Consider the following 133,991-nt stretch of genomic DNA (forward strand, 5'->3'; position numbering starts at 1 on the left):
ACCAGCAAATAAGCGCACACACAACTGGAAGAAAGGGTGTGGATGAGTCAATCCGAGATGAGCTCATGCTTATTCAAAATCCTCTCAATCCTAATGAAGTCACCACCCTAATCATTTATTGATCATACCAGAGGATGTCTGCTAAATGGCACCCAAATGGGAGAAGAAGAGTCCAGACACAAAGATGAGGGTGACGTTCAGGTGCTGATATTTAATACCGGCTGTTTTCCAAAAGAGTTTGTCTCTAAATCAGACAAAAAACAAAACAAAATAACACAAACTTAATCACAGTCCTATAAACGTGACTGGACTTGACACTACCATGTCCACTGGAGATATCCGTCCACTATGGTCTTAATAAGCCGTCCTGAGCTTTTGCATGCAGGATTGAACTCAGACAGAAGCCTCACATATAGATTTGCATTTAGACGTACCATTTTGTATTTGTGTCGCTGCTCTGGTTGCTTCCAGCGGTTTTAATGTCAACACGCTGAGCTCCGTGTGTTACTGCCAGTACGAAAACACTCTGTATGCAAATGACACATACGTTTGTTTCCTGTTGTATACAGCACGACTTAAGTTAACCTCATAAATATAAATAACCTCATTTATGAAGCCAAGGGAAGCAGATATCAAAACAGAAGGCCACTAACAGCACTCATTGTGAGAGGACAATAGACACTTTAAACTTTCCAGCTCTCATTGTTTTCTCTTTCTGTTGCAGCACAATAACTCAGAGTTAATAACAGGACTTTTTGTTGGAGCCTCAGATATGTAGAGAGACAAACAGGGAGGGTCTGATGGCGCTCAATAACTCTTTTCTTTGGCCACCGTGGAGCTCGGTGATGGATGGACGCCTCGCAGCCTCAGGGCGACGATAGACGTGTGTCAAGAGAGAGTATTTTGGACGGACAAATTCTGATGAAATACAACGGTGACAAACAATTTCAATTCATCTTTAAAGTGACTATTTATCCCAACAGAGGCGTTTGAGTTAGAGAAGCATCGACATAAAAAACCATAAAACTTACTGACAACAAATAGATTATTAACAAGAGCTACAATATGGATCTACAGTTAAGACTGTTGTTATTCGGTCAAGAAATATACCTACAACAGTTTGTAACATAACAACATCCAGGTGTCACAAATCTTTGTAACGACGGAGCTCATGGGGGGAAAGGGAAGCGACATAACCAGTTGTTTTTGGTAAAGCAAAGTTATTTAGTCACAAACGATAAAAGTACAACAAGAATAAAACAATAACCTGTGGGTGCTGCTCAAATCAATAAAGTATAACAAGACAAGGTCAAAACTTAGTATGTGGCTGACCGCATCAGGTCAATGTGCGCTTTTGTGGGCAATGTGTTACAAGGACTGTCCTTATGAGGCCCATGACAACGTGTTTGAAAGCAGGTGCACGCTGCGGATGTAGGTGAGGACAGCGGAGGAGCAGTGGAGGAGCAGCCCCGCCTACTCCCTGAACAAAGTATCCAGAGCTGTATAGACAGAGAGTCGCGTCACTGGAGGTCCAATATGCTCCATGATCCACCTTTGCGATGTTGCAACTCTCTCTCTACGGCTGTGAAAGTACCGTCACTCACTGACTCAGTCGGTCAGTCACATACAGACCTGTGTGTAGGGCTGACTCCAGCGAGCTAATAACGACAAATTCTTTCTTAAGTGAAACAAAAATAGAAACAAAACCAACTGAGCTTACGAACGTGAAATGGTTCTAAACGTGAGTGTGTGTTCGATCTAAACTAATCCCTGGTAGTTCTGCTTAGAACAAACTGAACGGCTACAATATCAAGTATTTTAAACGAGAGGCACAGTGGCAAGCTGAGAAATTGTTTTATTTACTTCTTAGAGCAAACATAGCTTAATTAGCATCTTGCTGCAGTTGATAATTCTCTTTTCAGCGGGCAAAATCAGCAGCTGCCGATGGAAATTAGTAACCTGCTTTTGTCTGGGACCCATTTGATCAACAACAGCTTCTGAATCTGCCATGACAGGATGTAAAGTTTGACATATGGAGCCTGTTGTTGGGGGACGGTGGTGGAGATGTCAAGTGGAGCGCATCGACATGGATCTGCTAAATGAAGCACAAACAACACGAGCCGTCCGGATCACATGCTGCTTCAGTGTTGATCACAGAGGCCCGACTCCATCCTGCCGTGATTATCTCTCACTGTCTTGAATTTACTGTGTGAGTCCGGGCTGTATTTTTCCTTTTGTGGTCAGGCTGCAGCTCTGGTGTTAACTCGCACAGCTGTGGAGCCTCACTGCAGACCCCCCCCTCCTCTCTGTAAATAAAAACTGTCATGAAGTCAAGGACCAAGGCCTCTGCGTCCCGCAAACCAGACTCTTGTTGTCCGGGGGATGGAGGCCGATTACTGGATCTTGGCGTCACATATTTCCTGTTGGGTTTTTTCGGGGGTGTCTTGTCATCACGCTGCAGTAGTTGGGGAGAGATTTGGATCAGGGATGACAGGATAATGGCGAGTAATGAGGGGCCTCCAACCATCTGAATGTAGGTCTACAATCCGAACACGAATGTGGATCTTCAGACTAAGTATTTTAACATTATTTAGCTACAGAAGTTAAACGCATTAAGATCCCTTTTGTGGAAGTATTTGCAAAGAATGTGAGGCCAAATGACCCCTGACCTTCCCTCTTGTACAAACTAGCATGAACTTCAACATTTTAAAGCGGTGGATGCTAAGCTACATAAGATTGATGCAAAAAAACATGCAATAATAATTATTCTTGCACACTTTTCCTGCAATAATATAACAATAGTAATCCCAAGCATCTCGGCAGCCTGCAGACGTTGGATGGAAGCGACAGCCTCCGTTTCCACGTCAGTTTGCAGCAGGATGTCTTTTGTTTCACTGAAACCTTGGGCCTTTCTCGGTCTGCCAGCTCGCCTGGAGGGTCTGCCATTGAGCTGTCCAAACCTCTGAGTGTAAAGTGGGAGTGGGTTATAAATCCTCCAACAACAACTCTGCAGTCTGCACCAGCGCTGACTCACTGAGCATGTGCAAAGCTCCGTAAATTAGAGTTTAATGTAAATGCACGCACAAACGTAAAGTAATTAAACTAAGAAACACATTTATTAGTATACATATGTTAGCAGCTTATGTTCCTGTTATATTCAGGCCTTAATAAACACATTTTAGTGTAAAAAAAGTTCATCATGAAGAGTAGTTTATTCACAGCTTAGCGACGTATAGACATCAGAGTTAAAACAGAATAAAGACATGAAACAAACAAGTTTTTCTTATACCGAGGAGGGATGTTAATGAGTCTGTTTTGCAGCGTGTTATCATATTAAGCCATGGTCACAAAGAGCTGCTGCTCCTGTAAATACAAAAATGTACGGAAGCCCGTAGCGGACATGCATCCATACATTTGATTTACTCCGTTTCCTGTGATAACGATTAATTTCAGTTGTTTTCTTGAGATCTCGACTTATTTATCTCGATATCTCGATAACAAAGCTGCACCAGCGTAACGTCAGGTGATCATAGAGAGCTGCAAAAGAACAAAACAAACTTCCCTCATCAGTGTGGGCGAGGGCAGCATGGCATGTCCTGCTCTGTGACATCACAGTGAGCAGCCTGTTGTTCTGTTTTCTACATCGACAGAAAATGATCCTGTTATCACGAGAAAACCAGCTTTGTTACGTCGAGTTAACGAGCTACCCACATTACATCGCTGTACCTGCTGGTGGCGCCCCATTTTGATTCTTTGTCGACTGAGACGTTGGTACCACAGACGAGGCACTTGTCCTTCACATTTGTGAATAACTTCCGGCACCGACGCGAGTGGCAGCCTCTCCAGTCGCCCTAAATTTCCCTCGAGATCAACAAAAGTATCTATCTATAAAAACTAGCTGTCCCACTCCCCGTGGAAATACAATGTTTTCTGCTTTTTCTGGGCGTGGCCACCTTCACTGTCCATCATAAATCTGCTAAACAGATTGGTTCGGTTCAAACGTTGATAAACTTGCCAGGAGCATCACCGTTTTTTATTGACAGCTGATCGGCCTATCCTCTTCTTTTGTATCAGAGGGGGCGGGACATCTGTGGGTTTGATTGAATTGAAGTGAGAAGAGGCTTTCAAGGTGCATTTATTGTCTGTGAACTCCTTGGCGAGCTTTTAAAATCCAGGCCGCTCACGAGCTGCCTGTCGGAGACCCCGGGCTTAGGGCTTCTGAAAAATTCCATCATTGGTCAGAAACCGGACTTCCAGCTGAGCTCAAGGCAGGTTATCAGATATGGATTATGATCTCCATGATGTAGAGGCATCATTCAGGCACACTCTCCTTTAGTTGATATGTGAAGCGGGTTTGCTTGTTGAGAAGTTTATGAATATTCCTGATTAGTCCTCTGTGTGAAATTGAAACTCCAGCTTTATGGACGATATTTGCTTCGGTCAGATTCTCATGATTTTCTCTCTACTTTGTGACAAATACCTGCAGAATGATCCCACAAGTCGAGCCCACTGTGAACTCTTCCTGCTACCCTTTATGGTGCTGATTGCAAACTATCAATTTATGTAACTTTTAGCAACTTCTCCAGATGTTTATCAGAGTTTGATTGATGCTTCTGGAACTTTTGGGAACAACCCCAAAAATACACTCTGACATTTGCAGCATCACCCACTTTAGCTACTATTTTTTCCTCCAGCATCCGCTACATCTGTCATTGCAGCGCAGAAAGGATCCATTACGGAGCCATTAGTTTCCGTAATTTGTTATTTCCCAGCAACCCTCAAAATCTCGCCTCTTCAGCCCTTCCGCTCTGAGAGGAGGAAGTGCAGGTCAAACAAGGACAGCAGGACGTCTGAACACTGAGTCTGAAACTTAATTCTGTTGTTTTAAATTTCAGGCTGTTCATTTTATTCACATTTTAGTATATTTTGACACCAACGTTAAACTCCTCTTTTATTCCAATTAAGCCTCATTTTGTTTAAAGGAAGCTCTGCTCTTTCTCCCAGGTAAACCTTGCCTAGGTGTGCATTCCTCCTTACAGAGGCCCGATGGCTCACCAGCATCCGAGCCATGCAGGAAGCAGATCTCAGACACTGTGAAAGCGTGACTCACCACTTTCACCGATAAACATTTGGAATCACACGGCGAGGAAAGTGAAATCAAACAACGTTAAATCAGGCAGACGTGATGTCAGCGCCCTGCCACAGCCTGCACGATGATGGGAGGTGATGGAATGTGGCGTTGAAAGAAAACAAATCACACGAACGGTTCGAAACTAAATCCAGCACGATGAGTAAACGGTCCAGCACGATCCGGAATGACTCACAGAACTTTAATTGGTCAGAAAAATGTCGAAGGAGGAAAACAAGAGTCGCTCTGGGTGGACGGATCAAAGAGTACAAGGTGACGTTGACTGAAAGGAGCTAAAAAGATCTGGGGATGTAGCGTTAAACGATTCAACCAGAAACAGACAAATAACGGCCATTAAAAATGTTCATCATTATTTTAAACCTTGTGCGTCGAAGCTGGAAGCAAACCGGCCTGGCTCTCCAAACACCTGCAGCACATAAAAATCTCAATCACTGCATCCAGTGAGCGCATGTTTGGCTGCACTTTAAACAAACACTTTGTCTTCTCTCCAGCCGCGGTGGAAGAAGTACAAAAGTGTGAAGATGAAAATGCAGTAAAAGAAATGAGGCAGTGAGTGAGAGGAGAGGCACGCAGCGGGGCTTTATTACAATCATATTTCTCTGGTGTTCTTTCAAACAGAACAAGACGCATTATTTAACAAGAACGCTCATTGGATGTTTGATTGTGTTAAAACTGCACTTATAACTTATCTAACGGTAAATATTCAGAGAGAATATAAACATTTAAAACAGTTACTGGAAATAAGTTCCTACATTTCTGTAGAAATGAAGTCATCAGCCTTTTTGGTCCTCAGTCATGAGCCAGTCTAGTTTTTTTTCTTATTGAATATTGTGTATATTGTGTTTTACTGTTTTACTTTGTAGTCCTGTCAATCCTGAGTTTGGTTCCAAGTGTTTCCTGTTTTATTTTGTAGTTCTCGCCCCTTGTATGTCATGTCTAGTTTTACTTCCCTCCTTTGTTCTGTTTCCCGCCTTTCAGATTGTGTGCCCCGCCCTCATTGTGTTCACCTGTGTTAATTAGTCTCACCTGTCCCTGATTGCCCTGTGTGTATTTAGTCTCTGTGTCCCTGACCCTTCTGTGCCACTTCTTCGAGTTTATGTCTGTGACCATCCAGTGTCCTTGTTCTTCGTGTTTCCTGTGTGGATTTTCATCTCGGCTTTTTGTGTTTCTCCCTCGTTTTTGATTCCTGGATTCTTTCCAAGTAAGCTTTTTGTTTTTGCCTTGTTTTGTATCTTGTTTTATTTAAAACTGTACTGATTTGGACAAAGTGTATGCAGTATGCAAACAAAAGCAACATGTGCAGTTTGCCAAAAGTACCCGGACGTCGTACAGTTGGGAAAAAATCTCCAGTATGCATCAGACCAGTCGACCTCGCCGACTGTATCCCACAATGCAAAGCGCTGAAATGTCACAACAGCAGTTGAAATCCCAGACGGCAGCAGAAGAGCAGAAGGGGGCTTACTTTTTTATTGATGTCAAAATAATTTTATTTCTTCCGCCAAAAAAAAAAAAAGTCCCTGCAAACTCTGTGCCGACTTTCCAATCGAGAGCAGGAGGGGGAGGGCAGTCAGTGCCAGCGGGCCCTTCGGCTGCGTCACCGCTCTAGTGTTTACTCAGTGGCGGGAGGGCGTTTCTTCTTCAACTCCAGTTTCTTTGTTTGTTTAGTGGTGTTTGGACTTGTTGGAGGTAGATCGGCTTCTCTTTAGTCAGGCAGACTTTATTTGTACGGCACTTTTCATACAAAGGAAATGTAACACAAAGTTCTTCACATAATACAACAATGTGTAAATAAAACATTAAAATTGTAAAAGCTAGTGGGAGGAGTTTGCCCCCAGGGCTCCCCGCCAGAAAGCCCCCCAACAGAAACCCACGTCCCCCAGCAGAGTCAGGGTCAGGGTTTGGGGTAAGGGTAGTGGAAGGCCCTATGCTTTTAAATCTGCTTATACTTTGTTCCTCCTTTTTCCTGGGTCTTGTTTTATTGTTACTCCCCTAATCCCCTAAATAACATCTCCTTAAATGTCCTCTATTTTATTGTTATGACTCATATTTAACTGAACATTTCAGCTGACTGTGAAGCGACACAAAGTGAACACAACTGCTCGAATCAACGCAACACCTGCTTGAGGTTTTCCGCCTCGTCACTGTCAAAGGCTGTTGACATTTTCTTTTACATTCACTGTCTTTAAACAGCATCTAATCCCGTCACCGTGTTCTGTTTAGTGTCTTCATATCGCTTCTGTTGGTCGATTTTTCTTACATCCAACCTTTGTGTCTTTAAACACCTCTCTCTTTCCCCCCCCAGAATAAACGTGCAGAGGTCAGATGAACCCGTCTTCTGTCTGCGGAGTGACATGATTACAGTTTGTCCTCCAGATTCTGTGATCAGAGCTGTGTCCCTTGTGGCGGTCTGTTATACAGAAATAGCAGACCTCGGAATGCTTTAATTGACCAATCAGATATGTTCAGCAGAACCGTGTAAAAATATGTAAGAGTGGTGATTCAACACGTGACGTGAGCAGGAAAAACAGGAAGTCGTGGACACGTAACAGGGAAAGTAATCAGACTGAGCTGGTCCCGCCCTGTCCAGAATAAGAAGCAGGGCACTTGGACGTTTAGTAGGATGAATGAGGCCGTGTTTGGTGTGCTGGTACATTTACTCAAACATAATTATCTCTCTTCCTCTGCTTACCTCCTTTCAAGCTCATGCCGTCATACATAAAAGCCTTAAAGTTAAAGAGCAACAGGAAGTGGATCAGTGGATGCACTAGCTAAGCATCGGGGTCGCCCCAACTCCCTCAAATGGGAAGTTTTGGTACCAGAACCAGTTGCTACGTTTGCAGCTTACATAACAGCAGGTAAACACAATCAGTCACTTCTAATTTAAACTTAGAGTCCCCTCTGACTAACGCCTCTCACAAAGAGCCCGGCCTGCCGTGGGGAGAGGTTTCCCAAACAGTCAATTACCCAAACATCCACCTCCGTTTACAGACCCACTTCCTGCTTCAGCGATAACCCACTGTACTGTAATCTGTAGCACTCTGCTTTTTACTGCAGTGAGGGTGTCGATGATATCATCAGGGGCATCGGGTCAGAGTAAAATCAGCATGAAACTTTAGATTCTTTTAACAAGGTTTATTACTTCAAAAATAAAGTCATGGAGTTCAATGAAGACGAGCAAAACATCTGAAAGACGAGGAACACAATATTAGATTATAAACAATAAGTACAGTTAACACTCTCACTTGAGGACAGGAGAAACAAGGAAGTGAACTAAAGGAAGTGAGAGAAGTGGTTAAAGATAAGAGTGGTCTTAACAGAGGGGTTTTATTTCACATGTTTGATGCACTCATCGTAGGTTTTATATGATTTAAAAACTGTGGTCTTGTGTTTTTACCCCGTCAGACTTCCTGAGCTGTGTTGTGTTCACAGATCTCAGCAGATACGTGTTAATTAAATAAAACAAAGACATAGAAATAAAGATAACATTAGAGAAGTTGTAGTAAGTCTTACAGTTTGCGGAAGAGAGACAGGAAATGCTGGGAGTAGAGAGTGGGGGATGACATGCACCGAATAGATCGGCAGACCGGGAGTCGAGCCTGCGATCAGTGCATCGAGGACTGCAGCCTCTGTACGTGGAGCCTGCTGAGCTAAACCAGCGCCCCCTTATTATCTTTTCAGTAGCTGCTTGTTTCTATGAAGTTTTTTTAAACTTAGCATAACATTACATTAACATGACTTATCTATACCGCTTATCCTGTTCAGGGTCGCGGGGGGCTGGAGCCTATCCCAGCTGTCATTGAGCGAGAGGCGGGGTTACACCTGGTCAGTCACAGGGCTGACACATTAGCCCCTTTTACACCGCCAGTTCAAGGCGGGATAATTAAGCCTCTGTTACATTACGTCTTCTATGTAAAACAAACAGAGGCTGAAGGTTGGGGCGAAGTCGTTCCGCCTCTGAGCCGGCATCGGAGGTAGTCACAGAGCACGCGTTTTACTTCTGCAACACTAGAACGCAGTAAAGACACGCTGGGGCGGCTTCACGCCGGCGTTACTTGGTCCAGTGTAAAATGGCAAAATGGTGTGACGGTGGAGCTTCGATACACCGCTGAAAAAAGCGCTTTAGAGACAGACAACCTTTCACGCCACGTCTTTGGACTGTGGGAGGAAGCCGGAGTACCCGCGGTGGAGCTTCTATGTAATGTGCAAACTCCACACAGAAAGGCCCCCTCCGTCCAAAACGGGATTCGAACCATGAGCTTCTAGTTGTGGGGCGATGGCGCTAACCACTGCAGCACCAGCTGAATGCCATCGTATAAAATTTAGATATGTGATCTTTTCCCATGACGACAGACGAGCATCAGTTAGCAAGAAAAAGTTTTCTACAAGTTTACATCCGTCTAACAAGTTTAAAAGTTCTAAGGAATTCTTCTTCTCCAGGAATTTTAATGACAGGAACTACGTTTGTTCTCATTTAATATTGCGTTCTTGTGTATTAGAGATGATCCTCTATTGATCCCCAGAGGAGAAATTCCAGATAAAGAATTTTACAGTCACGTTTGCTCTAGTTTCAAACGTTTGTTGCAGCAGCAGAACACGGCTTGTGTTCGGCGTCTCGGCTCTGACTCTCCTGGCACTTAACCCCCCGAGCCGGAGCCTGCAGGTGGATGCTGGGGTGGAGGCTGAAAGTATGAGCGCAGTACTGGTGCAGGGCAGTGACAAAGCAGAGGGAGAGAGCGGACATCCTGCAGCTTAATAAACGCCCCATTGGGAGGAAGTGTCAGGTGATTGTGGAGAATGATCAATGAGTGTGACGTCAGCGCAGCTCGAGCTGCCCGCTTCATTTATTACGTTTTCAATCGTTCATCATAAACATTTCATGCTGTGAAGTTATGTAATGACTGTTTAAATATTAATGGTGCATTTGTGGTTAAAAGCTCATCCGAGCGTTTCAGGAGCTGCAGCAACAGGAAACTTCACACCACCAATTTCATGAATAAGTGTTTCATGAGAGATCAGTGTCACTTCTGTCATTATGCAGCATAATTATCTTATTCTGCTTGTCATGCATGAAGCGACTCTGACCGCTCCTCGCCTTAATGCATCCCAGGCTTCAGAGCGAGCATCCAGACCAATCGATATCTGCTGAAAGCTTGTTGTTGGAAGCAGGTCTGTAAATGACTGTAATAACTTTGATCCCTCTTGTTCTAGCCCACGCTGCAGAAACAGGATGAGCTCCAGTTTTTCAGAGTAAAAGCCTCTCAGATGCAGGCCTCATGATGTCTTTTGCACACTGAATGTTTTGCAGTAAATAATGGTCTGTTTCCCACGGATACCAGAAAGACTAGGAGAAAAAATGTTGATCTGTTCCAGAGAATTTCTCTATTTTTATCCCGGTAATCAGTAACAGAAGATCATTTTAATGTTTTAACCCTGCAGTGAGATTGACAGCGTCACTCTGAGATGTATCTGTACGAGCAGCAGCGTCGTCACCTACTGATTATCTGATATTACTTGTTTGTGTGTTCAAAATACTAATGGAGGCTCACTTTCGCCATGTTCCTCACATATGTTGTGAAGAACACCGCAGGTTTCAGTCTGCAAGCATCTGAAAAAGGTTTCATGAGCCGATCTTGCATTGGGTACGGTGGTGGGTCACCGATCAGGTCGCTGAGGGCATCCAGAACTCTGGCGTCGTGTACACTCCGTGGAAAATAGTAAAAAGATTACTGATTTGTTTAATAGACACCACTTTAATCGATGCTAAATTGAGCTAGCGGTTGCAGTTTCTTAGGCTCTATAACCAAAACCCAGCTGCTCTTTCTTCTTCTTGATGGTTTAAAATTTCCACCCCTGAATCCACGACCCGTCTGGTGCTTGAAATGAGCCGACATTATTTGGACATCGACAGCCGTCTGTCGACATGAAAGCAGCGTCCACACGCTGACTCAGAGTTACGAGAAAGCCGAGCGTCCCCTGACGCTCTTTGAGGAACCATCACATCCACAGAGCCATTAAAAGGCAGGCGAGGGATGCTAATGTGTTTCCCTGGATTTCCTTTGGATCTGCAGAGACATTCACCATGAACTTGTCCAGATGGTGGATCCGGATGAACCTCAGCTACCTGGAAGAGCAGAAGGAGAGAGTCATTTCAGGTGAGATGTGACTCCTGTCAGTGTGTTAAAGGGAACAATTAGGGCGACATAATAAAACATGTTTCATTTATTTCCGCCTGTTGACTCTTTTTTCAGTTTGTCGTATTAAAGTACTTTTTCACGTTCGACATGCCACTAGTGTCAGAGAAAAGATGTCAACGCACTCACCTCACAGCAGTGATGCACCGTTGTACTCTGGGGTGTGTCAGTACACTGTGACATCACCATTGGGTGCGGTTAAAGGCGCAAGTGTGGACACAGGTGAAACAGACGCTTTCAAATTAAGGCCATGTCTACACGCACACGGGTATTTTTCCACACAAGTGCAGATATAAAAATCCCCGTCCCTATCATGAGAACGCCACACCAGCAGGCAGCGATACCTCCTCACAAAGGAGATAACGGCGCACAGCCTGACGTCACGAGCCAAAAACGTTGTTTACCCCGTCTACACGTCTCCGTGGAAACAGAGTTTCTAAAAGTCTCCACCCTGGCCGGAGTTTTATAAAAGCTCCGTTTTCAGTGACCTAAAACGGCGTTCGTGTGGACAGAGGACAAAACGCAGAGAAAAAGAGCTTTTTAGGTGGTAAGCATGCTCTTTTGGACGCCTGTCATTTTCCAGAGAACTTCAACACAGTCTGCCCCTGAAATTCTCCAGAGCTGCCCTTTTACACGTCACTCATAAAGGGAGATTTTCCCAGCTGGATGAGGGGGCTGAATCTCTTGAGGTAGGACGTGACCTAAAGATTAAGCCGATCCAGCGTTCACCCTGTACAGCTAGAAGCTCCTGAATCTCTTCCTCTCTCCAGTCTGCAGACGTCTTTGCTGCTGTCGTCTTGTAAATGATCCATCTTCTTCAACCTTGGATGTTTTGAATCATCCTGTTATGTGTCGCTCTTCCGGTTTCACACCGGTCACATGATATAAACATCGTCGCCCTGCTGAGCATTACCTGCTGCGTTCACACATCGGCTCACCCAACTTTGTGGACATTTTACTTGGAGGCTGCAGAAAAAAAGTCTGCATAAAATTGGGGGCCAAAATTCGGTCAACACATCAACCAAAATAGAGCAACTATTTGAAGTTCCACACCCCAGTAATAGAGTTAATTTCCAAGCTTTTTGTTTGTTTACTCCTTAAATCCTCAGAAAACGGAATCGGAAGTTCGACGTCAATGTTTTGATATTTCTGTAGTTCAAGTTGTTCCCTTAAGAATTAATTTCCCTGAAGCTTAAACTGTAATCAAAGCACCTGCACCCACAGTGAATTAAACTCTTTGTTTACATCTGGACAAAGTGAGGAAGCTCTTCTCGTAAATTTGGAGTTCAAGCCTCCAAAATATCCACCATAAACAGATCTACTCCCCAGAGACGTGAAAGACAAACATCTCACAGAGTCACGCTCCTCTGTGTTGTTTTCAGCAGGAGGCGCAGATGCAGCACGGAGCTAGAGTAAATAAACCTCAAACACTGAACATATTCAGACGGAGGAGACTGTTTGTGATTTAAATCTACAGATAAGGAGGAACAGCCTGGTTTCAGGGAGGTTTTCTCTCTGCTCCCTTCAGGTTTTAGAGGTTCTTTGTGTACATCCAAACAGTTTGAATAAGAAGCACTGCAGGTGACAGACAGCAGGTTTCTCGCCTCAGGAAGCGATCAGTCATCAGCTGGTCATGCTGAACAGACAGAGAAGCTTTGGGTCACATCTTAATGCGTGTCAGACAGCCCACTCACATAGCACTACATGATAAATGAAGTCCCGGGGGCGTCGTGAGGAGGACCAGTGCCAGACTGCTGAGCCTTTTTCTGCTCAGTATCTCACTATCCTCTGAGTCAGTAGAAATGTGAAGTGACAGATCGGGCTGTAGCAAAGGCCAAAGAGTAAAAATAGCTTTCCTGTCTCTTCTAGAGTTACTGTTAATCCGAAATATCGTGTGAGGCCGATTCTGGAGAACTCTTAAAGTGCCTTTACCTGCTAGCATCAAGTGCATCTCTTTCTTGCTCAGTTTTGATATAAATGATTTGAAGTTCAGCGTTTTTGCGTTAAGCTAAGCTAAGCTAGGCTAACGGGGCTTCATAGTGACTGTTTTACTCTTGTTGGTTATTTGTCTGATTCATTTTGTCAGCAGAAATCTGGTTTATACAGTTTAAATCTACTATATAAACATATACAAACATTTTTTTTAATAGGAAGTGGTTTCTGAACGTGCTGCTTGGAGAATGTCAGTTGTAAGCAATTGCGGACCAGGGGTCTCTTAAAAGTTATACATCCCAGAGGGGCAACCACAGAAATCACAAGCGACTGGACTAGAGGGGAAGCACCAAAATAATTACGAGGCCTTCACTAAAAAACGCTTCAGTAAGGGAAAACAACTGCTGCCGAGCAGCTGACAAGAAACCACTAGGCCACTAGCTATGCCTTAAAAGAGAAACAAGAGGCTGGGGTAGAAAAGACCGAGCGCCAAGAAAATACTCTGAGAGAAGTGGTGAAAGAAATCACACAGACAGGTTCTTACACAAGAGAAAACACACAGAGAACCTCTCACTACCTCTGATGGTGAGATAATGAGTCGGCACAGAGCACTGGAACACAAGGGTATATATAGGCTTCCTACACCTGCTCTTAATCAGGGGCAATCAGACACACGCACCTGTCCCTGTGGCCGGTCTGAGAGCCCCTCAAAAAGAAAGTAATGATTGCTGCTCTTCGTCTCTAAATGATAAATTACATTTAACATTTATGAATTTCTTCTGTACTAAGATGCCAAACAGCACACAGACAGATGGAATAACTGAGCTGAGCTAGAAATGTTTCTTTTTTTCCATCTTCCATGTAGACTAAAGTGTGAAACATATGGTGGGCAAATGTTAAGACATCAACAAGTTTTCCTGGCACGGACGGCCAGACGTCAACTCGACTCAAAAAAGTGCAAAAACTAAAGTTTTTCCCTCTTCGTCACTTTTTCAGTTGTTTTGTGGCCCCCATTTTTCACCCCACATTTTACGTGGCTTTAAGAAAAGTTTTACCAAACATACTGTAAGTCCTCCATGGATCAAAAATTAATGATAGAGTCATAGTTGACCTTGTTTGGAGATTCAGATGTCCTGTAAAAAACTTGTCAACCATCAACATTGTACATTTTGGTTGGATATGAAAATCAGATGGTCGTCAAAACCTCACTTTTTGGTTGATAAGAAATGTTGGGTTTACAAAACGTCTGGATCAGGTCTAAACCTGACATCTGGTTGGAGTCAAAACCAAACATTGGTCATAGACAACATTTGGTTGACGTCAAACTCTGCGTTGGGCTGATTTCTAAAGCATGTCTAAAGCAGAAGTCCAAACAAAACTGGTGTAAGTCAAAACCGATGCAAGGTTAATGTCAGAACCCCGACGATGGTTTGACGTCTAAAACTGACATTATGTTGAAATAAAAACCCAACGGTGGTTTGACGTCCAAAATGTATGTTGGGCTGACGTCTAAATCTGACGTTGGGTTGATGTCAGAATGTGACATTGGGTTGAAGTGAAAACCTGATGCTGGGTTGATGTCCAAGACTTTCGTTGAGTTGACGTTGAAACCCAACGCTGGGTTGATGTCAAAACCTGACGTTAGGTTGACGTTGGGTTGACGTCCAAAACTTAGGTTGAGTTAGCGTTGAACCCCAACGTTGAGTTAATGTTGAAGCCCAACGTTCGGTTGACGTCCAAAACTTACGTTGAGTTGACGTTGAAACCCTACGTTGGGTTGACGTCCAAAACTTACATTGAGTTGACATTGAAACCCAACGTTGGGTTGACGTCCAAAACTTACATTGAGTTGACGTTGAAACCCTACGTTGGGTTGACGTCCAAAACTTACGTTGAGTTGACGTTGAAACCCTACGTTGGGTTGACGTCCAAAACTTACGTTGAGTTGACGTTGAAACCCAACGTTGGGTTGACTTCAAAACCCAGCAGCACCAAATTATAACAGCATTTGTGCTTCAGAGGAAAATGGTCAATATCAAGGTCTATTTGATCCATGGTTTACAATGACAGTTGGGTTAACATGATGGTATTTAGCATGTAAAATGTTTAGCACGGTCATGATCTTAGTTAGGCGTGTTAGCATCCTAGCATTTGCTTATTAGCACAAAGCACAAAGAAAGAAACAGTTCTTATAAATGTCAGTAGATTTGCAGGTATTTGGTCATAAATGATTTCCATGACAACCAATCCAACAGCTGTTCCAGTAGAGATGTGTACTATAGATACATAGACAAAGTGGACTGCCTCAGAGGCCAACAATAGCATCTTTAGAACGAAAACATTAGCATGGGTGCAGACCCATATTGGTTTATCTCTTAAATATTTTTCAGGTACAAAGTAAATGGTAGATTTTGCAGGACAACCTAAAACATCATCATTATGTAAGAAGATTAGGGTGTGAGTGATGAAACCCAGCCCATGTCAGATTCCACGTCAGGGTGTGTGCTGACATGTGCGCTAACATGACTCGTCGTCTCTGGGTGGTCTGCACGGCTCTCAAACAGCACTTTCTTTCTCTATGATCCATCACATCATCTGTCAGCAGGCACCTCGCGGCTGTGTGGAGGAGGCTGCAGCTGACATGTTGTACTGATGGATTTTAGACCAAGTGGGACACGAGTTGTTAAACAAAAGCAGATTTATGTCTTCTGTGTCTTGCAAAGAAAGAAAACGCTGCAGGGAGTTTATGAGCGGAGCGTTCCCTCAGTTTTTATCCTGATTGTTTGACCACTAAAGTTTTCTTCTGCTATTCTGACTGTTTACTTTGAAATTGTTGGTCAAACTGTCTCAAATGCTGAACTTTCCTTTGTGTGCATTCTTTGTGTTTCTGGTTGTTGTGTGTAACAAAAGGTCCAGTCGGGACATTCATGTTGCACCTCAGGGTCCCAAGGATCTGATCTACGAGGAGAGATAGGAACTTTTCCTGTTATGCCCTCAGTTCCTTCTTGAACTAGCTTCTCGGAAGATTAAAAACAAATGTTGAAAGAGAAAATGTGGAAGTATCAAGATGAAGGAGGTCAAAAAGGGCCCGATCGTATCCTGATGCAGATTCAGTCCAGGCCCTTAATCCCCTCAACGCGGGTCGCTGCCTGCGTGTGAACAGAGACAGATAAAAGGTTGAATTATTTCGCCCTCTCCTACCAAAAATGGGTTGGAAATAAAAAGAGAGCATGAATAATCACACTTACGAAGCATATGACGTTTTATAGAACTTTTATAGCCTTCAGTCCAGTTTGACCTGTAACAACAAACCAAGAACGAGTACATCTTTTAGAGACATAGTTTGGACCGTCTGCCAGGGGATCAGTATTTTGAGGACAAGGTTGGTTGTTTAGAGCTGAAAAAAGAGTGATTCTTGCAACTGCCAGATCAACTTTAGAGCTGCAGGGAAAGGAACGCAAACTAAGGTTAAAAAATGAAAAAGAGGAGAGACTGAAAAGGAAAATAAAGATTTGATTCTAAGTAAGACGCTGAATGATGTAGAAAAATGGGTAGAAGCAGCGTCTCATCAATCTCTGTAAAAGCAAATTAAAGTGCAGAAGAGAGAGCGCTGTGAGGAGTCGATACGAAACCCTGCAGGGACTGAAGAGAGAAGAACCTGCAAAAGGACAAACACCTGAAGTCTGATGAAAGACAAGAGGATGAGGCAGACAGAGGTGGTAACACAGCGATGATGTCTCCTGAACAACCTAACCTAAACTCGAGGATGCCTCGGTGCACTTTGAAATCCAAACCTCCCATCGCACAACTCTGATCATCAATTCAAGCTAAGGTGAAGCGTTTCCCAATATGGTGGTCTAAGGGAAAAGTGGCCACTGGGGAAAATTGGCTTAACATTAGCGCCATACACCATACTCACAAAGCAGCCATTTCCCCAGATGTCCCTCAGGGTGTGAAGCTCAAATGCTGTTATAATGACGTACTTATGTTCGGCAGGTTAGGAGTCTAATAAATGTAGGGAATAAATCATTTCACCGCTTCTTGATGGATCGGACACTGGAGGGATCTTCAGGCCAATTTAAAATAACAGATTTGTTAACATTTGATAACGTTAACGTTAGCTAGGAGATACTTCTTTCTTATTGTATTGTGTAACACCATCAAACACGCATGTCAGCAGTAGGTACTTTTGTTTAACGTAGCTAATTGGTTAAAGGGATAGTTTGGATTTTTGGACACCAAGTTGTATGAAATACTTGCTAGTATTGTAGTGGATTCACCGAGTCCCGTGGTCGGAGTTCTGGCCGGTTCGGAACGTAGAATAAGCAGTTCCAGCGAAATGCCAGGGTCATGAAACCAAAACGTTTTACCCTACAAAAACAACACGCAGGCAATGATCCTTTTCCAACACAAAATCATCATCCTAGGATTTAATATACTGCGCCGTTCTTTTGGCACTATTTTCTCTCTTGAACAATCCAGTATCACTACGCCTGCGGCAGAACGTTCCAAACCGGCAAGAACTCCGACCACGGGACTCAGTGAGTAAGCTAATAGCTTTGCATCCACTACACTACAAGCAACTTAGTGTCCAAAAATCCGAACTATCCATTTGACAAATATGTTGTTTTACCTTGAAATATGTCAGATATTTGTTTTGCATCACCTTTCCAGTTATTGATTAATCTGGATGTGGTGAAATAATAACTCTCTGTCTAATTCACTACATTTATATGACTCACAACCTGGAAAACTATGGAAGCCCTAAGGGGACATACAGATAGAGCTGCAAAAGCACCAAACAAACATAGTAACAGGCTTAACCTACCTCATTAGTGTGGGCGATGGCTGCATGGCACGTCCCGCTCTGTGATATCAGTGAACAGCCTGTTCTGTTTTCTAGATCGCTGGAAAATGATCCCATCACCACCGTCTTGAGAAAACAACCGTAATTGACTCGTTATCACGGGCAAACAGAGTAAAAAAATGTACAGATGTCCGCAGCAGTGTGACATTTTTAACAATATTTGAGCACTTCCCAAGTCGACCTACAGCAAAGCATCACAATGAATAATCCATCCACATACCTGTCAAATGTTGTAGAGCAACAGAAGAAGAGCAAATTACCTCCGGCAGACCACACGTTGTACCTTCAAGGCCCACCGGGGGGACGCGGACCACACTGGAAATCTTAAAATGTCGACACAACTCGCAGGTTTTTCAGATATCTGGCGCTGGCTGCGATGCTCCCCGCCGGGCATGTGAGCAGCTGGAGCGACTTATTCCTCCACACATTGATTCACATCACAAACAGCTGGAGTTCATCAAAGCAGTTTGAACATCTTCTGATAAGATTTCAAGCATCTTTTTTGTATTTGTTTGTACAATTCCTGCTTTCATCAAATTTCGTGACTCTTATTTTTTTCCATTACAAACTGTAAACATCTCTGCAGCTGTGCACTCGTGACCCTGTGATTGAAGGATGCACTGATAATAGTCGTTGCTATTTCTGAATGTTTTTGGCTCGTCAGCAGAAATGTGTCTTCACACAACAAATAAAACTGTTTATAACTGAAATATTTTACAACACAAAAAATTCTCGTGAGATGTTTACCACGTGTGTTTCACTGGTTAAAGATGAGTTACCTTGATGTTGCATTCTTCCTTTATATTTGATGGAGATGTTTGTGTGCTGACAGCAGGTCAGGGATACATCTGCAGCAAAGTCTAAAGTCTAAACTAAACAACTGATTTCAGACTGAGTGACTCCTTTTTATTTAAAAATAAAGCTTTTCCACTCTTTCACCAGGAGCGCCATCCTGTATTTTGTTATCTCTATCTGTCAGGAATTAATCTGGACAATCACAGGAAAAGATGACGCTGGCGTCATTGGGTCGACACTGAAGCACGAGGGAGAAACAATAAAATAATTTTTTCAGTCACTTTAAAGAATCTTTGCACTAACGATAAGGGAGTGTTAAGTTTTACATAAACCGGTTATTTTAGAGTGAACTACGGTGCCTGAAACGGCCAAAAAGATTTCCATTAATATAAACAAGCTGCAAATTCAGTGTTCACGCCCATCCATCCATCATCTATACCACTAATCCTGTTCAGGGTCGACGGGGCTGGAGCCTATCCAGCTGTCATTGGGCGAAGGACGGGGGTACACCTGGACAAGTCACCAGTCAATCACAGGGCTGACACACAGAGACAGACAACTGGTGTGTCCGAAACCGCATACTATCATACTAATCATACTAATAATACTAACCGTGACGTAAAATTGAGTGTGTCATGCGTTCCCATCTCATAGTATGCAATGTTGTGTATGCCAGAAATGCCCGGATGTATACTAGATCGGCCCGGATGTTTGAGTATGAGACGGGAGCTCACTGGTTGTACTCAACCGCCCCAAAATGCATTGCGGCTATTCAGCTTCTACTATGGCGGAGATGGACCAGAGATCAGACCGGACATACGTAAACGATTCAGTCACGTGATGCGGGGAAGACGGCTCTGAGTATGATGCCACCGGCATCCTAATAGTCAGGTTAGGAGGCAGTATGCAGTACATACTGTTTGAGTATGTAGTAGGCAGTACGTTAGTATGCAGTTTCGGACACAGCAATCCTTTCATGATAACACTCCCAATTTAGAGTCACCAATGAACCTAACAAGCATGTCTTTGTGGGAGGAAGCTGGAGTACCCGGAGGGAGTCCACGCATGCACGAGGAGAACATGCAAACTCCACACAGAACTTTGTCCAACCCGGGGTTTGAACCAGCAACTTTCTAGCTGTGAGGCGACAGCGCTAACCACTGCACCACCATACATGCTGCAAAAAGCCCATGATGCATTTACAGTCATCAACAGGAAAACGCTGCTAATCCAGGCATCGCAACAGAAGCGCTCCAGGCCGGTAGGGGGCGCTAAGCGACACTAGAGAGTAGGCTGCTGTCAAACTGACTCCTGTTGGTCTTAGGGGCTGCAAAATCCTCATCCTCCTGTTATCCTAAATTATCGTTATCCAACGTTTCAACGAAATCCTGTTCCACTTAGCGCCCCCTACAGGCCTGGAGCACTTTTCTGGTGATAACTGGATGTGCAGCTTTTTCCAGTTGCATTTGTTCTCCTTGTTTGTGTGTAATTTTACCATTGATGTGTTCGGTACGTCTTTCTGCAGCATGATTTCTTGATTTCTAGCACGCTTCCGTCTTTGTATTTGTTTTGGATTTCTGATTTTTTGGCTGCTGCAGCACGTCTGCCCTCATCAGCCACCGTACTAAACACTTCACTGAGGACACAGAAGAATTTTGTTGTTTGTGTCTTGTTCTTGTCTCTTCTGTATTATTGGCTCAGGTCCTGATCTCACTTCTTGTGGACCCTCCTCACTCTTCCACACGCAGCTGTCTTTGTGAGTTTCCCTCCACTGACTGAACGAAAGGGAATAAAAACAAACAGATGTTTTCGGGAGCATCTATCTGCGGAGGAGTTCAGGAGCTGCACGTCCAAGTCAGACAAAGGAAAAGCACTTTATGGGTCCCTGGATGTTTCGTGTCACAGGAATGATCCACACCGGCTGTAAACCTTTAAGTGTGTTTTAACAGAACATATAAGCCTCCATTGATTAACTATATTGTTCCTGCGCTGACATTTATCAATAAAGACTGAGACATATTAGGTATTGGAATTTATGTCCTTCAACATCAAACACTCTTATTTTGGAGAACTCATTACCTCCGTCATTGATCAGTGTTATTGCTTCTACCCGCAGACACGAGTACTGATCTGTGAAGGGGAATTAGAGTCATAAAGCATGAAGTAAAGTCATTAAAGTCTTTACGTGACGCAGGTTCATTCGTCTCCTCTCTGAGCTTCACAGGACGCTCCGACTGTGACATGTGAAGTTTAAGGGTCGAGAGTTTCACACTCACACCTGCGGGCAATTCAGAGACACCAACGAACCTAACGAGCATGTCTTTGGACTGTGGGAGGAAGCCGGGGAGAATGCACGGGGAGAACATGCAAACTCCACACAGAAAGGCCCACTACGTCTGAACCGGGATTCGAACCAGGAACCTTCTAGCTGTGAGGAGACAGTGCTGACCACTGTAACATTGTGCCACCTCTAATTATATTCTTGTTTATCTCACAATCATATTTTAAGTGCAAACTAAATACATAAAATAAATGATCTATAGGATTCATGTAGCACGACTGCTTTGATCCTCTCTTTGCGTGATGGTGGCAATAAACATGTTAAAGGGCCAGTTCACCCATTTTCAGTCAAAAACTCTAAATGCAATTTGGCTCTGTGCCTTTGGAGGGCGCTATCCACTTCTCCAGTTGGTCCTGGAAAACCTCCGCCAGACTACGTGAAACGTGTCATCTGGCAAAGGCCAGGGAGCTCGCTAAACTACACGTCCTCAATCTGGGACGCCGCCTCCGACGTCGTGTCTCGTTCAGAATCGTCAGGTTTGAAATGTAGACTGCAGACCTGAAGAGTTTTGAGACGATCCACCGGTATATTCTCGTTGTATTTTGGAGTCTGTCCCGCTCTTAGTCGTCGCCTGCAGTGAAACGGTAGTATTTCACTCCAGCGTCTCTCTCTGGCCCGTTCCTTTCAGAGGGAGGGGCGCAATGCATGCTGGTTGTTGTAGGAATGTAGAATGGGCAAAACCACGAGCTGTTTGTACAACTTTCTCCACAGCTATTGCGCCAATTTCAAATATTACTGCTACTGACAGTGGCTTTTTCCAGGGGCGAACTGCTCCTTTAATCTGTCTGAAACCTTCAAAGCTCCAAAAAATACAAAATCCGTTGGCGAGATTTTGGGTGTGAGAAAAGGTCGGGTTTCGGAGTTGCATCTGATGTTCTGCTTTGCTTTAGTGAACGCTGGGTATTTTAACTTCAAAGTTTCCTTGAATAAACATTACAAGTATTAAATGTGAACCAAAACACTGAAGCTGCAGAATAGTTGAGTTAAAAGACCCCAAACAGTCTGTAGAGCTCTGAGGAGCTGCAGGGTAGACTGATACATCTCTCTGCGTGGGACGGGGGGAGGGACGAGTTCCCGTCACTCATAGTCATGTAATCCATTATTAAAATATTGATTAGTGCATTTCTTACCTCGTCTGTTTGATCCAGTTTCCTGTAGAACAACACAAAGCTTTGAGCGAGCAGAATGTGCTGATCTGTTGTCAATATGAAACTATTGATCACTGCAGCTTTAAACCTTTTTAGCACACTGAAGTTGATTTAGAAGAATCTGGAGTAAAATGTTTACTTGTCTAACATGTCCATGTGGAGCGGAAACCTTCATGTAGGAATGAAGACAGTTAAACTGTAATTACAGCTTGAAACGCACAGAGCATCACCCAGCTCGCGCTCTGCTCAGCTGGAAGAACACAACCGGAGACACCACAGGCCAGAGAGCACGACAGCTTCTGTCCAACCACGGTCAGACTCACAGCTGAGGACATGAAGGACCTCACCCCCCACCTCACCTGCACGATGGTTAACTACCTCACAGTGCAACAACATTAACAGATTAACAGCTATTTTATATATTTTGTAAAGGGGGCTGCATGGTGGTGCGGTGGTTAACGCTGTCGCCTCACAGCTAGAAGGGTCCTGGTTCAAATCCCAGTTCAGACATAGTGGGCCTTTCTGTGTGGAGTTTGCATGTTCTCCCTGTGCATGCGTGGGTTCCTCCCTCAGTCCAAAGACATGCTCATTAGGTTCATTAGTGACTCTATAATGCCCGTCGGTGTGGGTGTGAGTGTAAACGTTTGTCTGTGACTGACTGGTGATCAGTCCAGGGTGTACCCCGCCTTTCGCCCAATGACAGTTGGGATAGGCTCCAACCCCCAGCAACCTGAAAAGGATAATTGATGGATATTTTTTAAAGGAGGCTGCACGGTGGTGTGGTGGGCAGCGCTGTCGCCTCACAGCTAGAAGGTTCCTGGTTAAAATCCCGGTTCAGACCTAGTGGGCCTCTCTGTGTGGAGTTTGCATGTTGTCCCGTGCATGCGTGGGTTTCCCTCCTCCGGCTTCCTCCCAAAGGAAAATAAAAGCTACCAAAAGTGTTCCTTTTACAAACTCAAATATGAACTCTTCTTATATTTATGATGATTTCATGTCAAAACTTGATCCTAACTTGTGAGGAAAGATCAAAAGTTGTCAAATGATTCATCAATTAACAGAAAAATAATCTTAAGTTAACTAATAAAATATATTGTATTGTATTTAAATGTTTGCTGTGTGGTTAAACTAAAGATGATGTTCATGTAAGATCAGTAGCTTATATTGGAGTGCCCCCTGGTGGCCAGTACAACACAGGTCAGAGTGCAAAGATGGCCGACGAGCTGAAAAATAACAATAAAGGCAACTTTTCATCATCTGAAATTGAAATCACATTTATTGTTTGTTCTGGAGTTGATTCACTTAAAACTTAACCCTTTGTGTTCAGGACACTTCTCTCCTCCTCTGCATCTTCTCCTTCTTTATCGGTGATGTCGTCTCACTGTCTTTTTAAACACACTCGTTCACACACGCACACACACACACACACACACACACACACAGAACAGCCAGTTACACCAGCTGAGGCTTTCTCAGGTATAATCTTAAAAGGGAGCTCTAATGCAGCGGCCTCTAATCCACACAGTCAAGCAGTCAGAGGCTGCGGCATCTTTTAACCCTGTGAGTGCCGAGCGAGGGTCAGATCTCAGCGTGCAAAGTGCTCTCCTTTAAGGCCTGCTGTTTAGAGTCCTCTCATACCAGGACGTGACAATCACATTAAAGTGTTTGGCCTCGCGCTCGCCCGCTCGCTCGCTCGCTCACCAGCACCAAAGTTTCAGCTTGAAGAGACTAACGGGTAGAAATAAAAAATACTCTAAAGATTCACCTTGCGGGACTGCAAATACAGAAATGCACAGAGCAATAAAAAATACATCAAAGGTTGAAATCAAACCACGATAGAGGAATTAAGATCACTTATTTTTTAACTACCTTTGCTAATAGAACTGCTGATAGCTCTACTAGCATCAACAGCTTCTTAAGTACATGTAGTTATATAGTATGTAGCTATACTCCGTCAAAGGGTTACAGGAACACCGGAGCGGACTCTAAAAGGTCGCCAGCCTACGTGGACCCTCAGAGAGCGCCTCAGTCGTGGGTTGATATGAAGACAGTCTGAAGCAGAGAGACTCGTGGCGTTTCTCCGTGTGAGGGCTGACAGCTCCTCCGTGTGAGTTTTGTTTGTGTTCCTGTTGAATTGGAATAATCTAAACCTACAGTAACAACACGAAGCCGCTCCAGTCGCTCCGAGTCTTTCAAACTCGTGACGCAGATCACGGCCGGTTCAGTCCATTGTTCAGTGTGGAGAGTCGGGGAACTCGATAGCTGTGCGGAGTTTCCTCCACCATCAGGTCCAATGTAAACAGCTTTTACAGAGGCAAGACAAGGAAGTAAACAGACTCTTTGGCACATCCTAACACGACGACGGATGCTTTAAAGTCCTGATCAGACGACACGCAGAGCTCAGGAGGCGTCTTCTAACAAGCAGGTTTACTTCTGTCTCTCTTTAAAAATGGGAAACACATTTATGTACACAAACATACAAACTAACACACACACATTGTGCACTCGTGTAAAAATGCACCGCTGACCTTTTATCAAACATTCTACGTTAGCTTCAAAATGACCTAGCTTACCACATTCAGATGCATAATAATAAATAAATAGTTTGGGTTGAAAAGGCAGGAAGAAAATGGCAACAACGTGAACGTAAAAAAGGGTTTTTTATGGCCCTACTTTTTCAATACAGCAGCCCTACGTGCTGACATCAGCAGGCGGAGTCGTGGACGTCGTAAAATCAATGGTCGAGTTTCATCGGGCGTTTCTTTGATTGTGTATGAATGTGTGCAAATATACGGTTAAGGTTTTATTAGGTGCTTTCAGCTACATTCAAACGAAATGTATATTTGGGGTCAATATTATATTAAAAAGTTAACAAGGGGGATTTTCCCTTTTTGGATGTGCTTCCTTTCGTGCTCCTTTCACTAATTAAATCTTTTTTAGATTTCGCCCGTTTAAACGGACACTTCAGTAAGTGCTCAGTGACAAAGTCAACATTACAAGTGCCTGTTTTAACCACAGACTGTATAAAAAGATGGCCGACATGACAGCTCCCTGAAAGTGAAGCCAAACCCTCTCTATCGCCCCCTGCTGACTGGCTGCAGTATAGCTCATAAAGCCCGCCTCCTCCATGTTAACAGATGGGACATGAGTCAAACATGGTTCAGTCATTATAGTTAGTTCTTATCATGCTGATTTATGTCCAAACTTTTAATTAATTATTTGATGCTATAAAAAGGGGGTGTGGCCTCATGATTGACAGCTCTGTGGACCAATGGGGCTCCTGCAGCGTTCTGTTCCCGAGTAGCAGAGTAGAGGAGGAACGGCGAGAGGAGACGTAACTAACACTAACACTACAGTCATTGAACTTTCCATCAGCATGAATATCTGCTTCAGACCGACACAAGAAGCTGCTCTGCTGTTAAACACGCCGACGTGCCGGATCTCTCATTGAAGTTAAGTGTGTGTTTTGGTTAGCAGAAGTGGCTACAGCGGCTTCACCCGCCCGACTCTGGCTCCAAATGACGTCAGCGGTGCAAGATGGCAGGGCCCGCCTCGGGGGTATTTTGGCTTCACTTTTGTACAGTGGGAGTAGATGGAGACGCGTCGTCCATCTTTATATACAGTCATTGGTTTTAACACGTTTTAAGTCTCAACCACGAGACTAACATGATTATACATGTCGTTTAATCTCAGTCTGGACCTTTACTGAGAGGCTGCACTACCAGCATGCTGATAGAAATGCTCAAAGTCTCACAGGTCTCAGGGGAAAACGGGGACGAGGGGGCAATTGAAGTAAAAAAATGGGGTTAGGGCTGAGGTTTCATAAAGGGCTACATTAATGCTTAAATCAGCCAGTGAACTGTCCACATCGTCATCTGGACATTCAATATAAACAAGGCAAAAACACAAATCATTGGTTCGTTTCGTCTCATGACCTCGGACACTTCCACAATCATCCGTCCCTGGAGCACAGACGATCCAGAAGAGCTCGGTAACAGTCTGAAAGCTGCTTTAAAAGGTGCTCAGAGGGCAAACACTCCTCCTCAACAACACTCTGTGAAGGCTGAAGGAAAGAAACAGATGGACGAAAAGAAAGCGTAAAGGCAGGAGAATCGAGGAGTCACGGGACAGCGGTGACTCTGAGCTTACACCGTCTGGGTGGGGAGGGGGAGCGGAGCTGGGGACGGGGCGGGCTGCTCCTCCGAGACCTTTACAATCTTTGTGGCAGTGAAAGGCGGAGACTCAGCTGGAGGGGAGGGGGAGCTGCTGTTGGGAGCTGTGGTGCAGGTCGGGGTGGAGGTGAGGGCAGGCGTGGCGGAGGTGGTACTGGAGGTAGAGGTGGAGGCTGGGGCGGAGGCCTGGACCGGGGCCGGGTCTTCGGACGGGGCGGGGGGTCCGGCAGAGGCTTCTTTTGGAGCAGCAGGCTTGTTGTAGTTCATCTTGAGGATGTGCTGCTGGAGGTGTCTGATCCAGTCCTCCTGCACCGACAGCGGGCCGTGAAACTCCACCTCGCAGAACCTGAACAGGACGGGAAATTACACATTTGAACTTAAAGAAACAGCAGCAGAAATGTTTGCACGAAGGAATAAAATACAAACTAGGGCTGCAGGAGACTGTAAAAGCCGATCCAAATTAAATGCTTCCTTTTTACAAGCCAGGTGTGGCTGCACGTTCAACAAATAAACGCCGCTCTCAATTAGATGGCAGTATACATTAATTGTTTATTTGTTTGTCTGTGCAATAAACTTTCACTCAAACGCCACACTTCATGGCACAACAAGTTGGACCTGAATGCTGTCAAGCAGCCGTACACTTCTCCCTCGATCCCAAGAGAGACAGAGAGAAAAAATTACGCTTCACTTCAACCTCTGTGTGAGAACGGATGTAAATGTAAAGACGATAAAAAGGCTGGTATGTGTAGCAGCAGCAGGAGGAAGGTAAACAATCAGCAGGAGCTAAATGTGTGAGAGGATCCACAGCATGCGAGCACGGTGTCTTAAGTCTCCTGAAATATGATCGGGATGAAGGCTACCGTGAGTGACAGGAGAGACGAGGAGGACCTTGCTCCGTGTGCTTCTTTACAGTTTTTCTCTTTCTTTCAAGCAATATTTTAAAGGTAAACTGTATGTGTTAAACATTTCCATTTTCCATAATTTATCTACAAGAAAAGTCTGTTTGATATCAGATCAGTGCAGCCTTTTCACCAATACACAGCAAACTTTGCATGCAGAGGTCTTTCGAAGGGATGGCGACACAAATTAAAAATACCTTACAACATGTTTAGAAGTAGAAGTTGTCATGTCAGGTGTACCTGTCTGAACATTAAATACACATTATATTTAGCTGATTTATGTATACTTTAATAATAAAGAAAAAACTGATGGTGTTACACTCAGCAGCTGGATCTGTTAAACATTTGTGCTGCAGTTATATCTGAATTTAAGCCTCATTCATGTTGCTGGAAAATCCCAAATGATTCACTTTTCTCAATATAGAGCAGAGGCAACTAAAAGTGGAGTACGCTCAGCAGGGGCCGGGGGTGGGGAGAGCTGCTTGGGGGATTAAAGGACTGTTTAAAAATATTAAAGACAGTTCTATTAATGCAGCCGTCTCAGAATATCTCATGTTAGCGGCCCTGCTATCACACACAGGTTTCACTCACCGGCACTTCAGGGTGTAGAACTTGCCCACCAGCTTGACCAGCGGGTAGGAGGGGGGTTTGGGCACCAGGGCGGGGACGGTGCCTGTGCGGGGGGGCTTCGGAGGGCCGCTGTCCCTCTCTGCTCCATCCGGGAAAGACGGGTGCTTCAATGGCCGGCGCTCAAAACCTAAATGAGAAGAAGGGGAGGCGACAAACAAGGTTGGTGCAAAGTGGAGCTGCATCGAAATACTTGAATGTGAGTGTGTAAGTCAAGCGTCATTAGTAATGTTGTTGAAGGTGAAGTTTATTTTTAAAACCTTGCAATTTTCCCTCATCTTATTTAAAGTTGTTCAATAAATCCGATGTAAAAGTGTGGCACTTTCACAACCTTTAAAGAAATTACTTGAGTCGATTCAGTGTCAAAAAAATAAAAGGCACCACTCAACATGACCTTAAACAAACGTTTCATTTATTTCCCCTGACGAAACCGCTCGCTTTCTGTGTTTTTGTTTTTCTTTGAGCATAAAACAGACTTTTTATTTGTCTTACATCTACAGCAGACCTATTAAACTGGTGGCCTGTGGTCTAAAAACCATCATTTTTTTTACCTTTGCTCATTTAGCACAAAAATACTAAAGAGCTTTAGCTTAACATGCTGTTTAGGCAGATGAAATTTAGCAGAGTCAAACTGAATAAAAAAGGTGTTAAATGCAACATAGTGTGTATTTTAACAACATCATACTTGTATATAAGATTAAAAATGAATAGCTCTGATTTACAGTATACAACAGTTCAAAGTCCACAGTTATGCTAGCAGCCCAAAGGGTGTGCTTACTGTAGGTACACTGGTGCGTTAAGCTAGTGCTATCAATGCTAGCATGCTGATATTTAGCAGGTACAATGTTTCTGAGGTCACAATATCAGTTTAGTGTGTTAGCCTGCTTGCTAATTAGCATTAAAAACAAAGTAGAACTGGCAGTGAGTGTCATTAGCTTTGCAGCATTTAGTCATAATATTAAAAGAGACAAAAGTTTTTCTGACAATCATGATCAATGCACCACTTTCACATTGATTAGAAATTAAAAAGCAGTGAACACTGAAAATCCTGAAGGAAATCGGGTCATATTTCAAGATAAAACAACATATAGCATAACAGCTAACAGCTAACGTTAGCAGACAACCCCATAGCCTACTAGATAATATAACGGTTAGCTAGAAAGTGGCTGAAAGCTAATACTACAGGTAGGTAGTTTATACGATACAACAGGAAAGGCTTGAATTCCTAGCTTACATAATGTTAGCTTGGAACAAAGAACTAGTTAACCTGCAACAAGCTATTTGTTGATTTGAAATGAAAAGACAATAAAAGGTGAAAATCCTGAAGGATTTCAAGATTACCCATTAGCTATACTCGGACAATAGCTAACATTAGCATATAACCCCATACTAATGATAATATTACTGCTAGCTAAAAAGCTAATGCTCTTGTTTGGAAGTTAATACAAATACAAGGAGCTTAAATTCTTAGCTTCCATAATGTTAGCTTAAAACAAATAACCGGTTAATGTACTCTCAAGCTAACGTAATTGTTGATGTAATCTAGAAAGTGCTTGAATGCTAGCATTAGCTATGGTCTATAGATAGTAAGTACGTTACAATTTTTTGTTCCAAGCTAACATTATGTAAGCTAGGAATTTAGCCATAAATGCTATTGAGGGTTTCTGAGAATCATTATCAATTCATCACTTTCGGATTAATAAGCAACTAAAAAGGCAAGAAACAGTAAAATTCCTGATGGACATCGGCTCATATTTCAAGCTAAAACAACATACGGTCAGACAACAGCTAATGTTAGCATCCAACCCATACGAGCTATATTACTGTTAGCTAGAAAGTGGCTGAAAGCTAACACTATCGTTTGGTGTTTGTACGATACAATAGAAATGGCTTACAGTATGTTAACGAGTTAAGCATTTTCTAATGTATTGCATAAAACTACCAACCAGCAGTATTAGCTTTCAGCCCTTCTCTGCTAGCAGTAATATTATCTAGTGAGGGGCTGAATGCTAGCGTTAGCTGTTGTCTGATTGTGGCTAATGGGTAATCAGATATGTTGTTTTATTTTGAAATATGGTCAGATCTAGTCTTTTTGTTTATTCAGAAGTGGTGAAATTGAACATTAATCTACAACTAACAACCTGGAAACTATTAAGACATTATAACAGCATCGGAGTTTCCAGCCCCGAGCATGACATCAGAGGAAAATGGGTGCCAACTGGAGATTCATCTTCTGGGTAACATTACTGTCCAGGAAAAATATTTAAGCGTGGAAGAGACTGTACCAACCAACTTACAAAACCACACCTTAAGTCACGTTAGCATTTCTAGAGCTAAAATCAGCCAACCAACCTGAGGTTAAAATGTCTTGCACTACCTCTACTACAATAAAACCAGTTGGCAGAGGTTGATGTAAGAAATATGCTTGCAAATAAACCTGCCTGAGTACATTAAAGTAAGAACATATGCTGTATCCTCTCGTACCTCTGGGAAGGCGGACGTTGAGCTCACTGCGAGCCACCTGTGCCTGCAGCGGGAGGCCACCGCTGAGCCGCGAGGGACTGGTACTGCTGCGGCCAGGTCTGATGGGAGCACCCTGTAGGCTTTTGCCGGCCTCGCCCTCTGCGGTCTTGGAAGAGCTGTGGCTGACCTCGCGGCTCAGCGGCCGCACCAGGCCTACAGCCAGCGAAGAAGACCAGTGGGAGGAGGCGGAGGAGGAGGAGCAGGAGGAGGCCTTCTGTGGTCAGACGGAGAGGATATGATCAGATTAATCTTTAACCTCCAAGAGTTTACTTTGACAAAGGGTAAAGAGGAATAGTCATTTTAAGTGGAACTTGTTGTTTAAAAGATGATTAATGAATAATCAATTATGGAAGTAGTAGATGATGCATTTTCGGTTGTTTGATTGTTTAATTAAGGGTCCGTATGTTAAGCCTTTTATCAATTCCTGCTCTCACCGCATGCTCCTAACAGTACAGTATGTGCAGCGTAGTGTGTTTCATTCGTCTGGTATGAAAAAAAACCTGTACAATATGACCACAAGGACATTTAAAAATCCATCCTGTATGTGTGTCACATCTCTGCTCGGGGAAAAGGTGTGACCGTGACGCAAATGCACCAGAAAGTAATTCAGGAGGGAGAGAAAGGAAAAAGAGAAAAGCGTACGTTTTCCTCTATCAACAGCACGCCATAATTTATCTTTGGATGAAACATAAGCTGCCAGGCACCCTTGTTACTATGGCAACTATCAAGTCAATAGCTGAGTTGTTCTGGCATCCGTCCCCACAGTAAAGACACCGAATCTACAGTAATGCTCAAAGCTGTTAGACAACACGTCTGAAGCTTTCCAAGACACAAAATGTCTGTCGAGCCGCCAGCTGAGGCGTGTTAGATCTGCGAGCGTGACGCCTATTCAAAGACACCGGGAGCAAAGAGAGGGTGTCAGAGAAGCAGCACAGTGGGTTAGGATCATATATTATATAGCTCTGCACTGATATTTTACTTTCGACTCTGAGGAAACTCCACACTCGCAAGCAAAGACTTTGCAGAAGTGTCAGAGAGCGGCGATAAAGCTGAGTAAAGTCTGAGAGCACCTGCACTGACCCGAGGCATTACACTCAAACACACCAGCTTTTAACCCGAGTGTCTCTCACACAGACTGTATAAAAAGACGGACGACATGACAGCTCCCTGAAAGAGAAGCCAAACCCTCTCTATCGCCCCCTGCTGACTGGCTGCAGTATAGCTCATAGAGCCCGCCTCCTCCATGTTAACAGATGGGACATGAGTCAAACTATAAAATTAAAATACACGTCAAATACATTTTCCTCAAACATGGTTTCTGTCATTATAGTTAGTTCTTATCATGCTGATTTATGTCCAAACTTTTAATTAGTTATTTGATGCTATAAAAAGGGGGTGTGGCCTCATGATTGACAGCTCTGTTGACAAATGGGGCTCCTGCAGCGTTCTGTTCCCGAGTAGCAGAGTAGAGGACGTAAATAACACTAACACTACAGTCATTGAACTTAACCATGATTATCTGCTTCAGACCAACACAAGAAGCTGCTCTGCTGCAGACTGAGCCCACCTGAGGGCTCTGACACGGCAAGGACACAAGGTAAAGGTATGTTTAGGGTAGAGGAAGGGCTGCAAACGCGCAAGACGCCCGCTGCCTTTGCACAACAAGAGGAGGTGGAGATGTCGTCCATCTTTACATACAGTCAAGTTCTCTCACCTTCTTGAGCGTGGAGCGGCTGCCCTGCATGTAGCTACGATGCATCTCCAACACCTTCTGCGGCCTGCTGCGCATCCAGGCGCTAAGTGTCTCGATGGGGGACCCATTGACACACCACTCAGTCACACCAAACTGCCTCAGGTGGGCTCGCGCGTGGCTGGCCAGAGCTTTACGGTTCTCGAAGTAGAAGCCGCACAGCTCACAACTGGGATCTAAAATAAAATGAGAAGAGGAAGGTGAAGGGAAAGCTCTTATAAAGATTAACACAGTAGAAAAACAAAGAGCATGCCTGACTCACCCTGGTGTCCGTGCTTATCCGGGGAGGGTTTTCTTTTGTAGGAGAAGTCATGCGGCACCGGGGAGAACGTCTTCAGCTGATGAGGCGACGAGTGGCCAGTCTCTGCTGACTGGGCGTCCTCAGACAGAGGCCTCTTTCCCAGCGGGGACATCCTGAAAAACCTCCCTCCAGAGGGGTTAGCAGACGACCCCAGGCCCTGCTTGTGGAGCCTGGACCCCGACTGCAACAGACTGAGGGGAGATTTACGGAATTTGGAGGATTGATAGCCCGAAACACAGAGACCCTCTGAGCTGCCGTAGCCCCCCGTGCTCTCCCATAGAGGACTGCGGGCTCCCTGGCTCGACTCTTTCTTTACTCCCTGGTTTGAGAGCGAGGAGGGGGCGGCCCCTCTCTTGTGCATCACCTCCCTCAGGGTGTCGATGGGCGAGCCGTTGACCGACCACTCAGTGATGCCCATCTGACGCAGGTGGGAGCGGGCGTGGCTGGAGAGGCCTTTACGGTTCTCAAAGTATTCCCCGCAGAACTCGCAGCGGATGTCTCGTGTGGGCTCCACGTCATTGGCCATGGCTGTGGAGACAGAAGGAGGAAGTTAATGACACAAACATAATTTAAGAAGTTTGAACAATTCCTTTAGATTAAAAAATACCCTGGGAGACAAAACGCAGGACTCAAATTACCCAGGTTGAGGGGGAACAGGCTGTCAGAGCTGCTCCAGGTGAGCGGTTCAGCAGAGAGGCCGGCAGATCTCCCCACAGCTCCGGGAGTGGTGACCTCCAGCTGCACCGGCTCAGGCTTCAGCTTCAGGATCAGCCCGCTGGAGGACGAGCTGGATTTAGACGCCGCAGACTGAGGAGGACTGGAGGGACGCGCAAAGGCGAAGGGCAGACGACTGAGGAGGGAGGCCGAGGGAGAGGAGGAGGCCGACAGCGGGGAGCGAGGGGGTCCGGGGGAGGACGGAGGAGGAGTTTTTCGAGGTTTTAGAGGAAGAGCGCAAGGCAGGCCGCGTCTGGTGATGATCTCCCTCAGGGTGTCGATGGGCGAGCCGTTGACCGACCACTCGGTGATGCCCATCTGTCGCAGGTGGGAGCGGGCGTGGCTGGAGAGGCCTTTACGGTTCTCAAAGTATTCCCCGCAGAACTCACAGCCTATTTCCTTTGGAGGTTCACCTGGAAGATTAGAAAGAGGGCTGAAGCTTTAAACAGAATTAACCCTTTAGATCCCACAGCACCCCAGAGCTCAAGTTCTATATTTCTCTACAGCGCCAGGAAGAGCCTGTCATTTTTAAATCCTTTCTAGTGAATCACAACAAGGAAACCTTTAAATTATAGACACTTTAAGTTGGGGTCAATTACCAGAACCAGAAATATACACTCTAATGTTAAATGTTTTTCCCCCGTGGTTTCCACCCGGTTTCCCCTTTTGTAAATATAGAAACAGCCCCGTCGGCTAAACTTCCCCGCCTTTATTCACTACAGGAAGCTGTTATATTTTGTTGTGAGGGAGAACCTGACCCGCTGTGTGCTGTGAAAAGCGAGGAAGGCTTTTTGAGACACTTTTTCAGCTTGAATCGCATCATCACCGTCGGTAAAAAGCAGGACTAACCCGGCTGTCACTGCCGGAGACGGACGCTGAGGGAGCAGAGCGACGAGAGTCGGCAGCGACTTTTCCGCTTATAAACTTTTTGAGAAATGTGCCGGATCAAACGATTGTTATTAAGTTTAAAAGGATTTTAAGAGTTTATAAACATCACAGATATTCATTTTAAATGTTTGGTTTTTAAAGAAATAGATGTTTATGACGGCTTTAGTGCCGTTTGTTACTTTCCTGGTTGTTTTTCTGTTTATATTTTAAGTGAAACTCTGTAAAAAGCTCCAAATGTTGCATATTTAGTATCAAATTAAAGAGTTGGGTTTTATAAAATAAAAACAAAAGGAAACAGCTCATTTGAGTGATTGCAGAAACTTTCTGCTGGGATCTAATTATAACATATAAAACCCACTTTATGTGAAGGATTAATCATGTTACACATGATTGATCCTGTGATGGACACTCACTGTGTGGGAGGGCCATGAGCTCCCCACTGCTCAGGCGGAAGACCCTCATGGAGGAAGATTTGAGACGTTTGGCAGGAGGGCCGAGTAAAGACGAGGCGGAGGAAGAGGTAGCTTTGGATGTGGACCCGCCCCTAGCCGTGGTCACCTTATAGAGGAGAGACGAGGAGGAAGAGGAGGAGGAGGAGGAGAGGCTCAGCAGGGAGGACTGCTTCGGGGAGGAGAGGGTGGAGGTGAGGCCGCGTGGTTCTGTGTGGTCGTCGAGCTGCAGCGACCCGGCTTTGTGCTTGAAGTCGTCGCTGTCGATGAGCTGGTTCAGGAGGTCGATGGGAGAGCCCTTAGATTCAGAGTACTCCACCCCGAAGTGCCGCAGGTGGGCTCGGGCGTGGCTGGATAACCCTTTCCGGGTCTCGAACCAGGCGCCGCACAGCTGGCAGACGATGTCCTTGTTGGGGTCGACTTCCAGAGCTGCACGAGGAGAAGAGAGAACCAAACGAGACTTATAAGCGGCGGACATTTGCGTACACAAATGTCTGAAACGGGCTGTAGGAACATGAACAAGTTTAGCTTATACAGAGTTTAAAGAGGAACTTACTGAGGTTGAGAGGAGCGTCATCCTCCTGCGGCGCCCACAGCGGTTTGGACGCCGTGATGGTGGAAGGAGCGGAGAGGTTAGAGGTCAAGCTTTTCATTCCCCCGGCCTTGTGCTCCGGAGAGCGCAAGGGGGAAGACACAGGCAGCAGAGAGGAAATGGGGGCTTTCCTCACCACCGAGGGAGGGGAGCCGGAGTGCGGCGGGGCTGGAGAGCCCCCGGGAGAAGGTGTCGGCGTGGACGAGGAAGAAGGTGGCGCCGATTTAGCTGCTTTGGCCAGGATAGAGAGAGGGATGGCTTTCTCGTCAAAGTCCATGTCGTCTAACTCCTCATCTTTCCGAGGAACAGACGGTGAGGAGGTCTTGGCTGAAAGCGGCTTCAGGCGAGATGAGTTGGTTTGAAAGTTTAGGTTTCGCTCCTTTGCTATTTGATAGAGGAGGCTGACGGCTGCTCCGCTGTGCTCCGAGACGCTGATGCCCAGCTGGCGCAGGTGGTAGCGGGCGTGGATGGACAGCCCCCGCTTGGTCTCAAACTGAGCTCCACACACCTCACACTTCAGGACGTGGACTACAAGAGACACACGAGAGCATCTGATTAATTCAAAGTAACTTTTAACCTCTTACATTCTGATGAAGGAGAGTACTTGTATTGTTAAACCTCGGTCTATTTTAGCGTATTTATTAGATATAAAAAGTTGCTGCTTCAATGTAATCAAATGTGGCCAAGTACATCCACTAAAAGTTCTTGTATTTGCCACAGACTCAGATTGTTATTCTCAGTGTCTGACAACATCTCAGGAAGGATCCCTACAGAGAAAGATCCTTTCAGTGAAGAGGAAAGTGCTTTTTTCAAACCAGAAACAGCCGCTCAATCGCTCTTTTAAAAGCCACCAAACTCCACTGATGAAAACATCATTTTACCTTGCAGGACACAGGAGTTGCTGCCTTGTTCAGCTGGTGTGTTTGAGTCATTGTGTGTTGCACAAATATTTTGTTAGATCCAAACTAACCATTTGAAACACCAAGTTGTACAATAACACAAAGAAACAGAGGCAGCGGTGCTCTGGAGCTCCTGTGTTCTGTGCGGTTAAATTGTTGTTTTTGTGAATGGAGTCTGGTGGCTTTAAAGAGAGCGATGTAACAGCTGTTCCTCTTTATAAAAAGGCCTCTCTCTTTTGGGATCCTGTCTGTAATGTTGTTAGAGACCTGAAACACAAACTTCTAGCAGACGTAATTTGACAGTGTTGCAGGTATTACAGCTCGCATCGTGACAGCCGTCTGAAGCAAACAGTTTATTAACCCTCCTAAACACTGGAATCCCCCATTAATGAATTATTTCTTTATTTAAAGCCAGTGCAGCATCAACTCAAAGTTTTCAGAGCGACAGCAGGTGGCCACAGACATCCCAGAGGACGTGTCACCTCACTTACCCTCCCTGTCTTCAGCCTGTCTGCAGCAACACGTCTGTTGGAGGAGCTCTCATTAGCTCCTAAATACGTTTGTCTACCTTTCCCCGGGGACATCCTGCAGTGTCACAACGCCTCATCACTGCCCTCAGGTCACGTTTTACACCCCCCCGCGACAGCTCTGATAAGGCTCTGCTGTAGCAAATCCAATCCCTTGTCGACACTCTGGGGGTCAGCACTCACACATCTCTCTCTCACCTTTGGTGCCTGCATCCTCCCCAGGAGAGGGGCTGCCTGTGTCCACGCTGCACAGCCCTGTTTTCCCCGGGCTCAGACCCTCCAGCTCCTCATCCTCTTCCACAGCTGTTTCCTCCTCCTCTTCACCTGAAACATTACAGACAACATCCATATAAGTGTAATTATTCCATCTTACTTACACCTATTAAACCACTGTGACGATAAATCACCTTAAAAATCAGATTTAAGATAAAATAGTTCGTTATTAACGCCCAGGGGGGAAATTAAGCAGCAGCACAAAGACAAGCAGCAAGAAGAATATTAATAAAAATATGAATAGATAAAATAATTAAGAGGTATATACAACTGGTAAACACATTTAGCAGTATGAAACAGCACAGTATAAAAAAAGGTGCAATGTAGAAAAGTGTCAAATAAATACAATATGTTACATTACAGTGTCTATGATGTAGTAAAAATGTAATATAAAGGTAGAATTGCAATTATGGAGTATAATCGTATAATATAATACAGTATGTTGTATCAGTAATAATAACAATATATGTATAATAAGAAAAAGTTGAAGAAAAAGCCTTTTAAAGCTTATAAATGTGTTCTTAGTGCTTTAAAATAAATCAAAGAGGCAGAATGAAAGCAGAAGAATCCTCTCAGTTCTGCTAAATCTCTCATTCCCTGTAATAACAGCTAATTATAACGTCCCCTGTATGAACGTATGTATAAAAATAATCCAGGCAATGATTCCCTGTCAGAAAAAGTGATAATTGCACTACTGTATGAAACAAACATGGCAGGCTCAGTTCCCCGCAGTCAGGCATTCCTGGGACAAAAGTGCCATTTTCTGCGACAAATCGGTAAATCAAAGAGACGTGGAGACAGACAATGCTTTCTGTCTGGTGGGCGGCTCTGCGCTTGTCAGTTCATCTCTTGACTGTAAAAGAGCGGCGATGTGACACCTCGAAGCGCAGCGTTATAACACCATCTATTATAAAGGAGACAATACTGAACCATCTCCACACTTTGTTCTAGAAAAGGAGCAAAGCAGCGAAGAGCTAACTTGACTTTTCATCCCTTCAGGAGGAGTAACCCTGCTCGACCCGACACTTCCAAGTAAAAGTGATACTTCCATTACTTCGTTCATCCGGATAAGTTGTAACGAGATTACAGACTACCACAGCGTTAAGTCCACAAAGTTAACGTCTTTTCTGGGTGATTTCGCGGCTAGTTTTGTGCACAAACACAGAGAAATGCGTGCACTTGAAAGCACAGCGTGTCCTCTATCAAAAATCAAAGCAGAGTAAAATGGCGAGGATTGGGCAACTGTAGGTAATTTTAGAGATCCTGCAGCATTGAAAATACTGGACGTCATCCCAGACGGGCACAATAAAGCCCTCGCAGACATAAAGAAACACAAAACTACACCAACAAAATCACAACAGCGGACTAATCAGCACAATTGATCCTCGCGTGCCACACGGAAACACCCGAAACAGAAGCAGTGACCCGCTTTATGAGCTTTTGACATGCATGACATGGGCTACCTGCACGGCTGTGCGCGACATTGATTTTCTTTAACGCTCTCTCACGTATTTGAGACTTTTTTAATGGCTGTAGTCTCGCTACAATGTGGGAGAAGATGCGGCGCGAGACGCGAAGTGCAACGCCGCCGTGTGATCTGAGGGCACGCGGTGCACAGGAATTACAGCGCGCGGTACTCACCGGTCCGCAACCGCAGTGCATCGGACTCCCGGCAGCTGAGGCCAGACAGTTTTTCCGCTATTGTTTGGGTCTACGGGGAGGTGGAAGCAGCCATTTTGCCCCCATATGCACCGCTAAGCTAAGGCGTGACCAATCGAGTGGAGGCGGAGGTTGGGATAAATGCACCGAGTGCCACATCAACCATGGGCATAAGGGACTCTGTCTCTCTTTCTCTCTTACACACACACACACACACACACACACACACTTTCGCCCTCTCTGTTAAGGCTGATTTTCTCAACTGCCACCATCCTTATCAAACACTTCACACATTGCAAAGAAAAACATAAAAAGCAAACTGACAAATGCCCTGAAAACAACAAGAACAGCATCCAAATCCACACTTTATACATCTGTGATAGTCCTCTTTCATCCCTTAAGGTATTATTACTGAGGTCTTAACGCCGTGTGCCAAGTTCAGAGTCCAAACACCAACAGAGTCACCAGGTAAAAACTATCAAACACACGAGCAGAGAGCAGCATCACAACTTTCCAGAGGAGATCCAAAACACAAACTTACCTTCACTCTCTTCTTCTCCGTCCTCCTCCTTGCAGAGTTGAGGAGATGCTGAAGGCAGAGCATCAGCAACAACCGCACTCAGCGTCCTCTCACCCGTCTCCCCCTCTAGCTTTACCTCAATTATTCCCTCCCCTTCTTCATCTATTCCCTTCTCCTCTTCCTCATCCTCTTCCTCCTCCTCCTCCTCCTCCTCCTCCTCCTCCTCACCCTCCTCCTTCGGGGGAGCCGTGGGGATGACGAGGTCGGGCCTGCTGGAGAACAGCTCCCTCAGGATGTGGATGGGCGAGATGGTGACGTCCCAGTTGGTGATGCCGAAGTCACGGAGGTGGGCCCGGGCATGGCTGGACAGGCCGGCCCGGGTGTCGAAGCCGGCGCTGCAGAACTCACAGTGCATCACGCTGAAGGTATCCGGGTCGAAGTTGGCGACTGTGGAGAGGACGGGAAACACCAGAGTGACTTTGGACATGTGAATGTGCAGTGCTTCTCTACAGCTGTAAACTGGTGGAGGCAGATGGCTGTCCATCTATGAGTCTGTTTCTCTCCGTCTCCTTCTCTCTCTCTTTCTCTATCCAGCTTTCTCGCCCCAGCAGGTCGAGGCCGATCAACCACTGAGTCTGGATCTGCTCGAGGTTTCTGTCCGTTTGAAGTCTTTCCTTGTCGCTGTTGCCGAGTGGCGGATTTAGTTTAGTCTCCTTAAAGAGCACTGTCTAGACCTGCTTAATATGCTGAGTGTCACAGGATAACTTCTGATTAGACAAGATTAGAGTTTATAAACCCTTTGGCAGCATTACCTCGGGATAGTTTAGCTCCGTCCACCTCTTTAATTCAGGTTCATCCATCCGTTTACTTTCTACACCACTTATTCTGTTTTGGTTGCAGGGGTCTGGAGCCGATCCCAGCTGGCATTGGGGCGAGAGGCGGGGTTACACCATGACCTGATCGCCAGCCAATCACAGGGCTGACACACAGAGACTAATCTCTATTTACAGATTCTACTATGTAGGCAGGGACGGGGACTTCCGGGAAGGCAAGTGTTCTGGTTATACTACACTTGTAGTCCGAGTAATATTGACCAATCACGTATCAGCAGGCTGCGGCGTATGCAAGACAAACAGTCCGTGAGGAGAGCAAAAGCAGGTGGAACGTAATCCGTAATGCCACCCCGGCTCCATCAGCGTGATCTGATGATGATTTAACTTCTTATTAATCTCTATAAACAGACATCCGCATGCTAACAGCTAACAATCTGCTCTACTTGAGATTAATTCTCTTGACGCTGTGTCACGAAAGCCGTTCAGATTTCCCAACTTCCTCGAATGCATCAGATCGATCCGACCTCCGTTCAACAAACGAGCATTTTAAACGTTTTCTCCTCGTGAGGACAGACCTGACAAAGCTTCAATTTTTACTCCTTACAAACCTGCATCATGATGTTGAAATGTCGGCAAAGGTGAGACCCGTTAATAACAAGTGAATCACAAGAGAACCGTTTCCCTTCTGTAACGATGCAGCACGCGGAAAAGGAAGTCTTGACGGGAAGTCGTTTACCGCCCGGCGTTCCCAGGGGCTATGTCGTCTCAGACTATAGCCGATGGGATCCCAGATTGCACAGAGACAGACAACCTTTCACGCTCACACTCACACCTCCGGGCAATTTAGAGTCACCAGTGAACCTTACGAGGATGTCTTTGGACTGAGGGAGGAAGCCGGAGTATCCGCACGGGGAGAACGTGGAAACTCCACACAGAAAGGCCCCCTACGTCCGAACCAAGATTCAAACCTTCTAACTGTGAGGCGACAGCGCTAACCACTGCACCACTGTGCCGCCCTGATTCAGGTCCAGTTGTTCCAAAATCAATACCAGCTCGAGAAGTCTACTCACTTCTGAGTCAGTTCTTCTTCACTGCTTTAAAACAGAAGCCTAAACTGCTAGTGTCACTGTGCTGCTACCATGTGTTTGTTATGGCTGCCACTGGCCACAACTGTTTTATATTATAGTGAAGTAGAACTGGTTTCAGTCAACCACAGCGGTGTGCTTCTCGCAGACATTTAACGTAACCCATTTGGCAACTTTTTACACTGGAAAGTCCCACTAGTAAAACAACAATGCGTACGTTATGCAAGGCTTCTATTTTGAGGGATAACACTCGTGTTGCTTTGGAGGGGTAAGTCGTAAAGCTTTGATCTTACTGGAACTGGATTGTTACTCGGTATCAGCTGATACACAAGGTCGGGTGTCTGAGGCTGTCATGAGTCATTCTACTTTAGTTATGTTGTTGATTTGTATTTTGGTGTTTTGAATCACTTTATCTCTTGTTGTCATGAGCTCTTATTGTTCAGTTTGTATGTTGTGTTCCTGTCTTGGTTTAGTTGAGCATTTCATTTACAGAATTTCCTGTTTTACTTTGTAGTCCTGTCAGTCCTGAGTTTGGTTCCAAGTGTTTCCTGTTTTATTTTGTAGTTCTCGCCCCTTGTAGGTCTTGTCTTGTTTTACTTCCCTCCTTTGTTCTGTTTCCCGCCTTTCAGATTGTGTGCCCCGCCCTCATTGTGTTCACCTGTGTTAATTAGTCTCACCTGTTCCTGATTACCCTGTGTGTATTTAGTCTCTGTGTTCCTACCCTTCTGGGCCAGTTCATTGTCGTCCATCCTGTTGGAGCCCCCCCTGATTTCCTCGTGGCTCCTTGTGTTCCCTTGGACTACCTGTTTCCTGCTTTTGTTTGTAAGTTTTCTTGTTTTCCTTTTTTGTCTTTTGTTGGAGTTTAGATTTTGTTTGTGCATTTTTGCCTTTTATTTAATCAAACCTTATATCTAAGTCTGCTTCTGGGTCCTCACCTTTTGGTTTAATCTGAAACCGTAACAGAGGCACCATCGGGAAGGAAACCTTTTAAACACATTCATGGTCCCCAGCAGACGGGATCAAAACTCATGTGATCCCCTGAGAGAGGGGGGTCCAAAAGAGCAAAAAACTGTGACGCAAACATACGGCGAATATACACTATAAATTTTGTGGTTCTCAACTGGTGGATCGAGACCCAAAAGTGGGTCACGGAGCTGTTTTCAGTGTGGGCTTGAACGAAAGAAAGTTGTGGCAAAAAGTTCTGAAGGACACAGGTTTCCTGTGACGTGCGTGCAGTAGAATCCACTGATTAGGTAATCTCAGCGACAGTTACATTCACATTCTTGAGCCCAACAGAAGCTGCATTATGCTGCACTTTTTAGGTTATTGGTGTTAAAAAAAGGCTGCTAATTGAATTAATTGTAGAGGGGATGATTTCCTCTGACGCACTGCTGCCTGCTGGTCATGACACACTGTGATGTTATGTTCCCTTTCAGGTCCAAACTGCACCATTTGTCATTAAAAAGGTTCAAGTGGTTAAAAAAATTCAGAAATTTGGGCGGTGATTTGTCCTTAAGGAGGTGGTGCTGGGTGCTGAGGCTACACCAGTTGAGAACCACTGCTATAAATCATGTCAGGGTCATTAAGCAAAGCATGTATTCAAATAAAAGACAACAAAAAGCCACCGTCCGTCTGAGCTGGGGAATCTGCTCGACATCGACACAGCCTAAAGAAGCACATCAAACAAGCCGCTGACCTTTTTTCTTCTTCTTCTGGTAGGAGAACTTCCTCTCTATGGCGTTGACCTCCTCGGGGGAAATGAAGTGACGCACGTTGTAGCTGACGCCCACTCGGTTCAGGTGGCCCCTCACGTGATTGGCGAGCCCTATGCCATTATGAAATCGATCGGGGCAGTAGGGGCATTTCCTCTCCACACTCTTGAGCGCTTCTGCGTCCTCATCAATCTCGTCGTCGTCTTCGTCCAGGATGCCCTCTGACAGGAAGCGCCGCACGCTCTCCTCGTCAATGTCGTACTCATCATCATCGCTGTCCATCTCTGCGGAGGCCGCAGTGACCCGGCTGCTCCTCCTCAAGAAGAACACCTTCCCGTCTGTCTCCTCCTCCGGCTCGTCTTCGTCCTTCACACTCGTCTTAGGAGGGAGCGACAGTGTAGCACTCTGCTGTTCTGAAGAGTCGTCTATAAAGGAAAGAAAAATCACTGTTAAATAAAAAGACAAATCCCGTTTCAACTCAAAACTTAAATCATCGAGGACTGTGGGTGAGAGTTCCTTTTGTGCTCCGATGAGAAGCTCCTAAAATATGTCCAAATATATATAATAAAAGTTTAACAGTTTTTATCCTTAAACATATCAATTATATTTGTTATAATCCTCTTATAGTCATCGAGTTTAGTTCTGACATCTTGGAAATCAACATCAAATCAAAGAAGTCAAGAAACAATGTAAATTTCTTTACATGCAGGGAAGTAATCAAGCATTGATCTGCTACTCCATCGCAGCGAAAGGAGCCGGTTGAGGTGGTTCGGGCCTCTGATTAAGACGCCTCCTGTGGAGGTTTTCCAGGCACGTCTAACTAGGAGGAGACCCCGAGGCAGACCCAGAGCTCGCTCGAGGGATTATATATCTTGTCTAGCCTGGGAACGACTTTGGATCCCCCAGCAGGAGAAGGAAAATGTTGCTATGGAGAGGGACATCTGCGCTAACTTGCTTAGCCTGCTGCCACCGCGACCTGACCCCGCATGAGCAGAAGGAAATTGATGGACGGACGTTTACACTTTTAAATAAAAGGTATTTAAAACTATAGCTAGATTCAGAAACGATATAAAGAACCATAAATCAGCTTTTGTTTCTATGAACACTTTAAAAAAAGAAACATTTCACATTTGACGGTCATGTTGCTATAGGAAGGTGATCGTTGTTTATGGCTAATGTGTTAGCAAACCGCTGCCTTATTTACACATCCAGCTGTTACAAAGCAACATTATTCTTCATTTGTAGACGTATCATTTCAATATGACAAATTACAAGTCCAATCTTCAATCTATATTTGTGTTTACCCTAAATCCTGAAGGAGCTAGCTGCTTCTTTAGCTGCAGTTCTCAAGTTGTTTGGTGCGGAGCAGGAACTATACAAGAGGTGTTTCTTAAGATGTAGCCAAGAAAACAACACAATGTGAGAGGTAAGAAAGAACCAAAAGGAACTAGCTGCTTCTTTAGCTGCCACATGCTCCGCCAAGTTCTGAAGCTAATAGCTAATGCTAAGTGTCAGTTGTTTGGCGCGGAGCAGGAACCAAACGAGGTTTTTCTGAAGATGTAGCGAAGAAACTAAAAGATCAAAGTTGCCCAATTGAGCCATTGTTGATAATAAAAATATTGATAAGTGCAGCTTTACTAAAGTAGCGTAAAATTGTGGTTTTATGGTGTCTAAAAACTCAAACTGCTTTGTCAGAATCTCCATGTAACTTGGGTGACACGCTGTAACAACTTAGTCAAACCTTAGAGGCCTCAGGGTGTTAAGTCTCACCTGTGTTTAAACGTGCTCTGGTGAGTGGTTTCCCTTCCACAGGTGAGTCGGCGTCTTGTAAGGAGAACTCTGCGCTCCGTTCTCCGTCCTGCTCCTCCTCTTCTTCTTCACTCCCAGGAAGCTCTTCGTCGTCCAGCCTGGCGTGAAACTTGACCAGATCAGTCCAAGCCCTCCCTCTCCTGCTGAAGCGCCTGTTCCTGCCACACCTGAAGACCACCTGGCTTGTGGGCGGAGCTGCAGCGCTGTTTGGTATTGTGCCATCTTCAGAGGCAGGGAGTCCTGACCCGGACCTAGAGAGATGGTCCGGATCCAGGGTGGGTTTTGAAACTGGAGCACAAACATTAGGCTTTGATTTCTGGCCGGATTCAGGAGCTTGCGCCTCGCTGACGGAGACTTTTCCTTGGTGAACGAGTTTTTGGTGTTCCCTCATCAGAGTTTGACTTGAGGTGTGGAAGGCACAAAGACCACAGGACAGGGCATCGGATCTTGAACATGATGGGGAACCAGGAGACGGGGAGTCCGCCTGGAGAGCGGGTTTCTTTCTGTTGTGGGTCTTGGTGTGATTAGCCAGAGCCTGCGGGGTTCTTGTGCTGAAGTTACACTTGGCGCAGACGAAGCGGCGGCGGTACGTAGAAGCAGCTCGGGCCTGAGCCGGAGCACGAGATGAATTCTGAGGAGTTTTGTCAGAGTGAAGAAGAAGTGCTGGATCTGCTTCTGGTGTTGAAACTGGGGCTGGGGAAAGAGGTGATGAGACTATTTCTGGGTCTGACATTTTGCCTGGAATCGAGGCTGCGCATGCATCTTGCATAATCGCAGAGTCTGAGCTCACATGCTTCACCGCCTTGCAGTCGACTTTCTGAATCTCTCCTGCCTTCCCGTTTTCATTCAGCTTCTCGATCTCCTCCAGGATCTTCAGTCGGGACTCCTGGTGCCGTCTGTGGTGGTCAGCCAGCGCGAGACGGTTTGGCAGGTTCCATCCGCACTCCACACAGCGAAAACGGCCTCCCTTTCCTAAACGCCTGCCCCCTGCTGCCCCGCTCTGACAGTGCTCGACTATGTGCTCCTGCAGGTGCTGCTGCTTCTTGAAGTAAATGCTACATTCAACACAGGTGAAGATTTCGTTCCCTGGCTCGACCCCACTTTCTTCTTCTTTGTCTCTTGTCCCTCCTCTGCCTCTGAACTTAATCGGTTCTTCTTCTGCTCCGCCTGCAAAGTCGACGTCCTCAAACTCATAAACCCCTCCACCTCCATCCAGCTCTGCCGGCTCAGAAGGGTTTGGTTTTTGAGGACTCAGTCTCGCCCGCCTGTCGGTCTCAGGTGACGTGCGCTTCAAGGTGCCGAGTCCGGAGAAGGGCCTGAGCAGCACCCTCTTCTTCCTGCACCGCTGGATGAATGTGCAATGAGCCCAGGGGGCCGGAGGGGGACTCTCGGGGTCTGAGTCTCCGGGAAAAGTGTACACATCTCTCTCAGGCTCCTTGGCTTCTTTTCCCTTGGGCCTTTTCTCACCCTCACTATTGTCTGCCTCCTCCTCCTCCTCCGCCTCCATTTGGCAACCCTCCTTTGGTTTTACTTTGGACAGAAACAGCTCGGCTCCCTCAGATACATTCCAGACTTTTCTGTCTGACACTGTGAAGAGAAAACAGCAGATTTATGAATCAATTTAAAAATAAATGTCAGCTATCGAGTGTGCAGGCAGATTCTGTTTCTTCCTCTTGTTACCTACCTTCTGTTGGGCCAAGCTGAGATGTATTTGGCTCTTCTGTCTTTGTGCTCTCATTGTTGTTGTTGTGCCCCTCCACAGGGGCGGGTGAGTCAGTCTCGCTGTGAAAGAGCTGCCATTTTTCAGGTTCCTGGTCATCTTCACTCTCAAGTCTGGGCAGCGGCAGAGACGAAAACATTACACGACATTTATAACAAGTAAAAGTCGCATCTCTGCCTGAAACAAGACATCAAGTTTGTCTGAAGTTTACTGGGGGAAAACATAAACTTGGAGGTTGTAGAGTTGATTTAAATTGGAATAATTAAGGCTAACGTATTTAACGCAAATAAAATAATATATTTATAGAGGATATATATTTCTCCCTTTCAGTTTATTCCTAGCGAAGGCCTTGAGACAATTTGACCTTCAGAAAGGAAAATAAAACATCAACACTTTCTTTTTAATCAGGTTTTACTTTTCTAAAATAATAAAAAGGAAGTTTGACTGTAAAACTTTAATTTAACTGAAGCAGTGGTTATAGAGTTCAGCTGATTAAAGGTGGGGAATCAGCTAAGAGAGGATCTGTACCACCTGCCTGTTAAATATTAAGCTACGGCAAATAGCCTGCTTAGCTTAGCTTAGCATAAAGACTGGAAACAGCCAACCTAGCTCAATCCAAAGATAACAAAATCCAACAACTACCAACTCTAAAGCTCGCAAATTAAGACGTTATATTAGGGGTGGGAATCGCAGGGTAACTCACGATAACGATAATATCACGATACGCTAATTCTGCGATGATTGATATATTGCAGTACAATCATATAATAATACATCACGATAACTGATTAACTTCTTCTTCAGCCTCATTCATGTCATAAGAACCATCGCAGGGAGTCATGAAGTCGTATCGCCGTGAGTCAGAATCGCAGGGAAATCTGTTTAGAGCTCCAAATATTGGGAAATTAAAACGTCGATATTTGGCGGCAGCCTGTCTATAATTGTATTGCACGAGTCAGGACGACTATATAGTGCCGTATGGATATTTTGTCCAACCCCTACGTTATATTGTTGGTTTTATTCAGGGTTTTTTAGCTAAGAGCTGAGCGTCCACCTCGACACACCTGCACAGGTAGTACACTGGTCTGTCTGAGGCGAATTAAAGCTCCTGTGAGGAGTTTTTCACTGGTTATGAAACAGACTGAAATTAATTCTGATGACTCTATATGAGCTACAAAAGCAAACCAGACCATCAGCGACAACATTGATTATTTCTACGTCGTTATTTTTAATGCCTGAAACCGCTGGCGGGGGGGTGGTAGTTGTCAGACGAAGCGATTACCTGCACGCTGCCTTTGTTACATTTTCCAGGGTAGAAATTTAAAGTGAGCGATACATATGACTGTTAAAGAAAGCAGGATGAGTTTTTAAAAAAACACCACTTAAGCATGAACAGGACAAAATCAGCGAAGAGATCAGAGGCGTGGCTTTGTCCACAGGGGGCGCCAAAATCAACACAAACTGAAAGTTCCTCACAGGAGCTTTAACTGTCTGCAGAAACAGAACAGCAGCCAAATATGCAACACAACAATCGGCTTCACTTCCTGTCTGAACTTACACTCACAGAAGGGTTTTGTGCGGATTACACAAACATATATGTGACTGTGGATTTTTGGTACTTTTGGACGGAACTAGGCTAGCTATTTCCCCTGTTTCTGGTATTTAAGCTAGGCTAAGCTAACTGGCTGGTGGTTAAAAACTTCATACAGACATGAAAGTGGTATCAAACATTCTGTGTAACAAAAACAAGTATTACTCAAAATATCAAACTCAGTTTTGTGCAGTTACAAAATGTATTTATCGATCTTTTCATGAACATTTCCTCGACTGCTCCTTTAAAATATAGCCCGCAGGAAATGTATCAATATATATATCTAAATCCTCAGGGGGGGTGTGGTGCGGCTACAACTCAAAGTTCTTGGTTACGGCCCTGATTATATCTAATAATATAAGTTTACAAAAAGATTGTACCCTGTCTTCCTGAACTATCCTGCAGATTAAACCACCAAACAGCTCGCTACACTTCCTCCTCAGCCTCCTCCTCCTCACCTGAGTCCAGAAGAAGGAGATCCTGGGCTGTGAGCAGCTAGACCATGAGGGTTAGAAAAGTGCTGTAGCTCCTCCTCTGACACACAGCAGCACGCAAAACACACAACCACAGCAACATCACTTCACAGCTTAAAGTTACAGTGAAAAATACAGTGCATACTCAGGAACTACAGAGAGAGAGAGAGGGAGAGGGAGAGAGAGACTTCTGACTACATGCAGACTGAGTCACATTTAAAACGATAAGAGGACAACAATGATATGTAACAGGTGTTTAGTTCTACTTCTTTCTAATCACTACCGTGCTTCTCTTTATAAGGGTGCAACAGGTTTCCAACAGATATGAAGCCATGTGTTACCATCTAGTGTTTCTTTCTCAGAGTCAGAGTCCCAGCTGAGGGAGGAAGGAAAGGCTGAGGACCTGAATCTCCTCTGTGCGCTCCTCCCGGGGTCTGTCCCCTCAGTCTGCCTGGGGCCCTCATCTCCAGCCGGGGCCCACGAGCATTTAGCAGACATCAGGTCATCTCTCACGTCTGGAGAACATGAGGACTGGAGGCGAGGAAAGAAAACATTCAAGACAATTACATATATATTTTTTTTTATGATGGAGTTTACAGGGATGATCAGTTATCAGGCCACAACGCCGGCCTGCGTGTGGTTCCAGAAATCTCATGAAGTACAATACGATACGACAATACAATAGGATATGACATGACACAATACATTATGATACGATACGCTACAATACGATACGATACATTACAACACGATATGATACAATACATTATGATACATTACGATACGATGCGATACAATACATTAAGATACGATACGATACGTTACAATGCCATGCCATGCGATGCCATGCGATGCCATGCCATGCGATACAATACATTAAGATACGATGCAAAACAATACATTACGATACATTACGCTACGATACGATACGTTACGATGCCATGCGATGCGATACAATACATTACGATACAATACATTACAATACGATAAATTATGATACAATACAATACAATACGATACAAGACGATACGATACGTTACGTTACGTTATGATGTGATACAATACATTGCGATACATAACGATACATTACAATACAATACGATACGATACGATAAATTCCGATACGATACAACACATTACAGTACGATGTGATACGATACATTAAGATACAATACATTACAATACGATACGATACAATACAATACATTACATTATGATCTGATACATGCATTAATATACAATACACTTTATTGTCCCAGTAGGGAAACTTGGACTCTGCATACTTTTAGCTGCCTCCACAGTTGTATGGGAGGCGGGGCCCCTCTCCTGTGGAATCATCTACCAGTTTAGCTCCAGGAGGCAGACACCTACTCTACTTTTTAGAGTAGCAAAATTTGCTAGTTGCATAATTTCATGAATGACATGTGTTCCAAAATTCTGCATCATGTGTACTGACAAGAACTAGGAAAAGAGTTCTCCAATATTACCTTCTCTACACTGACTCCCTGTAAAATCTAGAGTAGAATTTAAAACCCTTCTTCTGAGACAGCATCATACCTTAAAGAGCTCATACTGCCCTATTACCCCTGGAGCACTTCTTCCCCGGCCTGCTTCATGAACCTAAAGTCTCTGAGACACCCTCTCTACTTTTAAGAGTCAGCTTCAAACTTTCCTTTTTGATAAAGTGTATAGTTAGGCTGGCTCAGGCTTGGACCTGCCCCTAGTTGTGCTGCTATAGGTTTAGGGACCTGACACACCGAGCTCCTGTCTCTCCCTCTCTCTCTCTGTACGCATTCATGTCTCATTAATGCATCTTACTAACTTTATGTCTTCCTGAGAGTCTCTGAGCTCCTTTGTCTTGTAGGTTCCTGTGAATCATTGCTGCAGACCGCCTTCTGCTGTGGACCGGCTTGACTCCAACTGCTACAACTATTGTCATCAGTCTTACTTTTATTAACTTTAATATATATGTTATTGCTAATATTAGTCATATTTTACCGTTATTATTGTCACTGCTTCTATAAATCTCTATTATTTGTTGTTATTTTTGTTGAGATAACTTTTGTTATGATTTGGAGCTGTGTAAACGAATTGTATAAAATTGGATGATCATGTTCTCTTACCTGTAAGGTGCAGCTGAGGAAGGTGTCTGGGTTTTGTGCTGAGTTGAAGGATGGGAGCCCATAGCTGGTCCCTGGGGTCAGGGGTCGCCCTTCTGGCTCCATGCTCCCCCAGAGAACAGTATGGAGTCCCACTGACGACCAGCCGGCCTACATTGTGCAGCCTCCTCTTCTCCTGCAAACACGAACGCACACAAGACAGAATAAAAGTTTCACATGTTTTAAAAGTTTATACATCATACCCAAAGCAAACTCAGCTTCTTCTAACTGCAGAAATCTGCATGCAAAATGTTTCTGTAACAACCAGCAGATTGTAAGAAGGAATAAAAAAGCACATGAGACAATATTAAAGTGTCAAATCTGCAGAATCTGACGAGCTCTGGCTGTCCCCAGTATCCTTTTTCCAGCTGTAGTTTTCGGACTGTCTGACCTATTTCCACAATATGTCTGCTCTTAAAGAATGAAACAGGGCGCTCTAATGGTTACATAAATAAGTGGCCTTTATATTCAGGCCCATGTCCTCTCCTGCTGCCCCTCTAAAAAGCAGCAAGATACCCGTGCACATCAAGGTGTCCCTCGGGTTTACCTCTGTCTCTCCAGAGGACGAGACTCATATCGATCCAGCCGCTGTCAGGTGACTAGAACAACAATGCATCCACGCACGGTGCATTTTAAACCCAGAACGCCCAGAAACTGCAGCTTTTTTAAGTGCAAATACTCACTGATTCGGCCTGGTTTGCGGCTCGCAGTGGAAACAGGCTGTTTAAGCAGCCTTCGTCATAGTTTCGGGACGGAGCTGAAGCTTTTACGCCCCGACACGATGCCCTCCGGAGGCTCGGACTGCTCCCGCGGACAAACTTGCTCTTTTAATCGCTGCTCAGGTTTTTTGCATGGATCCCTGGAAGATGCCAGACAGAGGACTCCATGTTATTTGGCTTGCAGGCACGCCACGGCTGCGTGCGTAACGTCAGCGGGGAGGGCGACGAGAAGAGTTTCGGGTAAAACAGCAGAGACAAGTTGAATAAGTTCAACTTTTACGAGATCTTTGATTTTCTCCTGGTTTCCGTGTGGTTACGCTGATTTACGTGACAGGCTTTGTGTTCTGACGTGTTTTAGTTTTAATGACACTTTCCCCCGCGACGATATAACACTGAACAGAGTCAGCGTGTGAAACGGATTAAGTTTAATTCTGTCACACATTTCTGGATGTAAAAAAAAAGTAAAGTATTAAACAATTTAGTGCCAATTTAGTTTAATGTCCATAGTTAAATACGCTATTTAAATATTGTAAATGACGTATTTACAAATACGCATAACTGATTAATCCATCTGGATAATATTAAACAGTTGTGTTGAGTTTATTTATTGATTATTAGGAGTTATTACATTTATTTAATGCTGGCATCAATGAACACCATTATACGGTTATCTGGCGCCATCTAATGGCGAGAGGTGGAACTGTGTGCTTCTATTAAATACACTCCCAGCAGCGCCGCGAAAAATCTCTATTAAATATCATTATAATGTTTCAAATATACATTAATGAAGTTTACATGTCCAAACTCTGCATTTGTTTTACTTAACTGACTTATTTATATAACGTAACATTATCGTTTCCTTTGTATACCATTATGTTGAGCGTATATCTGTACATGTACATACACATATGGTTCAATAAAGTTTTTTTTTTTAAAAAGGAAGAAGTACTGAAATATTTTACTAAAGTGTAGAAATACTGTTCAAGTAAAAGTCCTGCAATCAAAAGCAGAAAAGTACAAAAGTATAAGCGTCAAAACATTCTCACTTTACTACCAAAATAAAAGTCCTTATTATGCAGAACTCTGTGGCCCGTTTTACATTAATGAATATAATTGGGATGTTATTATGGATATATTAATGTGTACATCACTTAATGATTCAGGAGGTAAAGGTTGAAGTAATTGTGATACCTTCATACATTTAAGTAGCTTGTGAATCTGCCTTACGAATCACTAAAGTTCATTATTCTAACCTTTAGTAATTCATCATTTATTTGTTTATTATATTTTGTATTAATAATCAAATTTTAATGGACTTAGTGTAGTGGTTTAAAGTGGGCTTTACAGAAAATGGATTTACACAAGTAAATACCAGTTACGTTAAAATTGTACTTCTGCACATCGTGCTCCACCACTGGAGAAAACAAGGATTCAGATCCTATACTGAAGAAAGATGAGCGTTACCAAAGTTTAAAGTAAAAGTCATTGAAAACGTCCAAACGGCTGTAAAAAGAAAAGTGTACTTAAAGCATGAAAAGAAAAGCTGCTTGGTGTATTTAGAGTGGTCTCCTGTGTAATGAAGAAAAGTTTGGTCATAATGTAAATTTTTTTTTACTGAAATTCATCTCATCATTATTTTATTGCTGCTTTTGCATAAATATGCTACACAATGAAATATAATCACTGATTAAAAAAACTTGTCCCCCGTCCTGCTGATGCATCGACTGAATCGGTTCTATTTGTATATATTGTTGTTCTGTTAAATATATATACATTTATATAAGATGCATGCTCTGTGTGTACGTTCTTAATCTGTGACGTGAGCAGTTCAGCTGTAAAATACATGTGAATTATATTACACAATATTATCCTCTTATCTTTAGTGAAATAGAAGAATGTAGTAATCACACAAGAGTTCATTCAGAAACAGGTTTTAGTGTTTGAAAGGAAACTGAAACTTTTAGAACAGAAGACAAATATTTATTGATGCATTTTGGTTGATCCAGGATTCTTCCTCTTGACAAGACGATCTTTGTTATCTCTGCACCTCCTGAAAGGAAATTAAATACGAGTGAAAAAGTTATTCAATAACAAAAATTTAAAGGTACAGGACAGTATTATAATCAAAGTGTGTTTAAGGTTTCAAAAGTTCTCATGGTGCAGTAACACGTTTTATATACAGTTTACTTAGTAACCTAGGGGTCAGCCCCTCCAAAGGGTCACAAGAGAAATCTCAGGGGTCGTGGGATCATTAATGATCATTCATGTTAAAGAAGTTCTGATACACAAATGTATGTTTCTGGAGTTTTCTCCAATCACATTTGGAAGTCTTTCCCTCTCTCAGACAGTTTAAGTGAAAACATCTGAGATTTGATTCAAGAGAAAATCTCTACACACTGCCTTTAGAGTCACTTTATTTTGAAGGGTAATACAAATAAAATAATACAATAAATTAGACACTCAAATAAAGTACAAGCACCTCAAGATTTTACAAGCGTGAAGTATTTCCACCGCTACTAAGTTTCTGTTCATCACCACACTCACATGAACTCGTGCAAGGACAGAAGAAAAGGGGAACGGTTTAATGTCAGAGCTGAAGTTAGAAAATAAATGTGAAGATATGTGTTGTTTCATAATTTAATATTTGAGTATGGAACCTTTTTTAAAGCGTCACTATTACGTTATATAATCAAGCAGTGTAGAAAATGTAAGACTGAATAGTTATAGTTGCTAAAGTTCATCCTAACGTAGTTCAAATAGTCCTATTTCTAAAATGCTTGTTTGCTGCTGATTGAATTACATTTAAACATCTTATTGATCTTACTAAACTAAAACGTTTTCCAAAGTTAAGCTTCTTGTCAGTAATAATTTCCCATCACTTAAACTTGGTTGTGGCTTAAACAGATAAGATTGCAACTACCATAACTGCGGTGTTCCTGCAGGAGTTAGACAGTTAGAACATGTCCAAAATAAAGGGTTAAAAAATGAGGGATGCATTTAACCTTCCTTTTGCAGTGGATGTTCAGGCTCTATGTCCACATAACACCTGTTGATGTGTGTGTACGTACCCCAAAGTGCTCCCAGCCTCTGATCTCATTATACAGAGCGTCTCCGGGACAGGAAGTGCTCACCACCTGTCTGTGTCCCTGCAGGGTGAAATTGGCTTTCAGTCGCCCCCCACCGACGGCACATGATGCCAGCTGATCTCTCACCAGCCCCATGGAGTGCTGGGAAGGCAGACTGGAAGTGTAGTCTCCGATGAAGGACACGCCGTAGCCGATGGAGTTGTGCCCAAGGGTGTGGGCTCCCTGCCAGTGCCAGCTTCGGCCCACGTAGATGTACCCGTCAGAGCCTGCGACGAAGCTTTGAGAGCAAAGAGAAGCTTAGAGAAGCATTTGACACAATAAACCATCAGATCCTTGGAATAGCTCAGCTTGTACATGTTGATAAGTCCTCTACAAAAGGCAAGTTTGTCTCGGAGTTCCACAAGGCTCAGTGCTCGGTCCGATTCAATTCATCTTATATATGCCTCTTCTTTATAGACTTATATATACATACCTTGCATATCGTATATATCTGCTCAAGATGTAAAGTGTCCTAAGATAACTTTTGGTGCTATATAAACAACAAAGGATCGATTTATTTGCGCGTAAGAGCCTTAAAATCTCACTGTGTGTACCTGTAGCCGATGTCGTCCCAGCCTCTGTCGTCCTGGTGGAAGCGCTGCATGGAGCGCATGTTTTCAGAGCACTGCGCGAAGGTGAGACAGGGCTGTCCCGGGATGAAAGTGTGGTGGATGAACATGAAGGAGAGAGGGAGAGACAGGTTGGTGGGGGTTCCTCTGTACGGCTCTGCTCCCCACATGCAGCGAGGTATCATGGGTGGGCAAACTGAAAGAGATTCATGATAATGATCAATGACCACAATTTGAAAGACAACAGCTGTTGTCCAGATGTTCAAAAAAATGAATCTGTATCATAATGATGCAGATTTTGAAATCCAATCTTTTGCTATCCAGGATCATTTCATCCATCTTTTGTTCTGGTTTTTAAAGCTGAAGTCTAAACGGGACTACATGTCACTATGTAGTTAGTAGCTCTGTAAAGAAATAAGAAGTTGTTAAGAAAGTCCACAACTACTTTATGGACATTTTTACATGATATGTTACGACACGAAACAACACAGTGGGATACGATACGATACGATACGATACGATACGTAACAATATGATATAGTGCGGTGCAGTACGATACGATACGATACGATGTGATACGATGTGATACGATACAAAACCATGTAATACGATTCAATACGGTACGATGCGATGCGGTGCGATGCGGTGCGGAGCGGTGCGGTGCGGTGCGGTGTGAAGCAGTGCGATGCGATGCGATGCGATGCGATGCGATGCGATGCGATGCGATACGATGCGATACTATATGATACGATACAAAACCATGTGATACGATACAACATGATATGTAACAATATGATATGGTATGATACGACGCGATGCGATATGGCACGATACAATACAATACCATAAAAAACATGCAATACGATATGATATGATACGACATGTCACGACATGACACGATGCGATATGGTACGATACAATACAATACCATACAAAACCATGTGACACGATACAATATGATATGCTACTGTACGGTAGAATAGGATACAATGTGATACAAGTCGATAGAATTTACTGGCCTCACGTCTTCTTCATTGACTATATCACCGTAGCAGTTTAGCAATTGAATTCCACATTTTCAGAAATGCAAACAGTAAATTGTTGCAAGACCAACTTTTTATCACATTTACATTTTGTAAAATCCAGCCTGAATCCACCTTCCACAGGAACAAGATAATCCAGTTTCTTTGGATCAAAAGTATCCCAATCATTCTCAAAAGTTTTGAACAACACATACTGAAATTTTTATTCACATCAAAACGAACAACTGGATCCCCTGATCTGATTCCAGAACTCCTTTCATTAAGCACCTGTTTCAAGATTAGAACCAAACTGATGATATAACTGACCCATGTACATCTGGACAAGCTCTCTCATTCCCTCCTGCACCATGGCCTGCAGCTGCTTCTTCTCCTTCCTGTCCATCTTTACACGCCCCTTTAGTCTCCGCTGCAGCTCCTCTGATCTCACCACCTGTCTGCTCAGCACAGAGAGGTCCACCAGCTCCCTGAAGTTCTCCCTGCGACGGCGGCTGATGAGGCGCGGGGCCACATCCAGGCCTCCTGCCTCCAGCTGGTGGCAGTAGTACTCTGTCAGCAGGCTGCTCAGCTTCAGAGGATGTCTGGATCTGTCAGAGAACTCCATGCCCAGAACCACACCGTCCATGCCTCCGTGGATCTGAGCGGTGGTGAGCAGAGCCGGGCTGTCCGACAGTGTGAAGGCCTGCGGAGAGCTGATGCTGTCCCAGCAGCCGTCAGGGCCCAGGAGCCGGTTCTGAGGAGCACTGTTCCGGTAAGACCGGTTCAGGTGTTTGGCCAGAGTGAGCTGGTACAGACCGCGAACAGACCCGTTAGACGTGGACAGGAAACCAGCTTCTAAACCCAGCAGGAGCGGCGTGAGGGCGACAGTGGTGCCATCAGGAGTCAGGACCACGCCTTCCTCCTCCGCATCCTCAGTCACCCTGTGATTCACGGCCCTGCTGATGTAAGCTGAGAGGTCTGGGTCCAGTTCAGGACCACCAGAGTCTGCATCACCCAGGAAGCGCTGAATGAAGGTGTCATTAAGGCCAGCCGCCCTCCTCAGCTGCCTCAGCACAGATACAGGCTCCAACCGAGCTTCCCCTTCCTCCACCTGCTTCACCGCCTCGATGAAGTTCTCCATGTGCCGGGAGAATGAGGCTGCAGACGAGAAGAGAGGACACATAAAAGTCTTTATTACTCCTACAGTTGCATGTAATATGGCTAGCTAACTGTTAGGATAATGGCATAAAGTTGGTATGCTCCAGACTTCAGAAGTGTGACCTTTTACAGCTCCTAAAATTCTCCAAAATAAACCAGACCACGAGGACATTTCATGCTTGTAGACTCTTGTTTGTGAGGGATGTTTAAAGTCTTTTGTTTTGAAATAGAGGAAGTTTGTCAGGAGAGGAGGCAGAGTAACATGGCTGCTCTGCCTTATTCTCAGTGTGTGACAACTGTGGTGGAAATAACGTTCTCTTATAGTGAATGTAGATGTGATTTGTCTTCGGATCAACGAAAAAAAAAAACAAAGTACTAACAATCAAACAGCTGCTATGCAGTGAATCTTAAGCAGGGATAAAAAAGTCAAATTTCCAGGCAAGTAAAAACTTGCTTGTGGTTTATTATTACTTTTCTGTAGCAAATAAAACATCGTCTTTGTTTTCCGTCTTCGCCCTTTTTCCTGTGTCTACCTGTCTGATCTCTACATACCCATATATGTACCTTCTGCCTTGTACCCATACTTCCCACTTCTTAAAACAAAAGCATCAACAAATACTCAAATTGGCTAAATAATAATACAAATCTAATCAAACTAAATATCCTTTAAACAACAAATAAATGAGTGAATGAAATGATCAAACATCATAAAACAATGTGAAGCTGTATGTAAGGCTGGAACATGCTGATGCTTCAGATCATGCAGACTCCTTAAATGTTACATAAACACTTCATTACTGATTAACCTCCACAGATGCTTCTACTTACATGTTAATTAATGTATTTTTAAAGGCAGGACAACAGGTGCATTCAAATTAAAAGGTCCAGAACATAAAGAGATTTTTGTGCTGCTCCATTATTTTGTATTTCATCATCGAACATTTATGAGCCCATGCAGGGACATAAAGTAAATATTTTAGCTGTTAATCACTGTCAACAGGAGGAAAGCAACTAAAAGAGCGTTTTTCCAAGAAGATAAATAATCTAAATAATCTCTTATAAAGTATAAAAACATAAATGTAATAAAGCTGAAAGAGTTTTTGATTCAACACAAACAAATGTCATTTTACCTTCTGCATACGTGCTGACCAAGACCAGCACCAGAACAAGGCTCCGTTTCCAGCAGCTTCTCTCCATCCTGAACCTCCGACTGTCTGTCACCTCGTCTCCTCGCTCTCATTTATAGAAGTTCGCGTGCAGAGTAAGAGGCTGGTTATGCAATCACTGTAAACATACTGTAGATACGCACGCGCTCGCTCTGCTTGTGGGAAACTGACACCTGTCGCTTGTCCTCACGGCTCAAGGTCTCCCCGTACACAACACACATTGTCGGGTATTTTTCGAGGAATTCTCAAGTTCTGCAATAAATCTCAGACAGATCATGCGTGTCATTAATGTGGCTTGTGAAATAAACATTCTGGGAATAAAACGTGCCTCTCTGAAAACTCTGCAACCCTGTTTAAATCATTGGTAGTCCTCTCTGAGGCAATGAGCACGTTAGTGTTAAAATGCAGAAAACACCAAGCCAGCCTGCAACACCGAGGAAGTTCCACCACCATGAATCACATGTGTGCCGTGTGTTTCACTGACATGGATTTATTTATTATCTATTGCATGTGCGGTTAACATTGTTGAAAATTCAGCATTGAAGAAATCCCAACTGTCTGATAGTGACAAGAACAGGAAGTGGATGGTTGGGCTGGAAAGTACACAGCGGGCGGTCCAGGATGTAAATATCAGAGACTAATGTGACTAAAAACATGAATAAAATCACTCCTGTCAGTGTTTTATTATTATTATATTTGATGTTTTAAGGTAAATATTTTTACTGCATTTATATTTATTTTGCGTTTAACTGCTGTACATGTTCACAATTTTGCTAACTCTTTTTCCTAACCCATAAACACTTAATTGTTCAGTTAATCACTTTCAAAATGCAATTCATATAAGCCCCAATGTGCACAAATTTGTGAAATGCATATGTGTTTATACATAAGTATGTATATAACTAAATATTGGCATATTTTAACTTTTCCAGAGTCAGTTTATTAGTCTGCCAGTTGCCGTTATTACAGGTAGTAAGTTTACTCAGACATAACACAGATTAAGTTTTAGCCATCTAGTTTATTTATTGTGCATTTAATGACCATCATCAAGTGTCTAAAATGATAATACAAGATAATTCTAAAGAAAATAATATAATTTTTTTTATTTATCTTTTTGTATTGCTTTATTGTTTTAAGTGCCTTTTCTAGGTCTACCTGTCTTATTGTTTTTATTGTTTTTATTTGCATGTTCCTGTTGACCTTATGCGTTATCACTGCGATCTTGCAAGTTACTTCTCTCTGTTCGGCCTGGCGGTTGACTATTTATTCTGTTCCTGTTTTTACTTTGTCTGTCAAAGCACTTTGTAAACATCTGTTTTAAAAGGTGCTATATAAATAAAGTTATTATTATCATGATTACTATTATTTAAAGAATGTGAAGTAGATTAATGTAGGTGATTATAAGAATAGTGGGGAAAATACAATGAACATATTCTCTATACATGCATACATGCTATTGACTCCGGTACAGTAGGTGGCGCTCTGCTACGTAATTTTGCATGCAATTCACGGATAATTAAACCGTAAAAGGCGAAGAAGAAAAAGGAGACGAAGGGGAACTGTAGTGTCGCTGATCTCCAACAAGGTTCGTTTATCTTTAAAGACCTCGCTGTTATAAAATCGGGATCATTTATGTCATGTAATCTACACCGAATGTGTGTTTTTAGATCGTTTACGTGCACGGGCTCGCGTGCAGGTGTAACCGGAAGTCCAGCTAGCCTTTTCGCTAAGTAGCTAACAGCTAGTGGAGATCAGCTGCTCAAGGCTCAGTGGGTGTTTAAGCAGACACCGTGTGATTGTTGGAGCGTTTTATAAGCTGTCTAGTGTATTCATGACACAAAAAATAATGTTAATTTAATGTAGGGTGTTCAGCCTGTCGATAAAAGTCAGTGTAGTTAACGCAGTGTGGAAGTGGGGTTATTGTTTTGTGGTTTCATGTCATTATATACAAATCATTCTGTATATAACTCGAATATTAATGCTTGTTAATGTGAACATTTGTTATGTAGCTACATGATGTTTAAATATTAAACCTGACTGGGGTTGAGACGTGTGTCAGGTGCTGTTATTGTAGCTGGCTGCTTACTGGTTATCTTCACAATAAATATACTAATGTTAAGCTCTGCACTAATTTCTGACCACAAGAATCTTTTTGGCACACATTTTCTCATACAAGTGAATGGGAAAGTGTGTCCAAACTTTTGACTGGTAGTGTATATGTCATGGAAGCATGTTCTGTGGCGCTTCAGGACTCCTTGTTAGGATTATCTGCCACAGGCCATATTCATGAGAGACTATATTTAAATTTCTGTTAAAGATGGTCAACAACAAAAACGTCTCAGCTTGTTTAAGAACACATGTTTCCAGTCATCTCCTGCTAGCTAACAACAGTAACTAGTTATCACTGATCTGCCTCTGTGTGTCAGTTAATACTTACCTGTGCTGTGAACTTTCCCGTCATCTCTCTCCAGCAGAAAATGGACACGCGGTTCACTCGAGGTAAATCCAACATCTTGGAGCGACCTTTAACCCGACCAAAGACTGAAGTCAGCGTGAGCGCTTTCGCCCTGCTGTTCTCAGAGATGGTACAGTACTGTCAGAGCCGCGTGTACTCCGTGTCCGAGCTGCAGACCCGCCTGGCAGACATGGGGCAGAGCGTGGGAGCCAGCTTGCTGGATGTGCTGGTGCTGAGAGAGAAGAACGGGAAGAGGGAGACCAAGCTGCTGAACATGCTGCTCTTCATTAAGGTGAGCAAATGAAGTTTTTATTATACTTTTATTTTTTATTCATTAAAAGAATCATCGTTATTTATTGAGGAACTTTTTAACTCACAATTTTCTTTCCTTTAGGTGAACGTCTGGAAATCTTTGTTTGGGAAGGAGGCCGACAAGCTGGAGCAGGCCAACGATGACGACAAGACCTACTACATCATCGAGAAGGAGCCGCTGATCAACGCGTACATCTCCGTGCCCAAAGAGAACAGCAGCTTGAACTGCGCTGCGTTCACTGCCGGCGTCGTGGAGGCCATCCTCACACACAGCGGCTTCCCTGCCAAGGTGACGGCTCACTGGCACAAAGGCACCACGCTGATGATCAAGTTTAACGACTCGGTCATAGCAAGAGACAAGGCTCTGGACGGAAGATAAGACTGGAGAGAGATGCTGGTTATTGTTGATCAATACAGAGTGAAGATGAATCATCCAGGTTACTGAGCGAATGTCTGAGAGGGACTGATGGATGGATGAGAGCACCAGACTGGGCCACACAGAGGAAACATGCAGCTAGTTTGTTCAATTCTGTACAGTTTGTGATAATTAGTGTCGCACACAAAAACACCTTTTTTGTGATGTTTAAAATATTTGAATTAACAGGAAGAGGTCCAGATTTACGAGATTATTTCTCATGTTTACTCTTTCATTCCAGTTCGACCACAGCTGCATCTTTGATCTCTGTAAAATAGATTCATCACTAAGGCCGAGCTCGACGACCTTTAAGGTCATATTCTCACTAATTTTATTGTGTTATATTTGTACTGTTATTTTATTTAATGTGTGTGTTCGTGACAATGTTTGTAGCATTGTATTTTCAGCATTTTGACAGATTTGATTTCTTGAAAGTCGATGAAATTATGAATAAAAGCTTCAGCTGTTTTTTCCCAGAGAATTTGATTCCTGGTGTCATGAGGACGTCTGAGAAACGAAGTGTAGACCTTCAGGCTGGGAAATTTACAAAAAACAAACAGTCAAATCAATACATAATATTTGAAATATTCAAATGAATGAATTATAAATAAAACAGTTAATCTAAAAAAAAAAAACATTTCCTGTCCATCTCTTTGTCTATTGTCTATTGTCTATTGTCATTTCTTTTATGCCTTTATTCTTAGTGAGCACAGCTGATAGTGTTGGAAACAGGGGAAGAGAGAATGGAGGATGACACCTGGCAAGTCTGTGACCTCTGTACATGGGACACACGATTTAACCACTGAGCTAAACCAGTGTCCCGTTTTAGAATTAGTTAAGATTTTGGGAAACATGGTTACTTCTGTTTTCCTAAATGTGTGTGTTAGATGAGAATATCTCCACCACTCTCATGTCTGCACAGTTCTAATAAAGCTACAGCTAATTAGTTTATCTGAGCACAAAGTCGAGGAGTCAGCTAGCCCAGCCTTTGCCAAAGGTAATATGTACACACGTAGCTACAGTATAAACTACATTATTAAAATTATGTATTGTTTGACAAATTTAAAAGTTTTATTACATTTTTCCCTTGTAATCCTCCCTGAATCCACCTTTTGCTCAGATCAGGATAATCCGGATTTTCTTGGATCAGTTTTCCCAATCCCAGTCAAAGGTTTTACAACAACAATACTTAAAGGTTTAATCCAGATCAAAACAAAATTGGATATCTAATCTGATTTTAGAAAAAATACGAATTATTTGTATCTTTTGAACAACCTTTTTTCAAGATTTGATCCACTCAGGCAGCCGTAATCCGATTATCCCAAGTTATTCTGTCTTTCTGCTCCTAATATGTGTTTTCTGTTTATTGTTATTGATGGAAGTTTGTTTCTAAGGTGATCTTAAATAAAAGAGTAATGCAATAAAACTGACATGTGATTCTCAGTCATTACTACAGCAAATATTCAGCTTAAAATAACATGCTATCTGCCTGAAACATCAATCTGATCATATTTTCCTTGCAGGAACAGTGAGACAGGAGTCACGTGATGAAGTCACGTGATTACCAGGAAGCTGCGGACTGTTTACCTATGTGTCATCCGTTCACTGCGACACGCAGCATCCTTTCTGTGTGATAAAAACGCTTTAATAAGATGAATTCACTCACTGCTTGGTGTTAATGCCGATAATGTCGGTCTTCATCATCCCAGCGTGACCGTGAACGCGTCACCATGGCGTCTTCAAGTTACATCCAGGACAGCGCCACAGGTTTGTCAATATAACATCGTTTCTGTTTCCCTGTTTTTCTGTCTGGCTTCATGCCGACTGTCAATCTGTGTCTTTGAGTGTCTGTATCTTTTAAGTTAGTTGTTAAAGGAACATGAAAAAATGCTGTTTTCAATCACGCGCGTTCATTCATTATGCCAGGATGTGATTTATAGCATCTCGGATTTTACAAAGGAAACGCTTAATTTTAACGAGACTGCTGGATTCCGTTTTACTTATTAAACTGGTCCTATTTAAAGCCACAACATTGACCCAGCGTTCAAAAAATGTACTCAGTATCAGAATGATCCGGATTTGGAAATCCCAGTTTTTGCTAGCAGGATCAGCTAACCCGTCTTACCTTTGTTCCGGTTTTCAAAGTAAAAAAAAGTGGATTTGAGCAGCCCGATCCAGTTACAGACTTTTATAGAATTTTATTATTACTATTTATAAAATCTGGATTTCTAGTGCTGTGAATAGTACTGAATATTTCAATGTAGGAAGTAGAAGTGAGAAGTAGAACAGCAAGCATGGGCTTAGTGTTTTCATTTATAGGGACAAAAAACGTCAAAATAGAAATGTATTTTTAACAGTCAGACCTTATCTGACCCACAGCCAGTAAATAAAACCAAACTAATAGACATAACATTATCAGCAGACCGGAGACCTGCATTCATAGACTGGTACCTGAACCTGACCCGATTTACCACAACAAAACATGGACCCGGGTCTGGTCTTGATACCTGTACAGTCCAGGTAGACCCTAAAGACCTCCTAATAATAAGGGATGCGATGTTAGAAACATTTTGAACGTGGAAGTGACACATGAAAGTAAGACTTGAAGTGAAAGTTTGATATGACAGCTACAGTTTATCATTTTATGGGAACAAAAGCCTTTATTAGTTTCTTTATACAAGCCTAACATCTAACATCCTGATGTTTGGATCACATGTATTCTAATCCCATTTGAAAGTTTTGAACATATACTGAAGATTTTATCTAGATCAAAGCTTGATCATCGATTGTCAGAATACTTTCACTTCTTTTGAATAACCCGTTTGTAAGATTTTATCCAATCAGAGAGCTGTAATCTGATCAGAGTACTGTGAACAACTGGGCCATCAGGTTTACCCCATGTAAACAATGACTGATTCACACTCACAGGTGAATGAACGCTTAAAGGAACACTCCACGAGTTATACCTTTAGTTTCTGTCGTTTGATGTCCTCTGAGGACTGCGAATTATGATCAGAAAACGTGGCAAATTTCACATCTGACAAACTGTTGATTCTTTTTACTTTCCCAGAGAAGGACCGGCTCCTCTCCGTCGAGGCCAACTATGGATCACGTGATCTTCTCGGGAGCCCCCGTCCCTCGGTTCTGGTGGGCTCTGAGCTGCACCACAAGCAGGAGGAAGCAGAAGAAGAAGAAGAGGAGGAGGCCCTGAGGAGGAAGCTCAAATACTTCTTCATGAGCCCGTGCGACAAGTATCACGCCAAGGGACGCAAACCTTTCAAACTGGGCCTGCAGCTGCTCAAGATCATCATCGTGACCGTGCAGGTGAAACATTCGACATAAAGATCTTGTAGATAGATTTTGACTTGTTTTATTTATGACATTTTGGTCATAAATAACTGTCGTGTTTTTTCCTCCTTCAGTTGGTGCTGTTTGGACTCAGTAACCAGATGGTGGTGACATTTAAAGAAGAGAACACGGCCGCATTCAAACATCTTTTCCTGAAAGGTTTCCAGGACAACCTTCCTCAGGCCGTCCACACGCAGAAGGAGCTGTACAGCCACATCTACTTCGCCATCGAGCAGGTAGCTTCATAAAGAGTTATACAAGCTAAATCACAACAGACACATTCCTAGCAGATGTTTTTATTTGTGGTGCGACATTTAAGCTACAGCGCTCACTCTGAATATTTTATGAGACTCACAAAACAAAAAAAGAGAACGAACATCAAAGACTTTTACCAAAACAGTCTACACCATGCTAGCGCCCCGTCGTAGGATCCCCATTAGCACTGGTTATTCTTCTTCGCGTCCTCCACACTTACTATAAACGGACGGTTTGGAGTGGGCAGTCACACAGTTGTGGACGGAGATCAATAAATTGGGAACTGTAAGAATGCAGGAGGTGTAATCAGAACGTGGGAGCGACATTCAGCTGATTTATTTCTATTTCTCTGACAGAAGGAGGTCTTTTAAAAGATGGAGAGAAACATGAACCATGAAAGGTGTTCTTCGGATGCATTTCTAAATTACGATATTATAATCAATCAATCTTATTGTTACACAATTACTGCACACACTATAACACCATGAAAAACAACAAACTGCTCCTTTCATTTAATTCATTATCAAGCACAGAAGAACAAATCCAAGTTGATACAGGGCGTAAACTTAAAGTTATAAATTAAGAATAATTTTCTTTTTAATATGAATAAATAATAATAAAGATGAATCCTTCTCTTAATGAACTTTTAGTTACATTATTATAACACAACTGTGTTTCTCTGCTTTAACCAGGTTACATTTTATTTCTCTCATCTCACAGGTCACACAGACGCAGCTCATTCTGAACTACATTGCTAATTTCCAAACTCAGAAGCTTTTTTTTTCTTTTAAACAACCTGTTTTAATCTAACAGACCTAATCTGACCAGGTAACTTTGAACGACTGGGCCGTTAGTTAATCTCATTTAAACAACAACATTTACACGCTCCGGTGAATCAGAGCTCAAAGACACACCGCATGAGTTCGTCTTCTCAGTCTGTGTTGTTAACGTCCGCTGAGGCTGTGAGGGATGAGATCAGGACAAAATAACGCAGATGATGTCGTCATAGGGAACTTTTTATGAGTTTGAAGTTTTATCTGAGAGAGAGAGGACGGTGGATAGTGTTGGAAACAGAGGATGACAGAGGGTGGGAGACGCGCCACATCGAGGACTGTCGCCTCTGTATGTGTGACGTGTGATTTAACCACTGAGCAATAATAATAATAGTAATAAAAACTATAATAATAAAAAGGCTGCAGTAGTGAAAGTTGTTTTTCTTAATGATTTGGTCTTAAACCCTAAAATGCTTACTGTTGCCGGCTCCTAAAGCCAAAGGTGAGGTCATCAGATGTTTCTTTGGTCGGATCAAAAAACCCAAAAGAGCTTCAGTTTAGCAGCAAACACCCGACATTCCTCTGGAAAACATATTCACACATTGCTCATTTCTTTACAATGACTTTGCTAAATGTCTTTGAAAGAAACATTGCCGATATATATTTGTTATTAATTGATGATAATAACTTGAAAAAGCACCTTTTAAAAACAGATGTTGACAAAACACTTCGACAGACAAAGCAAAGGCAGGAGCTCAGATCACAGAATAATCAGTCAACAGGCAGAATAAAAATAAAACAGGCAGATCTCTGTAGGCAGTTAAAGCAATAAAGCAATACAAACAAAGAGATAAAGAAAGCAATAAAAGATCATAACAAAGATAAAAGACGACATCACATCAGAGGAAATAACAGATAAAAAGATTTGAAGCAGGACATCAGACGAGGACTTAAGAACAGATTAAAACCTTTTTTTAAATGTGTTTTAAAGAGTAACTGCACACTGACACATGTTCTTTGAGCTGTAATCTAAATGATAAAGCTGTACTGTGATGAAAGGCGATGGCGACTGTTTGAGACAAAGCTACGACTTGAAATGTGTATTAAAAAAAAAAATGTTAACGCCTGTCAATCCGCGGTGGGCGAGCCGCCCGATTGGCTGCTGTCCTCTTCCTTGCTGCCGCCCCGGGCCAGCCCCGCCCCTGACTGCCTGTGCGGTGCTGCTGCGCAAAGGACGAGAGGAGAGAGGGCGACTCGGAGCTGCGATTACTCTGAGCAGCACACATGGGGATAAATTACAATATGAAATATTTCACTGGTCTGAAAAAGTCACATAATCTGACGCTTTTTCGAAATGAAGTCGCAGAGAGGGTCGAACACACCCCCTCTCAGCCCCTCTCAGCCCCTTGCCCAGCACTTTTCAGAATCGTGCCGTGGGTGGAGTTATGGTCAGACCTGTGGGTGAAGTTACTCTTTAAAAAGTTGACATCACAAAAAAGCAAAGTGAATTTTAAGAAGAGATTTAAAAGAAGTCACTGATTCTGCAGCCTGATCTCCTTGGGCAGGTCGTTCCAAAGTCGAGGGGCGCTCACGGCAAAAGCACGATCTACTTTAGAGTTCAGCCTCGACTTTGGAACGACCGTAAGGGCCCTGTCGGAGTAGCTAAGGGTGGAGATGGCTCACAAGGTGTCAGCACATGTCAAACGTCAGAGAGCTCCACAGAAGAAATCCGGCTCTTTTAAGGGGATGAAGCAGAAAATATCTTGCTCGATATGGCCACAGATGCGGGAGAGTGTGGATGTTGGTTTCAGTGGTTTAAATTTGCAGGTTTTTCCACCTTAAACAGAAGATGTGACGCCTGAGAGGACCCATGTTTCAGCTGTAACTTTCCTCTCTTCCTCCCTCAGTACTTGGCTCTCCCTCAGATCTCTCTGGGTCGGTACGCGTACGTGTTGGGCGTCGGTGCGAACGACAGCGCCCTCTCCCTCTGCCAGAGGTACTACAGGAAGGGAACCATCGACCCCGTCAACGACACCTTCGACATCGACCCCCACGTCGTCACCGGTGAGTTCGCCTTTTCCGCGGTGGTTCGCCCCCCGGGTGTTTGGCGTTGAAAGCAGCCGTCTTACTTTGGGAGATGATTGTGTCAGTGAGTCATTGTGCTGCTGCTCCAGATATGTCAAGAAGTGCCCTGAAACTGTGCCCTACTTTTAAGGCTTGAAATAGTTTCCATCAGCAAAAACACAAGACAAAAGCTTTTATAGTACGCATCAGTCGTAACACGCCACGTCCTTTTTACAGCCATTTGCTGAGTTGGCAGAGATTTAACCAGCAGACTGTTAATATTGTCAGATTTCCTCCTTGATGCGTTGACAAAACAAAAATCACCCGGGGGACGGTTGTACGTTTGAGGAACTGTTGAAGAAACTTTAGACGTGTGGTTTGAGCTTCACATGATGTGGAAAAAAGGTTTTTAAAACTTCCTCATGTGATTTTTTTTTACTTCCTCATCCGTTATTTTCTCTTGTGTTTCAGAGTGTTGTGGACAGAATCCTCTGAACTACATCTCCCCCCCGGGAAGCAGCGACTACAAGAACTTCACTCTCAAGTTCTACAAGTCAGATTATATTATTGTTATTATTATTATTATTTACATCAGACAGAATAAAAGTGCTCACATTAAATCTGTGCTTTCGTCTCCAGGCTGATCAATGTGACGATTGACTTCCAGCTGAAGGCCATCAACATCCAGACCATCATAAACAACGAGATCCCCGACTGCTACACCTTTGCTATCACGGTGAAACATCTCCTCTGTTGTTCTTATATAAATAAACATCCTGCGTCAAACTTTCTGTCTGAAATCAGTCAAAGTGACTGATTAAAAATCAGAGATAAGAGTTGAGTTTACTTCCCTGCGTCCTGCTCTCAGATCCTCATGGATAACCGAGCGCACAGCGGCAAAATGAAGATCAGTCTGCAGAACCAGGCGACCATAAAGGAGTGTAAAGACCCCAACGTGAAAGGACACGGTGAGGATCGGATGCTGGAGGCTGTGTTTGAGGAGATAATCACTTATCTGACTCTCAATTTGTTTCTGCCTCTTTCTGGTGACAGCGGAGAGTTATGCGCGGGAGTTCTTCGACGTGGTAGTGGCGATCGTGTGTCTGCTGTCCCTGCTGCTGTGTGGACGCTCCATCCTCAGAGGCGTCCTGCTGCAGCACGTAAGAGGCATTTATGTAAACGTGGTTGTGTACAGAAGATTTATATAAAGATGGACGACATCTCCACCTCCTCTCGCTGAACAAAAGTGAAGCCACACACCTTTACCTTGTGTCCTTGGCGTGTTGGAGCCCTCAGGTGGGCTCAGTCTGCAGCAGAGCAGCTTCTTGTGTCGGTCTGAAGCAGATATTCACGCTTATGGAAAGTTCAATGACTGTAGTGTTAGTGTTAGTTACGTCTCCTCTCGCCGTTCCTCCTCTACTCTGCTACTCGGGAACAGAACGCTGCAGGAGCCGCATTTGTCAACAGAGCTGTCAATCATGAGGCCACACCCCCTTTTTATAGCATCAAATAACTAATTAAAAGTGTCAGAAAAATGAACGCATGGACATAAATCAGCATCATAAGAACTAACTATAATGACTTGCAATGTATTTGACGTGTATTTTGATGTTATAGTTTGACTCATCTGTTAACATGGAGGAGGCGGGCTTTATGAGCTATACTGCAACCAGTCAGCAGGGGGCGATAGAGAGGGTTTAGGGCGCTGTCATGTCGGCCATCTTTTTATACAGTCTCTGGTTTCCAGTCCTCTTCTACCTCATCTCTCTAAAAACATTGTGCAGATAAAAACAGACTCTGTTGTCGAGGGGGACGAGATTGTTTTTGCTCTACTTTCTGTTTGTAATCTGAGACGGAGTGTCTGCTGGCGTCTCAGCTGCTGTCGTGTGGAGCCGCTGCATTTTCTAATGTTTAAAAATAGAAAGTGACATCATCATTTTTGGTCTCATTGAGGCAACAAGCAAACACTCAATAACATAGTGATTCATTAACACGTCATCCAGGGCAGCAGAGTGACTCACTTGATGACAACAAGGGGAGCTCTGTGGCACAAATACAGACGGTGTCAGGCTTTGGCAGCAGATCATAATGTTTGTAGGATCAATCGGTTGTTTATTTTGGTCTTTTGATGGGATATAATGTCACCAGATACACTGAGGCAGGTTACAGGGTGCAGAGACCCTGCTGGGGATGTGATTCGTGTACTGACATGAACAAATAAAAGACTCTGCTTTTTTCAAATAGAATAAAATGGAGTCTTCTAGTTTTAGTTCTAAATGATTAATAAAATTAAATCCATTCTTGTTAGGATGGAGAGGGGAACGAGGACTTTAAGCTTTAACCACACCTTTAAGGCTTTTAAAGAACGGGCAACTTTATGTTTGCAGTTCCTTTTCTCTTCTCCACGCACATTTCAGGAAGTACCTGACAACAAGCTGGTGGAAATTAAAAGCAACACAAGACCGCCATGTCAAACCAGAGCCTTTCATATGTACACAAACTTTTATTTAAGGACTAAAGGAACGAGATGTAACTCGGCTTCTCTGCTTCCGTCTCCCTCTCCAGGAGTACGTGCAGTTCTTCAAACACAAGCTCGGCCGCTGCGTGAGCTGGGGCGACCGGATGGAGTTCATTAACGGCTGGTACATCCTGCTCATCGTCAGTGACATGTTCACCATCATCGGGAGCTTCATCAAAATCGGAATCGAGTCGAAGGTAAAAGCTGATGTGGTCCTTTGTTTGTAGCTCTTCTGTGCACTTCTCACTTTCTGTGTTTAACCACTTTGCTGTTGTGATGCAGAACATATCATCATATGACATCTGCGGCATCCTGCTGGGAACCTCCACCCTGCTGGTGTGGGTGGGAGTCATCCGCTACCTCAGCTTCTTTCAGAAATACAACGTAGGTCAAACACACACACGAACACGAGCAGAGATCACGGGAGAAGCCGGGATTTTACTTTGTTCATTTCCTGTGTTTGCTTTTCTCTCACAGATCTTGATCGTGACCCTTAGAGCTGCGTTCCCCAACGTGATCCGCTTCTGCCTCTGTGCTGCTGCCATTTATCTGGGCTACTGCTTCTGTGGATGGATTGTGCTGGGGCCCTATCATACCAAGGTACCGTACACACACTCTGCACACGCTCTGCACACACACTCTGCACACACACACACAGCGTCTCTGTGCAGGCCTGAGCAGGCATGAGTCACACTGACCTCAGGTTCATGTCAGCCTGCTTATCATAAAAGGCCCTGCAGCTGCAGCCCTTCATCTTTGCAGCTATGAATTATTAATGAGAGGAAAACTGACATTTATTAAATATGAATAATGAAAACATTCTGTGGATGTTTTTGTTTGCAGAGTTTTTGCTCTAAAGAAGGAAATCAAACCAACTTACAGACAGAAAGTATCAAAACTGACAAACGCAAAGTTTAATAAAGTCAAATCTTTATTAAAAAGGCAAAAAGTAACAAATCACACCCCTTAGAAATTATTGCAAACATTTAAATTCATGAAGCTTCGTGCTAAACTGGGAAGGTAAAAGATACAGCTCCAGAGACCACTGCGAAGAGTTCTTCTCTTCTTTGTGTTTGAGTAAAATGAACTTCAGTTTTATTGTAAACATTTCTTCTTCTTCCAAATCAAATCTTCTCATTCAGGTCTTTTATTTGCAGAATATGACGACTGGTTAAGAAAACCAAAAGATGTTTTTCAGAGCTCGAATAAAGCAAAGAAAACAAGTTCACGTTCCTGCTGAAACAACAGAAGAGTTCAGTGATCAGTGTTTGGTGAATCACCTGGTTTTTAATCACAGCGTTCATGCGTCTCTGCCCTCCTCCAGTCTGTCTCAGAGCTGTCAGGTGACGTTAGGCCGCTCTTATTCGATGGCTTGTGACCACCCATCACATTCAGGAGGTTTTCATTGGTTAGCATCTGGATTGGGCGTCCAAGACATGAAGAGAGAGATGCTGATTTAAGGAACATTTGGAGGGGTGTGTTACAAATTAAAGGGGCAGTCTGCTTATTTATTTTTGCCCACTAAAAAGTCCACAGACTCGCCTGAGAGACAGAATAAGTAAAGAATAGTGAAAGATAAAGCAGAAGAGGCGGAGATATCCTGACCTTTGTTTGAACTTCCTGCCTGCGAGGAGGAATGTTGTGTTCAGAGTCCTGCAGCTTTGTAATAACTAAAACATTCATTCTGTTTTAGGGATAAGAAGCATTTGAGCTTCACGGTGAGCAATAATACCAACATACTGTGTATCAAAACATCTTTGCACAAATACAAGATATCTAAAGACATGAGAATATCTCAAACATTCAAAAATGTTTAAAGTTTAAATAACTCTTTGTGCATTTATCCAACAAATTTCATGAAAAAACATGTTCGATTTTAGATTTCTTTTTATTCATGACGCAATATTTTAGTTAAAGACCCCCTCCAGTGAAAGTGTTTCACCTCGTAAACATCTCCATGTGGTGTTCTTCATGTGCTACAAGACACATCAGGGACAACATCAGCAGTCATCTCCATGGCTGGGCCTGTCCACTTTTAAACTGCAGTGTACCAAGGACAGGCTGAACAACACGCTTTCAGATTGGCAGGTTAGAGACGTCACAAACCTAAGGAGACAATTCCGTTAATTGACGGGGTGACGCTATGCATATCATTATGCGTAACCTATGGGAACCACTTCAGCGATGCGCGAGCCAGCTGTAACCGTCATGGTCTACTACTACTAACTTACTTAGTTACTACTGCTAATTATTACATTTCAAGCTAGCTAAGTTTCAACAAGTTGGCACTGAACGACGGCAGAGACGTGATTTGCTTTCATGACGCTGCTCTTTTGACTTACACAACCTTTTAGCTCAGGCTAAACAGACTCCGGGGATATGAAGCACTTAAATACTCCATGACATAACAAATAACAAAACAGGGATCACTTCCGTTGCAAAGTTTAAAGGGTTAAAAAGCTTTCAGGTCAATAACAAGACAGAAGAAGCTAAAAGAAATGACCCTGACCATATCTCAGTCTCATTTCCTCATTTAGATGCATTAATCTCACTTTTCATTCCTTCACCCCGTCCACAGTTCCGCTCCCTGTCCATGGTGTCAGAGTGTCTGTTTTCTCTGATCAACGGGGACGACATGTTCGTGACCTTTGCTGAGATGGAGCAGAGCGGCACGCTGGTGTGGATCTTCAGCCAGGTCTACCTCTACACCTTCATCTCGCTCTTCATCTACATGGTGCTGTCGCTCTTCATCGCACTCATCACCGGAGCCTACGACACCATTATGGTATGCTTTCACTCCGTTAGCCCTTGTTTCTGTGTCTTCTATGTTTACAGCTCAATACCTGCACAAAACTTACTTTACCTGCAGCCTCGGCGTAACACGGAAACATGATTGTGCATCTTTTGGTTGTCTTCCTCCAGGCGCAGACACAGGAGCAGGTGCGTGTCACCGACCTGCACGTGTTCATTGCAGAGTGCACGGACACGCCCAGCTCCGGCAAGTTCCGCGGGCCTGAGGGGTCGTCGTGCTCCTTCCTCTGCTGCTGTGAGTGGTGAGGAGGAGGAGGAGGAGGAGGAGGCACAAAGGGAGTAAGCAATCTGCGAGTGTGTGTGGAGGGGCAAAGGGAGGTTTTTAAACCACTATATTTCCACTCCAGCGACAGCCGGCTGCAATTTCGATCCTTTCCTGCAGCCCCCCCGCTGGGACGATAAACGCCTCGAGTGAACTGAACGACCTCGGAGCGCGCCGTCCTCGTGTTCGAATTTTGCATTTAAATTTGTTTCCGGGGAGAGAAGGACGTCCTCCGCAGTCACAAGCCCAATTACCTGCTTCGGCGTTTGTACCGTGTGAATAATTTATGGTCCTTTTCATGAAATGTTTGTTGTCTGATGACTCGACGGGTAACGCCAGTAAACACATCCATCGCTTTAGACTGAACACAGACTCCAATGAGGAAAGCGGACGCACATTTTCCCTTGACTGATCCACTTTGTTCAGGGTTTATCACCGTTTTATTGTCCACATGGCTGCACAGCTGACAGGGTTTTTGCACCTTCTGATTATGTAAATATATGAATGTCCTCCGAATCTTCACAGCAGAGGCAGAACAGACAAAATCAGCTGTAAGAGCGAGCATTAACTGCAGTTTGTATGCATTAGCTTCTTCAATATTTCAGTCGGGGCTGCTCCTCCACTCCCGTTTTTATTCTTCACTCCTCATCCTCTTTGTTCTTGCCCTCTGAGGAAGACGATGGCTACACCAGGAAGCCCTGCAGCCAACCAGGCAGTCATCAATATGTATGAACTGTTTCTGCTGGAGTCAGGTGACCACGCTCACCTCAAAGCTGAGCCTTTCTGCTGTAGGTTTAAAAAGCTCCCCGAGAGGCTGCGAGAAAATGTTCCTGAATATCCTTTGGTGTAAAAAAAATCAGGATTCAAACGATGTGAAGTGATGTTTAACGAAAGGGGAAATTTTAAGAGCTGCATATTTACAAAGGCAAAGAGCAGAAACACAGAAACCTTTATTATCACTGTTTATGACTGCACAAGGATCATCTGAAAGGTAAACATAATTTAGCCCCTTTCACACATGCACTCACAACAAGTTGCCCTCACCGCGGGAGATTTTCCCTGTCGGATGGGAGGATCTCATGAGGCTGAACAATTTCAGCGTTGGCCCTCACAGCCAGAAGCTCCTGAGTCTCTTCCTCTCTCCGGTCTGCAGACATCTTTGCTGTCATCTTGTAAACGATCCTTCTTTTTCAGCCTCGCTGAATCATCCTGTCACGTGTCGCTCTTCTGGTTTCACACCGACGTCATCACCCCACCTGATCGCTCGCACTCACCCCGACTTCTTGTGGAAATTTTACTCAGAAACAGTCTGCATAAAGTCGGGGTGAAAATTTGCCCGGGGACGTTTTCAGGAGTGCAGAGCAGGTGTGAAAGGGGCTTATGTTTGTTGTTGTTCTCCAGCTGTCTTGGCCGTTTAACACATAAACTATTTAGGGAAATACGTGTAAATATGTGATTAAATTGCAGCTTAACAAACCCATTAGTTCCAGAGTGAGGCAGCTGTTACTGCTACTCTGATAAGCTAGGCTAGTTTCCTTGTAGCCTGTTAGCAGGAGCAGTTATTCTGGTGTTAATTCTGTTTTTACATTATGACATCAGATTCAGCGACTGTCACGCTGGTATTTGTTTTATAAAAAGGTCAAGACAAACCAGTTTTATGAATTTTTACCATCTTAGTAAACACGTTTGACAAGCTCTGAAAGCAGAATGAAAAGAGACATGAAGTGAGAATAGCGTAACCCCCTGCTGTCTCTCACCAAATGTAGTTCAAGTTAAAGCTAAACTCATCAGCACCATTAAAAGGAAAAGCTAAAGGAAAGGGGAAAACCTGGGTAAGTTAGCCGTTGCTAATGCTAACTCACAGGCGCTGGCTAGTTTTCACTGCAGTTTTACTTCTGTTTTGTGGTGCTTGGGAATCATTCCCGTTCCGTTCTCCTCACATGTAACTACACATATCCAGGGTATAAACATTTTTACGGTACGGTAGGTCCGTCAAATCACATCTGTAGTTCCTGTGTTTCAGCTGTGTCTTGTGTATGAAGCTAACAGAGTTGTGTCACACTCTGTGAACTGACATTGAGGCCACATGTGGAAGGGAAATAGCTCTCTTGTTATCCTGTGAGCGAGCTCGGGTTTCTCTCCAAACCAGCAGTTCTTCATTTAACCTGTTTAAAGAAAAATGAATATTTGTGATGTTTGTAAAGTCGCTCCCGCGTGCTGCATGCAGCCACATGAAGCTTTAACGGAGGGATGTTCACGGCACAAAGTGTTTCACGGCTTTTTTATTGCTTTTTTTTAAGTGCTAACTCTTAATGATTTTGTTTACAGTCATTACAACGTGTTAATTTTAATGAATGTTATTTATACTTACTTGTTTGCACTCACTGAAGCCTGATGTACAGCTTCACTTGAATTAAAAGGTCACAAGGGAGCCATATAGCACAACGAGCACTGTACTGTAAATGTAATGCATGTGTTAGTGTTCTCCTGACACTATGGGAAGGTTCTTGAATGCCTCTTTGATTTGATGGGATCATTGGTATCGCTCACTACATGTGTTTCTTTATATTTTGTATGCTGTTTTATTTTTTTACCTCATTCTGGGAAAAAGGAAGTTTTATGTTTTCTGTATTAGAGGAACTCGACCAGGTTTTTTATTTAATTTGTACTGAATCTTTTCTGTGAAGTCGCTGCCTTCTGGATGAAAGAACATGTCGGCAAAATAAACAGAAGAGACTGTGAAAATGTGTCAACGCTGCGTAGATACAAACCTCACAGCTGTGTTATGGTATGAACATTTTTTTCCCCCTCACAGCAGAAACGTCATGTGTTTAGATTTAATAGTAAAATGCTCAAATGTTAGAATATAATCAACACAATTCAATTTAGTTATTAACACTGTTTCCCATCTGAACACACAGAACAAGCTCAGTGTTTCTTTAAGAACCACTAAGCAGTGCTGCCGTCTGATTTGTGGAAGAGAGAGGTTGTGCTTTGGTACTAAATGCTAGCATAAGCGTGCTAACATGCTTTGCAAGAATTCTAGCATGCTGATCCAAAGCATGTGAAATGTTGCAGGGTGATCATAAACCAACAGCAATAGTCTAAATCAACAGGTGATACTTCTTTGAAAACCTGAAACCACACACACACATAGACTTGCACACCAGTAGGCACATAAGCACTATGATAGCAGGTGTGGTCAAACACTGAAAGCAGCCACGATGAAAATACTATAAAAACATTATTATATACAAACAGGAAATATGCAAAGGAAAGATATTACCATACAATTATTGATAAATGTTACAATGTCACCATCACAGTGGCCACACCCCTGAGTATGCCTAACTTTAAGCTTTAATACAACTTGAAAAGATGAGTTATGTAACAATTCACCTCCTGCACAGGTGTCATGGAAAGAGAAATGAGCTACAGAGACCAAAACAGTCGCTTGTTCCAGGCTGTAAACGCATTTAATTCTGCTGCAAAGTTTGCCGTTTTAACATGAAGCTTAATGGGCATCGACTCGCTCTTGGAGCTAGCCTCTAGTGGCCACTCGAGGAACTGCAGCTTTTGGCACTTTGCTTTATTTCTCAGCTCCAGCGGCTGCAACTTGTTGCGCTGGGAATGACATTAGTTTAAAGCAGTGGTTCCCAACCTTTGTTCCTTGGAGCCCCCCCCCTGCTTGTATCTAAGAAAGGCTGAGCCCCCCTACCCCGCACACACGTACACCAAAACAATAAACTGATTCAATCTAAATCTTTATTGGCAAAAATGAACACAAATCAGCCGATAGTTTGCAGACCAAAAAAATATATATTTTAATAGTTGAACAGACTTTTGATGATGAAGCTTTTACAATGATTTTATTTAACATATGTAAATCTCAGCAATCTTTGGCACCCCCCTAATGGGTGCCCGGACCCCAGGTTGGGAACCATTGCTTTAAAGCATTTGTTCATCAACAAAAAGATTTTAAACAATGAAAATTGTATCTGATTTTTGAGCACAACGAAAACTCATGAATAACATTCATCCTGAGGGGGACATGCATGAGTTTCTCGTGAAAACTAATCAAACTGTTATTGAGACATTTCACTCAAAAACACAAATGTCATCTTAAGGTGGAGCGAGAGGAAAGTCAGGGGATCAACAATGTCAGCAAGAAGCCTCTGACAGACTCTGACTGACGTTGCAGATGAGCAGCAAACCGTTTAAATATGTTGGCCCTATAAACAACATTTTATAAGCAGTTGAGTTTTCAGGTTTCTTAAACAGTTTCATGATTGTATTTTGGTTTTTATGATTATATATAATGTCTTTTGTAAACATTCAATATCTAAAACCCTAACTATATATATACAGCACTTCTTTAGTGCTAGAAAATCTGTAAAACTTGGGGATTTCTTTCATAGCCTTCCATGCATAGGACCTGTTCAATGTTTACTCTGCAGTGTTCTCGCAGTGTGTGCTGGGATAAAAATGATGGACAGAATAAAAAGCTTGGCTTGCATGCTGCTGAGGAGGCCTTAGTGTGCTGTGTTAGTGTGACACCAGCAGAGGGAGAGAGCAGGCTCCGTCTGCAGCCATTAACAAACCAACTGTAGGAAATCAATACAACCTGCCGCCTTAAAGAATTGATGACGAGCTGTAACACGGGTACTTTAAGGATGGGGCGAAACACTAAGACAGGGATGGGTTTGTTGACTTTATTAAAGATAAAAAAAATGCTGAGTGTAAGTAAACTACTTAACCTTCAGGTCTACCATTAGCTGAACTACTTCTCAGCAGGAGGTAAGTGGACGCAGACTCAGGGTCAGGCCAAGAAAACGCACCGAGGATGCAAATGGAACAGAGAGGAAAGAGACAAAGATCAAGGCAGGCATGTGCACACTCACTGCTCTTACTGCAGACGAGTGGTATAGCTGTCCAATATCCTCAGTACATGCATGCATTATTTACTCAAGGATGCTACCAGGACGGAGATGAAGCACTTACAATCAGACGGCCTGCTCTGGACATCATCAGGTTTCAGGGTTAAAGCTGATTAAACAGTCCCACAGAGGAGCCATACAGCCGGGCAGCTGGTTTCACCTCCTCGCTAACGGCATTCACATGTTCACTCGGTTAATAAATCCTTGATTTAAAGACGAGATAAAACCAGCAGGAATCAGAACACATGTAAAATGTTCACTATCAGCATCTCTCATCTGTGTAGGCTGTACAAACTGTGCTGCATGTATACTGAGGAACATACATGATATATAATAACGGTCCATTAAGGCTCTTATGTTGCACCGTACTCCCTCGCATGTTGCCTGTGGGGGCGTTAGCATCGTGCATGTTAATGATATTCTGTGCTGGCACGTCTTCCATGCTGTGCAGCAGCTGTACCCACGTGTGCTAACCTGTATCTGCCTGTTACTCCTGCACACACGCCCCTTTTAGAGGTGCAAATATCGGTGTTATTAGAGTGCAAAGTGTTACACGTCTGATGCATTATGAAGCCAATTGTGTTCGCAGGGGTTTAGTTTGTGTGAGTATAAAAGATGGCGGCTGTGTCTGATGTGATGGGTGTGTCTCTGGATGCCAGCTGCTTTCTTGTGTGTCTTGGCTGAGGAGCAGGAGACTCGGGCCTCTGTGCAGTCTGACTCTGCATGAAACAGAGCCTGTTTCTCATGCTCTGTTTCTGCTGCTGATTAAATGTTGTGTAAGAGTTTGTCAGAGGTAGCAGACTGTTGATTGAGCGCCAGACCCCTTTTTTGTGCAGTGACTGTCCCAGCTGGACTGAGGGCTGGGGGGGAAAAAACAATGAGATAAATAACAGGGGAACTGTGCGGCGGGGTACACAGCCCTGCCCCTTCCTGTCTCCGCTGCAGCACACCACCGCCTGTGTGAAAAAAACACCTTCCTCTCTTTGTTGTGCCTGGCTGACCATGCCAACACGTCCGAGCCAGCAGGCACCGAACCCCCGCCGGAGTCTCCACCCTCTTCCTGGTCTCCTTCCATGTCTTTCAGATGCATGCAAACACACCTGCACACACTCCACTGAATTCAGCACACAGCTTCTGCATTTTCTCTGCTCATTTTCTCTGCTCATTTTCTCTGCTCATTTTCTCTGCACATTTTCTCTGGCTGTCTAGCTGAATATCTTAAATTAATCCTGCAAATATTTCTGCAGGTGCGACTTAATTTACTGATTACTTTTAAGGCACAGAAAGGTCGCGCCCCTCGCTATGTTTCTGACCTTTTAAGTGTTAATGAGCCGAATCACAGCCTAACATCTTTAAGCAAGGCCCTTATATTTGTCCCACAGTCCTGGTTCAAGACTAAAGGTGAAAGTGCATTCATTCATTTTTAAGGCTTAAGATCAATCATCCTTCAGTATCCCGTACATCGATCTTTGATAATACTTCAGCAACAACACCTGGAGCTTATTAAACATGATTTATTTGATGTCATTTTGCAAATTTGTTGGTGCTTTTGTCTTAAAGAGATCTAGGCACCGTGGATGAATATACATGTATGGGTAGGTAGGGATAAGACGGACAGGCATCAGGTGAGCTGAATGGATTTTAACCAGGTCGACAAAGACAGAAGACGCCATCGAGCTTTGTTTGTTTGAGGCACAATGATCAACTAAAGCACAAAGATCTTAATACTTGCCTTTTTATCCCTGCATAAGATCCACTGCTTACAGGAGCCTTTTGATTTGGAGTTTTTATATTTTATTAGCTGATGTACGAACAAATCGCCTCTCCACCGACTGTTTAATCCGTGTTCAGTTGTATATTGTCTTGTATTGTAGTTGTGTTTTCATTGCTGATAAAGATAGACCACAGTATAACATGTTTTCATGCTGTTAGCTGCATATGGGTTCCTGTTTTGTTGTCGTTCATTTCCACCCTGAGCCTAAACAACAAATCCTCTGCAGCACTTGGAAAGAGTCGACCGGACCACAGTCTGGACATGAAAGAAGCCCGTCCACGACAGAGCTGCACACAAAAGCCTGGCTCATGCAGACAGGGGCAGGCTGCTGCCGGGAGCTGAGCAGCAGACAGACAGACAGAGAGGGAGGCAGACAGGCGGCATGCCCACCCAGACTGTCTCTGATGAAAAGCCGAGTTTGGTGAGGAGCACCGCACACAGAAACAAAAGCTTTTGAGCAAAGAAACAACGCCCTCCATGTCTGAATGTGACTGAGACTATGCACACTGTAACTGCTGCTACCATCATTATGTCTCACCGCCTGTTTATCCTTTTTAATTTACAATTTCAGCTCTGTTCACTCAGGCGGTGACAGACTGAACCTGCAGACAGGTGCCTCCGCTCTTTGTGATCTTCAGTCTGGTGCTGCAGGACATTTTAATTTTTAAGACAAAGAAGCACACAAAATATGCTCGGCCTTCTATCTTATATGATGATTAATAGACGTATTTGTAATTAAAACATGTGAGATTGATCTGTTAAGGCCAGAATCCCTTTAAAAATAACCCAAATTACATGTTTGCAATCAACAGGTCTGTAATGAGTAAATAGATTTTAAACTCTGGATGCAACAGTCACACTGAGGGTGGACAATGCCGGCAACTTGATGCATGTGGGACAGCAGTAATGCACCGTTAAAGCGTGTGTGTGTGTGTGTGTGTGTGTGTGTGTGTGTGCAGTGGGGCATGGAGAAAGGAAGAAAAGGATTTGAAGAGGAGTGAAAAGGGGGTGCAGGGGCCTAAAGGGAGGGCAACAGACAGCCGGGAGGAACTTGGGCGAGGGAGTAGGGTGACTTGCATGAGGTGACATCATCCTTAATTTGAATAATCCCTCAGCCTGGGAGGGGATTGGCTGGGTGGAGAGAAAGCAGAGTCCCCCTGCTATTCGCTGTTCATCCCTTTCAATTTCAGCATGGCGCGCTGGTGGGGAATGATGCCTTCAGGGACTTGTAGTAAACTGCTATTTCTGAAATTGTTTCCTGAAATAAAATTAATCGTCTTCTATGCCTCTTTGTGTGTCCAGATCTGGTAGGATCAAAGCAGTTACACCCAGAATTTAACCAGCCAAAAGCAATTACAGCTCTCTTTGATCACTTCACATGGCCTCTGTGTATTCTACGAGTAATTTCTTGTTATGCGGTGTGAGGATGTGCTAGGAGTTGCCACACCAAACAAACTAAACAACCATTTGTTTACTGTGCAGTCACCAGGCTGGTAGTGCAGAGAAAAGGAGGAGCGCACAGCCTTAATTAATGTTATGCAAATAATAAAAGTGTTTGTCCAATTCACCAGACTAACAGTGTGTGTTTAGCTTTCCTATTTTGATAATTATTTTTGCTTTAATTATCTTGTCACACCTTCAACAAGCTTTTCTTGTGGTGAAAATGTCGACTTGTCAAACAGGCGTAACTGATCATATGATTTAATAATTTCTGCATAACATCTAAGTATGCCAGCACCTCTGGGCATGGCTGGAGTCGTGGATCCCAAAATAGCTTATGTTCCTAGAAGTTCCTTTTTTTATTATCCAATTAACTGTTGAGGCAATAAAATGTTATGACATGACAACCTAGACAACCCCACTTTACCCCCCTACCCTCTAATAAAAGCTAATTAGTTGTTTTCACACTTTGGTTTACAGATTAGACAAACAACGTGGAAGGTGTTAGCTAATTAGTTAGCTAACAGAGGTGCTGGGCAGAGCCTGGGTAGCTGTTCCTAGATATTATGCTAGGCTAAGCTAACCATCTTTAGGCTTCATATTTCTGTATACCTTACAGACAGATATGACTATGGTATCGGAAGCATTAATGCCCAAATAATCGAGCAATTCCTATAGCTAATTTATCAACCAGCTTGGTTTTATGTACAAATTAATGAACTACTTGTTTCATCTTAACAACTGAAACACACAGAACCTGAGCCTTTGGCTCCACTTCAATGTAGGGCTTGGCAATATTTTTATTTGTCAAGTATTTAATAAAAAAAATAGGCTTTACCATGTGATCATTTCTTATGGACTAATTATTTGTTAAATTACCAGAAAGCATGCTATATCGTCATATATATCATTATCGAGATATGAAAAATCTATCCTAGATATAGGATCTTGGCCATATCACCCTGCCCTATGTATAATCCTACCTTATGTACATAACCTACTGGCTCAGAAAAATTTCGATTTTACTGCTATAACCGCATACAAATATCCGGTGTCTTTCAAAAATGTAGACTTCTCATTACTCCGACATTTTGAGCAGTCCTTGAAGGCGGCGGCAGCCCTGTCCTCTCCTCCGCCTGTCCATCCATTCGTTCACCGGTCTACTATCGTGTGTGTGTGTGTGTGTGTGTGTGTGTGTGTGTGTGTGTGCGCGCGTGTGTGTGTATGTGTGTGTGTGAGTGGAATGAAGCGTCATTCTACTCCTTTCATCCTTTCAGTGAACGCGCATCACTTGAGAAATACGGCGCTCGAGACTCAGAAGTTTCTTGTCCGTTGGCTCGGCTCGATTCGCTCCGCTCAGCTCTCCCACGATATCCTTCCCGTTTTCTCCCGGTTCATTTTTGTCTTCACTTTCTTTTTTTCGGACTCGAGGATTCAGTCGGGGTCTGTACTGCTAACACAGGGCGTAGCTGGAGAGGATTTTGCTAGCACGCCGCTGCACTGACTGGTAAGGGGGAGATTGTTTTAGCTTTAGCTAGCATGCTAACATCAGTTTGTAACTGCTCGGCTAATTAACGTTCTATTTTAAAGTAAACGTTATAACCGTTACAGACGTTAGAGTCTTAGTTGTACTTACCGTGTCATTACTTCTTCTTTACACTTAAGTACGTCGTAATTCTAATGTCTCTTTGTGTGAGTTAATATTTCTGCTACGTTAAACACGTCTAAGAGGTTTTGTTTTAGTATCACACCATGTTTTGTCGATTATCGGCTCTTTTTCAGGCTCTGTTAGATTCCTGTTGAAAGGGGCTGATGGGGCGGTGGCAGGCTGCATGGTTGCCTGAAGTGCTGAACAGACCTGTTAGGCTAACACAAACCAGATAAATTGCATTTAATATATGCTGTTTCTTAATTTCAGAAAGTATTACCTCTTTGTGTGAACGTTTTTGTCTGCCTTTTCCCTCCCTCAACTTTTTTTTTACCTCCTTATCTCCCCTCCTTCTCCATCCTCCGTCGCGGATGCCCATTGTTCTGTGATGGGCCAAGTGCTGAGAAATGTTTCACCCGCCTCAGGGGGGAAGAACCGGCAAATTAAGCCCTAATAATTGTGCAGATGCCCACTCGGTTTTCTCGTCAGCTAAACAGAATAACTGTGGGCCATTTGTGTCATGATGAAGCTGAGCTGTAATATTCCCCTGAAGGAAGTGTGAAAAAAATCTCAGTATGGCTGTGCACAGACTCAAACTAGCATCTAATCCGTGTTGATTAATGTTACCCTTAAAAGTGATCAGCTATTGTGGTGTGAGAGTTAAAGCTGGAGGCGCCTGTAGCTGCTCCTTCACTTGCTCTGTTTGGTGGGTGAGTGAGTGCAACAAGACAGATTACACTCCCCTCTGTAGAACAATGGGGAGGAGAAAAGACTGCCAGTTCCCAAAGCCTGGCCGAGAGCATTTAATAAACTGCAAACATGCAAGCATTGAAAATCTTTATCCTTCGCCCACAGCCCCTTTCTCCTCCCCCCAAGGTGCCTCAGATGGCCACACAATTGTCTCAATCTTTGTGGCCACAGTGGGCATGTGTCGGTCAATAATGTGTAGCCATCGACCATGAAGTATTGATGTCATCCTTAGTAAATGGCATCCCGGGGCGACTAATATGAGCACTTCTAAGGCTGGGCCATGCAGGGCTTTCAGGCTCTCCAGGATTCTTAAATCAGAAGTGGGCTTAGCCATCAGCTAGTCCGCCTCCCTATGTACAAAGATGAGAGAATGGCTGACTCACAGTGTTGGTGGATGTGGCAGGAAAATGGAGGCAGTCTAATGCAATCATATGAAATTAAATTCAGCTGCCATTTTTTTTTTTATGATGTTATTTAAGATGGTCTTAAAAAGATTTTTGGTTGGAGTATGTGGATTACTGCCTGGGGAGAATTTGTGTGCGCAGAGGATTTGTCAGGGACCATATATAAATGAATGAAGCAGGATAATTTAATTGGTCGAAAATATGTGTAAAAATGGGTCAGTTCATCTCCTTCCTATTCCGGATATCAGCATAGTTTCATGTTCTCTTTGTTGCTGTGAGGGTGATTTAAAAGGGTGCATCACTTTGTCTCCTGTCACTAGCAGATCTGTTGGATGGTCAAGAATCACAGGTGTTTCTTGCGCATAATATCCTTACAGGTTCATTTATGGATTTTTTGGTCAGATTAAATAAACTATTTGAATATGGCACATTGGATTCTGGGAGGCATTTTTTATTATTTACTGACATTTCACGGACAAAGCAAGAAAGGAATTTATCAAGAAAATGGTTCTCAGAGAAGCAGATAATAAAAATATGTCTGCGTCTGCTCCGAAATGTAATTAATTGATAATGATGATGACACTTCTTAGTTGCAATTATAGCTGCGTGATAACGAGAATCTGTATAATAAAATGCCTCTTCCATTGTCGTCAAAAAATATTTTCACATTGAATGTCTTTCATAAGTCTGTTTTAGGGCAGTTTAATCTCTAATAACCTATTCTGCCCTCTCGACTGCCTCAGACATAAGGGGAGAGCTGATTGTGGCTTTAATAGCCCTGTGTGTCAGCCTGCCTTCAGCCTCAGGACTGGTGTTGGGTGGCTGTGTGACTCAGAATGAGATCTGCCCCCAGCTCTGAACTTCTCAGTTGTGACAAGGGCAGGCCTGGCCTCTGGTCCTCCGGCTTACTCCAGCCTGAACCTTTGACCCTCGCACGTCTTTGTGCTATTAAAAAATTACCACCTTCATCACAAGCCTTGTTCTAATCCAGGCAACAACAGCACAATAGTTTCTTGTTTAGAGATTATCCAAAACAACAACAGACACTGTAAGTTTGGCTGAATATTCCTGTGTCCGTTGTTTCTCTGTTGTCTGGGTGATTGAGGCTTTAAGAAACTGCCCCCGACACCGCAGTGAAGATAAAGTGGAGATAAACTGTGCTGTCGTCTGTGCACCCAGTCACAGTTGTCAGGGCACGCAGTTGGCAGCTGGCGGCGCAGTTTTGAGACTGTATTTGCCAGCAGCTGCAGTAATTTGCTGTGTTTGGACGCTCTGAATTCCTCTGGTGGGAGGATGGATAATGGATATGGTTCACAGCCGTGTTGCTAGGCTTCAACACCAAATTTTCATGGCACAGTATCACTGGTGCCCGATTGTTTGGTGTAAAGCAGCCTTGAGATGTTACAAATGGTCCAAAACAGTGGCTGATCTCTCAGTTAAATGGTTAGCTCTACCACCCGTGGCCCAATGATATTTGTGTCAATATAGTGCTGGGTGATAACACAATCTCGACAGAGGATTGTGTTAATAATTACGTTGATATAGGTGATAATCTTTGGACTCGATATAGATTGCTATGTAAGCCTATCACACAGTAAAAACAGCGACACAGCCAGTGAGTCTGAAGTATTTTGCTGGCACACGAAGAACACGGCTGAGTGCGCACCCCCTTCCACTGCAAAGTGTGTTGGAGCTGCTGGTGAAGAAAGGGGATGTCGCAGCATCCCCCTCAGTGGACAATTCTAACCAAAAAACAAGCTAAGCTAATGTTAGCAGCCGCTCTGCATGCCACCCTTCCGATATCAGATTCCCGAATATTTAACCTGAAACTGCTTTGTTTTTGTTTTTGATGGTTTTAATATCTTGACTAAAAAACAGTAGAGCCTTACATCATGATGGACAACTTTAGCTTAGTTAATAAACTACATTTTAAAGTTAAACTAATTAACTGTCTGGTTTCATTAGGCCTCCTCAGACTAGGCAACCTTGTTAATATGTATATCTTGTGGTAAATATAGATATTGATCAATATAGCAAAAAATATTGTGATCATATTATTTGCCATATCTCCCAGGCCCATGTCAGCGTGTTGCACCTTGCATGGACATTTTCTAGGCTCAGTAGCAGATGTGGTCATACTTATGACAGAGGCAACCCATAACCTGCCCTGACCACAGTCCCATGTGGAATGAACGGCATCTCTGCCCAACACAGTGCTGACAGCATGATAAACTCCCTTTACCATAGGCAGCTGTAGGGCTGTACCAAATATCAGTTCCTCCTGGTTCAATGTATTTGTTAGCTACCATAAAAAGGCATCATAGACGTGGAACGTGCCTTGTTCCACTTCTAACAGGACGACATAATCCTCTTACAATGTACACAATCGTTCCACTTGTACGTTGCGTGTGAACGGCCGTGCCCCGGTGCAAAAGCTCAAGAGAGAAAGAGGACGGTGAAGCCTCTCGGGTGTGTTTCTTCTGCCATCCTGTCCAGATGCCTCGTTTCTGCCTTCTTCCTCCGTCGCTGTGTGAGCTCTATCTGGTGTCATTGATCCGAGCCACCAGCTGGTCGTAGGCCGGCCTGATCTCATTTACCCCCAGAGAGGAGCTTGTTTGTGGGCCGACGGCCCATTATGGAGACGTTCCAGCAGCTCTTCAGTTACAAATTAGCCTTAATTTCTGTGTAGCCAGTCTGCTGGGTCCTCTATCTCTCTTCTTGTCTCGCCGTTTCTTGCTTACCCACTGTCTCAGTCCCCTTTTGCCCCCCCACCCTCTTTTTATTGTCCCATCCTACAACCTTGTCACTACTATCTCTCTTATCTCCCAGGGGAGAGAGCTAACAGCATCAGAGGACTCTGCCTCACTAATGCACTTCCTCTGTCTGTCCCTGTCCTTTCCATCTGTGGAGCTGCAACTTGGCTCCGCCACTTCCTCCTGTGTGATCAATATTCACACAGTTGGGCTCTGCGCTGCCCTGCTGGTCGTCCCTGCAGGCAGTGGAGCTCAGCCAGGCTGCAGTCGGGCCCTTGCCGTTGGAGGCTTGTTTGTAGTCGGGCTCTGTGTCTGCCCTTATTGTTTTAGGGCTGATGGACCCTCTCGCCCGTGCCTCCCCGCAGTATTGTCTAGTTTCTGGGACATACTGACGCCTCTGTTACTGCTGCGTATCCCTCCGTCGCTCATTCTTGTCTTTCTTGGGCTTCTCTCTGTCCCTCTCTGTAGCTGTGTCTGTGTACTGTTTGAGGACGGTCAAGGCCGACTGTACAAGATTAGCATCTCTCTTTGTCCAGGGTTAACAAGCTCTGTCATGTGTTAATCTGCCCGTCCCCAGGGGGGAGAGTTTCTCCGAGCTGGACGCACCATGGGAAGGACGGGGCCTGAGTGTTTGTATGTGGTGTGTGTATCAGATTGTATGGTGCTAGTTGGAAGGAGGGGGGTGGTGCGAACATATACAATGTACAGCCCCAAATTGGGCATGCATTGCTATTCTCCGCCATTTGCAACAGATTCATTGTTATTTTATTACAATAAGAAATGTAATTGCAACAAATACGCATGTTTTTTAAGTGTTTTAACACCTTCATTTCCGTCCTGTTTTCTCTTGAGGACATTGTAAAATCTTGGTGCGGAGCTCCTTAGGATTAGTGCCAGCCTCTCTGATCACATGTTTCTGTGATCCAGGTGTCTGTCACACAATCTGTTGCTGTTTCTCTCACACACGCCAGCAGCCAAGTACAACAGGAGACACAATAAGACTGTTCCTTCCTCTCAGTCGGGCCTTTGTTCTGACTCAGTTCGTCTTATTGAGCATCCCAGCAGCCTATTGATTCATCAAGATCAATTGCTAGGAATGAAGGTACTGTGCACCATTAGGGAGATCACTTGACGATCAGCAAGAGAAAGGTGTGGTTGTTTGTTTTGTCCTTACAGTCTGTAAGAGGTAGGTCGGGATAGCTTTTGGCACTTGCTGCCATATTTGCACGTTTATTTTTAGTTCATTCCTGTTTTTATGTGTATTTTGAATTTTCATGTCACATTTTGTGTGATATGTCCCTTAAACTTTTATTACTTTACTGTTTGATTTACCTTTATAATCTCTCTAAGAGGGATTGTTGAGATGAGAGAGGATCTGGGTATTGATCTGTGTTGCCTTCAGGGAGTTCTGTACGTTGACAGCCATCGAGGAGGAGTGGGTGCTTATGCCTCAGGTTTTTGGATGGAGGTTAATTGGGCTGTATGCTGCCTGAAGGAGACATTACTCAGGGCTAATAACCACAGTTCCTCTGCTCTTTATGAGGGAACGAAAACCTCCATCATTTGTTAATATTACCTTTCCTATTATTAATGATATCACAGCTAATATTCTTCTGGAAAAACAAAGGTAGTGATGCTCAAGGAGCTTTATGGTCAAGATACTACAGTACAATATATGTTTTAAATCGCTGTCAAGAAACTACATGTGATGTGAAGTAGGGTAAAGACAGTTAGATTCAGAATTCTGTCCCTCTCCGCCTCTTTGTTCGGGTCCACCCTGCCTTTCTCTCCCTCTCTCCCCAGCTCGCTCAGCCACTGTGAGGAAGGCCATGGAGCGCAGCGGGCTTTGTTTGGAGTTTATTTGTGTGCAGGACAGAGGCGGTTTCCTGACCTCAGGTCGGGGGTGTTTGTGGAATGTGTGAGCTGTGATTAGCATCAAGCTGATGGAGGCAGCGGCCGCTCTGGTAACTCCCAGCTGGATTTACCAGGGTGTCATGTATTGGTTTGGGCGATACCTACCCAATTATAATTTTTTTCTTGTTGTTGGGGAGTCATTTTTTCCTCTACACTGTTGTACAATACAGGAGCAGCAGCATGACAGGCAGAAAATGATACAACTCCCTCCTAAAATGACCACAGCCAACCCAACCCTTGTCAAAGCTTCTCGGCTTCCGGCTCCCACACATAACACAACCATCATTTCTCCTCCTCCGTCCTCATCAGGGATGTGTTTGGTAATAATCAGCCTCTCGTCTCATGGGTGGCTCTTAGAGACTTGAGTGTCCTCTGGAGATGCGCAGCGAGCTGTGATGATGTGAGCTGAGGAAGAGGCGGTGACATGCAGAGAACCATCCCATTAAGTGTCACGATACAGAGAGTCAGTGGTTTAAAGGGTTTGCTGTGATGCTGAACCACTAGAAGGGACGGCTTTATTTGATAACCAAGAGTCTCGTATACATGTCCGCATTGACTGCAGATCTGACACTGTATTTCTTGTGCTCTAACTGTGTATACCTGTGGGTGATGGCAGATGTTGAATCTGTTGTTGGTGTTTTGCCCAGATTTGGCAGAGTAGATGAAATATTCAGTGGTGGGGGGCGACTGCTGCACATCTTTACTTTAGATTCAGTTCTCTAAGAAGTGAAGGTGAATCTCTCTCATTGCTACTAGTTGCTGATGAAATATTTCGTGTACAGATACTGTACCTGCTTTTAGCATTTTGTTTAGGGAGCCAGTTTTTTGACGCTGCACCACATAAGGCCATTTCCAATTTCCAATCTTTAAAATGACGAAAATGTGAGTATACGATGACGTTAAGAGTGCGTGTTAGATAATGCCATCTTCAAAATGTCAGTTTTTGCACAAAACCCAAAAATATGATGCTAAAAACCAGAGAAACGCTGCAGATTCTTACATTACACACACTGAAAGCAGAGATTTTGTTTAGATTAGCTTGAACGGTGATTGAAAAGATAAATCCATTATCAAAACTGTTACAAAATAAGTGAAATGATCACAGCCTTTAAAAGGAATATAATGGATTTTCTGTGGGTGGTGTCATTTCATCTTTACTCTGGAAGCCACGGGTCTAAGTATCTCTAAATGAAGCGGAGGGTTGACTGAGACTATTGTTAGGATTGAGAGTAGGTTGAATGGACAATCTCAGGCGCCATGCCAGCGTGTGGCGTCTTGAATCTGACATTCTCCTCCTTGCAAAGAGGGGGAGTGACACACACACACACACACACACACCCAGGCATGCAATCCACCTTATTTTAGAATATTTTATCCTAAGTAAAACTGCATCCACTTGCATTAGCCCACTTGCCTGTGTGTGCCAATGCCGTAAGCAAGGACGCAGTGAATTATTGAAGCAGTGCTACTTAAATGTTGCAGAGTTGTGCTGCGAGAAGAAGAGACGAGTTTGAAAGCTGTCGTGCCATTTTACATGAAAACAAGAAAGAAAGAAACATTTTATCTTCACTCCTTTTATGGAGATGAATTGGATCAGTTAGCAAAGAAACATTTTATCTTTTTGAGTGAGTACAACATAAACGTTTCAGTCTAGATAAACAGATACTCAAGTAAAGACAGTCAAGATAGTGCTAACATGTTCCTGCTTCGACATTTTACATTCCAAAACGTCCCTTGTAATCCTACCCTCGCCGCGTCAGAGGAACGATGCCGGTTTATTAGCAGTGTCAAAGAGCAAACATGGCAGCTCAGTGTTTCTGCTTGCTGCTTGTTGAGATAAAAGCATGACAATTACAGGGTCAGAGGCCACTGGATGCTCATTAACAGTGCCTTCAAACACCAAACCGGACCCTCCAACTTCCTCTGTCCTCTTGCCGACGTCTTCGCTCAAACCTTCTGTCCTCTCATGATGGAATTAGCTTTGTTTTGAGAGAGAGCATGATTCAGAGTTTATTTATTTGGGCTACAAAAGCTCACTTTCTTTTTGCATCCTTTCTACCATCTCTTCTCCCCACCCCCACCCCCACCCCACCGCCACTGCCTCCTTCCCCCACAATGCCTCGCTTTGACTCCTATTTAAAGTAGGCCCCGGGGATAGAAGAAGCCTCACAGTATGCACATGTGTGTGTACACAGTTGTATACTGTGAAAGCAGAGCCGGCTTCTCCCAGAGATTCGTACACGTCCTTGGACGGTCGGTTGGCTAAAATGAGGGAGTGAGTGGGGGCTCTTTGATTTAGGCCTTTGTGTTGAGCAGGCGAGCCGTCTCTTGTTTCTAACTGTTGTAGCTGTGATCAGACGTGAGCACACACCACGGCTCTACAGCAGATCTGACATTAACATTTAGCTTAATAACCCTCACTGCAGCTTTTAATTTGAGACTGCATAATGAATCACAGATAGCCTTTAAAAGAGACAGAGATGTGGCATTTTTTGTGAGCACTGCTTTAATTGTAACCTCCTGCTGTATTCTAAACAGGCACACACACACAATAGTAGATTGTACTTGGTGCAAAAGGGGGTCAAAGTAGCAGTTTTCTGTTTAAATATGCTGATGACCTGATTATTCAAGAACGGCATGTTTGTGTCTAGACAGTAAGAAAAGCTTAGATCCCTCAGCGGAGTTGGATGCCTTCCAGTTATTGACAGTATAGGCACCAACACTGCTGTGTAGCAGGGATGCACAGACAAGTGTGAGCACACACACATTGTATTTACGTCCCGGTGTGGGTATTAGGAAGGGATGATCTCACCTTGCAGAGCTGGCCTGCCCATCATTAGCTTACTGCCAATTAAGAGAGAGTAGTAATGACGACAACAACATTAAAAATATCTTACAGTGCAAAGTCGTTTATAAAGTAATGATAGAAGATGTACAACTGGATGCTGTTCTTGTACATACACAAATATGTATTCATGTAAATCTATCAACACAAGAGAGGTTTTAAGAGTTATCCTGTTTAGTTTAAATTAGTGTGAGAAGCAAACAATACCATTTGAACTAGAAGAAACAGACGCTGTTACTCGAGCTAGTCTGTGGAAGTGCATTTAAAAGAATAAACCTTTATCATACACAGCATGTAAACAGCGCGTGTGTGTGTTTTTGTCTGATCCAGTGTTTGGACCCCAGTCTTCGGTGTTTGTGTGGCTCTCCTTTGTTCTCAGGGACAGTTTAGCTCACCGATGAGGCTTGCAGGGAATTTGGAGTGGGATGCTGCTTGGAAGCTGCAGCCACATGACTTGGACACATTGTGGAGGCCAACAAACACATTTTTGCAAAGTCAACTACATTCAGAATTTTACAGTGAAAAATCTGCCAAACCTGGAGGATGCTGGCGCCAGACTCCCACTCCACATCTATACTACTATTATCTTTGTGCAGCCATTGTTTTTGTCTGAATACTGACGACAGCAACTGCAGCCTCTTGAGGTAGTTACCCTCCTCCAGATCCTTTGTGTACACTTGTGTCGTGTCCAGTTCACAGGAGGTCAGGACAGCTGACCGGCAGTCTGTTCTGTGGTTGCTTGTCTTGAAATCCTCTTCAGATTAAGCCATTTTATGTTCTAAACATTTCACACGTTGCACTCTTGTGTAAGTGTTTTGAAATGGACCCAATGTAGCTGACACGACCATCTGTCTGGAATCAGCTGCTGGAAATCTGCACTAACTCACAAGCCATTATGTATCAGGTCATTGAATTCACTCTGCCCCTTGTGGTTTGACAATTGTATTTTACCTCAGGAGGATAACCTAAATGCCAGAGCCACACTTTATAACTAAGCAATTTAAATGTATGACATAAATACATTTTACATTGTACACTTTCAGGTTTATTCTTGCGCTTTGGAAGATAAGAGGCGACCGATTGAGCTTAAATACTATAATTGAAGAGAGAGAGTAATGTCAACCCAATTTAACACAGTATAATGTAACGTATGGTTATGTAATCCCATCGTACCCCCCTGAGTAATCCACCATTAGCTGTAGTAAAGGTACCAATGATCCAGTAAAACTTTAATCCCCAGTTGCTTTAGTGAAGCTTAGTCGATAATGAAGGAAACTAGAGCTCTGACTATCAGCTCTGTGTTCAAATGTGCAAAGATTTCTCTGCAAAATTGTGCTTTGATAGATATATAAAAGATTTTTTGAGGAATTTAAAGATGTTATCTTGAAGATTTCAGTTTTCTTCTCTTTGGCGGCACTTCCCAATTTAACCAGACGTCCACGGTTGGCTCCGGTTGTAACTCTTGATTTTCCTGGCTGACGGTCGCTTTCCTTTTCAGACTGTTTGCTTCATCTGAGCGTCGAGTTTGTTTCTTCTTCTTTGGATTTTCACTTCTTGTTGAAGTTGTATCTGTAGTCATCCATCTTTTCTTTGTTTGTTCAGCCATAGTAGATAACAGAAACCGGAAAAGCAGCCGCTTAGCTCCACCCACCCTCTCTGGGTGATGGAAAACACGTCACTAACTGGGCTTGTGATTTTTTCCATGAATGTCTCACCAGACACCCAGTCCATAATAATACTGCTAATGCAAAGGCTTTCATCAGTGGGCCATAGGCTCAGTCACCATTGAGTTACCTCATTCGGCGATAGATAGAGACTTAACAGACTTTTATTTACAGGAAAATCTTTGAGATTATTACATTAAGTGGCAAATTTAACTTTTGTAATCAGGTCTTGAAAAGCATGGTTCCACTTCACAGTGTCTGTATCATTACCATCTCAAGCTTCTAAACAGGCTCACTCACAGTGTTTAAATGTCACCAGATATCTGCCCTTCCAAGTAAGGGTGTCACGATTTAAACTCCTAAGCAGGATCAGCGATGTGTCAGTTTGCTTCTCTCTCCACTCCTGCCTATTTATGCCCCTCAAGTTTCATTTGTGAGAGAAACGATGGAAAAAAGTTCAACAGAGCTGGAAAATCCTCCCGTTTCCCTGAGTCACCAGTGTGGCAACGTTTTGCCTTTCCCATGAAACTCGATACTCTAACAGTAACATCATAATGACTCCATTTATGTGCACAAAATAGTTTGTGCCCTTACTGTGAAAGAGAAAATACTCCTTCAAGGATGTTAATATGGCTAATAAACAGTAATATTCCACGATCCCTTTTTACATTCAGCTATACATGCTTAGAATGCTGCCTGAACCCAAATAATATCAGCAAGTTAAGCTTGTTTTAATCAGAAAATACTATTTATTATGGTCTTAACTTGATTTAAATTTGTAGTACCCTGTAATATAGCTTTCTGGCTAAACTGGCTTTGTTTTTTATATGCACTCTATAATATTCATAATAATATACATACATGTTTAAATCAGTCTAAGTGACTAACTTCTCAATCTAATTATGTTAAATGACAACCTGTAATACGTTTAATTAATAGGGTTAAGTTGTGTCAGGTGAGAGTGCCGCAGTATTTAAGGATGTAGATGAAGATAATATTAAGCAGTTGAAACACATTGAAGCAACAATCAGGTGTTTGTACAAAGCCTTAAAAATATAAACATATACATAGTAGCTTGTACATAGTATGGTGGCCACAATTACTGAATCCCAAATGTTTAAAAAGTGTGAAAGAGGCGGCGGTTTAGCTCAGCGGTTAAATCGGCAGCCATGTACAGAGGCTTGACTCCCGGCCTCGGCCCTTCGTCGCTTGTCATCCCCAATCTCTCTTCCACTGTTTCTGACACTAACCGCTGCCATCTTTATAAGCAAAGACATAAAATTAGCTTAAAAAAAACTGTGAAAGATGCAATCAGCGAGGTTTAATCGTAAAATATGTATGTGCAGGGTCAATTGTGTGTAGTAAGCACAAAGTCATAACCGTCATCTGTGTTTATTTGGCTGCTGAAACAGTTAAAGTGTCTCAGTGTGTCCTGAGCCCTCCCTGTCTCCAGTTTCTGTGGAGAGCAGATAAAAAGTATGATCCGCTGGTTCCTGCCTGTTTATGCTTTAACCGCTGACTGATGGCCGTAATGACGTAGGGCCGGGCTAGCGAGCAACAGAGATGTGCAATCTCACAGCTGTCTGAGGACTTGCAGGAGGAAGAGAAATGTTCTTCTGGCTGTGGCCGTGCAATCAGGATTTATCACTCTTTCTCTCTCTCTCACACACACAGACACACACGTCAGCAGTGCAGGGTACTTTGGAGAGGAACAGAGAAATTAACTGCCTGGCCAGATTCTTAAGTCTGCTGTGGGAACTGCAGAACATCAGAGTCTGAAAAGAGGAGGGAGTAATGATTGGTTGTGTTTCCTTGTTCACGGCTTGGTTGATATAGGTCACGGGGATTGTAGCTGTACCGGGTCTTAGTCAAACAGTGGTGTCCTCTTGTTTGGTTTACCCAGTGGGTGGAGTTTGACGTGTAAGAACAACATATTTGCCACTTAGCGTGTTGTCCTGCTGCAGATGGCCCCATGCATCCTGTGCTAAAAGTCGTTCGAAATAACTTCCTGTCACCTGCTCCGGGAGATGAAAGCCTCTTCTCCTTTCTCACTCTGTACATCCTCTAGTCTATTCTTGTTGTTGTCTCCTCTCCTCACGTCTGAGTCCTTTCCACCTGATATGCGAGCAAAAAAGGCGAGGAAGAGACACGAGGAGAGAGACATCCGTGCTTCAGAGCTGTCATTTTAAAGCAACATCAACTCAGTATTGTGTGTGGCACAGCTGCATCGTCTGCCCTACTGCTCTGTTTTATCATCTCCGTGTCATGAGCAAAACATCCATGACATCTTTTTTAAATTTATTTATTTATGCTTTCTTTATTCCAGTGTGTCGCGTATCTTCTCTATGTCACAGATGCCATAAAGACTTCCTCAAAGTCTGTGCATCTTCGCTCACTCCGGCAAGCCTCTTCTCTCTCTTCAAGATGCATTTTAGGAATTAAGATCCTTAAGATGAGTTCAGAGCTTAAATAAATGAGGAAGTCTGATCCGCAGGTTGGAATATGGGAATCTTTAACTCTCCATCTCAGTGTCTCTTTTCTCTCTTCCTCACTCACACCAGTGTCTTCCCTCTCTCCTCAAAGCTGTGACAGGTTTTTGGATAGTAGCATAATTAAGCCAACTGTCTATATTTTCAGCCTCACTGGCATTTAAAAACCCTGTGTGACTGAAGGGTGCGGCACGAATCGCTGCCCGTCAGCTCCCTCTCACCCTCTCCGGTTGTTGTGGGTGGCGGCCTGTTGCATTAGCTGCGTGTATCCGGTCTTATGTGTTGTTTGGGATACATGCTTATTTCCTTCTCAGTTTCTCTCTTTCCCCCTCTGGCCCTGCTCAGCTGCTCCGGCCATCTGTGCAAAGGCAAACAGAGAACAGAGGGATGGAGGAAGGATGGTAGCAGAGGGGAAGGAAAGAAATCGAGGAGAGCAAAAAGGAAAGGAGAAAGGGAGGATCAGTGGAGAATGAAAGACAGCCTTTTTGCATGTGCGATTTAATTTAGAGGATGACTAAAGGATGACGGAAGAGGGAAAGAAAGCGTGTGCGGGAATTGTTTCCAACAAAACAGCGGCATAAAGATGATGTCTGTGCTCTTCTAGAAATAGGACAGTGAGTGTGTGCATCCAAGTTAAGGTCAGTGGAAACTAGGATGACTAGTGATGTCTGGATTTTAGAGTTAGACCAGCAAACATCGGCCAATAGTGAGCTCATTTTATGTCTTGTTTTTTCCCCGTCTCCTCTCTCTCTCTCCCACCTCCTCTTTGTGTTCTCATGCTCCCCAGGCCAAGCCTCTTCCTCTGGGCTGGCCTCTGTGTTGCCTCAGAGTTTGTCTCAGCGCTCCACGTCCTGCACAGCCGACTCCTCGCTCTGTTTATAAACTTTGACAAGCCAGTTTCCTGCTACTTCCCCCCCACTTCCCTCCCAGCTCCTCTTAACTTCTAAAAACCTATCTTTCTCCTCTCATCCTTCCGTTTCAATGTCACTGCGGAAACAAACTTGGAGACATTTGTCTAATATTGATGCAGACATGGTGTGACAGCTCGTATTACAGATGGTTGCCCTTAGCAGGCCTCATATGCTTCACGTCCTACTTCCAGTCCTCAGTTGCTCATGTCTGTGACTGCTCTGTTTGTGGCCTCTGAGTCAAACTGTCTGCCCGTCCCTGCGTTTATTGTACATGCTTGACCCACTTAACAAATACATCCAAGCCTTTTTCCCACCTCACCCTACTTTTCTTTTTAAAGCCATTTTAGTCTAATGATGTGAAGCAGGCTTCCTTAGCGTTTATCATCCATGTGCAGCTTAAAAGGGTGCATCTTATTATTACAGGTGAAACTTTTCTGCATATACATGAGTGTATGCAATGTGCGTGCTAAGGCTTTTTGCACTCCCTTAAGTGTACTATAAAACTAGTCTTCCACACTAGTGACTCTGATGCCATTTTGTACCAAAGGAAAAAAAAACGGCCGCAGCTACGCTGGCCAAGTGTGTCACTGAGCTTTTTAGTGGCACAGAGGGGACCGTTTGCCTCTGCACTGCAATCAGCATTGAAATTAATGTAGGCTATTTGTAGAATGTGATGTTTCCTGCTGTCCTCCCCGGCCCCTCCCATTGGGACCCCAAGACCGAACACATGCAAATAATCTGAAAAGGGTTTAATTGTTGTTTGTCTAAATTTCCCCTCTTAGCACTACTTATGAATGGGATTTATTTTTCTTGTATAACACTGTCCTACAGAGGCTCCAGGCCTGTCTTTGGTTTATGCAGCAGTTCAGTCTCCTTTGCATGAACATGGTGCGTCCTGTTTCATTTCTGTCCTACAGCTAGTTTATCCTCTAACTTTTGGATGCCTGCACAAAGATATTCTGTGTGTGCCCGATGTCGAGGCTGTAAGAAGATAGAGGACAAATCTTTATCTCACTCCCAGGGCTAACAACATTCCTGGGCCTCTGTGCACTGATTGGAGAGACAGCAGACTGCTCTTCATGTCTGATCTTGCTGATGACTGACTGTGTTGTACTGTTTGTCATCCTGTCTCTCCAGATCAGACCGTGCTGTCTCCAGAAAGCCTGTAGACCTGTGGCCATCCTGTGAGATTTAAGTCAACCATCCCTGCCCCGCAGAGACGGACCACTACCACTCAAGGGGAGATGAAGCCGGATGGGGTTACCACGGCAGCGCTGGAGCCAATGGAAACATTGGAATCCAATCCAGTAAATGAGGGAGCACCTGCTGTGGGACAGGAGCCAAACCAGGCCGCCAGTCCAGCAGAGGAGGAGGTGCCGCAGCAGCCTGCTGGAGAGGTGGGCCAGGTGGAACCACAGCCGGACAAGGCCAAGGACGCCCCAGCTGCCAAGACCAGCAGCAAGACCTCAGGAGACCCAAAAGCCAAGACCACCAACAAGGCCACACCCAAGACAAAACCTGGCACCACCAGCCCGACCAAGCCGGCACCTGGCTCACGGACCAACACATCACAGAGCCGTCTCTCAAATGGCGTGTCCAAACCCCAGACCAACGAAGTGGCCAAGAAGACCCCACCTGCAGCGGTCAAAAAGATCACCCCGACTCCTGCTCCTACCAAAAAATGCACGACTGCAGCTCCAGCACCCAAGAGCAAAGTGGGTGAGAAGAAAGCCACAGGGGCGGCCACCAATGGTGCAAAGTCGATGACCGGAACAACAACAGCGGCGAAGAAGACACCATCCACAACCGCTAACGGTGTCAAAACCGGCACCGCCGCGGCTGCTGCCAAGAAACCCGCAGGTTTGTGAAAATGTCATCGGGAAACAAAAAGTCGAGGTCAGTTAGAAAAGTCAGGATGCAGGGATTCACAGCAAGTCAAGCATGACATGTTTTCACAGCTCTGACTCTAATGAGGAGTGTTCAGTGTAATGTGATGACAAGCGACAAGCATAGATGCACATAGGATGGATTCAACACATGGATTAGACACACCAGAGTGGCTGCTAATCAAGACATACATTTGCCCTAGATCCTTATGACATACTGTATGAGAGACATACTGCCTGACCGACATCTGGGATGTATGTCATTATATTACACTACACTATATCATGCTGTCATTAATCTTCTTAGCATGACTTTTAACTTTTCTCCCCTTCCTTCCAGCTCCAAAGCCCGCCTCTGCAGCTCCCACCAGGCCAGGCACTGCAGCCCCACCCAAACCCCCTCTTTCTAAGACAACCAGGTAGGTGTGACATTTGGGCAGAATTAAAGCCTTGCTGGAGCGTGTTTACACAAGAGATTGAAAGAGATTTTATGCGCGTCTGTAGGAAGCTGTCTGCAATTGGTTCTCTTCTCAGACATCCTCCAGGCGACCCTTATGTTAACCTTTCAAATAATTTGCTTGTAAATCAGCAAGAAAGCAACAGAAAATCCAAATAAACTGCATAATAGATACAAATTATAAGGATTAAGTTCAGCATTATAAGGCTCCTCAGTGCCAGTGATAATCCGTTGGTTCAAAGGGCTTCAGTTGGCTACAGGTTCAAAGAAGACCCTGTTTAAGAAAAACCACCCTTGAGGAATGAGGGACAATGATCCTCCACATAGAGTCTTCGAAGAGCCGCGTATAAGTAGGCCAACAGGCAATGTCAGAACAGGCCTTGGAGGAATGCCTCGCAGGGCTTCAGCAGAGCAGCATTATACAGCAGCATTATTAATAAGACAAGTTTTGGGAAGGAGTGCAGTTTGGAGAGGGGAGGTGCAGCTGAGAAGAATTTACTGAAGTGAACTTAATGTTTTTGACTCTTCAGTGGGAGCACGTGAGTTGTGCAATCCTCACCTGAGTCTCACCATGTGTATGGCGTTGGGTCCTGAGGTGATTACGTGATAGAGCAAGAGAGGCGGCTGAAGGAGACCTTTGTATCAGACGGAGATCCTGATCAGATAGCGGCTTTGGGATTCTGTTGACTGCTCCTTTAGCAGGGCTTATCCTGCATCTTCTTATTCTTGTTTGTTTGTTTGTTTGTCACAGCAAAAGCCTCTTTGGTCCTCACCGTTTTGCCTCCATAGTAGGTACAATGTGATTCGTCACTGTTGGTATTCATGTGTGCAGACACAACGTTACGTCAGAATCAGGTCAAAAAGTTTGAACCATTTGTCGCAAAATATAACAAACAAACTGGGAGATCAATCACAAACAGTAGATTTACATTGATGTGAGTTCATGGCGTTTATAGATTACAGCACTTACATTTACAAAACACAAAATCTTATAAATGTTTCCTTATTTTTAATACATTTCCCGCCACTTTCTCCAACCTGACAGCAACGTGTTTTAGGTCCCCTGCCTCCTCCACCCTCCATGTGCCTCGGGTAGCAGCTGGATTGTGGGAGATTACGCTCAGATTACAGCTTTAATGGTTGATGTACAAACATCTCATTAAAAAGTATTACCAAAGGGCATGTTGATAATCGCCACTTGAGTACAGTGCCCTCATTGTGCACCTTTATGAACACTGGTCACTTCATTCATCATAACCTGGCTCATGTTCTGCCAGTTTTCTGCAGTGAATGAATCCCCACATTTCTTTCAAAATAAGATACCACAAAGTAAAATCTGCAATCTGAATCAGCACCATGAGACGTTTTCCCTCAGTTTCTTAACATGTTTAAATCTGCTGTGAGTTTGGCATTTTAATATGAGACCCAATGGGGATTGACTCACTTTTGGAGGCAGCCTCAAGTGGCCATTCGAGGTAGTGCAGCACTTCTGCATTGGCTTTATTTATCTACACTGAAAGTTGCTGCTTGGTCAACACCACATTGTTGATTTAGCTCATGGTTTTCTGTGTTTAATAAGTAATTATAAGAGTAGTTGATATTGAACATGTTCTTACTGTTTGTAGGGATGGGTACTGAAACGTTACCGGTTCTGGAGAAATTAAGAAAATTAATTTCCTGTTTATTATTGCTACAAAAACATTATCTTGCAAATTTAAGCTCAGCAATCGTTTCTAATCTGAAATAAGATTAAGACATTCGTCTGTGATGCATATTCCAATCCAGAAGAGAGATCTCTCTCGCGGAGCCTGTGTGCGAGGGGCGAGTGCAGCTCTCTCTCACACTCACTACAGCGTGCACACACACACACATGCGCGAGCACAAAAGAGATCCTGCTCGTGACGATGGCAGAGAGAACTAAACGTTCAATAGTGAGGTTACACTTCACCAGAGTCGATGCCGTCGATAGTCGTTACAACACTTGTGCTTGTAAGGGCGAAAACACGAGCGGTCTGTCCAAACAGCTGTCTGAAGTGTCTCATATACAGACAGAGACATGCGGCACGCTTCTCACTGGACGCTGTTACACAGCAAACTTAGCACACATGACGAACGGGGTTAATTGATAAGCCCTGCCCACTACCAGTCAGCCAATTTGTTTTTATATTTCCATCATCACAACATTGGAGTCTATGAAAGTGATTTGTTCTGCTGTTTCTTTTGCTGTTAATAATTGTTTATTTTACATTTTAGAAAATAAAACAATCTTTATTCTGTACTGTTAAAGTACCGGATCGTTAAGCAGTATCGATAAGAGTAGTAATACCGTTAAAATCTTAACGATACCCATCCCTAGTAATTTGACACAGTGTCACAGTCATCACTCTTTGGTACTCTTTGGCCTGCCTCCCCTGTAGGCGTTACGGTTACAGGAGTCAGAAGCCTTTTAATGTGGTTTTGAATAAACCCGTCGCTTCCTCTTGTGTAGGACGTTGAAATGTATGATTCGGCCCGTGAAGAGCTCATGCTCCTCTGCACGCCTCGTTTCACTCATAAAACTCTTTCAAGTGAATATTCAGGCTTTTAAATAAGACTGAGCTCACGAGATAAGATGGGCAAATTTGTCAACACTCAGTTTTATGTGAGGTTTTTTGTGCGTGTGTTAGCGTGAGTCTGTTTTACACGTTTAGCCCAGAGAAGGATGGAGCTGCAATAGACCTACATATGAATCCCCACGAGAGAGCTACAACCTGACGATAGGCTCCTCTGACAGCACCATGTACCCTTCTAGGCATACTTTGTTAAGTGTGAGCGTGCAGTGTGTGTGTGCGTGCACTTCAGCATTTGTATATGTGATGTGCTCTGACAGGCCCATAAATTTGGGCTTTAATTAGATTTTGTCCTTCTGCTGCTTCACTCAGTCCTCACTGCAGGTCTGCTATCAGCAGAGTGGTGGAGAAATCAACAGACACATTAACTGGCAGTGCAGACACACCCTGCGTCTCCTGTTGCTGTCAAGCACACACGCCCGCAATGGGTCTCTCAATTTACTCAGTGTTCCTCTCAGGCCAAGTTGATTTAATTCCATCTACAGCAGGTTCCAGTAATCAGACAAATAAAGTGCAGAGCAAATGCAGGTTCACTAAGGCATCAATCTAACTTCAAACCAAAGTGGTTTGTTCCTCCTCGCTAAATTAAATTAGCTTTTTTAGTTGTTGCTGCCAGTGACTCTTCATTAAAGCTCCTGTCTGACAGTTTATGAAACAGACTTCAAACTGGCTCCAAAGTTTAAGTTTATAAAAAGTGTTTTCACCGTACACCTTGAGGTGTAAGAAAGATGCACTTTGTGTGGGCTGTTTGAAGCCGATTGGCTACAGCAAGCGGCTTGTGACAGGAAGTGTTTGAGCCTGATTAGTGTGTAACTGTGGGCTTATAGGTATCAGGATGTGTATGGGTGCTGCGATGTATACTAACAGTCTAACAGTGTTGGCATGTGTGCATTAATTTGCACCAGTTCTTGCCTTTTCTCCTCCAGCTGTGAGGATGATTTGTGTCCAGTTATGCATTGATAATTGATGACTGCTATTGCTGCATGCGAACAGCCCAACAGGACAGGACAGCACGCTGTGTGTTCATTATATAGGTGCATGTATGTGCTGTTCACATGCAGAGTATGAGCAGAGCATGTGTGTAATTAGGATGCAGAGCATGTGTTCTTTTGCTGGTATATAACTCAGTATGATGTAGAGGTAAAGGGGGAAGGGAGGCGTACGTGCTAGCCTGCTGAGCACGTGGTACAGGCACACGTGCCGCTGAGCTGCTTCCTCCTGCCTGCCCTGCTGTCTTTGGATGCAGCCGAGTGAAGTGAAACAAAAATGGTGGCAGTGGAGTATGGAAGCTACGTGGCTGAATAAGTCATGTGTCCCTGCTGAGCTTCCATCACTGCTGCCAGAGATACATAGAGTGTGAAGGCTGTGCATGCAGAGTGTGAGAGCTGTGTGCTTGCATTTGTGTGTGTGTGTGTGAGAAAGAGAGAGGGGGAGGCAGAGGTGGAAATAAGAAGCAGAGGACCAGAGGGTATCTCTGTGTGAAACAGAGGGGAATATTGCACTATAGTAGATCAGAGGACAGAGGAAGGGTATTCAGTCCAGAGGAGGAAATGGGACGTGTTTTCTGTCGGGCGGTCAGGTGGTTTTTCATTTTTGCCGTCTCTTTTCCGCCATCCCCTGAGCCATCCATGTTCCCATATTAGTCATGCTGTTTTCCTCATTGATGGTCCCTCAGGGATGATGAATTTTTATTGCAGCGACTGAGTGCAACCCTCCTCATGATCTAACAAATTACAGCTGATGTAATGGTCCAGCACTTGTGTGTGTGTGTGTGGCGAGCAGTATTCATGGTCTGTGCCCCAGACACGGCTCACAGTCCAGCATGAAGCAGACGACATGTTGCGCAGGCTGTAAATCTCGCGTGCTGCTCTGGGTGTGGCCGACGGCTCTGTGATGCAGTCCCTCTCTGCCGTGATGTATAGATGTACAGCCGCAGAGCCAATTACCAAATGGACTTAATGGGAATGAATCGCAAGGAGGGACGGATAGATTGGCAGACAGAGACGTATATGTTGGAGTGTGAGACAAAGGGTGTGTTGGTGGGTGTGTTCACTCATGCTGCAGGGATGACGGATGTTATAGAAATCAGGAGAAAACGCTTTGTGGACAGCACTGTTTTTTTCTCTGTCCCAGAAGCAAATACCATCTGTTCCAACATAAACTGAATATATATAAAAACATAATCTTCTTATGTTGAGATATTGCCCCTTTTATTATTCATATTTTTATTGTTTACTCCATTCTATGCACATGTCTGCTCATGAGATTAATGTACATTTCCTTGCACATATGAGATATCGGCTTTTTAAACCTTGAATTGAAAACATTACTTTGCCCTTTTTGCATTCTCATTTTACAGTTGATAAAGATGGCTCTGCTGATTGTGTGACCTTCTTTTGTCCTTTCTGTTTTATTCAAAACAGAACACTTGAATATTATAAATTAATAACTTTAATAATCTAAAGTAGACCTCCAGGGCGTGCACTTCCTACAGAGCACTGCAGCTGGCAGGCAAGCAGACACCACCATGGCTTCTTGCCACCACAGTGAGTTCCTGCTGGCTCCTATTGTCCCTAAAGATACATGAGGAGAGGGAGGAAAACATCGTGATCACATGACGAGGACAGCTCTGATCTGGTTCATTTCACAGTTAAATACCCTCAGTGCCCCTTAGTCACAACACCATCCTTCCTTACTTGACTGGGGCTACTTAAACCATTATGAAGCTCCTGCCTTTTTATTTATGGGGTTTAATTAACACAGCATCATCTTTAATCTGCTGCTTGTCCCCGAGAGGAGCGAGGTCATTCCCCCACAGTTTGTCGCCTTTGCTGCAGGGGGAGACCGCCTGCATGCTCGCTCAGCTCCTGCTTACTCATTTGCCCCATTCATGGAGCATCTCATTATTTAAATCATCGCCAGAATGTGTCGTATAAGCAGCATCAGCAGGCAGCCATGTCTTTACAGCAATCCTTTTTGGCTCCAATGATTGAGGAGATGCGTAGTTGCAATAAAGCTTAAATGTTATTAATGATCCTCGGGCGACTGAGGCGAACTTTAAGCATTTTGCTGTGCGCCTCTGTGCGCCTGTAGCAACTAATCGTCATCTGATTGTTCAGCTCCGCTGCATTTCAGGGCTGTCTGTTAGACATTTACTTCAACCCCAATTTGTAGCACTGTTTCTCTCAGAAAGGCCTGCGGTGAAATATGAACATAAACACCTTTCTCTGTCAAGCTACAAGCTGGCCATGAAGCTAAATCAAGATACAAAACTAGCGTCATTTAAAGATTACTCATCCTGCCTGCTCTGTCATTCAGCTGACAGCGAGCTTAATTACAGAATAAACAGACGCTTTAAATAACTCGAGCAACAATGCATCACTGTGTTTATGCATTGTCACACAGAGAGACGGAACACAGGAGCTCGTTCTACGGTGGCCTGGTCTCTTAAATAGTGTAAGAGGTTTCAGCTGTGCAGACTGTCCTCTTTGATAAGCAGGGAGAAGACACTGATGTAAGATAATGTGTAATCAGATTAATATTATCCGCCCCCTTCTCTTGCATGGTCTCCATCTCGCTCGCCCTCCTCTTTCTTTCTCTCCTTATAAAGCAGGCCTGCCTTTTGGATTACCCCTCTTCCTTTTATCAGACAGATTATTGTGAATGCTCTGTCAGAGGATCGCCTCAGCACACTTCATCTCTAATGCCAGATTCTGTAACTCTTAATTCTCCCCATTCTCCTTTACCCTGTAATTCTTCTCTTATCTTTTACTCTCTAATTGATGCTCCACAGACTCAAACACGGAGCTTAATCTCTTTTCAACTTTGACATCTTGTTCACCTGCCAGAAATTTTAGGATTCAAATCTCAACATTTCATTTAAGGTTTCCATTAAAAGTCAAGACACTGAGATTAAAGAGGAGTTATTTTAGAGATTTATGTGCATAGATTTTTTCCTTGCCTCATTAAATTCTGAAATCATAATTAAAAAGGTTTTTTCCCTGAGCCAGCACTTCAGTACAGCCAAGGATTCTTTTACAACTTTGGACTTTATGTCAGCACTGTGCCAAGTAATGCTCTTAATCACTATCTGTGTTATGCTGTCCATTACAACGGTATTTCTAAATGTAGGTTCTAATAACCCTGTGAGTACTTCAGGGGGTACTTGATGTCCATTTAAACACTAATATACATAAATACTTATATTTTTAATGCAGTTATTAACTGCCATAAACTGACGACTGTTGCAAAAAACTCAGTCACTTAAAGATTGTTTGTTAGATATGTTGTTTACATTTGCGAGAAAACAGGTCTGATATTTAATGACCACAGAAAATCAAGAAAATTGGTTCATGGTCGTTTCACAACGGCAGACAGTGTGGAGAAGAAGTGAAAATGGAAAGCGAAAACAAAAGGAATACTATCCGTGTCGGGATCAATACATTTTGATACTTATTTTAAAACCTTTTTTTATTAACATTAGCCAACAGCTGCATGAAGCGAGCTTTTAGTATTTTGGACACTAAAAGCAGAGGGCTGTATTGTCCCTCTTTGTACAGGCATGTTTTTACAGAGATGTTTTGTGCTGGTCAGGCCGTACTTGGCTGAAAACATATTTTAAAGGTGGTGCAAAAAGTTTTAGAACCACTGTCTTACAACACGTTTTGCCACAAGGAAACAAAAACAATTACTGGCCTATTTCCTGAACTTTTCAGATTTTCCGTGAACACAGTTGGCTCCAAACGCAGTAAATCAATGAGTCACAGATGAGTGTTTGTGGTTTTACAATACCACAGGGGTTTCATATTAGTAAAAATGCATTGACAAGATCCAACAATCTCAGTATCAGTAACACACCTTTAACTACCCTAAGGCCAAATCTAATGTGGATCACCTGTAAAGCTCGTTTGAACTCCTGACGTGGCCACACCCGTATTGTGCTGCCACCCGTCGATGTCTGCCTTTAGTCTCATTTTGTGTTACCGAACAGTATTCCATTACATTTGCCAGGTTGAGGATAGCACGCATTACTTCACTGCACTTACACAATGAGTTTGCTTTAGACACAGCCATTGGTTCCAGCTGAGGGAATTGGAGAGGTTATTTTAGTCATCCTTTCAGTATTAAAGATTAACATGGCCCCAGCCACCTTCACTCTCCCTCTACCTCCCCGTTCTCGTTCTGCCAGTGCTAGCTCAATTCTTTATTTAGAATCAGGCTGTTAGTGTGGCCCGGGCCCAGGAGATTGCACACCGCGGCCTTGTCAGGACTACTAGATGTAGGTTACTTCGCTCAGACGTGGCATGGAAGCCAGCCTCTGGGCCGGGCAGGCCACCAGAGCAGGCTGATGCATACTGCCCCAAGAGTGGGAATAGACAGGACATTCAGGGCAGGTTAGACCGCGACTGGGATGCCTCTCCGGGGTCAGCTGTGATTCACCTCCCACACTGCTTCACTTCATACATAGACCCTCAGGGGAGTTTGTCATGGGGCTGTGGAAGGGTGAGCTGGGCCTGTCGTTGCCAGTGTTTCAGCTCCTGACTAAAGGGCTACAGACAGAGCTAAATTTTTATACAGTGGAGCCTGACAGACGTATATTGGCCCAATATAATCAGTATACAGCAGTTTGTTTTCAAAAAAGGCCCCATATGAAAACCTTTTTTATACAACAGATAGTAAAGAAAACGATTTAGAGAACTCTGACTACAGATACTCCCAGCACCGTCTGCAGCACATGAAGCAGAGTCATAGCTACAATAATTTACACTTTAAAATAATGTTAGATGAATAAAGAAAGCTGCGTTCTGATTACCTTTACATTGTCATCATCGTTGCAGCAGTAGTGAATTTTAAGTGAGGAAATCACCATCTAATTGAGCCCTTAAAGGAAGACTTCTTCCTCATGGGGATGCTAAATTATTGTAAGACTAGAGTAGAACAGTGTAGCGATATCCATCTTTTGAAAAGGACATGCATATTTAGCTGGCATCGTTTCCGTGACCCAGATCTCTTAGATTTAGTTCCTCTCAGCATTTCCTAATCTTTTTCTTTTCCTTGTTTCTTCAGGCCTTCAACTGGCACTTCAGCATCACTTCGTCCCGCCACAGGCTTAACCCGGCCACCTACGACCGGCACGACCAAGAGCTCCTCCTCAGCTACATCCAAACCTGCCACCCCCAAAACCTCCTCCACCCCGGCCAAGCCTGCTGCCTCCAAACCAACCTCCACTACCCCCTCTGGTGGCAAACCTCCAGCATCTCTAACGTCAAGAACCACAACCCCTGTGAAAAAAGGTACAAAAAATGACACAAGCTACGTCTGACCCATGCTTTCTCAGAGATCCCAAATATTTCCACACTGCTAATTTATTTAGAAGGGAATTACATTACATTTCTGTTGGCGATGACAATGTCATGGATCAATGGTTTCACTTTGAATAGTTTATATTGAATAGTTTATTGTTTTAAGTTTAATTAATTGAACATTATTAAATTGTCTAACCTCTCCCTGTGCTGTGTTTTCCCCACAGATGTCACCAAATCAGCCCCTCTATCATCCAAAAAGCCTGAGTCCCCCCTCACTCGCCCTTCCACTGCAACAAAGTCAGCAAAACCTGAGACCCCCAAATCAGCCTCAAAATCAGACGTTACTGCCAAAAAGCCCACTGCTAGTAAGGCTGCAGATACAAAGACACCAAACCGCTCCAAAACACAAGACGGCAAGCCCACACCTTCTAAGGATGCTCTCAAGACCCCTGCCTCCAAAACTGCAACCAAGTCCACTCCCAAGAAAACTGTGGGCAGCAGCACTCCTACTCCTGTGAAACGTGGCCCCAAGGCTGCAGCTGCAGATGCATGTAAGGAAATAGCTGCTGCTGTAGCTGCTACTGGAGCCATCGCCACTGTGGCAGCAGCAATTGCCCAGCCAGAGGAACCCAAACCTGCAGAAGACGCTGTAAAGCCATCGGCTGAACAAGCTCCAGAACTGATGTCCTTCCAGACTGAAGCAGTACAAGAAAAAACGTCAGACCCCACTCCACAACCCATGTTAGAATCAGTGCGAGAACTTACACCAGAACCAATACGAGAAGCAACACCCGAACCACTTAGAGAAACATCCCCCCTAGAAGCACTGTCTCAGCCACCAGCAGAGCCAGATCTGGAAGCTGAACCAGTCCCTGAACCAGCCTCCAACATTCAGTTGGACTTCAAATTTGAGGAGTCCAATAGCTCAGTTCCTTCCCTGGGAACAACTGTCATGTCTCCTCCTTTTTCCCCACCAGGCCCATTGTCTCCTGTCAGAGAGCCACAGAATGCCACCTCTCTGCTGGACATGCATGTCCAGTCTGATCCCTGGGACAGGAACCCGTCCCTCGCTGTGTCCGACTTTGCCCCCGAGAGCCTGGTCAATGTGATGGATTTCCAGACAGAAGACGAAAAGGAAAACAAAGGACAGTTTAAGGCTCATGAGACAAGAGAGGAGGAGGAGGAGGAGGAGGAGGAGGAAGAAGAGGAGGAGAACCTGTTGATGCCGACCCACACAGCTCCTTCTGCAGCGGCCTTCGGTATGATGGCACAACCACACTCGCTGGGCGCCTCGCTCATGGATGATTTCACCTCCAGGGACCTGATGTCCCCTCATGAAAAGGAGGAGGCAGTGGAGAAGGCTGATGAGGAGATAAATGAGGACGATGATGAGGAGGAGGATGATGAAGACGAGGAACAGAGGAGACTGGGGCATCAGCCTTCATCCATGATTACAGAAATGAGCACGTCTCAGCCCTCTGAGGAGATCCAGGTCCGGTCCTCAGCCTTTGGTGGTTCTGCAGGTTGGCATGGTGATGACCTGCTGTCTGGGATGGACTCTGAGGATGTGAGCAGCTGCACCAGCAGCCGGCAGCAGGAAATGTCAGACCTCAGCAGCACCCAGCACACCGCGATACTGGAAGGCACCCAGAGCTCAGACGCCCTGGTCGACTCAAGCCTCCGTGGCTCTGAGGGTGACGGTAACCTCATGGGTTCTCCCAATGTGGAAACTCTCGCCAATGAGGAAGAGGAAGACGAGGATGAAGAGGACGAGCGGGTGGATGACATGGACTTAAGTTCAGAGAGAGTAGAGGAGCACCACAAAGTGTTCCAGCAGCAGGAACATGATGAAGAGGAGGACGAAGACGTAGAGATGCACAGTGAAGGAGTGACAGAGAGCTGTGGAAATGTAGATGAAGATGACTTTAATGAGGAGGAGCGTTTAGACAACCTCAATCGCTCCGGTCCTCCACCTTGCATCCCCCCCACCTCCTCCTGGGGCCAGACCAACCCCTTCACTGACACCTGGGCTCAACCAGCCTCTCTGATCGCTGTGGCCTCCCACAGCCCGATTTCTGACCACGGTGCAGCCGAATCTGAAACCCCCACCCTGTCTCCTGCCCAGGCATGTTTGGACAGCAGTGCACCTTCCTTTGCTCCTCAAGCAGAGCAAGAGCTGCATCAGTCGACCCATGAGGAGATGAGGAGCTCAGACCCTGAGGAGGATCACGTTCTTCTGGCTGCCCCAGCTGTAGGTGTCTCCCAGCCCAGCACTCTGAGTGGCACAGCTCCTGCCGCCCACAGCAGCAGCGAGACAAGCACACCGGAGGATCTCCGTGACTACGACAGCAGCTCTGGGGTGGAGTCTCGCTCTGACAAACAGCAGACCCCAGTGCCCGCTTCAGTCCAGCCTGACATGGAGCAGGACCTGGGTATTCACTTGGAGAAGGGTGATGGAGAAGAGGAGGAGGCTGAGACGCTCCCTGCTGATGAGGTCCTTGGAACAGGACCTCCAACTGCTCCAGCATCCGCCCCATCTTCCCCCTCCACCTCAGGAGATGAGGCCAGCGATACAGAGGGCGAAATGCAAATAAACGACCCTGATGCACCGCCGATGATGGATGAGAGTGCTGGATTTGAAAGCCCGACTCCCACACGTAATCTTCCCGCTCTTGATGAGGATGAGGAGGCAGCAGACACAGCAGCTGCCGAGGGCGAAGAGGACGGAGGTGGGGCCACCCCTCAGTCTGCCAACTCTGTGGCGTCTTACGGCTTCGACTGCACCACATCCAACTCCAACGCCCACTCTATGGCTGAAAGCTGCGGAAAGAGCCCGGGGATCTTCTCCCTGGAGAACGAGGAGCAGCTGCCAGAGGAGGCCAAGGACCCCTCCCTCATCAAGGAGCTGACCCTGCCATCAGCTGCTGCCGCTGCCCAGGCAGAGGACCTGCTGGGTAGACCTGTGGACCTGATGCCTTTGGGCCACCCGGGAGACAGAGATGAGCACCACTACATGTTCGGGGGAAAGATGGCAGCAGACGATATGGAGGAGGTCGATCCGTTGGAGCCCCGTCACCACCTCGGGGCCCAGGAAACTGAAGACACCGGTGACAGCCAGCCACCATACTACTCTACCATATGTGATAAGACTGATAGTTTTCTGGCAGGTAATGTATAAGTCCCTCCTATTACCCCTGGAATGCACCTTTTCCCCGCAACCCTCCCCCTTTACCTGTTATTTGTTTTCTCTCCAGTTGGGTTAGATGGCTTAGAAGAAAAGAGGAGAGCAAGATTGTAGGAAAAGATTTTAAAAAATGAACAAAGGAGACGGGAAAAATGACTGTAGCAATTTTTAATTGAAGCCTCCCTCTTTCATACTGTTATGGTCATGGTTATGAGTGTACGGCTTAAACTCCTTTATGTACAATAGTTACTACCATTTTCTAGTAGAATGTTCTTTTTAAGTAACACTGCATATTCTGTAGCCCCTGATGGGGTAATGACTGATTGGTCCGATGTGACTGAGCTTTTAAACCGAAAAAAAAAAAAAAAAAACACAGATGGAATGAAATGGACTCATTGTGTATTTATCCTACTGTTTTTACCGAACAAATGTCAATGATCTTTTTTTTTGTATTTGCTTATTTGTTGTTTGTTTTTTCTGTTGATACCTGGTCCTCCCTACCCTGTGTACACACGCTTCATGTTCAGCAGCACCATAGCGATAGGCAAATGCTCCTTTTTTTTTAAAAGTTTGTGTTCTTGTTTCAAGACTTTTAGCTATCAAAATAAAGGCTAGATATTAACACGGCTGCTTTGCCCTTACAGATTTGTTGAGGTAGGTATGGGAGTATTAGATTGCAGTTGGTGAAGTTTGTAATGTGTGCTTCGAGGTTCTGCGCTCTTTGCATAGGTTGTTAAGGTATATAACGTGCAGTCACGTACAGTATGTGTTTCAGGCATTTGGTTTTAAGTGGCTAAGCTTCCAGCCTCAGTTAGCTGATCATTTGTGTTCCAGACTAACGACTAGCCTTTTATTTGTGATGAGATCCTGCGATTCCATACATCACTCTCACAGCTGAGCTTTACACTCGCTGAAACGTTTTCATAGTGGGCGTTTGGTTTAATATTTCAACAGTATATTGCATGTTTAACTAACATAAAGACTGTGTACTACCTTGAATTTGAAACAATTCTACACTAGACATGTTCATCAATGAATGGTTCACACTAGGTTATCTTTCAAAATTCCATTAAAACATCATTGCAAGGCATTTTGTTCCTGTTTCTTATTTTCCCTATGAATCCAGCATGCCTGAACTTACTGTCATTGTGTCCAAGTCGCTGTGTATTGTATGTTTGCACTAACGTCCCATGGTATCTCCTACTCTCCACCATGGGAATATCTGGTAAACAGGATGTGATGCAACAATGCTGTTGTGTCTAAAATGGAATTTTGCTCGCATCAAAGAGGTATCCCAATGGTGCCGTGTTCTCCAGCATGCTTCAGACCCTGAGACATTTTCTGATTCAACACTTGTTGACAAACATCACATTCAGACCACAAGCTTAGCAGGTCACTTAAAGGTACGCTGTGGAGGTTTCTTGAGAGAAAATTTAGTCCGCTCTGGAGACTCCCCGAGAGGAACTGCCAACAGGGGCGTTTTTTTTGTCCATTTGCATTCCAAAAAGAAATGCTAAAGTGTCATATGCTGACTGTAGGTTGGTAACCAACAAGCACTTAATAACAAATCGGAGAACACAGTGGTCAGAGCTTGTTTGTTGTGTGTCGTGGCTCTTATGAAACTAACGATATTTGATAGCAGACAACTCTTCAACGTCCTTCAACTGTTCTTAGAACTACAATAATGTTCTTTCGTTCTGAATACGCCAAACATTGGCCACTTTGTAGTCATCTTGTTTGCCTTAGTTGGTGTGACATTGCTACCAATTATCAATCGACAAAACAGACCCACCCACCCCCAAAGTCCAAACCATGACAGCTCTATAGCAATCATATCGGTCAAAAACCTCACAAAGTACCTTTAACAGCATGTCACCATATTCACATGGCGGCAGTTTTCCTGACGGTGAAGCACTGACATGAAGACGATTTGTTAGATTCTTCATGGAACACATTGGTATTATAACCTTGAGGGTGACGTCAGAGGAAAATGGCCGCCATGTGAAATGGTGAATTAGGCAGGGAGTACACCTACCGAGCATACTTATCAAGGTTTGATCTTAAAGTGCTCTAAATGCTCAGAAAGAAACCTACTCAGATCTGGTCTGTCTGCGTCCTCCTGAATGATCCACCCACACATCCAGTACTCTGATGAACATGCACTCAGGTGTACTGTAACATTCCCTCTTTGTACCACCTGAATGCATCTGAATGTTGAAGCTCAAGAAGACCAGAAACATTTCTCCTTTTCATGCCCTTGTCTTCTGACCTGCTCGCTCCTTCTCATCAAAACCCTGACATGGAGAAAAAAAAACACTCCAGTTTCAAAGCCTCACACACCCTTTCAATAGTTTAGTCCAGTTTTAGGTTGTTTTAGGTTTGTCTTTGTTCCTTTGAAAAAAGCAGCTGATGGGTTCCTTAAATAACTCCTTTAGCCTACTTTTCATCACACATTACTTCAGTAAAACAAGTTTCCTTTTATGTTTTTGTCAGTCGATCCCTGATGTTTTCATTTGTCTCCTCAAACACCTGTTGTCTGTACTGTACTGTGTATATGGATGCTGTCTTGCATGATAACCAACATATTCACAGAGGACCAAGCAGCAGATATGAGTGTGGCACCAATGTTCTGTAGTTAAAGGGAAATATGGCTGAATTAAAGAAAATGCAACTTTAGAGAGAAAACATAATGCAGTTTTACCTCATGTTTTGTTCTTGTTTCCTGCGTTTCTGATGCAGTATTTAGCGTTACTGTGTCACTTTATTTTGAAAGTCCCTTTTTTTTGTTACACCTTCGCCCTCTTGTCAAATGTCTCCTGAACCCTTCTCTTCCTGGTCCTTGTCGTTGTACCACCCGTTCTGTTGGATGCATGCATCTCTAACGGATGCACCAAGTGATCTTGACTGTCTCACAGGAGACGAGAAGACAGAGGGAGCGGGTGAAGGTCACATGCTGCGAGCACAATCACAGGAAGACAACCAGAACCAGAACCACACCACCACCATCCCGATAGCCAACGGCCACTACTTGGCGCTGGTCCCTGGAAACAGGAGGCCCATTGATCGGACTCTTGAAGCACATTTCGCCAAGATCGCATCCCCACCTCCTCCTTACATAGAGACCAATGTGGACAGTCGTGCCGGTGGAGAACAGCTAAGGAGGCTGGAGCAGCACCAAGAGAAGCTGAAAGAGATGCAGCACCGTCAGGAGCAGGAGAGGCAGAAGAAGCAGTGGCTGGAGGAGGAGCGTCTGAGGCTGGATCAGCAGAAGCAGCTGGAGAAGCAGCGCAGGGAGCTCCTCCAGCTGCAGCTACAGCAGCAGCAGCATGAGCACCGGCAGCGCAGGCAGGTTCTGCAGTGGCAGCTGGAGCTGGAGCAGCAGTACCGCATGCAGCAGAAACAGATCCAACAGCAGCAGCAGCTGAGGAGGAGCCCGACCGGAGTCATGGTGTCCCCGTCCTCGGGACTCTGCACCATCTATGAAGCCATGGAGACCAGCGACGAGGAGGACGAGGCCAGAGGAGGGCAGAACAGGAACACACAGGTGGTGGGGAGGAAGATGCCATCATCCCAGATCGTCTCGCAGGATTTCCAGAGGCAGCTACGCCCGGTGCCTCCGCAGGAGCTGGAGTGGAACAAGAAGGTGGACATGGTCCAGCAGCTCATCAACCAGACCCTGATGCTGTCTGGAGACGGAGGCTGCCCTCCTCTCCTGCTCCTCCCCGTGGGGTCAGGAGGCACCTTAAGCCCCTTGGAGAGCAGCATGTGGCCCAATATGCTACCCCAATTCAGCCCTCCTGCCGCTACAGTCACCTCCGTCAGCAGCTACTCCCCCGACAGCCAGGGCAGCTCCACGCCCGGAGACTGGACGGTGGTGGAGGTGGAGACCCAACACTGAAGACCACCAATCAGCAGCCATTAAACAAATCTATCAATGAAGTGAAAGGAATAGTTCAACATTTTGGGAAATACGCTTAGCTGCTTTTAGCAGAGCATATCATTCGCATGTCTGAACATTTTATATGGAAAACAAGACAGCAGCCCGTAAGCTTACTAGCTTAGCATAAAGAACCAGAGGGTAACATCTAGCCTGGCTCTATCCAAATGAAACCACCTTCTCAAAAGCTCACTTCTTAATGTTTTTTATTAACAAAATCTTTTTACAGGGAGCAGAGAGACCCTACATACACAAGGATGTCTACAGGCATCAGAATAGAACATCATTTTTATAGCTTGTCTTGATTGACATGTCATCTATTTATGGAGCCCAACCTTTGGACAGAGCCAGGGTAGCCGTTTTCCCCTTGTTTCCTGTCTTTATGCTAAGCTAGGATAACAGGCTGTAGTCTTCTATGTAGAGTGATGTTAACGTCCTTGTCAGCCAAAAAGTATCCCAAAATGTCAAAATATTCTTTTACTAATGCAAATATTACACCGTCAGACTGAACTTAAGAGACTGACTTGTATTTTATAAGAAGAAAACACTACAGTTGCACATATCATACACAGATGCAGTCGTAACTGAAGCCGTACAGGGATTTCAAGGATAAGAATAGTGATCACTTCAAAGACTTCATCATCATATGACCACCCAGACTGACTGCTAATTGATTTCACATCAACACCCTTTTCCTTATCGGGACAAATACCCTGTAGATGCACCGTGTCATTAATTTCTGTCACCCCGACATGCAAATCACGAACTTTAACCTCGCATTAGAGCATGTTTCCGTACAACAAGCACTTAAATAGCAACCTTCTCACACTGATATGCACTGTGACTGCTGCAGGAACACTGTCTTTTATATGTGTCACAACCAAACTGAGACCAAATACTGGTCACGCTCTCAAACGAGAGACTGAGCTATGACAAATTGCACTTGTTTTTCCTCTATTTGTTTTGTAGAACGATGTATTTATACCAATGACTGTATAAAAAGATGGACGGCGCATCACCATCTCCTCTTGTACAAAAATGAAGCCAAAACACCCCCGGAGAAGGCGCTGCCATCTTGTGTATTTTGACCCGTTCTTGCTGTAGATATCGGCTGGTGGAGCCGCTGGATTGACATCGCGCTTTGACGTGTATTTTGATTTTATAGTTTGACTCACGTCCCATCTGTTAACATAGAGGAGGCAGGCTTTATGACCTATACTGCAGCCGGTCCTCAGGGGGCGATAGAGAGGGTTTGGCTTTCCTTCTGGGGAGCTGTCATGTCGTCCATCTTTATATACAGTCTATTATTTATACAGGTAAGTGACGTTGCTGTTAAAAGATTCAGATATTTGTGGACTTATGAACCCTCTTGGTGAAGTGTGAATATCCCTCTACGTCGATGATACTGTGATATAACCTCCCTACTCTGGTCAGTAAATGTCGCTGTGACTTCACCGGACAAACATGTTTTCATGGACTAAATAGAGTCGTCAGTCATAGAGGTGGAAGAGGAGGAGGGGGCGTGAGAGAGAAGAAGGACCTCCTTGTTCTGCTGCAAGGGGAGGGACGAGGGTGGGGAGGGTAGTAGGGTGCTGGTATAGTTGTTGTCTCTCCTCTCACATTCCAAAGTTGTAACCTCATTTCCTGGGTCGGCCGGTTTTCAGGGGTTACCAATGATGTCATGGAGGGAGACAAAGATGGATGCCCGGTACGAGACTATGCACCACACTGGCAGATCAACCAGGGGGGATGAGAGGGTGGTGAGGGGTGGGTCGTCCTCTACCAAACCTAAATACTTACTACGTGTTCATTTTAATAACATAAGACGTTTTTTAAGATGTTTTTTATTACACATTCCTCATATATTTTGCTCTGCTTTGTGATTTGTGCAATATATCAGTATTATGCTTTATACTTCAGGAACATATCAGAATATATATATCCTCATAGCCTAGAAGTGTGATTTTAAATGTCCCACGTGTAGTGAGAACATATGGAGCTAAATGGGGGCTAATGACTCTGACATCATGCTCAGGGTAGGAAGCCTAAATGCTGCTGTACTGCTGAGTTGTAGGTTGTAAGTGGTTTAAATGAAGGGAAACTGATAATATTGATCATTTCACTACTTCTCGATAAATCAGCAACTTAAAGGACAATTGACAAGAGGAAATTCTGGCCATATTTTAAAGTAAAGCAACATATTTGATAGCCCATTAGCTACCTTTACATAGCAGCTAATGCTAACATTCAACCACTTTCTAGATAACATTAGGTTAGCTAGCATTACCTTAGCTAGTAAGTAACTTAACCTTACCAAATTAGCCACGGTCACACAACAGCTAACGTTAGCATCCAGCTACTGACTAGACAATGTTACAGTTAGCTAGTAAGTGGCTAAAAGCTCTTATTAAGGCTACAATAGGAAAGGCTTAAATCCCTAGCTAATACAATGTTAGCTTGTACAGCAAGTGCTCAAATGCTAGCTTTAGCTGTTGTCTAAAGATAGCTAATGAATTATAACTTATAAGTAATTATTAGAAGTTGTTTTGTTTGGCCAGGTGTCCTTTATTTATATGACTTACAACCTTATACGACATTATAAGATAAATGAGCAACTGAACACACAACTGATAGGAGGGAAATCTGGCCAACTTATTTTATAATTCATTAGCTACCTTAAGATAGCAGATAACGCTAGCATTCAAGTACTTGCTGAATAACATTAGGTTAGCTAATATTACCTAAGCTAGTAATACCTAGTAGGTTTAGGCTTTTCCTATTGTATCGTGTAAAACGACAAAGTGTTCTGTGTTCCAGATTGTTAGTCTTATAGATTTAGGATTTCAAGATAAAACTACATGTTAGAAAACCTATTAGCTATGGTAACAGCTAACGTTAGCGTCCAGCCACTTGCTAGACAAGTTCGCTAGGAAGTGGCTAAAAGATTATATAAGCATTGTTTGGTTTAATAATAAGCTAACAAACTTACTAGCTAAGGTAATGTAAGCTAACATAATGTTATACAGGAAGTGCTTGAGTGCTGGCATTAGCTGTTGTATATGGTTGCTAAAGGGTTAGCAAATATGTTGAACTTTGAACTATGGCCAGAATTCCCTCCTATCAATTGTCTTTTCAGCTTCTCATTTATGGAGAAGCGGTAAAATTATCAATTTTGTTAGATACCCGACATTTATACGACTAACAACCTTGAACTCATCAGTACAACATTATAACAGCATCTGAGCCTCCTACACTGAGCGTGACTTTAGAGGACAATCGCCGTTGTGTGAATGTGTTGAAACATAACTGCAAATGAAAAACTAAAGTTTAAAACTTAAAGTTCAAGTTTCTATTTTGAACTTTATTTTGAAAAATACAACAATGTGATCCAACAAAAACAAAATAATGGGGAAAAAATGAATTGAAATATAATTTAGATTCAGTTCTGGGATCCTCTGAAAAAATTACTTATTTAATTCTTAACATGACACATAGTGTTGTTTGAATAGCTGACATAACCTGTATGCTGGAGGTGCGGATCTATGCTGCGTTCAGGTTTTCAGTTTTTTGCCTTTCAGTTTCAAACTTACTATTTTGTTTTTGAATTTAACAAACGTATTAGCCCCAATGTAGCTCCACTATAAGGGAGGCGTGTCTTTCTCTTTGTGTCTGTGTTATGTAGTGAAGTCTGTCTGAGAGTGTAGAAATGAAAAACAACAGCGCCACCTGTTGGCTGCACGAGCACAATACTAACCCAATGTTCAGTGTACAATCAGATCCGTCTTTTATATTCAGATCTTTAACCTAATACTGTTCGCTTTTATGCACTGCTACTATCAAATGCACAATTTTATACGATTTTGAGGACTTACGATGATCCTAAATTAATATTTATGACATGTGAAAGCAGCATGTACAAAATATATAGTTTTATAAATCAGTGAGAGTTTATACTGCAGACACACTTTGCATGTTTGTGTAGCCACTGCTGCTGTATGCTGCTATGATCATATCTGAGAGTTTTTACTAGTTTATCACGAACTTTGACCTATATATGAGCAAGCACACTAATCAATAATGCATGTGTTTATAAGAGTGAATTTATGTGCACCTTGATCGTTTTAATAATAGTCTACAGTGCCTCAGATTCCTTTACACTGATATAAGTTTTTAATTAATTTTCTTATAATACAATTATTATGCAAGTTACGTGTTTACATTTTTTAAAGTTAAATATTTGTTTTGTGAATGTTTCCCGGATTTTCTTCTTTGTGTCGTTCGCTCCGAATATGAAATAAAGCTGCTTGAAATCTGTCTGATGTTCGTGTCGCAGTATTATTTCTAAACATACAAATGAAAAGGTGAAAGTGTGTGTTATATTTCACAGGACCTGACGTGAAGAAAGGGGAATGTGACATGATGCTGTCGTGCCGAAAGCGAAGCAATGAAGATGATCTGAATTAAGATTATCTGTCGTAAAGAGATTTCTTCCTCTAAGTAATACACACACTATATCGCTTAGAATACGTGGAAAAAAGGATCAAATATACGCTTTATATTCTAAATTAAAAGACTTCTTTGAATGCAGGTGTCATAGAAAAGATGGTGGCTCTAACGGTCTGTCTACACGTCTTTGCTAATGACGCCATCTAGTGGACAAACACAGCAATGCATGACAATTATATTTAAATATTACTACAACGTAACTCAGTAATATGTCACATTTCAGGACTTTTTCTTTACAATGCGGTCAGATTTTTATTCCTAGAAGGAAGAAGAAGTAAAACGCGTAATAAACAGATTATAAAATGAACGTATTTGTTTTTATTTCATGAATATCAAAGCTTGAATATAGAGCAACACATCGGGTCACCAGCTGAGGGCGCCATTGCATATTAAATGCATATCAACCTGCAGAGAAATAATTACTTTAACGCCACAACTGTAATTATTTACAAGAATATGCACGAGAACAAGGCGGAAAATAAAAAATAAAAGGGACAAAAGAATATCCACATTACGTAAGAGCACAAGTTATATGTTAAAATGTATTTCTCTTGTATCTGAGGTTTGTTGAGGTTTGTGTTTCACTTGATGTAGAAGCATGTTGAACCCAGGACTTCATGTCAAAAGTTCAAACCTGGTTTACAGTAATATACATATTATATTTTCAATAAGTTCCCCCAAAAATAAACATATTAAATAAGTATAAGAGCTAATATTCACATGTTTAAAATTACACAACACTAACACTAGAATCTGTCAAAAGTAAAATAATATTTTGGACACAATGAACATGTAGATTTTCATGTAAATAAATGTCTGTAAGTCTCTATCTATCGCTGAATGAGGTAACACAATGGTGACTGAGCCTATGGCCCACTAATGAAAGTCTTTGTATTAACAGTATTACAGACTGGGTGTCTGTGACAGGAAAAATCACAAGCGGCGCCCAGTTAGTGACGCGTTTTCCATCAGCCAGCAGTGGTTGGTCTGCCAGAGAGGGTAGGCGGCGCTAAGCGGCTGCTTTTCCGCTCTCTGCAGGTGTTGCGAGTAAACAGTAATCTACTATGGCTGAACAAACAAAGAAAAGATGGATGACTACAGATACAACTTCAACAAGAAGTGAAAATCCGGAGAAAAAGAAACAAACTCGACGCTCAGATGAAGCAAACAGTCTGAAAAGGAAAGCGACCGTCAGCAAGGACGTCACACGTGCAGCACTGTCTGGATATCTGGGAAGTGTGCTCCTGCAATTACCGTTTATCACCACAGGTGTCGCCAAAGATCTTACAAGATTTAACTTTATAGTTCCGTCACGTTTCAAGGAACAACAACACAAAGGGGTTAAAAAGACATAAGAAACTATATATTTAAACAATGTACCTTTATTAAGTCTCTACAAATCCTGTCTTTAACAGACCTGGAAGAGTTGAGTGTCTTTTCCCTAATAATTGATCTGCCTCAGTCATTCCGCTCCACAGTAAATATAAAAAGTCCTGTCTGATAAACACAGGTGGGTTTAAATAACAGGAAGTTTTAAGTGTGGTGCGTCTCGTGCAGATGCTAAAGGGTGCAGATGTTGTTTACTGACCCAAAAGGAGGAGACAAAACGACGAGCTGGGAATGAGAACAGGCGGATGTTCAGTTGTCTCTGATTTCAAAAGTGCACTTCAAACTAAAACAGAGCTCAAACATGACTTTGATTCTGCTCTTACCGCTGAAACTCTGCAGGTTCACTGAGTGTAAGATGGTGATTTTTCTCTCTGCTGTACATTTTACGCAGTGACATCACCTTCATCTTTATATCTAATCTCAATAAAGATGGCTCCTCTGGGTATTATCGTTACATTCGGGGGGACTGGACTTCCTAGTTGTTCCCCTGAGACCATCCATCTCTTCCTGATACCGAGCGTGCGCCTGAGAGCAGCAGGCTATCTGTCATTCACGCTATTAGTTCACGGTTATCATCCGCGCTGGCCGAGGCCATTAGCCCGCAGACATTAGCGGCAGCCATCAGCAGAGCCATTAAGTCCTCTGGCTGCTAAAAGGCTACTGTCCCTCACAAAGACTCATTAGGAGAGGAGAGAGAGATGTGAGCGAAGAGAGGAGGAGGAAGAGGAAATGCAGAGACAGGAATGGAGAGAGGGAGCAATAAAGGAGGGAAGTGAAGACTTAGATCATGTTAATTGTTCACCGTGTCATTTCTCTCCCCTCCCCATCTGCAGTTAGTGTACGATGTTCACACATAATGTTCCTGCAGGGGTTTTACATTCTCCTGCATGAGTTTGGCACGGCTGGAAGGGTGAAAAGCTCCAGCTCAGGGTTTCTTTTCCCCCTACAGATACACCTGATACCTGTGTTTCTTTGGAACACGAAATAACCTGCTTCTCTGCAAAATGATCATCAAAGTCATGAAGTCCCTGCAGGCCTGAAATGTATGTGTTCTCTGCAGCTCTTTTTAGAGTTGCAGTGCAAGTTACATTTATTTGTTGTGTAACACGATGCACAATAAAGAGCTGTCTGCTGGCTGAGCGAGCTGTGCAGAAGAGATCGGCTGGTGGAGCCACGGTAACCATGTCCCGCCCCTTCCGCTAACCAAAACACATATTTAACTAACCGATAAAACATCAAAGATCCGGCACGTCGATGTGTTTACCAGCAGAACAGCTTCTTGTGTCGGTCTGAAGCAGATATTCATTTCTCCTCTCGCTGTTCCTCCCCTTCTCTGCTACTGGGGAACAGAACGCTGCAGGAGCCCCATTTGTCAACAGAGCTGTCAATCATGAGGCCACGCCCCCTTTTTATAGCATCAAATAACTAATTAAAAGTGTCAGAAAAATGAACACTTGGACATAAATCAGCAGGATAAGAACTAACTATAATGACAGAAACATGTTTGAGAAAAATGTTTTTTGATTTTATAGTTTGACTCATGTCCCATCTGTTAACATGGAGGAGGCGGGCTTTATGACCTATACTGCAGCCAGTCAGCAGGGGGCGATAGAGAGGGTTTGGCTTCACTGTCATGTCGGCCATCTTTTTATACAGTCTCTGGGTATAACACACAAACACAAGCTTTAGCTTCATCGTGCATTAGAGGTGGATGTAAGAGAGGGATGAACAGAAGAGATAGAAGAAGAAAAAACACAGGAGAGAAAAAAAATGGGGAGGTTAGTTTGACCTTTGACCCAGCGTTCCTTTCTACCCCGGATAGTTTGGGGCCCCTGACAGAAGCTTAATGCCTCACATGGACGCACATACACACACACACACGCACACACACACACACACACACACACTGTAGCTGATCTGCGATGTGCTTATGTAGGCGGCTAATTTCATTAGCAGAGAGATCAGGGCGCTAAACCGTTAGCCTTCATCTCTGAGTCTTTGTACCTTTTCTTCTTCTTCTTCTCTCCTCTGTGCAGGTTCACCCAAACACACACACACACACACACACACACACACACACAAAAGGAGAGAGAGAGAGAGAGGGCGAGCTGGATGTTGGTAGGTTTGTTTTGGAGCGAGGATCAGGTGCTTCACTATGTAGGTCAGAGGGAAAATAAAAGGAGAGAGAAGCCGTGTCTCAGTGTCCTCAATAATTAATCGATCCTTTTGCTCCTCTGCCTGTCTCTCTCTCTCTCTCTATCTCCCTCACACACACACACACACACACACGGGCACGGATGTGAGAATGAATGGAAAAGCAGGGAGGCAGACAGGCGTACAAGAGGAGAGAGACAGTCGACCGCATATGAAGCTGCAGAGTTTATTTGTCCTGCGGGAGCCGTTAGCTCCGATAATCACCTGCAGGAGCTTTTAGCGAGCTGCTGTCATCACCAGTGTGTGAAATTTCAGGTTACGTGTTCACATTTCTAATAGTGAAGTTTCTCTGAGGAAGGTCGTGCGTGCAAACACCTGCACGGCCGCTTTAAAGGAGCGACACGGTGACCTTGTGTTTTCATCTGCACGTGACCTCAGAGAGAGAACAGGGAACCAGCGAGGAGGGAGGACTTCAGAGCTGCAGAATGATGTATGTTAAACACCAAAACGCACACTGTGATGATCTCACTCACACACACACACACACACACACACACACACACACGCATGCAGGGTGGTGACACAGGATATCCTGCTATAGGCGTCAGTGCAGGGAAGAAGAGGAAGTGCAATGTGCAGAGGCTCATGTGAGGGAAGCGGCGGTGTTTCATCTCGTTAGAAGGCGTTAAACTCAAACACGAGTGTTGAGACAGAAGCATCAATGAATATTTATTCACTCAGCACTAAATCACAACTAAAGTTATCTCCTGACACTTTACACACAGAGCAGGTGTCGATGGCACTGTTTGTTATAAATCCACCAATGAGCAAACACTTCCTTTTAACCTGCAGAAGCAGACTCACTGCTGAACAGGCATCTGCTGTGAGAGAGACGTGCTCTGTTTCCCCCATTCACTTTATTGTCTCCTGTTTTTGTGCTAAGCTAAATTAGCCAGCCTACGTTTACTGTCATGGTGCATATTAGCCTATTTCCCAAAATGTTGAACAATTCCTTTTAAAGTCAAGTTTCAGCATCTGAGCTGTGTGCTGAAATTGTCTACACTGATTGAGGGCCTGTGTCCACTGACAATTTTTGGTGCATTCAATGGCGTTTTATTTATTCATGCTTGATTTTGGCAGCTTCATGCCTCCATAATCCTATAGTTTTTGAACAGGTTGGATTTTGGTGTTTTGCTGTCACATTTCATTTCAGTATTTGATCACTTTCTTGTGGTTTAGCCAACACCAATTTGTGTATTTGATTGTCTAACTGCACTCTTTGGTTGCGATATGACATGAATCGAACATTTTATCTTTGGTGACTTGATGCAGATATGAAGCTTTGAGTGCTTATGGCCTGTTTTCTATGCGTATGTAAAGGTTTCACAGTTTTACATGGGTTTCTGGCAAGGTTATGATTTGGGCTGGTTTTTATCGAATTGGGCCGGAAACTGTCAACCTGATCCTGCAACACTAAATGCAATTCAGCGTCCTCAGCGCAAAAACATCATCGGCAGCGTCAGCTGTGTTTTGTCGCTGTGCTCACAGAGCTTCCCGTTGAAAATAGTTCCAACTTTTGGAACACAACCGTGCCCATCAATGGCACTCATCAAAATCAGGAAGGGGCAGGACTTCAGATATCAACTTTGTCAACAACAATGGCGGAGGAGAAGCTGATCCTTTTGTTTTTTCGAGGGTAAAATGTCCAGGTGTAGAGCTGTGGCTAACGCCAGGACACGATTCCTTTACATTGTTTTAATGTTGCTTTGTCAATGTCCTTGAATAAAAGCAAATATGAAGCATGCAGAGCGATTTAAAAAGGTTTCTCTGTTTGTCGTCCAGCAGATTCATCCATTCATTTTTTCTGATCATTGTTTTAATATTTACTGGAGCTGCTTTGTTCTCCACCAGATATTAAAGGAACATATATTCATCTATATTTCTCTTGAACGACGTGAAAATGCTTCAAAGTGACTCCCTCCTATTTTATATGTGCACACAGATTTACTACAAAATAAAAGCATTGATTAGCACAGCTTAAAATTTAGATTTATTCTTTTGTATGAAGGAAAAGGAAGAAAAGGATGCAAACAAACTGACCTGTGACCTTTCGACCTCTCCCTCTACACAGGCCACCTAACTGAGAAGTTGTAAAGTGATGAAAATAATTAAATATGGGCCGAGTCATTAAACGTCCATGTGGAGAAAACCAGATGTTGGATTAAAGGCTTGATGTCGCTGTTATTCCCGTGAAGAGAGTCTCAGAAGGTAGGAAGCAAGGAAGGAGGAACAGGAAGTGAAGGGAGTGAGCAGGGAGGTAGGGATGGAGGCGGGGAGGAGCGGGGAGGAGGGGGAGCTGCCTGAAGCAGATGGGAATAAAACAATGGGGGAGCTGTGACATGACGGGATTCCCCTACATTCCCCTGTTAGCCTGAGAGCGAGAGGCCGGCAGTGACAGCACGACACACATGTCAGTGTGTACACACAGAGGGTTTATTGTCACAGCATGAATCACAACATAAAACAGCTCCACCTTTTCATCGGATTAACGGAGAAGATTTTTGTTTTGGTGTTTGGATCAGAGCGGGACACGTAAGAGAACTCAGTCATTGTGTAACTAGTTGCGCAGTGCAGAGCTGTCCGACCTTACACAACAGACCCAAATAGTTCCCCCCCCACACACACACACACACACACACACACAGCATGTTTTGGTCCACAGTACTCCCATCACAGTAATGGGGTCAAAGCGAGCCGGCTGCCTCTCTCTTTGTGTATTTGCCTTCGGGCCTGATGCTCGCTCTTCCTCTGCAGCTTCAGGTGACTGTCAGCCTGAACAGAGACAACAAACATTTACATTTAATCAGTTTATCCAGCTGTTTGTTATTTTTACTGCCCTCATCAGTTTACTGCAGAATCTCCCGATGAGGTGTCCATTATCGGGAATGTATGCAAGAGGCAGAGGCCAGAACTGTCCGACGCACAGCTCGTACCTTCGTCACTTGCAAACTTAAAAAATATACAAGACAATTAATTTGTTTCTGTGTTTTTTGCTATCATAACTCAGTGTTTTTATCATGCAATATCACTGACTGTATAAAAAGATGGCCGACATGACAGCTCCCTAAAATTGAAGCCAAACCCTCTCTATCGCCCCCTGCTGACTGGCTGCAGTATAAGTCATAAAGCCCGCCTCCTCCATGTTAACAGATGGGACATGAGTCAAACTATAAAATCTAAATACACGTCAAACATGGTTTCTGTCATTATAGTTAGTTCTTATCATGCTGATTTATGTCCAAGTGTTCATTTTTCTGACACTTTTAATTAGTTATTTGATGCTGTAAAAAGGGGGTGTGGCCTCATGATTGACAGCTCTGTTGACAAATGGGGCTCCTGCAGAGTTCTGTTCCCGAGTAGAGGAGGAACGGCGAGAGGAGACGTAACTAACACTAACACTACAGTCAGTGAACTTTCCATCAGCGTGAATATCTGCTTCAGACCAACTCAAGAAGCTGTTGACAGTAAATGGAGACACGTCGTCCAGCTTTAGATATTTTGCACATTAATTTTTGAACAATTAATAAAGTTCTCTTATGTCATTTATCGTATGCTGCAGAGATGTGGACTTGAGACTTGGTGACTTGGACTCGAGTCGATTCGAGTCACTGTTTCGATGACTTGTGACTTATAATAAATGACATGAGACTCGACTTGACTTGAGGCATGATGACTCTGATGACTTGCGTGTGTTCATAAGTCTGAATGTTAGCTGTTAAATATAAAATGATAAAATTCAATGTTGTCAAGTTTCTGTCTAACTATCAAGTATGTACGCAGCGCAAACTGGGAGTCGTGATTGGACGACTCAAAAAGCTCCCGGTATGTGATTGTCATGATTGGATGACCGGCTGTCAGTCAAACTCCTCGCTATGGCAACACGCAACATCAAAGTCCCCAAAGAGAAGCCTCATCAGTCGTACTCGTTACTACTCAATATGGTCTCAGAGCAGACCATCATCATGGCTGTGTCTGTGCCAAGATAATACAGACACAATTCACTGTCATACTTTGTGAACAGGTTATATAAACTGACCAATAATATCATCATTAGACGGGCTGCTAACACCTTGGGTTTTCACTTTATAAAGACCGGATACTACAGGTAAGAGGGCTGGATGTTGGGTGGAAAAAAAGTGACTTGACTTACACTGACACTATCAAACAGTATGTCTTGCTGGGAGGTGGTTGAATGCTAGCTTTAGCCGTGTCAAACGGAAGTTAATAAGTAGTTTTAGCTTAAAATACGATCAATTTCACTCTAACTTCCACAATCATTTGTCTTTTCAGTTGCTGATCAGTCCAGAAGGAGTGTAACAATATAACTGAGCTTTACGCTATGAGCATGACATCAAAGGAAAATGGCCGCAGTGTAGTCAATATGTTGCTACGGACCACAGTGATGTGTATACAGAGGTAAATAAAACACAGATTACTCTGCAGGCACAATATTTAAACACATTTGTTTATTAAAGTCAGTCTGGATGTTCCTTCAGTTCAGAATGAGCTCTCTGCTGCAGACAACCTCATTATGTTCAATACTGTAAGATGTTTTCTTTTTCCTACTGTGCTCCCCAGGCCCATCAGTAACACACGCATGCACGTACACACACACACACACACACGCACGCACACACGCACAGGCAAGCCCAGGAATCCTGCATCACTGTCGATAGTTGTGCGCTTCCTCGAATATTCGTCATGTTTAATTAGTGAATTCAGTTTGATCTGTTATCCTGCTCTTCTCACGCAAGGGGCACACACACACACACACACACACACTGCATGCATTCATAAATCTGAAATGTTATGACGCAGTACTTTTTGTTGCAACACTTAAATATCTCTGTTGTGTTTTATGAAACGGAGAGCTGAAGTTACACGGAAGCTGAAAACCTTCTTTTATACTTTTGCATCTTTTCTGTTCATCCTTAAATAATCTTTAATCTTTTTTTCTCTGAACGCCATAAAAAATTCAGAGCTCAGTTTTCCCTCTCCCTCGTACGCTGCACTTTCTGCATCTGGGCTCTGCTCCTCACTGACCCGAAAATAACGACAACAAAGGGATATCCACCAGCAGGACAGAGCGCACGCACACACACACACACACTCACACTCCACAGCAACAGCAGCAGCAGCAGCATCATGTACTATATATAAATAAGCCAAAGACCCATATACACACAAATCCACTCCGCCCCCGGTCATGACATGCAGATTACACGCAATCCTATACATCTATGTGTTACACAAACTTGGTGCATCTTTGTGTGTACAGACACACTAACACACACATGCACATACACACACCTACTTAGTGGATGTGACTCACATGTCACACGCGATGCCGTGAACTGTGTGCCCTCCTGCTGTTTGCAGCGCAGGAGAATAAAAACCATTCTGGGGCAGTGATGAATAAAAACTGTGCAGGGACACGTCGTCATGCGAGGCTGCGAGGACGACGAAGGAAAGCAGAGGACGGGTGGTGTTCTGTAGCTAACAGAGATACTCTGATGCAGTTTTTCCTTCACAATACTGATTATTATTTTATCTTACTTTAGAGCTGTGTCATGACAAAGAATGAAATCTAGGAGTATATCTGTCATCTCTCTCTTAGTTTTGTCTGCTGAAAAGCGTCGAAGAGACACATGAAGCTGCTTTATTCTGAGATTTTATGGGTTAGCCGTGTGCCGGCTCCTGTTAAAAACCTCAGGAATGATGAACCATGGAGAAATCCTAACTTAAAAACAAGCAGAGCTCCTGCAAACAAGCTAGGCTAACGTTAGCCGCAGCTCAGCTTGCAGCCCCTTTGACCTGCTGCACCCGCCTTACTGTGCGTTCACACCGAACGCGAAAAGACGCATACAAAGTCAATGCAATGACGCGAGTAGGCGTGAATTCGCGTTGGGCGGAGACGCAACGATGGTGTAGCAAAAGCCTATCACCATCGAGATTCTCCTGACCCGTTGGTAACCATCGTAACCATGGTGATAAGCCCCGCTTCCTCTCCTCCATTCCGGAAGCGAAGGGCGAATGTTCGCCTGTTATTTAAACGTGAGTTTTGATCCAGCGGTCAAACTCGCACGAGTAATGCAAGGCGAATATTCGCTTCACGTTTGGTGTGAACGCACAGTTAGAGTCAGAAAGAACTGACAGCAGTAATGTGCATCATACCTGAGCTAATTATCATTTGTTTATGTTGCACTCATGGTTTTCATGGTTTAACTCACTTCCTGTAACGAGCTCCTGGGTGTGTTTCATGTTTTATACCTGTTCAGCTGTGTGGCAGGTTTCAGTCAAAGAGGGTAAGAAGGGCTCCGATGTTTTCTGTTAACGTCCCGTCTTTGCTTTTTGGTATCAGAATATTTTTTTACTTAAAATTGTGTTACTGAGTTATTGTGTTACAATAAATGCCTGGAATTTGCAACACTTGCCCTATTTGTGGCAGCCATTATACCTCCATGGTGGCAGAACAGCTTGCTGTGAGGGCTCCTGTTTCGGAGCAGCTAACTAGTATGACGACTGTACGGACTGTTCACTTGCTGATACCCAATCCTGCATTTCAGGCCTTATCAGAAGTATTTCCAAACGTCAGCGTCACAGAAGGTTACAGAAAGTGTTAAACTTTCATGCAAACAAGGGAGACGAACAGCGACACGTGCTGTGGAATCACGATCATTGACTTGAATCGGCACGATAGACTCCGGAGGTCGCGGCGCACTCGGAGCGCGCCGGAGACGGATCCTGTGGAATTTGAGGGTTAGCCTAAACTGAATGAAATCTGCTTTTTAGCTCAAATTCAAACTCAATCCGGGGACAACACTTGTGGAATAGACTACTGTCTCATAACTGCCTTTTAACCTTTTGTGGAGAAATGTTGTCCGACAGAGGAATTTTAATAAAAATGCTAACACACAGCTAATTACCTAAGCTGACTTCCTCCCTCTTGGATTCCCTGGCTCTCTCTCTCTCTGTTCCCTCAAAGGTCAAAACTGTCAACGTGGCTTGCTTCACCTAAGGGTTCAAATTCACAGCACAAGGTCGTCAAAGAAAGGATTGATTTTGCTTTTAAAATACACTGTATAATAAGCTGGCGTTTACTTTATCTCTCTGAAGAACACCAGGATTCAGCTTCAGGCCCAGGAGACGTCCAACACAAACAGAACCAAACACTGTAAATGTCCAATCACATGACACATGCACAGCACACAGCACAGCTAAGATTATTCCACCTTCTTCCAACCTTGCGTGATCATTTCTGTGCTGTAAACGATGTGAAGTCGACCATAAACTCGGCTTCATGTGTGTGCAGTTATATTTATACACGTATGTAATTTCCTTTTCACCGCAGGCAAACAGAATCGCAGCGTTGTCGAATCCTGTTTGTTTACCTTCTCTGTCTGTTCTCTATTTTTACGCCTTTCTGTCTTTCTTCTCTCGCTTCATTCCCGTCTCTCCGTGTGACGTTCCTGTCTATCAATCCTCATTTACCTCCCCTTTATTTCTCCCATGATCCCTCAGTTCCAGCCTGTCTGTCCATCTCCCTGTCTCCCCTAACTCATCTCCCTCTTTCCCTCTGAAAAGTGTAACCTACTTAGAGCACAGCTGTCTGATAAATAATGGAGGAGAGACAGTTACTATCAGCGTCTCCATCAGCAGGATCCCGTCTTTGATCTCTGCTCCTCTCCTCTTCCTTTTCTTCACCTCCTTTCAGTTTTTCCTTCTCTTGACATTTTAATTCAGCTACGATCATAAATATGACTATTTATCAAGAGGCAATCTCAACGGCTGAGAAAATGAAGCCAATGAGAAAGTGCCAAAAACTGCAGTTCCTCCAGTGGCCACTAGAGGCTGGCTCCAAAAGCGAGTCAATCCCTATCTGGCCCCATGTTAAACTTTACAGCAGAATTAAACACGTTTACAGCCTGGTACAAAACTGGTTTTCGGCTCTATAACTAACTTCTCTATTCACGACAACTTTACAGGGGGTGAATTTTTATATACTTTACCCATTTATATTATATTAGGGTTTAAAATGATGCATAACACACATTGACATGAGTGACACAGGGAGCTGCTAGCTGTCTGCTCGTTGTCACCTCAGTTAATTCAGTCACTAAACTAAACATCCTGTTTGTGTTGTTGGTGCCTTTGGGGATTTTTTCATGCAAATATCGGACTAATAAAACTAATCCTAAATGATTTATTGTACTAACAGACCATCTGAGAAGTCTGTGCGCCAATTCTTTACTTTGGTGAGTGAAAATCTATCGTGATACTTCTTATATGTTGGCACTTTTTAGCGGGCATCTGTGTCTGCGCTCACCGTGCATGGCTTGTTAGCTCGTTCAGTGTTTGTATTGATTTATGCGTGGTGGTCCGTGCATGGGAGTCTATTGTTGGCGAAAACAATGACGTTAAATGTTCGTCAACAACCTTTTCTCCATGACAAAGACGAGATGCTGACGAGCTACAAATAGATTGTTAATAATAAAAACTCTGATAAGACGTCTGTTTTGTTTTCGTTAACAAGACGGGACTAAAATGTTGGGCTGTCGGACATTTAAAATCCATGATCATTTAAAGCCTTAAGCACCGGTTAGGGATAACAGGTATAACTCAGGCTTCAGGCTCTGTGCGCTCACAGAAAAAAGGGGCGTTTTACGCATTCTTCTGCACATAAAGAGCAATCATCGGCTGTCTGCTTCAGTCAGAGTGTTTAAATGAGAAGCGATGATGAAAAGTTAGGACCAAGCATAAAAACGTAATCCAGTGTCCTTCGATGCTGCGTCTTCACTGTACTTTTACTGTATAGATGATCTGCTGAAACTTAAAGTGTTAATTTTACCTGAAGCAAACAGGTCAAAACTAGAAGAGGGAGAAAACGTTTGGACTAAAAGTAATGACCTTTTATTGGCTAAAACTACACTGAAAGTACAAAGGGTAAAAATGTAAAAAATGTGACTAACACTAAGTCGCATTTCCGTCTTAAGACTAAGACTAAATCTAACATAGCTGCCAAAATTAACACTGTTTCCTGCAGGGAAGGAAGAGGGCTGTCATTCACCAGCTAATGAATTAGCCTTGATAACTTGGTGTTTGCAAACCACCTCTGCAGCACCACCCTCTCATCCTATGGTCACTTCTGGCCATGGGCCCCTGACATCCGATTGGCCACTCCAGGTGTGACCCCACAATCCTAAACTATGACTGGCTATCTGACAAGTCAGAGGCGGGATTCAAGTTTGAAAACAGATTATTGGACCGTGTGCAAAAGGCTGCCAGTAGCTTTGTCATGTGACTGTTGGACACAAAAATAAGCATGGACGATTTGTGTAGTGTCTCTGTTGTGCTGTTTATAAATTAAAGAACAAAGGAATACAACAACTGTATGATACCTTAAAGTGAAATTAATTAGTAGAGACAGAAATGGTTAATAAATGATATTTGAACATGTGTGTGTGCACTCATATTTAATGTCACCCCTGCATAAGTCGGCGCCCCAGGTTGGCCACCCCAGTCGAACATGTCTTGACACGCCCCTGCTTGTGGCTCCAGAAAACCAACATGGCGGCGTCCACGATGCCTAACTCAAGGCTTTAAAAGACAGCACACAAAGCAATGGGTGACATCACAGTGAGTTCCTCCATTTTATACGGACTATGCTTTATGCTAGCGACACTTTTTGGGGATACTAGAGCAATAAAAAACAGCCCTTCACACAATCAGAGCTAACAAAACAACTGTTATATTAAAAACAAAGTGGATCTCATTGGGACATCAGCTCTGTCATGCAGTCACAGCCAATCAGATTCTTTGATTTAGGCACGGTATGAGTGAGAAAAATCTAATTAGATCTGCATCAGAGTATCAATATTTATCTTGACACATGTTTTAAGTGTTTTGAGAGATCGGAAGACTAGAAATAAAATAGAAAACGTTAATTTACAAAAGATATACGACATAAATCAAGAGTTAAATGTGTTATATATTCATGCCTTTCAGAGTACCAAAGATTTTCTGCATATCACCTTCATCCTCATCTCCATCTTCAGCTCCATCTTCCTCTTGCTCACTGTTTCTACTTGCCCCTCCTTAAACCCATTTTCACCTCTCTCCCACCTCTGTGGCCTCCATAGATTTAATGTCCTGTATCGATTAACAGGCAGCAATGAATGTGATGTGTTTCCCCTTTCTCCGCTCATATTAACAGCGGCTAATCAATACAGGCAGCAAGGACACAGACTCACTTATAGCAAAGGATTTAAACTGCGGGTGTGAAGTAGAGATAACATTTTTTCCTTCCTGATACCGATACCAAAACCTACACTTGGCCGATACGGAGTACTCCTCCGATACTAGTGCGATTAAAAAAATATACATAATGTTGGTGGGGAAACGCTGGATGCTA

General features: G+C 43.8%; 5 protein-coding genes across 6 annotated transcripts; 3 read left to right on the plus strand and 2 right to left on the minus strand.

The window, feature by feature from the left end:
- Positions 1 to 23,678: 23,678 nt before the first annotated feature.
- wizb (WIZ zinc finger b) lies at positions 23,679 to 48,934 on the minus strand. Its single transcript, XM_069676036.1, has 14 exons — positions 48,778 to 48,934; positions 48,422 to 48,497; positions 46,337 to 46,485; positions 44,614 to 46,239; positions 42,828 to 43,268; positions 36,960 to 37,085; positions 35,300 to 35,863; positions 34,708 to 35,172; positions 33,331 to 33,819; positions 32,654 to 33,220; positions 32,356 to 32,567; positions 30,603 to 30,855; positions 28,083 to 28,248; positions 23,679 to 26,938 (listed from the first exon to the last, which is right to left on the minus strand). Exons 1-14 carry the CDS (start codon positions 48,932 to 48,934, stop codon positions 26,566 to 26,568), a joined length of 5,664 nt encoding a protein of 1,887 aa, XP_069532137.1. The 3' UTR covers positions 23,679 to 26,565.
- Positions 48,935 to 53,300: 4,366 nt separating this feature from the next.
- pglyrp6 (peptidoglycan recognition protein 6) lies at positions 53,301 to 60,644 on the minus strand. The gene is made up of 5 exons (XM_069676037.1): positions 58,316 to 60,644; positions 56,358 to 57,185; positions 54,994 to 55,204; positions 54,383 to 54,677; positions 53,301 to 53,364 (listed from the first exon to the last, which is right to left on the minus strand). Exons 1-5 carry the CDS (start codon positions 58,380 to 58,382, stop codon positions 53,350 to 53,352), a joined length of 1,416 nt encoding a protein of 471 aa, XP_069532138.1. The 5' UTR covers positions 58,383 to 60,644; the 3' UTR covers positions 53,301 to 53,349.
- LOC138604173 (trafficking protein particle complex subunit 5-like) lies at positions 59,873 to 62,927 on the plus strand. 2 transcript variants are annotated; one of them, XM_069676038.1, is made up of 3 exons: positions 59,873 to 59,936; positions 60,826 to 61,098; positions 61,201 to 62,927. In XM_069676038.1, the coding sequence occupies exons 2-3, from the start codon at positions 60,829 to 60,831 to the stop codon at positions 61,495 to 61,497; spliced, it is 567 nt and encodes a 188-aa protein (XP_069532139.1). In that variant the 5' UTR covers positions 59,873 to 59,936; positions 60,826 to 60,828; the 3' UTR covers positions 61,498 to 62,927. The 2 variants fall into 2 exon arrangements, with proteins under 2 accessions (XP_069532139.1, XP_069532140.1); XM_069676039.1 differs by having other exon boundaries at positions 59,879 to 59,936; positions 60,823 to 61,098.
- A 211-nt stretch (positions 62,928 to 63,138) lies between these two features.
- Positions 63,139 to 76,309, plus strand: mcoln1b (mucolipin TRP cation channel 1b). The gene is made up of 13 exons (XM_069676040.1): positions 63,139 to 63,300; positions 64,604 to 64,857; positions 64,956 to 65,117; positions 67,817 to 67,973; positions 68,445 to 68,526; positions 68,613 to 68,709; positions 68,842 to 68,941; positions 69,027 to 69,133; positions 70,539 to 70,688; positions 70,774 to 70,875; positions 70,969 to 71,091; positions 73,070 to 73,276; positions 73,414 to 76,309. Exons 1-13 carry the CDS (start codon positions 63,264 to 63,266, stop codon positions 73,546 to 73,548), a joined length of 1,713 nt encoding a protein of 570 aa, XP_069532141.1. The 5' UTR covers positions 63,139 to 63,263; the 3' UTR covers positions 73,549 to 76,309.
- Positions 76,310 to 82,903: 6,594 nt separating this feature from the next.
- On the plus strand, positions 82,904 to 112,624 carry prr36b (proline rich 36b). Its single transcript, XM_069676026.1, has 5 exons — positions 82,904 to 83,222; positions 98,231 to 98,953; positions 99,320 to 99,398; positions 108,112 to 108,338; positions 108,575 to 112,624. The coding sequence occupies exons 2-5, from the start codon at positions 98,338 to 98,340 to the stop codon at positions 111,526 to 111,528; spliced, it is 3,876 nt and encodes a 1,291-aa protein (XP_069532127.1). The 5' UTR covers positions 82,904 to 83,222; positions 98,231 to 98,337; the 3' UTR covers positions 111,529 to 112,624.
- The last annotated feature ends 21,367 nt before the right edge of the window (positions 112,625 to 133,991 follow it).

The sequence above is a fragment of the Semicossyphus pulcher genome, unplaced genomic scaffold (genome assembly GCF_022749685.1).
Source record: "Semicossyphus pulcher isolate SPU_LCO1_2020_fin unplaced genomic scaffold, fSemPul1.0.p SCAF_25, whole genome shotgun sequence".
Classification (NCBI taxonomy): domain Eukaryota; kingdom Metazoa; phylum Chordata; class Actinopteri; order Labriformes; family Labridae; genus Semicossyphus; species Semicossyphus pulcher.

Excerpts from the sequence above, each read along its gene's own strand:
- wizb (XM_069676036.1), bottom strand. The coding sequence starts at position 48,934 with ATGTCTGCTAAATGCTCGTGGGCCCCGGCTGGAGATGAGGGCCCCAGG. Across the intron at positions 46,486-48,421 it reads TCTCCTTCTTCTGGACTCAG|ACTTGAGAGTGAAGATGACC; the intron begins GTGAGGAGGAGG and ends GCCGCTGCCCAG. Across the intron at positions 33,221-33,330 it reads CCTGTTCCCCCTCAACCTGG|CCATGGCCAATGACGTGGAG; the intron begins GTAATTTGAGTC and ends CTGTCTCCACAG.
- pglyrp6 (XM_069676037.1), bottom strand. The coding sequence starts at position 58,382 with ATGGAGAGAAGCTGCTGGAAACGGAGCCTTGTTCTGGTGCTGGTCTTG. Across the intron at positions 57,186-58,315 it reads GGTCAGCACGTATGCAGAAG|CCTCATTCTCCCGGCACATG; the intron begins GTAAAATGACAT and ends TCTCGTCTGCAG. Across the intron at positions 54,678-54,993 it reads TGGGACGACATCGGCTACAG|CTTCGTCGCAGGCTCTGACG; the intron begins GTACACACAGTG and ends TTGCTCTCAAAG.
- LOC138604173 (XM_069676038.1), top strand. The coding sequence starts at position 60,829 with ATGGACACGCGGTTCACTCGAGGTAAATCCAACATCTTGGAGCGACCT. Across the intron at positions 61,099-61,200 it reads ACATGCTGCTCTTCATTAAG|GTGAACGTCTGGAAATCTTT; the intron begins GTGAGCAAATGA and ends TCTTTCCTTTAG.
- mcoln1b (XM_069676040.1), top strand. The coding sequence starts at position 63,264 with ATGGCGTCTTCAAGTTACATCCAGGACAGCGCCACAG. Across the intron at positions 68,527-68,612 it reads TTCACTCTCAAGTTCTACAA|GCTGATCAATGTGACGATTG; the intron begins GTCAGATTATAT and ends TTTCGTCTCCAG. Across the intron at positions 68,710-68,841 it reads GCTACACCTTTGCTATCACG|ATCCTCATGGATAACCGAGC; the intron begins GTGAAACATCTC and ends TCCTGCTCTCAG.
- prr36b (XM_069676026.1), top strand. The coding sequence starts at position 98,338 with ATGAAGCCGGATGGGGTTACCACGGCAGCGCTGGAGCCAATGGAAACA. Across the intron at positions 98,954-99,319 it reads TGCTGCCAAGAAACCCGCAG|CTCCAAAGCCCGCCTCTGCA; the intron begins GTTTGTGAAAAT and ends CCTTCCTTCCAG. Across the intron at positions 99,399-108,111 it reads CCTCTTTCTAAGACAACCAG|GCCTTCAACTGGCACTTCAG; the intron begins GTAGGTGTGACA and ends TTGTTTCTTCAG.